At 35.2% G+C, this 137,501-nt stretch overlaps 4 protein-coding genes and 1 non-coding gene across 5 annotated transcripts; 3 read left to right on the top strand and 2 right to left on the bottom strand.

The window, feature by feature from the left end:
• Window positions 1–2,574: 2,574 nt before the first annotated feature.
• Smp_tRNA_01227_Pseudo_TTG.1.1 lies at window positions 2,575–2,647 on the top strand. The gene has a single exon. It is a non-coding gene (tRNA).
• A 26,755-nt stretch (window positions 2,648–29,402) lies between these two features.
• On the top strand, window positions 29,403–72,394 carry Smp_121780 (serine/threonine kinase; the record flags this gene model as incomplete). Its single annotated transcript, XM_018798830.1, has 9 exons — window positions 29,403–29,472; window positions 41,158–41,257; window positions 52,417–52,620; window positions 55,605–55,746; window positions 60,099–60,295; window positions 62,619–62,771; window positions 66,545–66,590; window positions 68,326–68,406; window positions 71,262–72,394. 9 exons carry the CDS (start codon window positions 29,403–29,405, stop codon window positions 72,264–72,266), a joined length of 1,998 nt encoding a protein of 665 aa, XP_018650680.1. The 3' UTR covers window positions 72,267–72,394.
• A 2,462-nt stretch (window positions 72,395–74,856) lies between these two features.
• Window positions 74,857–81,213, bottom strand: Smp_121790.1 (putative 50s ribosomal protein L13). Its single transcript, XM_018798829.1, has 7 exons — window positions 81,162–81,213; window positions 81,003–81,126; window positions 80,874–80,973; window positions 80,779–80,839; window positions 77,113–77,205; window positions 76,953–77,074; window positions 74,857–75,124 (listed from the first exon to the last, which is right to left on the bottom strand). The coding sequence occupies exons 1-7, from the start codon at window positions 81,180–81,182 to the stop codon at window positions 75,055–75,057; spliced, it is 591 nt and encodes a 196-aa protein (XP_018650679.1). The 5' UTR covers window positions 81,183–81,213; the 3' UTR covers window positions 74,857–75,054.
• Window positions 81,214–90,983: 9,770 nt separating this feature from the next.
• Smp_121800 (putative replication factor A 1, rfa1) lies at window positions 90,984–107,089 on the top strand (the record flags this gene model as incomplete). Its single annotated transcript, XM_018798828.1, has 12 exons — window positions 90,984–91,033; window positions 91,065–91,146; window positions 91,179–91,287; window positions 91,322–91,374; window positions 93,289–93,665; window positions 94,968–95,175; window positions 95,361–95,570; window positions 96,716–96,978; window positions 102,431–102,586; window positions 105,066–105,176; window positions 105,813–105,899; window positions 106,976–107,089. Exons 3-12 carry the CDS (start codon window positions 91,184–91,186, stop codon window positions 107,087–107,089), a joined length of 1,683 nt encoding a protein of 560 aa, XP_018650678.1. The 5' UTR covers window positions 90,984–91,033; window positions 91,065–91,146; window positions 91,179–91,183.
• A 2,981-nt stretch (window positions 107,090–110,070) lies between these two features.
• On the bottom strand, window positions 110,071–111,391 carry Smp_194690 (putative zinc metalloprotease; the record flags this gene model as incomplete). Its single annotated transcript, XM_018798827.1, is given in 2 exon segments — window positions 110,071–110,253; window positions 110,258–111,391. Coding segments are annotated over 2 exon segments (1,317 nt in total).
• Window positions 111,392–137,501: the final 26,110 nt, after the last annotated feature.

Genomic DNA, 137,501 nt, shown 5'->3' with positions numbered 1-137,501 from the left:
GTTTTCCATGGTGGTCTAGCTTCAATTGACTCACGCTTTCAACTATGATAAATACTAAATCTCCACAAAACCCCTTCTATAATTGTCGATTAGACATTTCTAAAAATAAATGTTTCATAATTATAAAACTATTATCTGTTTTTACACAATAAAGAATATTAATTTTAAGGCCATGGTAACGATAACGATAAGATGTACTTCTTTTGTACTCATAGTTCTGATTTGAGCTCATGGATGATAAGAGCTTTCATCTTTAGAAAACAAACATGGAATGGTCAACTAACCAACTTCTATAGCTGAGTTCCGTTAAGTAGAAAGAGAAACCTGATTCATTCTTTATGTTATCATATACATTGGATATGTAGGACGGAATGCATTAACGAAGAACTCGTGTTTCTCAAGAAAACCTTGATGAAAAATGACTACCCAGACCGTTTCATAGAGAAGAATATGAGTAGAAGTAGTTTCGACAGGAAACCTAGTTGTTCCGTCCCAAAGAAAAACCTTTATATAAGTCTGGAATTTAAAGGTGATTGAACATCAGACGTAATCAAAAATCGTCTAACAACAACGATTAAAAGGACATTTAATGCGGCTAAACTGCTAATAATCTTCACTAGTAAGAACTTATTTTCTGTATCCATAAAAGATAGGCTTCCGCGTCTGGTCGCTTCTATGTGCATCTACCAGTCCACCTGCTCTTCTAGAGCAAGGTACATTGGCTGTAGCCAGCGCTCGCTTTCAACTCGGATACGAGAACATATCCCAGTTTGGTTCTAAAAGGATGAAAGGAAAGCAGTTAGGAGTTCTATACTTGAACATCTGATCGACTGTATTCATTCTACGGATCCACAGTCTAATTTTAAGGTTGTTTATATGATTCATTCAAATCTACCTAGATTTCTTCGTATCCAACTCCTGAAAAAAACCGAAGCTCTTACCATCCATGAGCTTAAACCAGAACTATGCGTACAAAAGGAGTATGTCTTATCGTTATCGTTACTATGGCCTTAATATTATTACTATCATTCTATTATTATTATTATTATTACTGCGTCCCCCTTTACTTATGTCTTATATTCTTATTATAAAATGAACTATCTTTTTTCTTTCTTTCATAAACATATATCATTGTTTTCTGTGAAAAATTCTTTTGTTTAATACAGATAAAGTGACGTTGTATATTTGAAGAAAAAAAGACGGTTCAGTACAAGGGCATATTGTAACGTTCCCACGTATTCTGTACATAATGTGTACTTTATTTTGAAGGTGTTATTGTATTTTCTGAAATAAATGAATGAATAGTGAAGTTTTCATGATGAATTATTATTATTCAATTACATGCTGATGGTGTTGTTGAGACAGACAGTGAAATCTTTACAGTTAAATTAACCAACTCATAGAACACAGTAACATCTCCGAAATCTTCGAGAGTTGCTGTAACCAACAGCGGAAGACAACAGTCTAAAAAACCAAAAGCACAAGAGGATTCAAAATACTTATGAGACCAGAAGTGAAGCTATAGAACACAACTAGCTTGCGTTGTAGAACACAAAATAGATGCAAATGATAGATTAAAGAATAAGTGTATATATTTCACAAATAATCTGTGTTCCATCATATATATATTCTATCCAATAGCACTTTGATCTTATGATACGATAAATTGTGTACATAGATTAAGTTATTGATTAATGAATATCATATGGTAATCAGATTGAAATCATTTCTATTCTTTAAATGTAAATAAAACATGTACATTTACAATATGGTTTTGATTTATTTCTAATGTGTGCTTAATCTGTATCCATAGTCTTCATCTTCTATATTGCTCATTTTCTTCCATGAAATACAATCATATTAAGGAGAAGAGAAAAACAAAAAAAAACACTTTTCATGTTGAAGTAAATCTTTGTGTGGAGATTTATGAATGGTTACTTTAAGAACTATTTATGGACCAATATGATATGTATATTTCCTATTGCATAATTGTTAAGTAACTAAAGTATCCATATTTGTGTCTCTCTTATTATAAGCTTCATTTTGACCTATTAACTATTATTACACGATTTACTATTCTTGAGTTATCCCTAGTCCATTAATTACTGTTTCCCCCTATTCACAGCCACATTTGGCCAAATATTATGCAAATGTTATTTTCTATTTTATGGTACGATGCGGTCTGTCTGTTTGGTATATAAGCTCAGTATGTTTGAGAATAATGATTCATATTGCAGAGACTGTTATTGGTGTTCTGGACTTAACTAGCTGGGCTAGACAGAAGGCAGGACTGCTAAGTACTCAAGACTGCTCATACGGTTTTTGTGTATCATTGCTCTGATCGATAAATTCACTCCTCTCTAATAGGCGGGGATCATCACGTTCATATATTAAACAGGGCACACGTACGCACGCAATCGATATAACATTTTGTATGTAGAATATAAATCATAAATTAAATATAAAATTATATTTGAAAAAAATTCCAAGGTAAATAAAATATAAATAGTTTCATCGTTATCAGAACTCCAGGCTGGTTCAGATTTCCTCCTTTAGAAAATAATCGGCTATCAGTACTCAGTGGCCGAGTGGATAACGCGATGGCATTTGAAGAGAAAGGTACTGGGTTCGAGTCCCAGAGTGAACATCAACTCTCAGATTCAGGTACATCCAGCTGACGAGTCCCAAATATGATGAAACGCACGTCCTGGATTCCACTACCAATTAGAGATTGACCAGTTGCAGTTCAAAAATAACATCAATGGGAAGATTCAAACAAACAATACTAATTAAATTTAATAATCGAAATTGCTGGAACATCATACATTACTATTGAGTTGATTGATTTCCTTCCTCTTTCACACTTTTGAACTTTATTGCTCACGCCTTCTCATTGTACCTTTAGCATTCCTTGATTTATCAAACTAAAATTAGTATGCAAAGATGGATAGTGGTTAGCAGTGGAATTCAACTTGACGCGCGTTTCGTCTTATTTGGGACTCATCAGCTTTGTGAATTAAGGCTATATCGAGGCAATACGCACAGTATACACCTATGCCAATTAGAGACTGACCAGTTGTAGTCCTAAACATCAATGGGAAGACTCAAACAATACTAAGTAAAATTAGTATGTGTTTTAAACTAAATTTTTGACATTAGACAGTTTTCAAACATCTCATGTTCACTAAAGTTAAACTAATATGATGTGATCATCACAATGTTTTAATAGATAAGATGAACCCCCATCTACAAAGTTATGTAGTATGAACAGAATAAAACGTCAGTATATCCTTTTTGACTAATGCTAACCGGTGGATTAGTAAGTGATCATTTTAATGGTTCATTATGTAAGATTAACACTAAAACAGGTGTACATAGCTACTAAGTTTTTAACACTTATGAAATATCTATTCTGTGTTTTGTTTTAATTTCCAAATGAACTCCCAGTAATATAAGTTTGTGACGAAAATGATATCTAGATGTATATGTGAGTGAAACATCCGAGTATGTAAGTTTAAGAATGAACGAATACAAACATTACTTGAGATATATTTTTAAATCCTTAGACAATCTCAAGACACTTGAAAACAGATAATCAATTATACCATACTCATTACAAACAGAACATTGGATTGACTTTGACGAAACCGAAATATTCCAGAAAGGTTTTGTCGCTTATACAGAAACATTAATATCTAAAACTCTGTTGTATGGGTGAATCCGAAACATCTAAATAGAAGAAATGGAGTACAATAAGTGACTTCACTAAAAATAAAACACAATCATATCTATACCATCCGTAGTGAGAACTCCAATATCAGCGAATGTTTAGTTATCTAATCAATAATTTTATATGTGATATATCTGTTACTGTTACGCTTGATACCGACTTTCTAGCCACTTTCAAGATCCCCAGAACTCCCTCATACTTGAACCCTTTATTGGTAGAGAACAGACATGATTTACGAAAATAAGCTTTAATTCAAGGTTAGTTTCTGTGGAGAAAACAAGCTTATCTATAAGTTTAAGGGTGACTATGATCTTATAGAAGCTCCTGGAAAAACAAAATATGTAGGCGAAATAAGGAACCATTTAGCTAAAGTGTAACATCCAATCTTTGATCTTTCCAGGAGTTTTTCTGAAGTTTCCATTTGTTGCGGTTCAAGCAAACATTTCGACCTTTACTGAGAAATTTGCTGGGCCCTCAACAATTTCCACTTATCTTCAATTAACTTGAATTTAATTAAAAAGTTCGCTGTCTGACTACTCTCAATTCAATAAATACTTTAACAGACTTAATTTATTCGTATTTAATTCAGTTTTTCAATAAACAAAATGATGAACTTATAACGAGTAGATAGAATATGTCTAGCAGCGGAAACCACAGAACGAGAGTTTCGTCGTATTTGGCACTCGTCAGCTAAATCCATCTCAGAGTTGATGTTCACTACAGGATTCTAACCCAATACCTTACATTTCAGTCGGTAATACATTATCAACTTAGCTACTGAGTCCAGATAGCCAATCAGATTTTCAATCTAATTTGTCATTACTTGGTTTATCCTGTTTTCGATATTTGACTGGACTCCTCCACTAGCCAGATCCTCTCTATTTCAGATAAACTCGTGTCATTATGGCTATATCGAGGTGGTTCGCGCAGGATAAAAATATTTCAACTAAGACTGATTAAATTATATTCAAGATATCAGCGAAATGAACCAAGTCATCATAAATTAGATTAAAACGAATAATTGTTCATACCTGTAGTCAAGAGCTTCATTTATTCCCTGGACGATTAAATAACAATACGATGCAATTGTACATAGCTATGTACATATCACATCCTGAATAGAGTTCTTTTCAACTAGCTGTCTTCCTTACTGCACACAAAGTTAACATTTAGATATATTTGACCAAGTATTCGTGTAGACTTGGTACATATGCTAATCATCTTTGATGATTTATATTATTCCTCTAAAGAAGCTCAGAATTGTTTACCAAGTGGAATGTTGGGTTTATCTGGATTTCAGTTACTGAGATTGCTTACTAATAAGTTTTACATCTGACGTTTTCTACATACTTGACACTTAATTTCCGTTCTTTCAAGTTCTAACAAGTGTTCAAATAAGGTCGTATTTATATTGAACTGATTTATGTTAAACCACTAATGAGTAGTATAAAAATAGACTTCAATATATTAAATTTAAGGGTGTTGGATACAAATGCTATTTCTATGTAATTGTCAATAAAACTGAAATCTATTAATTTCGCCTTTGCGCATAGAAGAAGCTACAGAATATTTACACAGATGAAGAAAGTCTAGTCTCTCCCTATTTGTCGAAATACATTCATACAACCACACGTTTATACTTCCTACCATGGTAGTCCAACTCGTTTTCTCCATATATCGACGGTTTATTTTATGAAAGTGAGAAAATGAGAATTGAACGTCTGGCTCTGAAACCCTGGTAGGGAATATGGTGGATTCAACTTGAGGAGTTGGAGAACTTTGATTCTAAGTTAATAGCCTAATGTGAGCACCAGGGACTCGGGAAATGAGTCGCATACAAACCTGCTCTAGTCACCGGTTACCATCAGACCGTATCTCTTGAAGTTGATCCACTACCTTGTAGATCAGACCTCTAGGACGAAGACAATCTGCTTCAGTTTGGTTGTCCGATTAGCATTTCATAATCACGAAGCAAAACTTTATCAGCTCCTTTGGACAACTGTTTCACTTAAGTTTGGAATTCCTCAGCTGTAGACAGTTACTGTATCCACGGGACTAATCTCATGATCTTTAGAAGACACGTTTAGCACAGTACCACTTAGTAAACGATCCAATATCATAATGTCTGTATGATAGCTATTTTACTATATAGTGTGTTTAAAACAAGATGTTACAAGTGAGTAGTCGGAAACGCTTAACATCGTTGACTGTTATCGTTTTTTCTCCAAGATCTGAAGGCTCTAGGTTCGAGGTTGTGAGTATTTATAATTGAAAATTTTCAAATTGCGACGAAACAATATTCAAGTACTTGCTGAATTTTCAATGATTCTGTAGTTGATAACAGTCCATATCATGAAAATAATTTGAAGTAAAAATTGTCTTCATGTGAAGTAACTAAGAGCGCAAAAGATTCTTCGAGTGTAGTTTAGTGTTTTTAGGAATCACCAATTTATAGTATAACAATTTTATACGTTAGTTTGTTTAATCAGAATCTCATATTTAAAATTGGTATTTTCCCATTAACCAAATGATTTCATTGTTATTTATTCTCAAACTTTTGAAATATTTTTGTGGCCCGAAACCGATGTGTAAATAAAGGTTTTTTTAACGATCATATAAGATTATACCCTGATAAATGTAGCTTGGATAAGGTAATTAGTTATTCAGTGTTGAATATTCTGTGAGTGGTAGAATGTGAATCGAAAAAGAGATCAATATTTCAAATCAGTAGTCAATGAAGTAGAAATTTCTACCACTCAAGAGTTTGATTGGTGTTAGTATGTGGTTGAAATAATCTTACTAGACAATCTATTCTGTTGATGAATCAAACAGGACGAACCATTGAATAACATTATCCATTGTGTATTTTATTTGCTTAAAAATAAGGATAAACAAGTGATATTCTATCTAAATATTGTATTGTCACAATCACACATATCAGGCTTTCAGAATTTAATATTCCTTTGCTCAATTTATTTATTTGAATAAATAAATATTGGTACAAAGGGGCACCGAATACACACAAGTCACTTGATTTGTATGTGGGCTATGATACTACCCGAGTGCCCAAACGCATACAGGTGGTTCTCTTAGGGGGCCACACCCGTAGCCTTCGATCTAAAGGTCTAAACTATAAGACAGTGGAGCAACGACAGGAGATGCAGTCCCATGGTAACCGGTGACTAACAGTTGGTTCGTACTCCATTTGTTCCTTCAGAATTCTGGAGCCAGTGTGCATCATTGGTCTAGAATCGGGGTCTCCAACTACCCTAGGTGGACTTTCTGTATCCACCAACCCGGTTAAAGCGTCGAACATTCGCTTTTCGTCCTCTCAATTTTATAAACGATAACCTCGTCACGAGAAGGCAGTGAGTTGGACTTCCGTGAGAGTGAATGTATGCACGTAGCTATGTAAGAGCATTTCAAGAGTGATAGAGAACTCCCTAACTCTCACCCATACCACAGCATTTGGGGATATAAGGTTCTAGGAAAAAGGTAATAATCATACATTACTGTTTATTCTTATGTCATCAGTGCAAAACTCTGTTCCTGCGATATCTTACTAAAGTCCACTCAATCATACCAGTGAGTTAAACATAAACATTTAGTGACATATTTCGTCTTCGAATAAAGTTTGTTTATAAAGAGTCTGAAGAGGAGAGAAATGTAAAAATGATTTCTGATCGGAACATAATTAACAAAATTCATTTATTATTGTTTGTTTGAATCTTCCCATTGATGTTTACGACTGCAACTGGTCAGTCTCTTATTGACCATATGTGCATACTGTGAGTATTGCCTTGATATAGCCTTATTTCACAAGCATTGTAAGCAAAGATGGATAATGCCTGGCACTGGAATCCAGGACGCGAGTTTCGTCCTATTCGGAACTCGTCAGCTGGATGTACCTGCATCTCAGAGTTGATGTTCACTCTGACGAGTTCCAGCTGACGAGCCCCAAATAGGACGAAACGCGCCTCAAACTGGATTCCACTGCTAGCCACTATCCATCTTTGCTTATAATTAACAAAAGTTTTCGAAGTAAATGAATCGTTTGCCAAAAAAATAAAGTTCAAAAAATTTATTTATTATTTGATCGAAAATTATTAGGTTAACAATTAATCAATAAATAAGAAAACATAAAGATATAAAATAGGATTAGAATCAAATAATAACAAATGTAAACTTTCAATGCCAATATATCAATGGTGAATTGAAGTAAACAATGTACTTGACCTTGAATTCTAATAGTCAGTATGGCTGTTAAGCTTAATTGATTCAACTACCCAAATAAATATCTCTTTTGAAACTTAAGTTATGATTCAAGTTTTGGTAGAGTCATAGTAATCTTACTATTTATAGTTCGAATTATAAACTAATCTTAGCTAGACTACTACTGAAAACTGGGAAGTATTAGAGAGCTGCTTTTTATAATATGAAATGTCTCAGAAATGCAAATCTATGATCCCGTACAAGGAACTGATCCTAGTACCTTCGGCCTAGTGCGCGAACGCTTAACCTTTTGGCCACTGAGCCAGCATCATATGATGTACAGTCTAACTTGAATCAATTCACGATATTACCCTGTTTGAAATACATACAAAAGTGATAATACTGGTATGCAGAATCATTCGAAATAAGCGGTAATTCTCTTATGTCATTTCTTTGAACGAGTTCGTACAAATCCATAAAGTAGGTATGGAATGAAATATAATCGAAAATTCCTCGACTGTTGCCAAACTCTCTCTCTCTCTCTATATATATATATATATATATATATATAGAGAGAGAGAGAGAGAGAGAGCGAGAAAGCACCATGCTTTTCAGTTCTGAGTCACAGAGAGTTATTGAGGGATAAAATACATTAGAGACAATCTACCTGATTTACTCTTTGATTTTATCAAGTAAGTGCTGTATATTTTTCAACCTGTTTGATTCGTTTTTTTGTCTCAGTGAGTTCCAGAGTCAAAGAATCTTTCTTGGTCAGAATAGTAAGGATTAGTTTGGAAAATATTTAGTGGGTTATTAAAGCTTTGTAATGCTATGTTGACCAAAGTTGTGTAATTCATAACAATACAGAGTCATCAAAATAAACTGAGGCGATGAGAGGTTTATGGTGCAAATAAACACATAGGTTTGTACGCTTGACATTTTCGGCTTACATATAATTCATTCAGGATTAATTTTGAGAATGAAGTAAAAGACTTTTCTTTTAAATTTCAAACTTCAGGAATTTATTTCTTAAGGGTCGCATTTAAATACTGAATCCAACGTGCAAAAGTTAAGCGTGTTGGGGAGACTTAGAATAGTCCTCAAAAGAAGCTCAAAGGGGCCTTGAAAACGCTGGGAAACATTTCATCCAAACAGCATTGAATAGAAGTTTATCATAAACATCTAGAAAGTGGAAAGTCACTTGTCCCATTTCTGATTGGAAGATTACCCGTCCTGCTACCATGTTTAGTAGGGTTTCAAAACCTTCTGAAAGGCATCTGAAATGCTATAAATATCCTCGATTTTCTATGCATAAACAAATGTTGGAATAAAGCGTTCTTTCCATATTTCGAATCTCGTGAGGCGGGATCATGGATACGCACTGCTGAGGAGTCTCACAATAAGACGAAATGGCCATTAAGTGCTTCCAGGTTTTCCATGGTAGTCTAGCTTCAATTGATTCATGATCTCAACTATCAAAATTACTATAATATCCACAGAACCCCTTCTGATTACATAATTGTTCAGCAATACATTAATACACATAACAACCATACAAGCAAATTAAATACTAAAGTATTTATTGTACATATGTACTGAACAGAACACTAGTTGGGACAACCGAATGTCTTTAAGCAAAAATTACAGACTATCTCACTCAAATCTGATAACCATACAATAAATAGTTAATTTGCAAACTATCAATCAATTGTCTCAATCTTCACTGTTTCTTCTGTAAATCTCAGTTCATCTGCTCTAATTTCATTATTCATGCATTTTCCTACCAATTGCGCTTCATTTCAGTTCTTTCCTGATCAGTCTTCTGCCAAAATACATTCTATGTCTGACCATCGCCATATACTACTTACATGAATATAAGTAGACCACATATACACATATCTTATACACGCAGACGTACACAGATTCATATACAATACAAATGCCTAAAATTAGTAATACACATTCTTGAATGAAAACAAAAAAAAAGAAAAGAAAAGAAGAAAAAAGAGGAAACTGTATTACACATATACTTAACAAAGAGAAATAACTACTATTGTCAAATTTTATGAAAATAACAAACTTTTCGATAGAAATATACAAATTTTTTTTTCTTTTTGTATGAAAAGAAATAAAAAAAATTCATTTACTTAGTTACTTGCTTATTCTCACATGATAAAACCGAAAAAAACAAAAAAAAAGAAGAAAAGGATGAAAAGAGATTTTCACATTTTATTGTAGAATCCATAGGATAACTATCCTACCTACTGTAATATATATGTCCTTTATCTAGAGTTAAATCAATCAGTTTTGTTTTTTTCTTCTAGTTTTCAAAGGAGAAAAAATTATCAGGAGGGGGTTTTTTGTGGAGATTTTAGTAATTTTATATAGTTGAATTCATGAGTCAATTGAAGCTAGACCACCATGGAAAATCAATTGTGGGATTCCTTGGAAGTGCACATCCACGATCCCACCTCATGAGATTCGATCTCTTAAGCAGGGTCGTGTATGCAAATTGATGAGTAGCCCCATTACTTACTTAGTTACTTACGCCTGTTACTCCCAATGGAGCATAGGCCACCGACCAGCATTCTCCAACCCACTCTGTCCCGGGCCTTCCTTTCTAGTTCTATTCAATTTTTGTTCATTCTTTTCATGTCTGTCTCATTTCTCGGCGTAATGTGTTCTTTGGTCTTCCTCTTCTCCTTTGGCCTTCAGGATTCCATGTGAGAGCTTGTCCTGTAATGCAGTTGGATGATTTTCTCAATGTGTGTCTTATCCACCTCCATCGCTTCTTCCTGATTTCTTCCTCTGCTGGAATCTGGTTTGTTGTCTCCCACAGTAACTTGTTGCTGATAGTGTCTGGCCATCGGATCCGAAGTATCTTGCGTAGACAACTGTTAATAAACGCCTGTATCTTCTGGATGATGGCGTTCGTAGTTCTCCACGTCTCCGCCTCATACAGTAGAACTGTCTTCCCATTTGTAGCTCTATACTAAAAAGAAAGGGCAATTTAATCCATCTTGGTTTTAAATGGTTGTCTGAGATTAATCTGTCATACAAATTAGTAAATTTAACAATTTCCAGAAAACCCTGTAACAATAAGTATGATTCCCCTCAATCTTTAAATAGATTCAATCCTCTCCATCATTACTTTGAGTATTGTTATATATATACGTCGTAGTCGACCTGATGGTAATTCGGACGTATTGTTATCAATTAATAATTAAATTTAATAACCAAAATAATACCCAGTACCGGAGTGAAGATCAACTTTGCGATGCAAGTACGTCCAGCTAATGAGTCACAAATAGGACGAAACACGCGTCCTGGATTCCACTGCTAACCACCATCTATCTTTGTTTAGTATGCTCGTGAATTAAGACAATATCGAGACAATCCGTATAGGATGCACATCTGCTAATAAGAGACTGATCAATTACAGTCCTAAATATAATTGGGAAGTTTTAAGTAAACAATACCAAGTGAACTTGATCATTAGGGTTTTGTTTACTTTTTTCAAAACAAGGAAATATATGTTTACGAATTTTAATCCCGAACCACTTTTCTATTTACCATTTCAGTTATTATTATTATTATTATTATTAGCACCGTCATCATCATCACCATCACTATCAACGTATATAGACTGCGACATTTGTTTCATTTTGTCTGTCAAAATTGCTGTCCAGTTACATATAATCACAGGTCATGTTTCCCATGTGCTTTTTTCTCTCGCTAACAAACAGTCCACCTACACAGTGGGTAATTTTCATAGGTAATATTAATGAAGTTTTCAAATATACATATATATAGTGCAGTAACCATTATGGGTTCAATGATCGATATATGTATCCATACATAACAAGCTGTTCTTGTATGAAAGTATGTAACATATGTCCAGTCTAGTTGGTGTTCGTGCATATACATTAGACTACACATAGAATGTATACATCGCACAATACACCTTCAGTACAATAATCTTCTTTCATAAACCGTGAAAGAAATTGAAAAATAAAAAAGAATCAAGGAATAAATAGTGATGTTGTTTGTCTGCAAGTAAACGGGATACTAAAACATACAAACATATATATACATATATCCATATATAATAGATACATTTACAGACATATACATGTAAAGAACTGGACAGATGTATTGCTTGTAATGTATAGTAAATATATATATGCATATAGAAAGTAAATTGACATTTCCCAATTGACTAACTAACTAACTAAACAAATAACAACTATTATGATTGAACGAATCACACAATTGTTTTGATCAAGAAATTAGTTACTATGTACATGAACATGTAACTGTGTATATATATACCTGCTTGTTTAAATTCAAATGCATAGATATATATATATATAATGGTATTTAAAAGAATACATAAGACAGAGAAATAGATTTCCTCTATTTTTTTTTATTTTTTTGATCTTTGAAAAAGGTTCCTACTTTTGTAATTTAGTTGCCATGGCTATTTAAGTGATACAATTTATAATATAAAATATGTACAATTCATTCAAATAATATTCAAATGATTTATCAATTTGATTAGATTCAAATGGGATTATCTTCATTGATATAAATCTATTTAAAGAAGAAGAAGAAGAAGGACAGTTGTAAACAGTGTGTAAAAAGATACTCTCATCCCTTTGTTACTAATACTACTACTACTATTATTATTATTATTATCAGTAGTATAAAAGAGAATATAATCTGGTGAAAAATTCATTTGATATTTGACATAATGGAATAAAGATTTTGATGAATCATTAGTTATCATGATAAACTAGTCGTCTTAATGATGATGATCATGATGATGACAATGATGATGATGCTGATATTGAATACTCAGAAAAAAGGAATACCATTTATCTATATATTATAATCTAATATCTTATCTAATAATATTGTGATCCGTACTATAATAATAATAATTATTATTATCAATATTATTAGTATTTGTTGGTAACTATTGTGTGGAATAAACTAATAAAGATCATGTTCTCACGTGTACAATTTCGTAGAACATTTAAAAAACCAGGTAAGTATTGGCTTGAGCAATAAAAATAATATTATATAGTTGAAATCATGAGTCGATTGAAGCTAGACCACCACAGAAAACCTGAAAGCACTGGACGGCCAACTCGTCCTATTATGGGACTCCCCAGCAGTGAGCATCCACGATCCCACCTCGCAAGATTCGAATCCAGGACCTATCAGTCTCGCACGCGAGCGCTTAACATCTAGAACCGCTGAGCCGGCATCCAATAGTGTTAACATCTACCTTCAACCAATCCGGGAAATGGACCGACGGTGCACGAGATCTTAGTGAGTGTTTTTCTCACCACAGATCGGGTTAAACTCCACTGGTCACTGTTTCTCACTAGAACTCCATGAAATACCTTTTGAAAACAGTCCTAGTGAACATATGATTATTATCAGAAGGGTATTTTATGGAGATTTCATTTGGATGCCGCCGAGATCCAGATGTTAAGCGCTCGCGCTCGAAACTGATAGATCCTGGGTTCGAATCTCGAGAGGCGGGATCGTGGATACGCACTGCTGAGGAGTTCCACAATCGGTTTTCCATGGTGGTTTAGCTTCAAATGACTCATGATTTCAACTATATAAAATTACTAAAATCTTCAAAAAACCCCCTTCTAATAATAATAATAATTGTGTACTAAATTTCTTTATCTCTGATTATATTCAATTGTGGTCTCCACCAGTTCATCTACTTGAGTTTGGTTAGAAATATAGTGTTATTAGTCCTCATGTATAATAAACGTGAAACTTAAGATTGAATGCATACATTCTGTAGTTGGATATATATATATACGCGATCTATTTCTTAACGAGATAGGTCTCATATTAATTCATCTATCATAACTTATAGAGTTGAATAATCTTGTTATTCTGTGTAATTTACTTCTAGATGTCCATTGGTAACGTAAAGTAAACTTTAGGATTTCGGAATCAAACTGACAGATCGCTAATTATTGTATAAGCAGATGTTTTATTATATATAGATATTTCTAAATTATTTAATTAGTTTTTATCTTAATATTACATAATATATCGCTTATTATTGAAAAGAACTATATCGACTTTACTATAATACTCTTAAATATAAATTGGTACATTCAATGCTCATTTACTTTCATGGTTTCAAATAATAAATTAACTTTAATTAGATAACTATTGAAAATCAAGTACCATTGATTAAATTGTTTGTAAGTAGTATGAGATTTTTCACGAATGTACATCCATTGACTCTATCAGTAACTGATTACAGATACTTCAGATCTCATAGTAGATGGTTAACTATTAAAATCCAACGGTTTACATTTCTAATTTTAATCAATAGTTGGCTGATTAAAATTAATTTATGATGTAATTCATGAAACTCAATAATTTTCACAAAACCCTTTAATCAATAAACTCATTTATTTCTTTCTATTCATGTTTCTTTTAGTTATTTCTCAATGCTATATAAGTTTATAAAACATATAGTTTCGTTATAATCAAATGATTGATTGATATAATGAATGATTTGACTGAAATGATTCATCAGAAGGGGGTTTTGTGGAGGTTTTTTGAGTAATTTTATATAGTTGAGATCATGAGTCAATTGAAGCTAGACCACCATGAAAAACCTGGAAGCACTGGACGGACCTGGTTGAACTTCACTGGTCACTGCTTCTCACTAGAACTCCAGGAAGTATCTCTTGAAGCCAGTCACTAGTAAACATATGATTATTATCAGAAGGGTTTTTTATGGAGATTTTAGTTGGATGCCGGCTCAGTGGTTTAGAAGTTAAGCGCTCGCATGAGAGACTGATAGGTCCTGGGTTGGATCGTTGATGCGCACTATTGAGGCGTTCAACAATAGGACGAAACGGTCGTCCAGCGCTTCCAGGTTTTCCATGGTGGTCTAGCTTCAATTGACTCATGATCTCAACTTATATGAAATGACTTAATTGAAAATTTTCACACCGTTTTCATAGTTTTATGTGTCAAAAGACAAAAAACCTACTAACCTACTGATTGAACAGGTTAGATATAAGTATTTTATGCAAATATTGAAATTTCCATATTGTAAATTAGAATGATACATATTAGTGAATAATATCATTTTTAATGAGATCTTTATGAGGTTTTACTCTAACATACAATAAAATTTATATTGCATATATGAACATGTTAAATCAATCGAAGCAGCTTATGAATCAATGATAATAGTGTAATAGATTACATAACTAAATATAATCAGTAAAAAGTACAAATTGATAGCACGACGATTGGTGTCAGTCAGTCAGCTACAACGTAGGACCAGATATACATATGCATTGGTCCAAGTTACCACACCTCATTAGCACAACAAGATGAACACCGAATTCATAGGAGTTAATTTAGTGGTGGTAATATATAAAAGAAAGATTGTATATAAGGGTATAGTACAGGAAGACAAAGAGTGTATACGCCTACGCCATTGTGATCGATTCTGAGCCATGTCACACAAAGTCTCCAACCATTGGTTACGATAGTCACGCGGACCCCAACAAAGTAGTCTGCATCTACAACTATGGCTCAGACTAGAAGTTAGTCACTTCGAACACTAATACTATATTTTGGTTTGACCCTTCCTAACTCTCTTCCAACCATTCCCAACACTTGTTAGTATTACGCGTCATAGTAATCGGTGTCCAGGCATACGTAACATGTGGCCTAACTATCTCAGTCGTTTAAGATTTACAACCTCATCAACTGATTTACCATCATTCCCTAATGCTCTGTGTCTAACCTCACTATTACTTACCCGGCGATCCCAGCAAATGCGAGCAACATTTCTAAGACATGTGTAGTCAAATATTATTTGTGATAATAATAAAGCCTCAAGTCAGTGTTTTATAATAGAAAGAAGGTCGAAAACATTTTAAAATGGATATCAAAATGATGCATTAAAAATTATTAAAACTACGTAGCAAGAAGTGTTCGAATTATTAGTCAACCACTGCTCACGGCTTCTCATTTGACGATAGTCGTACAATAATGCAGATTGATTGAAGTCAGACTCGTGCACCCTTAGATGCCAGCTCAGTCGTTAAGAGGTTAAGCGTTCACTCTTAAGACTGAAATTCCTGAATTTGATTCCCTGTTATTAGATCGTGGATTCACACTACTAAGATACTACGATAAAATGGCCATGCAGTTCTTCCAGGTCCTCAATTGTTATTTAGTTTAGATTAGTTCATGATCTCAAATGATACATTATTTTGTTCAAAATGTAACAAGTAAAATTTTAGGTTAACTCTACTAATCATTTAAGTGCTTCGTGTCATTCAAGTACAGTTCGATAATTTGTTTCTTTATGCAAATAAAGGAGAAAGTCATTGGAATCATAGCACACAAAAGAAACATATTCTAAAACTATTATTTAATAACTTCATTTTGTCCCAAGAATCCAGTTGATCATAAACATATTAGTTTAGCTGTAAAGCATATCACATGCAAATGAGAAAAAAGCATACTTATCTTTAATTGATTACGTTTTAGTATCCTACTGTTATATTTAAATTACATATATATGACGTAATCTAGACCTTGTAAATATATTGGTAAACGACGGTGTTATTTTTATTAGAAGGGGGTTTTGTGGAGATTTTAGTAATTTTATATAGTTGAAATCATGAGTCAATTGAAGCTAGACCATCATGGAAAACCTGGAAGCGCTGGTCGACCGTTTCTTCCTATTATGGGACTCCTCAGCAGTGCGCCAGTGAAGTTCAACCAGGTCTGTTGTGAGATATGAACTCACTGAAGACATTGGTGAATGGTTGCTCAATTTCGTGGATTGTGTTATTTAATAATTGTCAAATAATGAATACATTACTAAAATGAGACGTTTATGGGAGTTGCTCATTATAGTAATAATAATAATAGTTTTCCTGATATCCGAATGAATAGAAAACTGTATTTTTGACGTTTCGTGACTTAATGTAAGTCACTTCTTCAGAGTAAATAAATGCTCTGAAGAAGTGATCTACACCACGTAAAGAAACGTCAAAAATACAATTTTCTATCCATTCAGATGTCATAAAAATTATATTTATAATTAACTTTCTACCTAATGCTCATTTTGTTTGAAACCATCAAGTTCAACCTTGGCATTAATACCTACAGTTTAAGAATAGTTTATATTAGGGATTAGTTTTAGTTATATATTTGAAAGTTAACCAGCAACAGACAAATATTTCACTCTTGCATTGTACCTCTCACAAATGAGTACCCGTGATTCTTTTGAGAATCAAATTTAGAGTCTTCAAAATGGAACGGCTCTCTTAAATGTTCTATCTTTACGAACATAATAATCATCAGTTTTTCGGTAGTTACTTGTTTCAAAAAGAAACCAAATGTAAACCTGTATTTTTGGATATTAATTCAGTGATAACGGTGGTTACCTGCTAGTTGATACGAGTAAGTGTTTTATGTTTGATTACTGAGAACAGAGTTGCAGTTCATATGACTATACTAGTCATAGAGTTAAAACAGGATTCCAATTGATTGATTCATGTATGTCAAGCTGGTTCCATTTGGCTTGATCAATAAACAATTAAAGATAATTTTTAGAGTCCCACAGCTGATGTTTAAATGAATTGATAAATACATTCATGAAAAGAGAAAACTTACAGTTATATTACATTTCATATATATCACGTATATTTCCCAATACTATGAAATGTGTAAAGCGTTTTCAACCAGTAGTAAATTTCACAGTTTATCTTACGAGCCTACCTTGATTACGAAACTAATGAAAACCAAGGTGAACGAGAAGTCTATTTCTTCCTAGTATGGTAATCTTTATCAGTAAACATTGACGAAGCTATTAAGGAGTCGAACTGAGGACTGTCAGGGGTTACTGTAAGGGTTTAACTCTTAGACCGCTGCAACGGTGTTCAATAGTTTACACTTCCAACATCAATCACTTGTCAGTAATGAGCAATTATCTTTCAATGTTATTAATGAGCAGCTAATTCATATGGTTGAACACTGTTGGTTATACATTCTTATTAAGACTCCTAGAATTTCCTATCGAAATTGGGTCCTCATTCATCGTGAGACCTGGGGTTTCAAGGGTTTGATCTACGACTGGATCATAGATGTTCTCTGCTCAACTTCATAGCGGAACTGAAAATCAATTGAGCGCCCCTTAGTTTTAAATGGTTGTCTAACTAGGATTAGTCTTTAATAAAAACTACAGACTCTACAAAACCCGTCTAGTAATGGCAGTAAATTATTCATTGTCTAAGCCCTTTATCTATTTAGTTGATGGGAAGCTCTTTAAAATTAGCAAATAAAACGTTGAAACAATGCTCTCAGCTTATCTATCAGAGATGATGATTACAGTTCTACAAGTCATTCAAGTGTGTAACTAAGACTCGTTTCCTTTATTTACTCAAGGTAATAAGTGAGTAACCACTAAACCTAAGATAACTAACATGAAGTAAATAATCAGATTAACATTGCTTGAAGTTGAATTACTTGGTGGGTTTATAAAAGTCATACTTCAAAGCCCTCTATTGGGTATTATTAAAGAGAATAAAAAGACGACTATTAATATGATATAACACTAGAAATGGATAATTATCCCAAACTGGATAATTTCCAAGTCAATATTTTTAATCGTAAATCATTTAAGTTACTTCTATTTAAAATTGTATTTGTATTAACGTGTTGTTTATATTTCCGACTAAATATTGATCAATCTTAGTTGGAAATACATGTACCATATGTGGACTGCCTCTATATAACCATTATAACACAACTTTACATAGAATAGATGGAATGTAGTTAGCGGTAGAATGTAGGATGCGTTTTTCGTTCTATTTGAAATTCGTCAGCTAGATATACTTGCAATTAGATTCTAAGCCTACTCCGAGATTTGAACCCAGTATCTTTCACTTCAAATGTTTGATACGTTATCCACTTAGCTACTAGTTTAAATTAACTTTCATGATAATGCAGTTCGTTAGGACTTATAGTTTAAGACAGAATAAAAGATAGGAAAATGTCTAAGCTAAAAAAAAGTGCTTTAGTGATGAATTTATTTATTTTATCTTTGTAATTATTGAAGAAATCAATAATGAGATAAACATATAGGAAATTCTAGAATAAACTTTAGCTCTTTATTGAAATTCATTAAATAAACACACACAAAAAGGATTCTCTAATTTATCAGGAGGGGGGTTTTGTAGAGATTTAGTATTTTCATTGTTGAAATTATGAGTCGATTAAAGCTAGACCACCAAGGAAAACCTCAAAGCACTGGACGACCGTTTCGTTTTATTGTGGGACTCCTCAGTAGTGCTCACCCACGATCCTGCCTCGTGAGATTTGAACCCAGGACCTGTCAGTCTCGCGCGCGAGGTATTTCCTGGAGTCCTAGTGAGAAGCAGTAACCAGTGGAGTTCAACCAGGTTCGTTGTGAGATATCAACTCACTGAAGACATTGGTGAATGGTTGCTCAATTTCGTAGATTGGTTGAAGTTAGACATTAACACCGTTGAATGCCTGACAGCTCAGTGGTCTAGTGGTTAAGACTGATAGGTCCTGGGTTCGAATCTCTAGTTTATGCTAAACCATTCAAATAATGTAAATGTAAACATTTTTTTAGATTGTCCTAAATATATTTATTTGTATCCTTAGTAACTAATTATATAATATAGTCACATAATACTTTCATGTTTAATAAAAGATTGTTGTTAAGATGACAAAAAAGGTATCCCAGAAAATTACATAACGGACTAATTACTGCTTATTAAATAATAGTTTTATGATAATGATTATTCATGAAAATTAACCTGACACTCAATTACATAAATGTTTATTATATAATGTAACAGAAATTATAAACAAGGATGAATGGTGATTAGGAGTGAAATTTGGGAAGTGCTTTTCATTGTATATGGGTCTCGTCATCTGGATTTGCTTAAATCTCATGGTTAAATGATTATATCTTTCATACTATGTACACTTTCCCATACTTTTATGTAATCAATCCAAAATGATAATAAGGATTAAATATGAAATGTTCCAGTCAATTTGTTTATTCACATGAATATTCATCTTTGGCATATACTTAAAATATTCATAAATTTCAATTTCTGTATGATTTACTTTTTCAAAACTGTCTTACTTCAAAACCGATTATGTTATTTATTCCAAATATTACTAAGAGGTTAATCTGTATTTCATTTAAGGCATAAGTTCATTTGTTTAACAACAAACAATAAAATTAACTAAACAACTTTCAGATGTATGCACTGATTACATAAGTAGAGAAATCGTTGAAAACTATTTCCTTGAGTTTGGAACTAAGCAATTTGAACTACTGACTTTAAGCAACATTAAATCTACATTAGTCTAATTTAGCATGATAAAAGATATATTTATACTAGTAGTTAACATTCTAATATTTAACATTTTCTGTATCACTTAATAGATGTTCTACTGTTGAAAAGATCAGAACTAAGATAGAACAAATTCACTTAGTATTGTTTGTTTGAATCTTCCCATTGATGTTAAGGACTGTAACTGGTCAGTTTCTAATTGGCATATATGCATACTGTGCGTATTGCACAAGGAAATAGCTATCAGGACTCAGTAGCTGAGTGGATAACGCGATGGCGTTTGAAGCTAAAGGTACTGGGTTCGAGTTCTAGAGTGAACATCAACTCTGAGATGCAGATACATCCAGCTGACGAGTTCCAAATAGGACGAAACTTGCGTCCTGGATTCCACTGTTAGCCATTATCCATCTATGCTTCAGGTAAAACAAATTTCAAATTCAATTGAATTATTTCAATGCTAATCTCAATCAGCGACTTTAATTAAGTTAAATATATTTACACTAAATAATATTCTTTGTTAAATCCATAAGATATGCTATCACAGAAGACATTTCAAATAATCTAATTACAAACATTCATTTGTTTAGTACTTTTATAGTGAACATGAATACGAGTGGGGACAATCGAATGTATTTAAGCACAAATTACAGACTATCTCACTTAATTCTGATAACCATACAGCAAAGAGTTAATTTGCAAAATAACAATCAATTGTCTCAATCTTCACTATTCCTTCTTCAAATATCAGTCCATCTTCTCTGATTTCATTGTTCATACATTTTCATACCAATTGCATTTCGTTTGCGTTCTTTCCTTATCGATATTCTGCCAAAATACATTCTCTGCCTGACCATTACCGTATACTACTTATATGAATATAAGTAGACCACATCACACTTTTCCTACAAAATACAGGAATACTCTAATGAAGAATCATATACTAGAACGAAACAGTTGCCAAAACATTTCCTGATTAATCAATAATGTTATAAAATAAAATCAGTTCATGATTTAAAAATTATGAAAATTTTAGAATCTTTTCGAAGTCTTATTTTGATATTTAAAAGTATTTAAATTTCAGTCATATATTTAGATATATAAACGTAAAGTTAATTTTTGCATAAATACAAACCTATAATTTAATCCTGAACTCTATTAAGAATTGATGGTTATTGAACAACTGTTTCAACATTGTTCTTTGAGGTTTCTCCGAGTTCATTTGATCAACAGTCATATATATATATATACGGACAGACATACAAGTACTTCATAAACACTTTCAGACCCATATACATTTGGATAAAGAAAATACGTCTATTCATTGACGTCATACCTATTTAAACCTATTACCTATTTACTAAAGAAAAAAAGATAAACATAGCACCCTTTATTTGTTTATAACATTCTGTATAACATATGACAGTAGTGAATAAATCAATCTGAATGTCAAGTAATACATTCGGAACCTATATATATATATATATATATATATATATATATATATATATATATATATATATATATATCTATTAATTAAACAACATAATATGGTACATACACATATGTATCTATGAATACTTTCATTTGAAGTATTGTATACATTGTGTACATTCAAAGTATATCATCAACATAATGTTCGATTGGTTGATAATCATCTTACTAAATGATTCAATGTAAATATAGTGTAGTAGTTAGTTATTATTATAAATATCAATGTCGCAATATAAATGTTTACTGAAGTACTAAGTGATTAAGTGTAGGGGGTATAAAAGATTTCAGATGTTTACTTTTGTTTTTACAATAATTATTATGTAAATATCATATTACAAACGGTTTGTACTTTTTGTTCAACGATAGAATAGTTTAATAGATTTTTAGATTTGATAGATTAAAGGCTAGAATTATAATCTAGGACATAAGTTTAAGTTATTTAAGATTTGTCATTTGGATATACTTGGATCTTAATGTTAATATTCACAATAGGACTCGAACCTAGTACCTTTTATTAAAAAAACTAATGTGTTATTCATTGAACTACTGAATTCAGGTGGTCACTATTATGATGTTCGTTACTTATATCCACATAAGTAGTATATGGTAATGGTCAGGCACAGAATGTATTTTGGGAGAAGATTAATAAGGAAAGAACAGGAGTGAAGCGCAATTGGTATGAAAATGCATGAACAATGAAATCAGGGACGATGGACTGATATTTACAGAAGTAACAGTCAAGATTCAGACAATTGATGGGTTGGAGCTAGACATTAACACCATCGGATGCTGGCTAGCTCAGTGGTCTGTCGGGTAAGTGTTCTGGCTCAAAACTGGTAGGTCCTGAGTTTGAATCTCGTGAGGCGAGATCGTGGATGCGCACTACTGAGGAGTCCCACAATAGGACGAGTTGGCCGTCCAGTACTTTCAGGTTTTCCCTGATGGTCTAGCTTCAATTGACTGACGCTTTCAACTATGAAAATTGATAGTTTGCAAATTAACTGTTTATTGTATGGTTATCAGATTTTAGTGGGATAGTCTGTAATTTGTGCTTAACTACATACGATTGTCTCTCACTCATTTTCTTGTTCACTACACTATCATATCTAATAGATAGTAATATTTTCAATAATACAATTATCTAACACAAGTAATAGAAGATGGTTGTACAGTATTACGAATTCATTGAAGTTAAACATGTAAATCATGACAGTAGAATTGCTTTCAACAATGAAAAAACTGATGTAGTCTAGAACATGACATAATGAAAAATTATTTATTTCATTTATCATTTCGTTTTATATGTATGATAATTCTTTCAATTCAGTTTCATATTTCTGGAAACTGACAATTTCTAAGTCAATGTATTTTATGACAGTTGAATGCTACATTTTCACACATTTTATTAATTAACAAATAAACTAATAAACACTTACATTAAATTGAAAGTTTCACTTCTAAGATAGTTTATGCTTTTGATTGATATTGATCATAGAACTGCCCCCAAATGCCCTGGTATGGCCGAGAGTGGGAAGAGTCCGCTCTCCCTCTTGAAATGTTCTAATATGTACATACAGCCAATGACAGGGATGTTCCAATCACCGCCTCCTCATGGTAGACTGTGTGGTTTATGAAATTGAGAGGACGAAAAGAGAATGTCTGGAGCTTTAACCGGGTCGATGGACATTGAGGATCCATCTAGGGGAGTTGGAAAACCCTCATTCCAAACCAATGGTGCACATGGGCTTCAGGATTCTAAGGAGACAAATAGCGTATGAACGTATTGTTGGTCACCGACTACCATGGGACTGCATCTTCTTACGTTACTCTACTGCTTTGTGGATCAAATCTTTAGGTCGAAGGCTCCAGGTGTAGCTCCCTGAGAAAACCACCTGTTTCGGTTTGGCAACCAGGAAGTAACACAGACCTCACACAAATCAAATGAGATTTGTGTGGCGCATATATATCTGGTGCTCCTTTGTACCAATATTTATGTGCTTAAATAAATAAATAAATAGATCATAGAATTATTAAAGATTAGGGATGGTAGGACGGATATTTTGTTCTGTTTGTTTTTAAATATCCTCTGTAGATACCCACACCGAGTCCTGTAAAGAGTTATGCATAAAGCTTTCAGGTCTTAAACACCTCAAATCATTTAAGATATAAAAAAAAATGTCACCAAGTAGCAAACAATTAAAGTTATGAAGAAGTTTTATTACACTTATATTTTGTATTTAAGGAATTTTTGCAACCTGTCAGGATTTCTGATTATTTTTTAGATAAAATACACAATTAACTGTCAACGAAAATGGTAAATAAAAATCATTACAAAGCAGCATATCTTACTCAGTTTCTTTAGTATACAGATCACAAAATATAAATCAATCATTGTAGGTACAGATAACTTGAATTGGACTCCCATAGAGAGTGACATTTCATTTGATAAACGTTAGCTAGTATGAAATTTAATTACTGACCACCTTGAGAATTGCTTCTAATCACAGAATGTTTAAATAAGGCATTTTTAATGTTGAATAGTTAATAGGCTCTGTGAGTATAAATATAGCACATTTATGTACTCACGCACCATCTGGAGGCCAAGTGATTGGGGGGGGGAGAAATCATTAAAACGGAACGTTAGTGAGGAAAAGCTAATCATACTTCTATTCAACGTCTCATACCACTTAACTTTGTCTGGGTTATAAAGACAACCGTATATATATATATATATATATCAGTGATTTACATCTAATCCGGTTTCGTAATTGTATCTTTCTACTTGTTTACATTGTGAACCTAGTTTGGTGTATGAAGTATGCGTCGTAACCGAACTGGAACATAAAACACAAAAATTATTTCAACAATTATCTACATTGTAACTTTATCGATAGATTCCGATCAATATTAAGGTTTCGAAAAACATGCAATATGTTACCCCTTATCAGTGATGATTAATGTAATTTAAAGAGCTCTAGTTATTAAAATATTTTTGTGTCAGTGCAGAGGAATGTTTTTTCTCTTTTATATTTAAACAATAAGTGAAGCCAAACATGAGATACCCTGTATTCAAGATGAGGTAAAGATTTATCATTATTATCAGAAGGGGTTTTGTGGAGATTTAGTATTTTCATAGTTGAAAGCGTCAGTCAATTGAAGCTAGACCACCATGGAAAACCTGGAGGCACTGGACGGCCAACTCGTCCTATTGTGGGACTCCTCAGCAGTGCACATCCACGACCTCGCCTCACGAGATTCGGACTCAGGACCTACCAGTCTCGAGCCAGAGCCCTTAACCGACAGACCACTGAGCTAGCCAGCATCCGATGGTGTTTATGTCTAACTCCAACCAACTAGGAAAGGTTTATCGCTTTTATAGATTTCAAATTTCATTTGCTAATTATTATAACTGACATGTTACAAAACAAATCATTTTAGTCTTCATATTTACAAAACTGTAATGGAAATCATATATATATATACTTGACCTTATTCTAGTCTTAATTTATTGATTTACAATGTTACCATGACACTATTCATTGAATATTTCAGTTTTGATATTAAAACAAAGTACTTGAATAATCCATCCATCTGTTAATACACATACACACATACACACACATCAATAGGCTGAACAACTAAGGAAATATTCGAGGTTAACCACTTATATTTATACCACTTTAAGGATAGGATTATTTTAATATTCCATTTCTATGTGTTAACCTAAATGAAAGTGAAAACAAGACACAATGAATAAAAAAAAACAAAAATTTATTGACCTTGAACATAACACATTCATTGGAAGATTATGTGGGTCAGGTGATTTGCATTTTCTTTATTTTATTATTCGTAGGAATTGTTCATTTCTGTGGTAAGATAAAATAAAGCACACTGTTACAATTGATTGATCACTGAGTGGTGATCAATGTCATATGTGTGTCAGATCCTTCTTAGTGTAGATTGAATCCTGTCGATCAAGTTGCAATGTGGCCACTAGTATAGGTGACTCGACATTGAGTGCACTGTGTTGAAACAAGATGCTAGTTGGAGGAAGTTAAAGGAAATCTTGGACCTAGGTTTCGTGCTATTTGGTACTCGTCGGGATCGATCTCGTCAGGGAGCATCAGTTCCCTCAAGATTACAGGTACACCTTGCTGACGAGTGCCAAACAGGAAAAAAGCCTAGATCCAGGGTATCCTATCGACTACCTCCAACCACTATCTTAAAGCACACAGTTTGTGGCGTGAAAATAAAATATTGTAATAATATGTATAAATTGGTTTCTATTAATGTTTAAGAAGTTTCCTCACTTTCTGAAGCTTCATATTTTATTTAATCAATAATCAACCATAGACTGAAATAAACTAATAATAAGGTATATCTCATTATACCAATGAAAGTTGAAGTCTATAAATTAAACTGTAGACATGGATATAGAATTATTGTCCTAGAATAAAGAAAGTTATAACTATAGTAATTTGATTGGGATAGTTCTAAGAATCTTGGAAATCAAAGATCTGAATTCCAGTTTATGATTGTGAATAATGACGTCTATAACAAACTGAAATCATATTACTACCTGTATATCTCTATCTAAAATAATGAATTAATTTAAAAGTCTATAACTATGATTGGTATAATGCAGGATTCGAATATCTTTAAGATCAAAACACTAACTAGAAAAATATTATACATAAAATATTAAATAGTAGGATAGTGGCTAACAGTGGAATCCAAGACGCGTCTTTCGTCCTATTTAGAGTTCGTCAGTTGGATATGCCTGAATCTTAGAGTTGATATTCACTCTGGAACTCCAATATCAACTCTGCAATGCAGGTACATTCAACTGAATATCTTACGTTTTCTAATAACATATATCAAATTTATATGAAAATATTACTAACAATTTCTTAGTAATTCGTATGATGTTCGATATTACTTAAAATCCAAGTGTTTTCTTTTTTTTAAACTGGATATACTAAGGGGTGAAGTCAATTTGCTACATTTCTCTCTATAATCATCGAGTCCCAGAGTGAACATCAACTCTGAGATGCAGGTACATCCAGCTGACGAGTCGCAAATAGGACGAAACGGGTGTCCTGGATTCCACTTCTAGCCACTATCCATCTTTGCTTACAATGCTTATGAATTTAGGTTATATCAAGGCAATACGCACAGTATGCACATATGCCAATTAGAGACCGACCAGTCGCAGTCCTAAAAACATCAATGGGAAGATTCAAACAAACAATACTTATTGAATTTAACCATTGATTAAGTTTGAAAATCTATTAAATTAGACGAGATGGTTGTACAGTGTTTCCAGGTTATTAATAATGGTCTAACATCAATCGATTCATGATCTCAATCATAAATTAGACAAGTTAAAAAAGATGACAAAATCTGATTTCAGGTTTATTATTTTTCTTTTTTCTGCACTATTAGCGTTTCCAAATATTGAACATTGAATCATTGAAGTGTGTATTACAATTGAGTTAACTCAAACTGTTCCATAAATTTTTTTAAAAAACTCTACGAAAATATAATAACACTTCAAAACACTTTTATGCCATAGATTTATGTATAACATTATTATTATTATTATTATTATTATTATTATTATTATTCAAACACCTAAACATTGGTACAAAGGGGCACCAAATAGATATGTGCCACATAAATCATTCGATTTGTGTGAGGGCTGTGATACTACCCAGGTGCCCAAACCGAGACAGGTAGTTTTCTTAGGGGGACACATCTGGAGCCTTTGACCTAAAATTCTAATCCATAAGGCATTGGAGCAACATCAGAAGATGCAGTCCCATGGTAGCCGGTGACCAACGTTTGATTCGTACGCCATTTGTTCCCTGAAGATACTGGAGCCCATGTTCACTATTGGTTTGGAATCAGGGTTTTCCAACTCCTCTAGGTAGACTTTTCGTCTCCACTAACCCGGTTAAAGCGCCAGACATTCGCTTTTCGTCCTCTCAATTTCGTAAACAACACTCCTGATGAGAAGGCAGTGAGTAGGACTTCTGTGAGAGTGGTTGTATATACGTGACTGTGAGAGAACATTTCGAGAGAGAAAAAGCTAACTCTCCCCACTCTCGGGCATACTAAGGCATTAATCAACTTTCGTTTGAATTTAATAAATGTAATCATACTTTATTCTTAATATAGAATAATTTATAGTTTAAATGAAATATGTTTTATCTTTATTTTTGTTTTCTATTTTTCTATCATCATCAATTGATAATATACATTAATATTTACTTGTTATTGTCTACTTATATCTTCCCATTGTTATTTTGGACTGTAATTGATCCGTCTTTTGTTGGCATATGTGTACTTTATACGGATTGCCTCGCTATTGCCTGAAATCACAAGCTTTATAAAGTTTTCCTATTGAATATCAATTTGTTATTCAATCTAGTATATTATAAATTAGTACTAAAAACAAAACAAAACATAACAGAAATATCAAAATGTCAATGTTGATCAGAATTTCTACATAATCTGCCATAAGTTGGGTTAATTTTGGTGAACAAACAAAAAAAAACAAAGATATTTTGTTGCTAGGTTATACTGCATAACATTTTTGATTTGAAATTGATGATGATGATGATGATCGTATAGAAATACACATAGATTTACCGTAGTCAAGTTGAGTTTATATAATCTATTTGAAAGGTGCAAACAACTATAAAAACAAGCCGTGTACCAATTTGTTATGATTTGATGTCCGGCTTTTTATCACGTGAATTATCCACCAATCGGAATACGACTTTTCCAATCTTAGCACTGTGCCAAAAACAATGACGTTCGACCGGTATGAGCAGCCTAGCGTCCTTATTGGTCTCTTGTCCTCCCAGCCCTTCCAATTGAGTGGAGACAATAATTAATAAACGGAATATAATTTAGGGACAGTAAATCGTATAATAATAATCCATAGGTCAAAATGAAGCTTATAATAAGATGAATATAGATATACACAATCTAATTACTCAATAGTCACACAATATATATATAGAATAATAGTCCATTAATAGGTCCTGAGAGTTACCCGTACTTATGTCTTCACCAGAATACAACAGGGACAGATTATTATTTTATAATTATATATAGATTTAGGAAGATTAAATCTCTTTTTGTTGTTTTTACTTCAAAAACTTTTGGAATGTTAGTTGCTACTTGAAATCTATTTGTTTAAATGAATTAAATATCATTTTGCCCTAATATACATTGTTACTTAGAATTCAAGTAACCATAGTTTGATACGATCTAATGTTTATCAAAGTCATTATTTAAACCTTGAAAATTACTAAACTCTGTCGACTGAGTACTTAAATAAGACTGAGAATTAAAGTACGGTTAGATTTCAGTTCACTATTAGATATCCAAATAGAGACAATTCAGATTATAAGACAAAATACTGGTTTAAATCTCATTCTGAGATAACACTTTCGGCCCATTATGTTTCATCAGACAAAATATTGGGAGCTCAATCGAACGGTAAGTTATATTAGTGCGCATCGGTGCGAAATCGGCCAATGGTCGAGTCAGATCACAAACTGTCTTTGGAACATCGAATGAGAGTTGTTATGTTTGATGCAAGATCTGGTACGTTCTCCCCTTGGTTAAATCTTGAGTGTAATTAGTTTGACAAATAAATTCGATAAATACTTATTTAGCCAACAGGCTGAACATCAGTAATCTATGAATTTGAACGATAGATGCTAATAATGATGAATATCCAAATGCAATTATTCAGTATAAAATGGAATAATGCAAGGTTTTATTCTTCCCCTCTCTTTAGGTATAACAAAAAAGGTACATCATCCTTGGAGATGTATTTTGAAGTATAGTAGATGTATCTTACATCATAGAAATAGGTCAACTATGAATTATATTGTATATATATGTTTAGTACTTTGACACTAATGTATCAATAAAAATAAGATACCTAAAGCAAACTGATGACGAAAGATTAGCTTAATCTGCTAGTAAAATTTATCACAGAATGACCTCACTTAGGTTTCCATTAAAAACTAAAAGCAATGAACAAATGGCTTTTAATAGTATGAAGTTCTTTCGTAGTGGATACCCAAAACTCTGTCAGGCACCAAACTTGGAATCTTTAGGTTCCACTAGAAATGCTTAATGTGTTTACTTTTAATGGTACACATTTTTCAACTCTAATCTATTCATAGTATAACAGAAACAAAGAATATACAGAGGAATATTCCGAAAGATAACCGCTACTAAATGGCACAGTTTATAGTGGTTGTTGTCACAACATTTATTAATTTGATACTTGTAATTTTCTAGTTAATAAATAATAATAGAAATACTATACAAACTGATATAAACTCATCAGTGATAAACTCAATACCTTGAGTTTCCCTAACGAAATTTGTCAACTAATGAAATTTTATGGTTGAAATCATGAGTCAATTGAAGCTAGACCACCATGGTAAACCTGAAAGCACTAGACGGCCCTTTCGTCCTATTCAGTCTCTCACGCGAGCGCTTAACCTCTAGACCACTGAGCCGGCATCCAACGATGTTAATGCTTAACTTCAACCAATCCACGAAATTGAGCGACACATCCACCATTGTCTTCAGTGAGTTACTATCTCACAACAGACACGGTTGAACTCCATCGGTCACTGCTTCTCACTAGAACTCCAGGAAATATTTCTTGAAGTCAGTCACTAGTGAGCATACGTTAATTAATATCCAAAGGGGTTTTTTGTGAAGATTTTAGTAATTTTATAGTTGGAATCACCAGTCAATTGAAATGAAATGTGTTGCCATTCATCTTTACAATTTATCTTATTATCATTATGAAAACCGATAGAAAAGTTAACTGTTTGAATATATGAATTCTATAAATGATCGTTTTGAGGAGTAAAAAGTAATTATTTTGCACAAATGTCATAATGACATTTCACAGAACAAAAGTCAGTTAATGTAAGGCGATTTAAGTAGTACACAGAACATGTTTTTAATTTGTATGAGATGAATTATTAGAATTTCTCTGCTTTTTCGGGACATTAAAATTTAACATTTGAATTCATGAGTCAATTGAAACTGGACCACCATGTAATACCTGGAAGCACTGGAGGGCCGTTTCGTCCTAGTATAGGACTTCGCAAAGGGGGAACCAAGATCCCGCCCCGCGCGATTCGAACCCAGAACCTATCGATCTCATGTTATTATTATCATTATTAATAATATGAATATAATTTCATAATATAGTATAATGGTATGACTTGGAAGTCAACGGATTAATATCAATATCCATGCAAATCAGTTGACAATTCCTAGACATAAACAAGCATAAACTTATGTCATTATAAAATTTGATAATGATTCACAAAGCATGGTTTGTTATAGTTAGGATCATTCAACTGAATATAAATCCATCGACTAACGTTGATGTTCAGAACGAAATTTCAGCTAAGTGATTTTCGTCTCGTCTAAATTAGCCGCTGACCACCTTTACAAATAAGAGAAAACTAACCTTGTTACACTATGGATGTGTTATAATATGGGATAAAAGTTGAAACATTCCATAACTGTAAATAATATTGTCATGCAGTTTTAATAAAAGAGGAGTCCCAAAATAGGACGAAACGGCCGTTTAGTTCTTCCAGGTTTTCCATGGTGGTCTAGCTTCAATTGATTCATGAATTCAACCATAAAATGACTAAAATCTCCACAAAACCCCTTCTGATAAAAGACTCATTGGTTAAGAGGTTAATTTGTTCACTTTAAATTAGCAGAGATATGATTGTGACATTATCGATTGTTAGTAACTCTAAAACATAAACTAAACACAAGTAACAGTAGCTCAAAATGATTTCTTGCTTGTCTAATGAAGAGAAATATGTTCATATATTTTAGATAGTAAGAAGTAGTTGGCAATAAAAAATTAAACACACATTTCTTATTGATTGACTTTGTCATTTAAACGTACCTGGAATTTTGAGGTAACTGATCCTCCCAGTGCAATTCACACCTAAGTTACTGGGATTCACCGTTTATTTGTTTGTTACTGACCTATTTGGGCCAGGGGTGATCTTTTGTAGGACTGAGAAGTTTTTAACCGATTGATCATTGAGCAGTAATCAATGTCCTATTTATTTGTTCCATTTGTGGTAACTAAATTTCGTCATTCAAGCTGATATATTCATTTCAAACGGTTTTGTTGAATTTGTCTTGTTGACAATTAACGGGTGTTGGCATGGAGAATTTTCTTGGTTTACAGAATGGATTGATCTTAGATAAACGGTGAAAATCAGAGAATCCTTCAGAATTGTGCATGCACAAACCGACCGTAATGTAAGTTAAGAAAATTCAATGATTTTCTTAAACCACCTATAATCATAATGATCATGGGTTTAATAGTAACTAACTTCGAGGTGTTATTCAAGGTGTTCTAGCAAAAAGCTATGACCAGTGGAATTTAATCATGTCGGGTGTGAGAGAATTACTAGGAAAAGGCAACTGAAGATGGTTGAGTAATTTTGTGAACTGATTAAAGTTAGAAATGTAAACAAATAAATGCTAGCTCAGTTATCTAAAGGTTAAGCACTCACCGCGAGACCGAATTTCCCTCGATAAGGTCATATTTGCATATTGTTGACATTCACACATTAGTACAGAACAGTGGTCTGATGCTTCTTGATTTCATATGGCTGTCTATATTTGAATAACTCGTGTTCTTCATGATATTCAACAATTTCCACAAACCTTTTTTTTATTAATGAGCACAGTTGTTGTAAAAATGATCATCTACCCATTCATTAACAATATTTCATTTTTTAAAATTAGAAATTCGATTTTATTTAGAGTATGTTAAGAATATCAGAAAGGGTTTTGCGGAGGCATTAGCAACTTTATAGTAACTTCATATGGAAAACCTGAAAGCACTGGACGGCCGTTTCGTCCCATTGTGGGACTCCTCAGCAGGATCGTGAATGCGCACTACTGAGGATTCCCACAATAGGACGAAACAGCCGTCCACTGCTTCCAGGTTTTCCATGGTGATCTAGCTTCAATTGATTCATGATCTCAACTATTAAAATTATGTTAAGAATGTTGATAATCATAAAAAGGTTCACATAACATGACAGGTTTGGATACCTAAAAGGCTTTTATTGATTAGAAAAGTTTACAAATTATACTGTCCAATAATTAGTTTGTAGATATCATTAAATATCATTAAAATATAGGCTTGAAATCAACCCTGGAGATGATGATTCCCATTTGTAATTTTCTTGTTTAATTGTGTAATAGTTATGCAGAAAATGTCAATTTATTTAGTGATGAACAATTGTTTGTATGTGGATATATTCTCGTAGGTATAAAGAATAATAGAATATTTCAATTCACTTAGTGTTGTTTACTTGTATCTTTCTATTGTTATTTAGGACTGCAATTGATCAGTCTCTTGTTGGCATATGTGCATCCTTTGCGGACTGCCTCGATATTGCCTGAAGTTACAAGCTTTATAAGCAAAGATGGATAGTGGCTAGCAGTGGAATCCGGGACGGGTGTTTCGTTCTATTTGAGACTCGTCAGTTGGATGTACCTGCATCTCAGAGTTGATGTTTCATTAAAAAAAATTAGTTTATGGTTAGATATTAGAAATGTAGTTATAAACAAAGTATTAATCCAGTGAAATTTTGTAACCTGTCAAAATAATCAAGTCAAGAATACGCCAGTAGTTTATGAATTATGATTTGATTCACGGCATAAATTGAATATAGTCGAAATGATAGATAGTTGGATTAGAATTTATTGTCTTAGAAGTATCGTACTTCTTAAGAGTATTGATTATCTTGACATTTATTTTAAATGCGTTTGGAAGTACTCGGTGTAAGCGAGTGATAAACTGATACTAAATAACTGTCCGTTTCTGTTTATTACCACTCAGTAACTAATCGATAACAACTAGACGATTTGAACTTCATACCTAATCTAGCCCTTCTATCCCATACACACTAACAAATGCAGGTCAGGACAACTAACTAGTGTAACAGAATTTTCAACATCAGTAGGCCTCAACATGCACAAAGGAAAAAGCAAGATCCTCAAACATAACACGGAGAACACCAACACAAGCACACTTGGTGAGGAAGCTCTGGAATAGGTGAACACTTTCACGTACCTGGATAGCACCATCGATGAACAAGGAGGATCTGACGCAAATCTAAACACAAGGATTAGCAAAACAAGGACAGCATTCCCACAGTTGAAGACCATTTGGAACTCAAAACAACTACCAAACAACATCAAAGTCACAATCTTCAATACGAACTTCATGATAGTTCTACCGTACAGAGCTGAAACTTCGAGAACTACCACAACCATCATCAAAGAGGTACAAGCATTTATGAACAGTTGTCTGCTCAAGATAGTTAATGTCCGTTGGTTGGTTACCATCACTAACAGCCTACTGTGAGAGGGAACAAACCAGATCCCAGATGAAGAGGAAATTAGGAAAAGATGTTGGAAGTGGATAGGACATACACTGAGGAAATCATAAAACTAAATCACGAGACAAGCTCCAACTTGGAATCGTAAAAGGAAACGGTAAAGTGGGAGACCAATGAATACACTGTGCCGAGAATCGGAAGCAGACATGGAGAGGATGAACATCAACTGGAAATAACTGGAAAAGATTGTCCATGACAGAGTTGGATGGGGAATGCTGGTGGGTGGCCTATGCTCCTCTATGTGGGGTAAAAGGAGTAGGTTAAGTAAGTTATTAATCGATTAAGGCCACTTTGTAATAGCTGAAGAAATATACAGTGTAATATATATAGATTGTTGACCAAGTTTTCTAGATAAACTTAGAAAATTGTATATCTCATCATGTAACATATTTAATATCAATAAATTGAGTTCCAATTATTGTATTAATTAATTTGACCGATAATTTTGACGGAACGGAAACATTTAGGTTTCTTTGAATACTGCTCATATTAAGGTAGTTAGATACACATCAAAAAAATATAGATGACGATGTATAACACGTTGAGACGCATCTATAAAACTAACGTTAAAAATGTATCAAATGGCTAAAGATATTTAATCTAGTTAAGAGATGTCCATAAAACGTTTATCAGTTTTACTTAGGTTATTGATGGTAGTGACCTCTTCAAAAGTTTCTCACATGATCCTATATATATATATATATATATATATATATATATATATATATACCATATGACAGTGGCAAGTAGTGGAATCCGGTTCTCACATTCCGTTCTATTTCGGACTTCTCAGTTGGATGTACCTGAATCCCAGAGTTGATTTTAACTATGAGACTAGAATCCAGTACCATTCGCTCTAAACGCCATCGCGTTAGCAAAGATGGATGATAGCTAGCAGTGGAATCCAGGACGCGCATTTCATCTTATCTTATCATCTTTCTGTTTATAATACTTATAACTGAATGCAATATTGAGGCAATCCGCACTGAATACACACATGTCAATGAGAGACTGATTGATTGCCGTCCTAAACATCAATGGGAAGATTCAAACAACCAACACAAAAATGAAGTAATTATTCATTGTTATCAACTTTAACATCTCACAGCCGGAAAATCACCTTTAAATCATTCCTGAAGTTATTTTATTCATAACTTCAGGTTAGTTCACATCTTGGATTGACAGCCATTCAAATTCTCTCTTTAATTTTCATAGTTGAAAGCGTGAGCAACCGTTCACCAATCGTCTTCAGTGAGTTCCTATCTCACAACAGACGTAGTTTGAACTCCACTGGTCACTGCTTCTCACTAGAACTCCTGGATTTACCTCTCGAATTCAGTCACTAGTGAGCATATGATTATTATTATCAGAAGGGGTTTTTATGGAGATTTAGTATCTTCATAGTTGTTAGTGATACTTAAAAGTTGATATCAAATTTTAATACACTAATCAACACATACATGTATATACACTTGATGGATTCATTATCATTTAAATGGTGATAACTTCATTAGGATAAAAATGTGACTGTTATATCTGAATATAAAAGTTCTTTTTGTAGTTGTCAGGATAAGTTTTTTTTTAAAAAAAAACTCATATACTACTGAATAAAACTCTAGTTACATATCTCTTCAAGATAAACAAACGTTTATTATAATAGAAAAAAAAATTAATTCACATGTATTTAGACTTTCTTTCCCATGAAAAAAGGATAATAATAATAATAATAACACAGTTCTAATGATTATTTTTATGTAGGTAACTGTTTTCGTGAGAATGTACACCCGTCAATCCATCCATCCATCCACCCACCAACCCATACAAACATACATACATACACCCATCTATCCATCCATCAATCCATACACACACTACATACACACACATGCATACATACATTTATTCACTTATCCATACAGAATTTTAAGTTAATGTTTAATTTCTTATCCAATTCCCTTATGTAACTGATTGTTATAAAACAAACTAGATTTAGGACGATTAAACGAGAAATGATTTATTTAACTTGTCATACCAATTCTATTATAATACTGTCTCCAACATGACACTCAAAATACTATTTATTCGCCTTGAATCACTATCTATCTATCTATCTATCTATCTATCTATCTATCTATCTATCTATCTATCTATCTATCTATCTATCTATCTATCTATCTATCTATCTATCTATCTATAAAGACATTCACTTATTAATCTATTTATGACTTACTAGAATCTTTTCTAATCAAAGGATATCAGTGGTAAATATGTAGTGTCCTTATGTTTTGTAGTATTCGGGATTGTAATGATTATTATTCAAAACTTCTCATAAACTCATTATTTAAGTTTAAAAAAATGTGACAATTAAACGATTATTGATTTTAGATTAATATTGTGAATATATCAATGTTAGACCACCATTGAAAACCTAGAAGCAGTGGACGGCAGTTTCATCCTGATATGAGACACATCAGCGACGCGCATACACGATCCTGTACACGAGATTCAAACCCAGGATATTCGGTTTCGCGTGAGAACACCTAACCTTAAGACCACTGAGCCGGAATCAAAACGGTAATAATGTCTAACTTCAGCCAATCCACGATATTGTGCGACAACTTCCGAATGTCTTCAGTGAGCAACTGCGCACTGCTGAAGAGTCACATACTAGGACAAAACGGTTGTCCATTGCTCCCAGGTTTTCCATGGTGATCTAGCTTAAGTCGAATCATGAATTCAACTATTAAATTTGAATGTGATCATTAGTCTAAGGTAATCTACATCACAACAGACTGTATTTCAATGTTAATGAAAACCTTTAATTCAATAACTGTACAACATTTTATTGTACCTAGTGAATAAAACCATCCTATTTAAGTGTCATCCAAACATGATATGGTTCAATTCTCCTTGAATATTTGTAATTTACAACAATAATTTATCATTTTATAAATTTAAACACTGTGTATATTTTGTTAGTTGTCTTTTAAAGTCCCAAACGTTTGACATGGGCATCATGTAAGAAGCCATCATCTAATTTAATCAAACTTTGAGTTGTTTTACTCTTACATTATTCATTATCCAAGATGTACTTGACAAGAAAAAAACATCCAAATACATTAAGAAGTATGCTAAGAAACTTTATAATTACTTTCATTTATGATACACAATAGTTGTTATTCGATGAAAGAAAACTTCTAATCCAACAGACTATATCAGTATTTCCATTTTAATAATTAACATGTTTGCACACTGGTATGTAACGCCAACAATAATGTTGTATTCCGAAGAGAATCATGAATGGTAACTTTGAGGACTATTTATAGACCAATGTAATATGTATATTTCCTATTGTATAATCGTTAAGTAACTAACTTAATCGTATTCGTGTTCCTCTTATCATTAGCTTCATTTTGATATATGAAATATTATTATACGATTCTTGAGTTATCATCAGTCTATTGATTACTTTCCCCCTATTCACAGCCACTTTGGGCTAAATCTTGTACAAATGTTATTTTCTATTTTATGGTACGATGTAATCTGTCTGTTTGGTATATAAACGCATTATGTTTGAGAATAAGGATTCATATTGCAGAAGCTGTTATTGGTGTTGTGGACTTAACTGTCTGGTCTAGGCAGAAAACAGGACTGATAAGTACTCAAGACTGCTCATACGGCTTTTTGTATCATTGCTCCGATCGATAATTCGCTCTTCTCTCATTGGCGGGAATCAGCACGTTCATATATCAAACAGGGCACACACACACTCATACGATATAACAAATAATTTTAGCAAAACTTCATAACAGTGAAATGTATCTCTGAGATGAGATGGAAATTACTGAATATATTTGATGATTGCATACTATCAGTGAAATAGTTGAAATTAGAAATGCAAATCATCTGATTACGACCTAGTTAGTTTGAAGATCTATTATATTCTATATAGTTGAAATCATGAATCCATTGAAGCTAAATCAAAATGGAAAACCTGGTAGCACTGGACGGCCAACTCGTCCTATTATGGGACTCCTCAGTAGTGCGCATCTACGACCCCCCCTCGCGAGTCCCACAGTAGGACGAAACGGCCGTTCAGTGCTTTCAGGTTTTCCATGGTGATCTAGCTTCAATTGACTCATGATTTCAACTTTATAAATTTACCTAAGCCTCCACAAAACCCCCTTCTGATAATGGTCTATAATATGTCAGTTGACGTGAAGGTCATGTATTTTGAATTACATTTGCAGTTATAGGTGCTTACTCCTAAAGGGTCTCACATGAGAATTGCACAATTTTTCAATATATTTCTCGGTTATCAAATAATGACACCATTGAAATTAGTTTAAGATAAAACTTAACTTTGAAACAATTAGTTTTCTCTTTTTAACTTGGCTTTTGTTTCTTTCCTAAGACAAAAATTTACATTTCATAGAGATATATTAATTCATTATTATACTTACAAAATCATTATACTTTATAAGACTACTAATAAACTTCATTACATGTTAGTTTACTGAAAAGAAGAGTGTTATATTTGACGCAAAGTTATTATCGACTAATAGTTCATGAATACCATATCAGTAACATTCAACTATCTCCGAAAACCTCCTATATTTATAGCAATCATGTGTTTACCGATGACTCGTTTTGAGAAGTAGTTCTCGGAGTTCTACTGGGAAGTTGTAACCAGTATCGTTCAACCGTGTTGAGTGTTGAGCAAGTAAACACTAACAACACTGGAGAATGTTTGTACAATATAGCAAATCGATTGAAGTTAGATGCCAACCCAAGGATCTAAATGTTAAAAGCTCACTGCGAGACCTAAAGGTTCTTCATTTGATCCCCGATAGAGTGGTGGATAGACATTACTGAAGAGACCTACACTAGTTTGAAACAGCTATTCGGTTAATCTTGATATTCAACAGTTGTTTTACTAAGGTCAGTTTGCAATCTATTAAATCTACTTGAATTTGGGCGTTTTAGTAGTATCATTAGCCTTTATACAAATAAACTATTGCTGGAAGTCGAATAGTTAACATAACATTTTATAAACGAGTCATAATTTTCAAGTTGATATCAGTTGAAGCATTTTAATAGAATATTCATTGCTTAAAAGAAGTAAAAAAAGATAAGTTCATTATAGATTAAATCAATTCATATTTCAATTCATATAAAAAGAGATCCATCTAAGACATTATCAATTATATAGAGTTGAGATCATGAGTCAATTGAAGCTAGACCACCATCGAAAATCTGGAAACACTGGACGACCGTTTCGTCCTATCATGGGACTCCTCAGCAGTACGCATCCACGATTCCGCCTCGCGAGATTCAAACCCGGTGCTTCCAGGTTGTCCATGGTGATCTAGTTTCAAATGACTCATGATCTCAACTCTATAAAATTACTAAAATCTCCACAAAACCCCTTCTGAACATTATTAATTAGTCAATATTTTCATAACAAAATCAAATCAGTTGTCACCGGTACATTGAAATGAGATTATACTTTCAAATTAATCAATCTATGATTTACTACAGTGTATTGTTACTTCATCTAATATTAAACCTTAAATTAGACAATAAAAGAGTATTTGTAAATCACTCTAAATGAACAAATAGGGATTAGTATCTTGAATTTTCACAAAAGTAGATGATCTATTCCTATTATTCTCAGTTATCAGAATCCTTATGAAAAGTCATAACAAACATCTGATTGTGAAGAAAGAAAAAGTTGATCTTAAAACTGATTCTTTGATTGATTCAATCAAAGCGTTGGCACTACAAAAAATATAGATGGGTTACAGATAGGAAATATGTCAGTCAGTAAACTTTTAAACTTATGAAATTTGATCATAGATATCTTTGAAACATTACTTGGATTTTGTAAAACGATTGGGTGGGGAATTTTGAGTTTAGAAATATGCCATTAAGTAGAGATTGCAAATCAACTGATGAGGTTATAAAATGTCATTAAGTGAGATGGTTAGAGTATGTTTTGTATATACCTAACCATTGTCTACCTTGACAAACAGTGTTAGCTAGTGTAAGATTAAGTGAGAAGAAATCTATTGGTGGGCAAACTAGGACGTAGTGTCATTTTATGAAGTCACTGGCTGCTGGTCTGAGTTAGGTTGATAGATATAGACTACATGATCGTGAACTAACTGATGGCGGTAATCCGTAGTTGAAGACGTTTAGTACCTGCATTATAAAAATACAAATAATAATAATACTACTTATACAAACTACAATTTCCCCCAATATGTACTTAGTTCTAACTAATTGATTCTATGTAACACTCACATTGATAATCACGTTAATTGTTCATTAAATCTTATCCCACTTACTTATAATCGTATATAAAAAATTATTCGTCTTCACAATAAATTAATAGTCAGTATAGTGTTGTGGAGATTATTGAGTTTTTGGATTAAGATCATGAACTAATCAATACTTTACCGCCATTGAAAACCTGAAAGCACTAGACTGTCATTTCATCCTAGTAATGAACTCCTCAGCAGCGCGCATCTACGATCCCGTACGTGGGACTCGAACCAAGCAACTTCGGTTGGAATCTTGTATACGAGATCGTGGTTGCGCACTGGTAATGAGTCGCATACTAGGACGAAACGGTCGTCTGGTGCTTCCAAGTTTTCAATGGTGGTCTAACATTGATCAATTCATCATCTCAATAAAAACAAAAGTCAATAATCAATTGAATTTATGAAAAGAAAGTATATTTTTAGTACTAACTTTATTTTAATACTATTTTCTTCTTTTTATTGCTACGTTTTAGAAGATCAAGATACTGATCCATTTCTATTAACTAAAAATGTAACCCTTCAAAGAAATACAGATATTCGCACGTATTATAATGTCGGAGTTTATTTGGGCAGGTTAGTTCTAATTGTGATATATATATAACGTGTTTTGTAAGTTTATTGTCTGCTGAGGAGTCCCACAATAGAACGAAACGGTCGTCCAGTGCTTCCAGGTTTTTCATGGTAGTCTAGATTCAATTGACTCATGTTTTCAGGTTTGTACGGGACTCCTCAGGAGTTCATACTCATAAAAATTCTAGAATAATTTCATAGAGCTCATTCCAATTCCATGTGTGATAATGTTGTGTAGAAGAATAAGAAACGGTTTACAATTAATTTATCCAGTTCAAAGGACGTAATGCTATCAAAAAAGTAAATCAATATTCTGACTAAAATCTGAACGTAGGATTACGGATAACATAGGAACTATGATATAGTGGGTGAATGGAAATTATTTTTTCTTTTTGTCATACTATACTATTATTATACGATGATACAACCGGAGCCGTGATGTATACTAACACTAGGCTAGTACTCGATTGATACGTTATACCCAGACTGGATCACGTCTTACCAGATATAGGATCCACGACAAAAAATAAGGAACCAGAGTTTGGACTAGACAATACTTTGTTCAATATAATTACAAGAAGTCTACAGTCGGTTAAGCCAGAGTGAAAATCGATAATAAGAATAAAATCGCAAATCAAATTGCCAATCAGTCGAGTGTCTGTACATCTACACTCAGTGACCAATTATATTTGTTTCTTCCAACCACATATCAAATTACTGATAGCACATTTCTATTTAACGAAGAGTGATTTTCTTGGGTTGATTTGTTACTGGTCTTCTTGAGCTAGTTTTTATCACGTGTTAACTTTATTTGGAGAGCTACTAAGAACCCGAAAAACATATGTCAACTGTTTTATAGTAGTACAGAATTCCTTAGAAGCGTAACTATATGATTTTACTAGCAATTAAATCCAGAACCTTCAGATTTTGATCTTCACACCTCTGTACTGGAATCCAATAATTCACACTTATAACTCCAGTCAAGTTTGGTATTTAGGATATTCATTAGTATAGGTGAATAAAAACAAACGAACAAATTTGACCATGCTGGCTTTCATTAAATTCCAAAGAACGTGTTTATTCTAGATATTAGATAATGCATTTTAATATTTTGCTTAAATTAATTATATTTGAATTGATACACTTACAGCATACCAGTTAATTAGTGCTTAAGTATTTTACACTACAGATGAAAACTTTAACAGCAATAAGAGTTAGATTATCTATACATTAATGTTGTAACGACACAACAATCCACCGAAGACAATGGGAAATGGTCTCACAATATCGTGGATTTGTTGAAGTTAGATATTAACACCGTTTGATTCTGGTTCAGTGGTTTAGAGGTTAAGAATTTGCACGCGAAACCGAATATCCTGGGTTTGAATCGCGCGTGCAGGATCTTGGGTGCGCGCATGTCACACATCAAAACGGAACCGCCGTCCACTGCTTCCAGGTTCGTGATGGGGATCTGACATTGATCGGTTCATGATCTCAACTAAACAATCTCCACGACCGTATACCGACAATTTGAATATTTCAGTATGTCGAATACATACCAATAGATTGAAATGACATGAATTTACTATAAGCAAAGCAAAAATTATTCATTTAATACATGGTTTTGTGATTGCTCCAACATTCTTTTCTCATTTACAATCAAGTTGAATTAAATAAATTCCGATAAATTTTCTCCTTTATTTCCTACACAGTACATATTTCGAACATTCATACAAAATGACTTGAAGGTGATTTAAATGAAGTTAACCGGAGAGTCGTTGGAAACCACGATAAACCAAATATATGTTTTATCGTATTAAGGTACTCAGCAGTAGTGAATGTTTACGAATTGACAGAAGTTTGTAATTTAAACCGTTGGATATCAACTCAATAGCTTATAGTTTGTGCTTCACTAAAGTATTTAAAGATTCGATTTCGACAGATGGTATGATACTACAACAAAAGTACAATAAAGCACTCTATAGATCTACAAATCGAACAGTTTTCATGAGCCCGTGATATGTAGCACTCCATCGTGTCAAGAATAAGACAACTATGATTGATAACGATGAATGAAGGTCACATTATATTGTTAATTAGAAAGTAGACCTATGGGAACAAACAAGTCATTCAATGGTTGATTCGCTATAGTCGGTTTATGATGGTGTTTAATTAGAAGTGTTTGACGAGTTTGTTGTATTCTCCGTTATTAAAAAAGATACTATAGGGAGATAATCCAACTTGATTAATCCTTAAATAGTTGTATTGTACTTCCAACTATATGTATTTTTAAACTCAAACAAATGTTAAGATATCTGTAGTTAAACAGTAAAGACTTTATCTGTTGTTAGGGTGTTACTTACTTATTTACTCTTGTTACCACTCATGGAGGAGGGTAGGTCACTCACCATTCTCCATCAAACTCTGTCATGGATAATCCTTTCAAGTTATGTCCAATTGATATTCATCCTATTCATGTCTGCTTCCAATTCTCTGCACAGTGTGTTCCTTGGTCTTCCACTTTTCCGTTTCCTTTCACGATTCCAAGTTGGAGCTTGCTTCATGGTGCAGTTTGGTGATTTCCGTAATGTATGTTCCATCCTCCCCCAACGCCTTTTTCTAACTTCCTCTTCATCTACAAACTGGTTTATTCCGTCCCAGAGTAGGCTGTTGCTGAATGATATCCGGTCAACGGATATTGAGTATCTTGAGTAGACAATTATTTATAAATACTTGTACTTCTTCAGCGATGGTTGTAGTAGTTGTACATATTTTATCTCCGTACGGTAGAACTGTCTTGACGTTCGCATTGAAGATTTTGACTTTGACGTTGTTTGATAGTTGTTTTGAGTTCCGTATGTTGTTCAACTATAGGAGTTCTGTCCTTACTTTGCCAATCCACCTATTATTATGTTAGAAACTCATGTCGCAGATAAAGATCACAATCAGTATAGCTGATTTCATGGAGTCTGTTGAATATTTTAGTTTATATCACTGACTGACTGAAGATATACAACCACTGAAGACCAGAAGGCTCTGGACAAACGTTACATGTTAATATATAAATTCTCAGAGGTACACATCGACAATACAACTAGGAATCTTTTGAGTAAATTTGCTATAATATTGTTATTAGTACTAACATTTATATTTTGAACGATACAAGTTATTCAAACTATATTAAGATTGATATCAGAAGGGGTTTTTGTAGATATTATAGTAATTTTAATAGTAGAGATCATGAATCAATTGAAGCCGTATAGTGCTTCCAGGTTTTCCATGGTGGTCTAGCTTCAATTGACTCATAATCTGAACTATATTAAGATTGAATTCACTTAGTATTGTTTGTTTGAATCCTCCCATCGATGTGTTTAGGACTGCAAGTGGCAATTAGTACTCAGTGGCCGAGTGGATAACGCGATGGCGTTTGAAGCGAGGGTACTGGGTTCGAGTGCCAGAGTGAACATCAACTCTGAGATGCAGATACATCCAGCTGACGAGTCCCAAATAGGACGAAGTGGCGCGCTTCCTGGATTCCACTGCTAGCCACTATCCATCTCTGCTTATCCATCTCTATATTAAGATTGGTTTGTAAATACTTTACAAGTCAACAACTACTGAGCTTTTTTTCCGAAAAGTTACATTAGCTTGGAAAAAAAAGTAATTTATACGCTTACCTATATTTTTCATCGGTATATAAGAATGAAATTTTTAAAACTCTGTTATAACGGTTGAGTGCGTGCTTGCCCTGTTTGATATATGAGCGTGCTGATCCCCGCCAATCAGAGAGGAGTAAATTATCGATCAGAGCAATAATACACAAAAGCCATATGAGCAGTCTTGAGTACTTATCAATCCTGTTTTCTGCCTAGACCAGACAGTTAAGTCCACAACACCAATAACAGCCTCTTCAATATGAATCATTATTCTCAAACATACTGGGTTTATATACCAAACAAACTGACCACATCATAGAATAAAATAGAAAATAACATTTGTACAAGATTTGGCCAAATGTGGCTGTGATTAGAGGAAACAGTAATTAATGGACTAGGGATAACTCAAGAATGGTAAATCGTATGATAATAGTTTATGTCAAAATAAAGCTTATAATAAGAAGGACACGAATAGGAATAGTTGAGTTACTTAACAATTATACGATAGGAAATATACATATCATATTGGTCCACAATTGAATGTATTAGAACACAATATTACAGTATCTTTTAGTAAAATCTGGGAACCATACAATAAATACTTCATTTGCAAAATATCAGTCAGTCTATTGTCTCAAACTTGACTGTTTCTTCGCTTCCACAGTAATCATTCTCTGATCTCATTCTCTTTTCTTCGATCTTCTTAACCTTCTGCCATTAGGCATTCTACTTTCTATTTGCGATACATATTACTTATATATATCGATATCAGTAGCACACACCACTGTATTATGTGGGAGTTGCGTGATATAGTGAATTGATTGAAACCAAAAATATGAACAATTAGGTCTCAAAACAGAAGTTCGAAAATGTCATGCTTATTCCAAGTTTTTCTTAATAACCTAGAGTTTGAACTTTGTGTCCAGTTGTCAAGTTGTGCTTTATAGTATAGAAAAAGATACAGTTGTCTAGTAATTGCTAGTTCAGAATGATTCTTCATTCATGTCTATATGCGATAAAAACTGTCCTTCTTTTGAACAAATTTCACAAATACTTTGGTGGTTTTGTATTCTCTGCGATGGGTGGTTTAATTGTAAACTCTTGATTATCCTTTAAGACATCAACATCAACACAAACCACAAACAGAAATCCCGACCGTTGCTGCTACCTTGGCTTGGTAATCGGGCTTGTCTATCGTGATGAACCAATCGAGCTATACTGACTGGAACAATCGTTCCTCGAGGTCCTACCATGCCAGACAGGCCATTTGAAGAGCGGTAAGACTAAAAGCAGCAAACCCAAGGTCCGAAGGCGAAGTCGTACTGCTGACTGTACAGAGGTGTGACGGCAGTAAAGTGTTTCCTTCAGACAACCAGCATAACAGCGATGCTGTCTTCCCACAAGGAGGGATGAGGTTAGAAAAGGTCGACCCTAAAAATGCACACCTCGCCTTATCCCACGGATATCCGTCTCCGGCGGTGAGGTCCCAACAAGTATGGAGCTAACACGAAAATACCCACCAAAAGGTCGTGTGTGACCGACCTCAAGCAGTTGTCCCTTAGGCATCGCGGTCACGCTCTCAGGTCATTAAGACCACCCCTAACTCAATTCCGTTTCCAGATACCTCTAGAAGAACCCTTCCACGGTGTGGGCAACCGGGAATTGAGAACCGCCCTCATACCTCTAACAGCACTCAGGACTGACAATTAGAAATGAGCTTTTCAAATTTATCCACGGTTAACTTAGTCTATTCTACTGATCCGGAATTTCTTCAGTTATTATTCAGACTTTTGTAACATCTAATTGCTTGTTTATTAGTGAACTGTGGATAAATTCAAATAGCTTATTTCCCTTCGAAGTATATGTTTTGGTAATACTGTCTAGAAGATAATGAGAACTTCATAATGAAATCAATTCAGCTCAGAAAATAACACCTCAAAAATGTACATATTGATATACGAGTATTCTCCACCATCTGAAAAATACTACAAACAAAATTAATTTATGATTGAATTCATGAGTCAATTAAAGCTGGACCACCATGGGAAACTTGAAAGCAGTGGACAGCCGTTTCGTCCTAGTCTAGGACTCTACAGGGATGTGCATCCACAATTTCACACGCGAGATTCAAACTCAGAACCTTCGACCTCGCGCACAAACGCTTCACCTCTAGACCACTGAGCTGTCAGGCATCCAATAGTGTTAATGTCTAACTCCAACCAATTTTACTCTTTCCCTCGAGAAAACACTTTTTAATGATTACCTCTTTTTCATATTATTGAATGATTTTACTTTATTTTATACAAAACTAATGTTTCTTTCTTTCTTAAAAACGATTCATTATACTTCATCTTTGCCATTTTACTTAACATATTGATGCCCAAAAACAGAATTGATCCTATGTAATATTTATGTAGTGTGAAAAGATGAACAGAAGAATGAACACTTTTTTCCTATTGTTTATAACAATCCTAATGGAATAGTGTCTATATATATATGTAGAATAGGATTGATCATGTGAAAGTAGGAATGTTCCAAAGTTCCCTATATTCATTCATTTTATTTAAATATCATTTGAAAGCTTAACCTTTAAATGAAGAACAAAAAAAGGAGTGAAAATAGGGAAATTTCTCAATTTTGTATGTACAATCTATATTATTGACTATGACTGAATTATCTCAGTTAAAATATACATTATAAGCAAAGATGGATAGTGGCTAGCAATGGGAAGATTCAAACAAACAATACTAAATGAAATTAAACTTCACCCCATCGGACAAGCAAATAGCTATCAGGACTCAGTGACCGAGTGGATAAAGCGATGGCATTTGAAGCGAAAGGTACTGGGTTTGAGTGCCAGAGTGAACATCAACTCTGGGACGCAGATACATCCAGCTGACCAGTCTTGAATAGGACGAAGTGGCGCGCGTCAAACTGGATTCCACTGCTAACCACTATCCATCTTTGCTTACAATGCTTGTGAATTAAGACTATATCGAGGCAATACGCACAGTATGCACATATGCCAATTAGAGACTGACCAGTTGCATTCCTAACACATCGATGGGAAGATTCAAACAAACAATACTAAATGAATTTAAAATATACATTTTTTTTGAAAAAGTAATAATAAAATTACACTTTCACAGTATGATAGTTACATCATGTAGAGCTTATTATTCTTGACTAATAAAGAAGAAAACATTGTAAGCAAAGATGGATAGTGGCTGGCAGTGGAATTCAGGACGCGCGCCATTTCGTCCTATTTGGGACTCTTCAGCTGAATGTACCTCCATCTTAGAGTTGATGTTCACTTTGTCTGTTCACTCCATCTTTGCTTACAATGCTTGTGAAATAAGGCTATATAGAGGCAATACGCACAGTATGCACATATGCCAATAAGAGACTTACCAGTTGCAGTCCTAAACATCAATCGGAAGATTCAAACAAGTAATACTAAGTGAAAGAAGAAAACAGTTTTCCAGGACTTTACAACTCCAAGTTATTGAAAACACTGTAGTGGTATTGTGGTATATGCTACTTATATTGACAGATGTAAGTAACCTATAATACCAATCAGAAGGGGAATACTTGTCAAAAGAAATTTGAGAAGATTGAGTTCTCCAGCTCAACCGAATGGAATTGGAATAAAAACAAGATTGAAGGAATCGTGAAGGATGTAAAGGACAATTGAATGATGTGGAAATGATGTATTTGTTGTATGATTTTCACAATTTACTAAACCACTGTGTGATTGTGCATTTGAAAAAATAAATTGATTTTCCCACATGAGTTCGCATTCACCACAGTATATCCTAATCATTTTCATTAGAATATTCCTATCAAACTATTTCAATCACTAACTGTTTGTAGTGAATGAATTTTGCTGAGTATTTTGAATGTATAAAAGGTGGATAGTGTATGTGAGTTTGTTATATCCCGTGGAGAATTGTGAATGGGAACTCTGAGGACTATTTATGGACCAATATGATATGTATATTTCCTATCGTATAATTGTTAAGTAACTCAACTATTCCTATTCGTGTCCTTCTTATTATAAGCTTTATTTTGACATAAACTATTATCATACGATTTACCATTCTTGAGTTATCCCTAGTCCATTAATTACTGTTTCCTCTAATCACAGCCACATTTGGCCAAATCTTGTACAAATGTTATTTTCTATTTTATTCTATGATGTGGTCAGTTTGTTTGGTATATAAACCCAGTATGTTTGAGAATAATGATTCATATTGAAGAGGCTGTTATTGGTGTTGTGGACTTAACTGTCTGGTCTAGGCAGAAAACAGGATTGATAAGTACTCAAGACTGCTCATATGGCTTTTGTGTATTATTGCTCTGATCGATAATTTACTCCTCTCTGATTGGCGGGAAACGTCACCTCATATACTAAACATAGCACGCACATCAATTGATATAACAATTACTCACTTAATTACTTACTTACTTACGCCTGTTACGCCCAATGGAGTATGTGCCGCCGACGTATAACCCTACAATTGCACTAGTTTTTCGCATATAAACTAATCTTCAAAATGAATATTTTTTCATTCTTTTTATCCTCTACTTTCTCTTTGGGATTCAAGAGTAAAAGATTTCGAAGAATCATGAGGTTTCCGAAAAATTACTGTCTAAACATTCAAATACAAGACTTATCACACTGTAGTTAAGATTAGTAGTTATTTATATTTTGAAACCTATATTAGATAAGACATTAAATAGGAAGAATATATTTGTAAAATCTCAGCCAATGAATTTGAAGTAAATCCAACGTTTCGCCTGGCGATCTCGTCCAAGCTTTTTCAAGGAAATATATATTTAATGTCTTACATCAACTCGGCGTCCAAATACTGTGAAAATATTCGCTCTAATTTAAACGAAAGTTCTTATACCTTATTATATAATACTGAGGTAATTTGGTTCAAACTACTAATAATAGTAATAAAAACAAATGATTATATTATAAGCAAAATGGATAGTGGTTAGCAGTGGAATCCAGGAAGCGCATTTCATCCTATTCGGGACTCGTCAGCTGGATGTATCTGCGTCTCAGAGTTGATGTTCACTCTGGCAATCGGACCCAGTGACTTTCTCTTCAAACGCCATCGCGTTATCCATTCAGCTACTGAGTCCTGATAGCCACTTGCTTATGCGATGGGATGAAGTTTGAATTCACTTGGTATTGTTTGTTTGAATCTTCCCATCGATTTGTTAGGACTGCAACTGGTCAATCTCTAATTGGCATATGTGCATACTGTGCGTATTATCCATCTTTGCTTATCATGTGTAAAAGCTGTTTTTCATCATTGATATTGTTGACTAAATTATAACCAATATTTGTGTTAGGAATGTCTGGATATATTCATTTTAGTCAAGTTAGTGGCTATCTGGATTCATTAACTAAGAGAATACTATATTGGGGTTTTGGATTGAAAGGTCTTGAGTTCGAGTCCCAGTCCTAAACATAACACTAGCATATTGCAGGTATATCCAATTGTCAAGTTTCAAATAAGATGAACAGTTTATCCTATATTTGATTTCTAGCTACCATTCATTTATTCTAAATAACATTTCTTACTTATTCTTCCATTTATACGGTACAGTACGAACTGCTCCTATTCACTAACAATAACATTATTAATTCTATTTTAGATTTACATAATGACAAGCATGAATACAAAGACTAGTGTGTATACATTTTGTTGTCCATATTGACATTTTAATCATTGTCAATTGAAGTGTCTAAAATTCTAAACACACATGCATACGCATATGTGTATATCTATATATTAACCAAAACTTGGAGTGTCATGGTAACATGGTTAAAATTAGACATTAGTTAGTCTAACCATTCGGTACATTGATATTAGCGCATATGTTATCTTTTTTATCCATTACGAATTAGTAATTATAAGTAAGATTTATATATATATTACTTACATCGGTATTAAATGGTAATAAACGTTATTCTGAATAGTTCCAGTGTACTGAATTACCTCACTTATATAATTCATGACCAAATTAAACATATAAATCAATTCTCAGACAATTTTAAGGTAAAAGATTCTTTGAAAAATAGGCGCAACTACTACCGAACTACCGAATTGAGGGCCCAGTTATTATATGACGTCGCCAGTTGTTATGTCGTGTAAGTGCGTGCGTGCCCCGTTTGATATATGAACGAAATATGATCGCCAATTAGTGAGCAGTGATTTATCGATCGATCGCCCAATGATACACAAAAACTGTATGAGCAGTCTTGAATACTTATCAGTCCTGCTTTCTGTCTAAACCAGTCAGTTAAGTCCACAACACCAATAACACCTTCTGCAATATGAATAATTATATTTCAAACATAATGGGTTTACATACCAAACAGACAGACCACAACGTACCATAAAGTAGAAAATAACATTTGTACAAGATTTAGTCAAATGTGGCTGTGAATAGGGGGAAAGTAATCAATAGACTGATGATAACTCAAGAATCGTATAATAATAGTTCATAGGTCAAAATAAAGCTAATGATAAGAGGGACACGAATATGAATACTTTAGTTACTTAACAATTATACAATAGGAAATGTACATATCATATTGGTCCATAAATAGTCCTCAGAGTTCCCATTCATAATTCACCACGGGATATAACACCACCCCTTTTTTGAAAGATCCGGAGTTGATATCCGGATTTTAAATTTCCTGAATTTATCTTCCTCCAGGAAATAATATTGGATCCTCATATACCGAAGTTACCATTAATGTGACATTATTTAAAACATATTTGCCGCATTTCACAGAGAATCCACCAGAAGTGATTAGATCATGAGGATCAACGACATTTTATTTGAGGTCACCAGTGTCTGATTCTTCTGAAACATTTTCCTTAAATTTATTGGTAACCTCATTAGCAGATAATGAATCATTGGGTTAATCAGTATCTATGAAAATTGTATTGGGTTCTTGGTTATTGTTTAATGCATCCGAACGCATCAAGAATGGTAAATAGTATAATAATAGTTCATACGTCAAAATAAAGCTTATAATAAGAGGGCCATGAATATGAATAGTTTAGTTATTTATCAATTATACAATAAAGAGTATATGCATAGTATTGGTCCATAAATGGATTCCAAAGATATCATTCACTATTCTTATCGGGGCATAACATTAAGTATAAGGAAAAAACACCTATTATATCATAAAAACAAGAGTTTCACCCAGTGAAGGGTACTATTTTCTATGATTGTTATAAATTCGCCCATATATATCATTGTTTAGAATGTAAAACTTATTACTATGATCAGAAGGGGTTTTTTGTGGAGATTTAGTATTTTTCATAGTTGAATGCGTAAGTCAATTGAAACTAGATCACCAAGGAAAACCTGGAAGCACTGGACGGCCGTTTCGTCCTATTGTGGGACTCCTCAGCAGTGCGCATCCAGAAAAAGAAAGTTTTAATTTTTTTTTGTGTTTGTTTTCCATAGTGGAAAATTTGGTGAAGTGAAACGATGTCAAGAAAAAAAGACTGGAAGAGAATTTGCTGCAAAATTTGTTCCAATCGCTAGTGAAGAAGATATGAATAGTGTATTAAATGAAATTGCTGTTATGAATACATTAAGACATCCAAGATTAATTCAATTGTATGATGCTTATCAAATTGATGAAGAAGTTACACTTGTTCTTGAATTGTAAGTTAATATATAGTTGATCTTGTTTTGAATAGTTTTTATTTCTATAAATAGATTTCGATGGTTTATTTTACAGACTAACCTTAATTAGACTGGAAAGAAAGAAGCGTTGGTCATCTGTTCCGTCTTAGATTGAGACTTCTCGGGGCAGTGCATATCCACAACATTACAGGGGATCTAACCCAAGACGTTCTAGGTTTCTCGGTTAGGACTTAACCTATAGATTACTGATTCGACATCCGATGGTTTACATGTCTAACTTTATTCATTTCATGATATTGCACAACCATCTTCCGTCTTACGATAGAATTTTTAGATTAATCAAGAAAATTTTGAGAAAGCTTTCAGAAAACCATATAACAGATATATTAATTTAGGAACTTTCAGAGGTAGATTGTACATTCACACGAATTTGCTAAGTGACAATGTTATACAGTAGAAGACATCAAAGATTCATCAGTATGCGAGTTGTAGTGGTCAACCATATCGCTTGTAAGAAAGATATCCACCGAAGATGCTGGGAGATAGTTGCACAATATCACTGACTGATCGAGGTTAGACATTAACACAGTCAGATGCTGGTTTGAAGGTCCAATGGTTAGTCGTTTGCGCTTAGAACTCAATGTCTTGTGTTTGGTCCTCGGTGTCAGGGTTGTGGATGTGCACTGCTGTGGAGCATTGTACTAGAGTGTAACATTTGTCCTGTGCTTCCAAGTTTTCAATGGTTATCTAGCTTAATTTTTTTTGTGATCTCATTCAAATGATAATCATTCAGTTTATCATTGTATTTACCCAAGTTTTTATTCAGTGAACTTTTGAAATAGGTTATTCACTCACAGTACATTGGTGAATCACATGTTACTTACTATGTAACAATAAATTCACTTATTATTACTTGTTTGAATCTTCCCATTGATGTCTAGGACTGAAATACGCATAGTATGCACATTTACCAATAAGAGACTGACCAGTTGCAGTCTTAAACATCAATGGGAAGATCCAAACAAACCATACCAAGTGTATTTAAACTTCATCCTATTGCACAAGCAAGTGACTATCAGGACTCAGTAGCTGAGTGGATAACGTGATGGAGTTTGAAGCGAAAGGTACTGGGTTCGAGTCCCAAAGTGAACATCAACTCTGAGATGCAGATACATCCAGCTGACGAGTCCCTAATAGGACGAAGTGGCGCGCGTCAAACTGGATTCCACTGCTAACCACTATCCATCTTTGCTTATAATGTCACATTAAGTTAATAGGTGAATTATTTAGTAACCCAAGTGAACAATAAGCAATTATCTGAGAATATAAGTTGAATGATACCTCATTGAATTCAGTCTCCAATAGATTAACCTGATTTCTTAGGTTGCAAAAATAGTTTCAAAATGAAATTCATCACCTGTCTACAATTTTTGTACACAAGTTTTTTTCTCCTATTTCAATGTAAAGAGTATTGAAACATTTTGTTTTAATTAACTATTTTTAAATATGGTAACATTTTGATCAAAGGTGGGAATTTAAATTTATTAATTGAATTTAATTTGTTTATTCATATGGTTACATTTTATTCATTATTAAAACAATTTTTAAAAGAAAACTCGTTTCTAATTAGTTTTAATGAATGATATTCATTAAATCACTAATAATTTATTAAAATTCTGAAAATAGAATCTTATCTCTGTAAGGTGGAGACAATTATTCACTTCAGACAATAGATGAAGGATCACACACGATCGTGGATCGATTGAAGTTAGACATTAACACCATTGAATAAGGACTAACTCAATGGTCTAAAGGTTGGGCATTCGAATGTGTGACCGAAGCTCCTGGGTTCGAGTTTTACATGAGAGACCGTGGTTTCTCACTGGTGAGGAGTTCCGTACTAAGATAAAACGGCCGTCCAGTGCTTTCAGGCCTTCAATGGTGGTCTAGCTTACATCGATTCATTAACTCAACTTTTAAAATTAATACAATCTCCAACAGTCCCCATTCTGATAGTTAAATAAGAATTTAGTTTCTTTCTTTTGCTTGGAGTATTTATAATGGACTTGTTGATAACAGACCAGATCTTATCAGAAGACATTTTAATTTAGTTCTGTATTGTGTCGTATTCGCAATGAATATCGAATTTGTTTGAATCAAGTAGTGAATGAATAAAAACCAGTACTACGTTGAATTACTCTACTGATTAATGTGTCGCTAATAAATATTTGCTTAGGATTATACATGTAATTCTACTGGGAGTATGTGTTGGTTTGACATTTAGTTACATAGAAGGTTATAAGTTTAGACTGATCTACCAGGTTTTCCTGTTAAATAGAGATCTTATCGAAACATTTTTCTTTAAGCTTGCATTGATCAGATGTAACATAAGGAAGACTAGACAATTTATAGGAGCTTAGGATAGGTCTTTCAGAAATGAGTGAACCCATAAGAATAAGTTTGATCTACCAGGTACAAATTAGAAAAAAACATACTCGTAAAACATAGATTAAAGTTAATAATCTTACATTCAACATACCCTGACAATGATGATGAGTATTTTTTCTTGTTTTTGCTTTTGTTGTGTTCTCTTTGTCAGTTTTGATAAATTGGGTTAATAAGGAATAGGTCAAATGATAAATGAATTTCATTCGCTTAGAAATAACTTGCATTTCTAAGGAATGAGATGACTTTATTTTCTGAGGGATATATATATATATATATATGGGGTTGTGGAGATTGTTGAGTTTTTGATTGAGTTCATGAATCAATGGTTAGGCCACCATTGAAAATCTGGAAGCAGAGGACAGCTGTTTCGTCCTAGTATGGATCGATTGAAGTTAGACATCAACGCCGTTGTATGCCGGCTCAGTGGTCTAGGGATTAAGCGTTCGAGTCCTGCGTGTGCGGTAGTGGATTCGTACTATTGATATTTTGTTTAATTTTAACTTATATTTGGATTTGATAATATTGTTTTTATTTCTATTCATTTGTTATTATAGGATCACAGGGGGTGAATTATTTGAACGAATTATTGATGAATCATTTAATTTAAATGAATCTAGATGTATAAAATTTATGCATGAAATTCTTCAAGGTGTTGAATATATGCATTCACAAAATGTGATACATCTTGATTTAAAGGTAAACTTTACTTTTATTAGTTTTGTTATGTAACTGGGTTCAGAACTCAGTAAATTTTTCATATTGTTAGCTAATATAGTTAAGGTTATTGTTGTTGTTAACTGTATACATGTATTTATTTATTGGTTAACTTGAATCAACTACTGCTTATAAGCAAAGATGGATAGTGGTTAGCAGTGAAATCCAGGGCGCACGTTTCGTCCTATTTGGAACTCGTCAGTCGGATGATCCTGCATCTCAGAGTTGATGTTCACTCTGGGACTCGGACCTAGTACTTTTCTCTTCAAACGTCATCGCGTTATCCACTCAGCTACTGAATCCTTATAGTCACTAGCTTGTGCAATAGGATGAAGTTTAAATTCACTTGATATTGCTTGTTTGAAACTTCCCATTGATGTTTAGGACATATATGCATGCTGTGCGTATTGCCTCGATATAGCCTTAATTCACAAGCAGTCCTAAACATCAACGGGAAGTTTCAAACAAACGGTACTAAGTGAATTCAACTGCCGCTTAGTTCCATATATATTGGAATCTGTATTTTGACTAAATAAGTGAATCATATATCATTCATGGTAATTTCGACATACTTTATCAATCAATTATAGAATCGTTGGTGGAAGCTATAGTGAGTCTATTGTTGATACATAAATAAAATCTTTATCTACAATCTTGTATTATTCTTCACGTCATGATGTATTAGTCCTTCTTTAGTTATACAAGAAGGCAAGTAACCAGTTACGTCAGCAGGACATAACATGTAGCAATCAGTAATAGTACTTTATCCAGGTACAACAAATTGTTTGATGGTTTGCCGTGTAGTGTTATTGTCAACGTGAAACTCAGATAAAAATAATAATATCACTTTTGAAATCTTCTCATCATTAGTTAATGTTGTAAAACTTCTAGTCCATTTTTACTCAGTCATGTTGAGAGCTAGATTGAAATCATTGATGAAAATAGATAATGGACAATTCATATCATGAACTAACTGAACTTGGAATTGTGAACTCCTGAATAAAACTTATCTACTGTAACACACGAATGCTCTAGCCCCAATGACGTAATGAGGTAAGAGTAAAGTGGTTGTAAGTAATCAGCCAGAAACTCTGGATTTAGGATTTGTTTTAGCTGGTACCCATCAGTAAGACGTACCTGCAATATGGTGGAAACTAATATTTCCTGTAAAATATTAATCCACGTCACCCAGTTTCACAGGATGAGACGTTGAAATTGTGTAGGTCGGGCTATGACCGACCTTCTTTTGAACTGAAATACTTATATTAATTAATCACTGAGTAGTAACCCATTTTGCATTTGTTTAGTCCTGAATGCTAATTAATTTCTTTTGAACCAGTTGAAAATAGACTGTTTCTTCAATTGCATTCAAATTAATAAAATAATGTAGTATTTCGAATAGCTAGATCTAATTTTTCATAATCACTTTAATGGGATATTGTTCATCTCTGAAGATAAATCACAGGTTTGTATTGTCCAAAACAAATGAAACCATTCAATATGAAAAGTGTAACTAGATCTTATCACAATTGATTGATCACTGGGTGATGATCAATATCATGTGTGTCAAGTCCATTTTAGTGCAGACCGAATGCTATCGATCAAGTTGCATTGTGACCACTAGTCTAGGTGGCTTGACACTGCATGCACTATGTTCAGATATGCTGATGGTTGGAGGTGGTGGTTGGAGATAGATAGATATAGGTAGATAGATAGATAGATATAAATAGATAGATAGATAAATGGAACTGCAAGTAACATAATGAGTATTTTGTTAACTTCATTAGTGATAAATCATGTCTCGTTTTTATTACAGTTGTCATTGAAATGTTCTATTGGTTTTACTCCTAATTAGTGTTGTGTTAATGATTTATTTACGAGTATTTTTGTTTATCTAATTACTTCACTAGTGGTAGTGTAATAAACAAAAACAGGTGAAGATGACCAAAAGTCTTCTAACATAAAATTACAAAGTTCTTTTTTCAAATGTAAGAACCATACATTTTCCAAAATGTCCATTAATTGTCTCAGACTTTATTGTTCGTTCATTTCCAAACCAATTCCTCTCTGTTCTCATTCACTTTCATATGATCTTCCCGATCTTCTGCCGCCCGGTTTCTCATTTCCGATTGGTGTTGCATACTACTTATATCTAATGACATCAGTAGCACACACCACAATGTGATTATTTATCATAAATCATTTTAAAATAAAATAAAATTATATAGTTGAAATCATGAATCAATTGAAGCTAGACCACCATCGAAAACCTGGAAACACTGGACGGCCAACTCGTCCTATTGTGGGACTCCTCAGCAATGCACATCCACGATCCCGCACTCGCGAGATTCGAACCCAGGACCTACCAGTCTCGTGCCAGATCACTTGACCGATAGACCACTGAGCCGGCTGGCATCCGATGGTGTTAATGTCTAACTTCAACCAATCCACAAAGTTGAGCAACCATTCACCAATGTCTTTAGTGAGTTGATATCTCCCAACAGACCTGGTTGAACTCCACTGGTCACTGTTTCTCACTAGAACTCCAGGAAGTATCTAATGGAGCCAATCACTAGTGAGCATATGATCATTATCAAAAGTTAGACATTAACACCGTTGGATGCCTGACAGCTCAATGGTCTAGAGGTTAAGCGCTCGCGCGTGAGACTGATAGGTCCTGGGTTCGAATCTCGCGAGTGCTGGATCGTGAATGCGCACTGCTGAGGAGTCCCATAATACGACGAAAGGGCCGTCCAGTGCTTCCAGGTTTTCCCTGGTGGTCTAGCTTCGATTGACTCACACTTTCAACTATGAAAAATAATAAATCTCCACAAAACCCCACTAATTAATTAATTAATTTTAAAAAACTACTTAACTAATTAATTAATTAGTTAATTAATTAATTAATTTCCCGTTTCTGATCATGTGACTTGATTTCAATCTGTTACATTATTTAATTAAGGGTAATGACTTATCAAGATGTCTTTAAGTAAGTATTAAATTATCAGATATCAATTAATACTACTGATAAGATACAGTATAAAATAGTATCATCAAAATTTTCCATAGATAGTAAAGATGGTTTTTAGTTTAAGAAGATGATTTCATTGAAATTGTGTTCTCATAAAGAAGTGTTGAGCCAGATCACTTAGAATCTTCAACGACTTAATACCAACACAACAAAAATTCCAATTAGGTAGTCAACTGTTTACATTCTTACAAAATGTATTGAACATTGAATTCACTTGGTATTGCTTGTTTGAATCTTCCCATTGATTTTTAGAACTGCGATTGATCAGTCTCTTTTTGGCATATGTGCATACTGTGCGTATTGCCTCGATATAGCCTTAATTCACAAGCATTATAAGTAAAGATGGACAGTGTCTAGCAGTGGAATCCAGGACGCGCGTTTCGTCCTGAGATGCAGGTATATCCAGCTGACGAGTCCCAAATAGGACGAAACGCACGTCCTGGTTTCCACTGCTAGCCACTGTCTATCTTTGCTTATAATGTATTGAACATTATTTGAATCTCTAAACTAATAAATAATGAGGATTGATTTTTGATTTCCTATCCTGATGAGCTCTGCACTACAAGCATGATACTATATTAACTGAAAATGTTAACAGTTGGATAAGAAATTTTATATTTCAATATTCATCAGTCAGTCGTAAGAAACACAGAACCTGGCATATATTTCCCGATTCAAGTTATCATATTGTGGTGTGGGTTACTTATATCCACATAAGTAGTATTTGACAATGGTCAGGGAAAGAATGTATTTCACTAGAAGATTGATGAGGAAAGAACGGAAGCGAAACGCTATTGGTACGAAGATGCATGAACAATAATAATGGGAGACTATGGACTGATATTTGCAGAAGGAACGGTCAAGATTGAAACAATTGTTTGATAGTTTGCAAATCGACTATTTACTGTATGGTTGTCAGATTTAAGTAAGATAGTCTGTAATTTCGTGTCGTATACATCGGATTGCCCCCACTCGTGTTCTTGTTCACCACAGTTTAATAATGAAGCTTTCACTATCTATCTAGATACAACAACATAAAGAATTTTTTAGATATACTAAAGTGCATTTCACTAATGAAGAGACTCTAACAGCTTATTCTTGATTGAAGCTTATACTGATGATATTGGCTAGCAAATCATGGGAAGTTTTACGATTAAACCGTTCAATTCGAACAGAGTAATTTGAACAAACATTTAACTTAGAGTCTCAATCTATCATATATGAATGTATCTATACTGTAAGTGAGCTAATAATCAAAAAAAAATATTCCCCTTCATTCATCTATTTACATTTTCTATTGTAGCCTGAAAATATATTATGTTTATCAGCAACAAGTTTTAAAACAAAAATTATTGATTTTGGATTAGCTAGATTTTATCAAGATCAAAATTTATGTGTTCTATTTGGTACACCGGAATTTGTTTCACCTGAAGTAATCTCATATGAACCAGTTTCACCTGCAGCAGATATGTGGTCACTTGGTGTAATATGTTATGTAATGTAAGTTTATATATTTTCTAACATAATAAGTAAAGAAACGAGATGAGCGTGTATGTATATTAGTAATAATTCGTAGTATTACGTGACAGATTACGGTTTTGTAATTACTATTATTTTGTCAATGGATGGCTGTTTTGTCCTAGTATGGGACTTCTTAGCAGGATGCATCCATTATCCCACATTGGGGAATCGAGTCATGAAAGTTCTGCGATCTGGACAAATTCCTCCTATGCAAATAGTAATTCTGTGCTCACTAATGATAAGCTTTAGGATGAGATTTCTAGAATTCTAGTGAAAAGCTGTGAGCATTTGATTTCAATTATCTCGGATGTGAGACAGTTGTCCACCGAAAGCAGTGGATGACCGTTATGCAGTATCGTGAATTGTTTAAAGCTAGACATGTATAGCACTGGGTGCGGGCTCAGTAATCTGAAGCTTACGCTTTTAGACTAAAAACTGAAGGTTCTGGGTTCGATTCGCGGATGTGGGATCGTGGATACACACTCGGGCAGTCCCATACTAGGACGAGACGGCCGTTCGCCGCTTCCAGATTTTCAGTTGTGGTCTAACCAAGATCAGTTCATGACTTAAACTGTGAAAACATATTTCGTTCTATCTTTTGTCCAGTTTATAAATTTACTTCGTTTTTTTCTAAAAAAAGGCATAGTAAGTACTATTTATATTGATCTTGAAAGTGTGGTCCAATCGGTTAAAAATATAGTCTAGCCCGTGTCAGTATGTTCAGAGTATCAGGTTATGGACCACACAGTAACCGGGACTAGTAATTGGAGATGTTGGATAACATAGTTCAGAATGAGTCTCAATGGCAACAATTTATCCATTCTTTGCCGTCGCTTAAATCTTGAGTCTGAAAATTATCTTATACTTTTCTATTGAGATACACTATGTTTACAATTTTTACCTTCGCGATATTATCACTACCTATACCGCCCATCTTGACAATTTCATCTCTCTATGCTTTAACATGGCATGGCAACTTGAACCAAAGTATCTATATGCTAGGATCTAGGTTACTTATTATTGACTAACTGACTTGTTTATTTACAAAAAATAACGTTGCCAGTACTAACTTCATGCCTTTTGGTGAAAGAACAATAAACTAGACATTTAACAAATCTCTGCTTACACTAAAGAGACATCATAGCCATTTATGAGTTATATATATGTAAATATATCCATTCTGTATAAAGTAGTAGCTTAGGATTTGTTATATCCCGTGGAGATTTATGAATGGTAACTTTGAGAACTATTTATGGACCAATCTAGTATGTATATCTCCTATTGTATAATTGTTAAATAACTAAACTATTCATATTCGTGTCCCTCTTATTATAAGCTTTATTTTGACCCATAGACTATTACTGTACGATTTACCATTCCTGAGTTATCACCAGTCTATTAATTACTGTTCCCCCTATTCACAGTCACATTTGACTAAATCTTGTACAAATGTTATTTTCTACTTTATGGTACGTTGTGGTCTGTCTGTTTGGTATGTAAACCCATTATGTTTGAAATATAATTATTCATATTGCAGAAGGTGTTATTGGTGTTGTGGACTTAACTGACTGGTTTAGACAGAAAGCAGGACTGATAAGTATTCAAGACTGCTCATACAGTTTTTGTGTATCATTGGGCGATCGATCGATAAATCACTGCTCACTAATTGGCGATCATATTTCGTTCATATATATCAACTGGGCAAGGACGCACTTATTAGATATAACAAAATTAGTTACGTTGACACAGATATATATTCACTATTTATCTTTCTCTTGACTATGAATCTCAGTACTCAATCATATAAACCTTACACTCTCTTTTCGAAATATATTCTTAATGTTCCGTTTCTCATTATAATTACTACCATACTGATCAATATCCTTGATTATTTTCACTGAAGACAATTGGTGAACGGTTGCCCAAAATTCGTGGATTGGTTGAAGTTAGACATTAACACCGTTGGATGCAGGCCGGCTCAGTGGTCTATCAGTTAAGTGCTCTGGAGCGAGACTGGTAGGTCCTGGGTTGGAATCTCACGAGGTGAGGTCGTGGATGCGCACTGCTGACGAGTCCCACAATAGGAAGAAACGGCCGTCCAGTACTTCCAGGTTTTCCATGGTGGTCTAGCTTCATCTCATCGTTTTAATGAAACTTGATAATTTGAGCTGAATAACATTTGTGGTGGGCTTTAACTGCATTTTCCCGGTATATCGCATCTTTTTTTGAATCACTGTTTATCAATGTTTATTCATAACTTATACTTTTCTTTTCCAAATTATCTATTACCTTATATTATTAGGCTTTCTGGATTATCCCCATTTTTGGGTGACAGTCAAGGAGAAACATTAGCTAATATTATACGAGTGAAATATAATTTTGATTATACAGAATTTGCTGAAATTTCAAATGATGCAATGGATTTTATTCGAAAACTTTTAGTGAAGGATCCAAGGTAATTAATACTGATATAACGGATTGTTTAAAATATTATTTTCTTTCTTATAAAGTAGACTACAGTAATACGTTATTACAATGATAAGACTACTTACTTTATATCAGATCCAGGATACACTGCCCAAAATAGAAAATCGAAGTGAGTATAAAGTAGATAACACTTCATTCGACACAATCACAAGCGGTCATTCTCAATGAGTCCGGAGTAGAAATCAATGAGAAGAAACTTACTTACGCCTGTTACTTCTCGTAGAAGAGTTTAGGTCGCCCAACAGCATTCCCCATCAAACTCTATCATGGATAATCCTTTCTAGTTATTTCCAGTTGATATTCATCTTCTTCATGTCTGCTTCCGATTCTTGGCACAGTGTGTTTCTTGGTCTCCCATTTTTCTGTTTCACTTCAGAATTCCAAGTTAGAGCTTGTCTTGTGATGCAGTTTGATGATTTCTTCAATATGTGTCCTATCCACTTACAGCGTCTTTTTCTAATTTACTCTTCGAATGGGAGTTGGTTTGTTCTCTCTCACAGTAGACTGTTGCTGATGGTATCCGGTCAACAGACATTCAGTATCTTGTGTAGACAACTGCTTATAAATAATTGTACTTCTTCAGTGATGGTCGTAGTAGTTGTCCACGTTTCAGCTCCGTACAGTAGGACTGTCTTGTCGTTCGTATTGAAGATTGTGAATTTGGCGTTGTGTGACAGTTGTTTCCAGTTTCATATATTCTTCAACTATAGGAGTGCTGCCCTTACTTTGCCAATCCTCGCCTTTACGTCTTCATCGGATTCTCCTCGTTCATTGATTGTACTGTCTAGGTACGTAAAAGTGTCCACCTCTCCCAGTGCTTCTCCATCAAGTGTGAATGGGTTAGTGTTCTTCGTTTTGTGTTCGAGGATCTTGCTTTTCCCTTTGTGTATGTTGAGGTCTATTAATGCAAAGGCTGCTACTACATTAGTTGTGTTCGTCTTTATTTGTTCATGTGTATGAGATAGATGGGCTAGGTGATCTGCGAAGTCCAAATCGTCTAATTGATTCTGAGATGTCCATTGTATTCCGTACTTCCCTCAGATGTCGAGGTTTTCATAAACCAGTCAATCACCAGAAGAAAGAGAAAGGGGGAGAGTAAGCAACCTTGTCTAAATCCGGTCCTCGATTGGAACGCGTCTTTCAGCTGTTGTCTATGCATGACTTTGTAGTGTAGTCCAATGAAAAGAAAGGAAATCACATATTTAATAGTCCGTTGACTAAATCCATATTTGTCCATGCTCAGTGAGCAACTATATTTTACTTTCAGTACCACATATCAAATACATTTTTATATTCTATTGTACTTATAACCATACTTTAAATATGTTAATGGATAATTAAGACTTCATCATATACAAATTCACTTAGTATTGTTTGTTTGAAACTTCCCATTGATGTTTAGGACTGCGCGTCCTGGATTCCACTGCTAGCCACTATCCATCTTTGCTTATTCATCGTATACAGTTTATCTTAGGTTGAATAGAATAAATTCCGTTACATTAAGAACTAATATGTAATACTTTTGAGATATTACAACAATCTCGGTTTAATACCTATTCACATTGTCTTTATTCAAAAATGTATCATATAAATGTATATCAACCGACATTTTCTCCCCCATCAGTCTATAGTCATATAAGTTCTATAACAGTTCTAATATTACAACTATTGTATTCACCCATCATATATGAGATGTATAAATTTCAATGATATTCATATCTGATTATTTAAAAAAGATTGAAGAAATGGAAAATATACAAATAACAGCGGCATCTCCATTTGGAATTCTCAATATTTAGAAGTAAAATCATTCATAAGCTTTTTCGTAGATTAGTTGAAGTTAAACATTAACACCGTCGGATTCCGGCTAAGTAGCCTAGAGGTTAAGTGCTCGCGCGCGAGACTGATAGGTCCTGGGTTCGAATCTCGTGAAGCGGGATCGTGGATGCGCACTGCTGAGGAGTCCCACAACAGGACGAGCTGGCTGTCCAGTACTTCCAGGTTTTCGATGGTGGTCTAGCTTCAATTGACTCATGATTCCAACCATAAGCTTTTTATCATAACATAAGAATATATTCTATTATTACTCAATTAAAACAAATGTTAAACGGAAAAAACTGATATGACTGGATAAATAAGCAAAATTAAGTTTTTTAGTTCATTATGAGTTTGATTCAATAGTATTTTCATTTTTTTTAATTCAATATGATGATTTCTATTATGTGTGATATTTGTTAATTAATCATCAATTGTGAATAAATTCAAAATGTAATTGAGTGTATTCATTCATGATTTTGATCTATTTCTATGGCCAAATAAAACTGTATCAATATTCTTTGTATTCTTATTTGATTCGGGGTTACAGTACAAAGTATAAGTTAATCAAACATTATGCAGGTAAAACAAGAATAGAGATAACAATATTTTTACAGTTAGGGAATAAATGATTTGAGTATTTTAGGTAAGCAGTTAAACGAATAAATCACTGGGTTGGATTGTACTTACTTACTTACTTGCTTTACTTACGCCTGTTACCCCCCCCCCAATGGACCATAGGCCGATGACCAACATTCTACAACCCATTCTTTCCTGAGTCTTCCTTTCTACTTCTATCCAATTGTTGTTCATTTTTCTAATGTCAGTTTCCATTTATCGGATTAATGTATTCTTTGGTCTTCCTCTTCTCCTTTGACCTTGAAAATCCCAAGTGAGGAGTTGCCTTGTTATGCAGTTGGGTGCTTTCCTCAATGTGTGTCCTATCCACTACCAGTTATTCCTCCTGATTTCTTCCTCCACTGGAATCTGGTTTGTTCTCTCCCACAGTATGTTATTGCTGATAGTGTCTGATCAATGGATCCGAAGTATTTTGTGTAGACAACTATTAATAAACACAGTTAGATTGTAGCTTCATCTAATTTGATTAACACATGTGAATGTTATCATTAGCACTAATACATAAACAAAATAATTTGCAGACCAAACAAATCTGAGAACATAAACTTCTACGTGAAAGATAAATCATATATATTTTTCGAAACAAAGTGTTATTGGGACATAGATTGAATTGAAGCACGTTCCGAGCACGATTGTGTTAGTGCATGCTGATTAGCTATTTCTTATCCAATCAGCGCTAGTTGATACTTGGAGAAGACTCTAAAATCTTCTCATGTAAAAACTATAAATATACTAACGTTTCTCTTATTGTGCTTTTTACCACCATCTACCCTTGTTATATGAAATATAATTTCGTTCCTGTCCAACCGTGTTCCGATTTGGGGAATTTGTCGAGTGAATTAGTGTTCAAGAATACTAAGCAATAGGAATAGCTGGGTGGTTATAAGAGAAATTAAAACACAAACACAGTCATGTATCAAGAATAATGTTAAAATTGACTTGTTATTGATACTTAAAAATGAAACTAATAACATGATTAATAGACCGGTAGGTCCTGTATTCGAAACTCGCAAGGCGAGATCGTGAATGCGCACTGTTGAGGAGTCCCACAATAGGACGAAACAGCCATCCAGTGTTTCCACGTTTTTCATGATGATCTAGCTTCAATTGACTCATGATCTCAACTAATAAAATTAATGAACTGCTAGTTCAATGTAAATGTTGAATTTATACTTCTTTTCATTTTCTATAACATGTCGTTATTAATCTCTGTTTTCTTTCCTTTATCTGTATATATATACACCAATAAAACATATTACTTCTGTCTTGTTTTTTCTTTGATTGTAGAAAACGAATGACAGCTACTGAATGTTTACAACATCAATGGTTAAAGGTGAATGTTACATAATACTCATTATTTTGTAACTAATAATATATTACATCATAGATGGATAGTGGCTAGTAGTGGAATCCAGGACGCGCGTCACTTCGTCCTATTTGGGACTCGTCAGCTGGATGTACATGCATCTCAGAGTTGATGCTCACTCTGGGGCTCGAGCCCAGTACCTTTCGCTCCAAATGCCATCGCGTTATTCATTCGGTTACTGAGTCCTGATAGCCACTTGCTTGTGCAATGGGGTGAAGTTTGAATTCACTTAGCATTGTTTTGTTTGAATCTTCCCATTGATGTTTTAGGACTGCAACTGGGCAGTCTCTAATTGGCAATACGCACAGTATGAACATATGCGTGAATTTTATTACATCATAGACTGATAATTATGTGGAGAATTATTGAAAACTCGATTTCTCTCTCATATACATTTGTTTTTACATTGAACTAATCACTACCATTCATTTAGTCTAGTAATAATAAGTCTGGAGTTGTTGTATACTGATAAAGATTTCAGTAGTACAATAAGATAGCTTCTCAATGAATTTCTGGTTTTAAAAAGTTTTCTATTTAATCACTTAGTCATTTGATCATAAGTAATGTAAAAACTGGTAAATATGTGTATGTGTCCAGTTCACCATATCGTATTATCAAGATAAATGTCAGAATATTAAAAGCAGTTGCTGAATCATGTGTAGTAGAAAACATTAGGCATCAAAAATAAGATTCAAGAAGAATAAATTCTTGGAATAAACAATATAAGGAAAAACAATGAGTGAGTGCATTATTGTTGATTTTGCGCCATGTTATTTGATACCTCCAATCATCGCGCGTAGCCAAACAAGGTAATCTGCACCTACTAATAGTGGCTCAGTCAAACAATCAGTAATTTCATGTACTGATGTTCCAATGGAGATATCCATATCCTAGTATCCATTTTTTTTTACGTTGGGACTCGTACCCAATACATTTCGTTTCAAACGCTTAACAAGTTTAACACTGGGCTGCTGAGTTTAGCTAGTCAATGACTAAATCAATAGAAAAAAAGTGTTTCTATAATTATTAGTAATATTTTGAACTGTCCCACAATTCATCTATTTTAATGATGACTTATAATTCTTATATATAGTTGAAATCATGAGTCGATTGAAGCTAGACCACCATCGAAAACCTGGAAGTACTGGACGGCCAGCTCGTCCTATTGTGGGACTCCTCAGCAGTGCGCACCCACGATCCCGCCTCTCGAGATTCGAACCCACGACCTAGCAGTCTCTCGCGCGAGCACTTAACCGATAAACTACTGAGCCGGCGTCCAATGGTGTTAATGTCTAACTTCAACCAATCCACGAAGTTTGAGCAACCGTTCACCATTTGTCTTCAGTGAGTTGATATCTCCCAAGAGAGCTGGTTGAACTGCACTCGTTACTGCTTCTCACTAGAACTCCGAAGAATACCTCATGGAACCAGTCACTAGTGAGCATATGATGAGGGGGTTGGCATGATCTGTTAGCTCTGAATATAAGTTTCAAAAAAGCTGTTTACAACAGAGTTTACCCCTGAAGAGAAAACTTTTGGGACTACAAATATATATCTTTTAAAACTAAACTGTATTTCGATGAAAATTGCCCCGTAATGTACACAATTCACTTTACACGATTATTCTCTTTGTAATTTCTACGATCAATTTTGTAATCCTTGACATTTCTTTTCTGAATTCTTTCCATGTTTTTTTCTGTAGCAAAAGAAAAAAACACCAAAACGTTCTGGGACAGTCAGTAAAAAACGTCTGAAACATTTTGTTTATCGACGTAAATGGCAAGTAAGTAATTTTGTGAGAGAACTAACACTTTCTTCATTATTTAGTTTGTATGTTCTGGTCAGTTTGCATGATTTATTAAATATGATGTCCCGTACCATTTATTTTGTAAATCAATATATTACCTGTGGTGCATATATTGAGATACTATTTAAGATCTGATTGGTAAATGATTTCAGTTAAGGACGTCTTTGTTAAAATAGGTAGTTTACGGATATTGTCTAATTTGAAGTTAGTTTGCATCAGAGATTGAAATAAAGTAGATTGCATTGGACAGTCGTTTCATATAAATAAGAAAATTTTTAGTCTTGAATATCTGAGCCTCGATATATAAAGAAGACAGGTCTTCAGTTAAGTGACTTATAATTCCATCACTAATCAGAGATCCACATTTCCTAATTCTATCTGTTTGTTAAGGTCATGCAGCGAGGTTAAATAGCGTGTCGTTGTACGTAGTTGAAGATAGTTTCGATCCTCTCAAGATTGTACGTGCACCTTGTAGAGGAGTGTCAACCAGAAAGAAACTTAAGTCCTTAGCGTCCTACCGGTCACCTCCAACCATCTCGATGAAGTACACACAATATCCAATCACTGGGAATAGTGACCCCATTGCCATTTGATGAATGGAATTCGATTAGCTTTAAAGGGCTAAATAAATGTGACATTAATAGCTACTTGCTAACCAACCAGTTAAAACTATTCTTGTTAGTTTCGATGGGACTGCAGTCGTAACTTTTCATTGAAGCTCTAGGAGTCCATCCCAAAGCTAGTTATTAGCAAACAATTATTATTTAACTGAGTGGTTTGTGGAGATTAACACAGTTATAAAACGCTTTTAATCACTGAAATACATCGACGAGAAAATTACTGAAACGACCTGTGGCTGCCTGAGGTCGTGAGTAAACTGTACACATGAGTACCAACATAATGATGAAACAACTGTAAAATATCCTCTGATATTCTATAGCTTTCCACCTAATATCTCTTAATGGTATAAACTGACTGTTTTCTCAAAAACACGAAAAAGGGAGCACTGAATATCTATATACCGGTCTTACAGATTACATCACGAACTGATCTTACTTAGACAACCACTGCAAATCAGAAAGAAATGGAGAGCTGTTTCCAACTATTATGATACTCCTGGACAGTTCACGTCCGCCATTCGACTGGGGATAAAACGCATGGCCTTTAGGTTTCAAGGGGAGGGATTGGTCTTTAAATAACAGGTGTGGGATTCAGTCGTTTACATTATCTGTCCTCAATGAACTCGCGACACTGCGAAACGACCTTCCAGAGACATTGGTAGGCAACTGCCTCTTATTCGACATGATGTGAAATTCCACAATCTTCATAAACCCCATCTAGTAATAATTTTTCTATTTATTCGAAAATTACCAGATCAAATTGTGATGTAAAAATTGCTCGATATCGTGTGAATTTATTGTCATACTTTTTGACAAGAAAACATGTGTCTTCCAAAATAAATAATGCTAATAATTATAAGCAAAGATGGTAGTTGGCAGTGGAATTCAGGACGCACGCTTCATCCCATTGGGGACTCATCAGCTGGATATATCTGCGTCCCAGAGTTAATGTTCACTCTACAACTTAAGCCTGTCAGCTTTAAATGTTATCGCATTGTTCACTTAGCTACTGAGTCCTCATAGCCACTATCTTGTGCGATAGGGTGGAGTTTAAATTCGTTTCGTATTGTTTGTTTAAATCTTCCCATTGATGTTTAGGACTGCAATTGATCATTTTCTTATTGGTATATATGCATCCTGTACGAATTGCCTCGAGATTGTCCTAAACCACAATCATTATAAGCAAAGACTTAAGGCAACCTGTACAGGATGCACATATGCGAATAAGAAACTGATCAATTGCAGTCCTAAACATCAATGGTAAGATCCAAATAAACAATATAAAATGAATACTAATAACTTTCTCCGACCTGGCTAAGTCTCGAAGTTCTTCTGCAAAAAAATACTTTCTTTACATGCAGGAATTTAATTGTTTTTATAATTTTGGAATGTCTGCTTTGTATTACAAAAACACTTACACTTGTACTATAAGATTAGTCAACACGTAACAACATCAAATACATACGGTAACTTCGAAATATTGTCAGTCGTATAGAGAAAGCTAAGCCTCTTGATCAGTCTTAGGAAAAACAATGGAATTGCAAGAAGAGATAAATAGTGGCAAACAGTGGAATCCAGGACACGCGTTTCGTCCCACTTGGGATTCGTCAAATTACCCCCCCCCACATCCCGAATTCGATGTTCACTGAGGGACTTGAACCTATTACTTTTCTATAAATAAATTAATATATTTATAGTATTCCAATGAGTAGAAAAATTAGATTTTCTGACGTTTCTTGAATCAGTGTAAGCTACTTCAGAGAATAAATAACCAGCTTTGATTTGGTTATTTATTCATTGAAGAAGTAGCTTGCACTGAGTCACGAAACGTCAGAAAGTCTGATTTTTCTACTCAATGGGATATTACAAATATATTAATTTATTCATAACAATCTACCCCATGCTCAATTTATCCGAAATTATCAAATCAAACCTTAATAATGATACTATCACCTTTCTGTTGAAATGCAATTGCGTTATTCACTAAGCTACTAAGTCCAGAGATTGACCAACAACAGTCCTAAACATCGATGTGAGGATCCAAACAAGCAATATGTATGAATTAAAATAACCAATGGAATTGGTTTGAAATCCAGAATTACTAAGAGAATTTTTAAATGTTTTCCTAATTCATGTTATCAGCTACTGTCCTATTTATCAAACAAAGCATTCGTACGACAGTTTGAACTCTTGTATTTATTCTCTTTCTAGAAAGCAGTAAATGCGATTATAGCATTACAACGTATGGGTGTTGTACTACAACACTCACCAATAATGCGATCAAGACATCCAAGTATGTCTATACATGGTATGAATAGATCATTTGAAAATGAAACTAAACGACCTAAACCTCCACAAGTCACTGGACATCAATTATTATCAAGTAGCCCAACACCACCCCCAACAGTTAGTAAAGAAAGTTCACCAATGGAATTAATGAAGAAACCTTCAGGCATATTTAGAAAAACTAGTTTCTTTGGTAAAACACGAAAAGATGATACCACTACTAGTAGTGCTAGTAATAATGGAACTAAAACTAAAAATAAAGCTGTTGAAAACGTATCAGATCCATCAACACCACATAAAAATAAATTAGACTTATCAACTAAATCCAAACGTAAAGAAAGTGGTAAAGGTTTCATGTTACAACGGCATAAAAATAGTCAACAGTCAACATCATCAGATAGTCCGTCGATTATACCTAAAATTAGTGTAACAAGTGAATCCAATTCCAGATCCTCAAGTAAATCAGAAGCAGTTGTAACTAGCCCGATACAACAAAAGGATACTTCTGCTTCATCATCATCATTTTTATTTAAAACTCAGAAAAAAAATAGTGCATCAAAAATAATACAATCAAATGAGAAACAATCGAATCCTTTCACTGTAAAAGATAAAAAATCCTCCACATCAACACCACCATTGCCACCAACTTCGACCTCTAATCCTCCATTAACAAAGTCAATTGGGAATACAAGCAATGAAAAAGAGAAATTATCAACTGTAAAAACAAAAACATCACTGAACACAACTGATACTACTAACAATCTTGTTAGTAGTAGTAATAGTAAGACAACAACACCAACTGTGAATGCACATCATAACTTTCATAAAGTCCCAACAAAATCAAAAACTGCTACATCCATTTCAAAATCAGATATTGCTATGAAAATTAATTTCTTTTCAAATTTATCTAAACAAGGTAAAGTAAAGTGATATTGTACAGTGATTTTCTCTTCTTTTGCATGCTTTCTTTATTTATCCCCATTTGTAAATTGTCTTTCTTTTGAATTTTATGCAATATTTTTTTTTCTTTTCATTTCACCTCCATTTATTGATGTTTTGTGTGTGTGTGTCTAGGTGGGTGGGTGAGTAGGTAGGTAGGTAACAAGAGTTCAAATTTGTTTATTTTTAATAAAAGATTGTTTCATATTCAATAATTTTAATGACAATAATAAAACTATCAAATAGGTTTTGTTCATAAGATAAGATACTTAACAACAAACAGATAAAAGTGAACAAATAACCAGAATTAAGAATTTCCCTACATATCAATTTAATCATTATTATTATTATCGTATATTATTAATATCCATGGTAAATAAACCTGTTTTTTTTCCTCGTTTTCGAGTTGTCCAATGGAAATTATTCACTAACAACACCATACATATTAACTCTTTGTATTCATATAGTAACAATAATAATGCCGCACCTTTATCTATATACATTTTCCCAATAATTAAAATATTTTTAAGCGCATATATAAATCATTATAATATTGGGGTTCCTTTGTTTTAATTTGTATAAAAGTTCATTGTTCAATGAATACCCCCCCCCCGAAAAAAGGTCACTCTTTTGTTGTTCTGTCTTTTATTGTTTATAATGAAGATTACTTTATTAATAATTTAATAAACATTATGGTGATGCTGTTGTTTCCTTTGTTATTTATAACTGATTGTTTCATTATTTTCATCCATTTCATTTTATCCATACAAAAAGAATTATTATTTGAAATAAAAGAGATAACTTAAATAAGACTACTTGATTTTGGGAACAACTTCTATTTCGAGGGGGATTTGGTTGTCATTTAAACAGTAATACTAGTTTATTTACTGATCTTTTTAGCTATCTTACACTACGATATAGTTAGCCCCCAAATGCCCTGGTACGGCTGAGAGTGGGGAGAGTCCGCTCTCCCTCTCGAAATGCTCTCACATGTGCATAGCCTCTCCCAGAGAAGTCCTACTCACTGCCTTCTCGTGGCACTAATGTTGTTTACGAAATTGAGAAGACAAAAAGCGAATGTCCGGCACTTTAACCGGGTTAGTAGACACGGAAAGTCCACCTAGGGGAGTTGGGAAACCCTGATTCCAAACCAATAGTGCACATGGGCTCCAGTATCCTGAGGGAAAAAATGGCTTATAAATCAATCGTTGGTCACTGGCTACCATGGGACTGCATCTCCTTACGGTGCTCCACTGCCTTGTGGATCAAACCTTTAGGTCGAAGGCTCTAGGTGTGCCCCCCTAAGAAAACTGACTGCTTCAGTTTGGGCACCTGAGCAGTATCACAGCCCTCACACAAATCGAATGGGATTTGTGCGGCGCATATATATCTGGTGCCCCTTTGCACCAATATTTATGTTTAAATAAATAAATAAATAGTTTGTCAGGTATAGATCAACGATTATGATTATCCATTCAAAATATGACGGGGAAATGTAAATGTGTGGCCACCTTAAAACCCGATGTCAGGTTGGTAAGAAAATTTCCACAGAGCTCTATTGGTGCCTGTCAGTCTGAAAATAGCTCAGCATAAAAAACACAAATGTATAAAGCATCAAAATCAAAGTACAAAAGTCTTTTTGTTACGAAGACTAATGTCATTTGTTCATTTACAAAAGGACGCAGATCAGTTTGCTGTCGATTCATTCATTTTATCAACATAACTCAAGCGTACATGATTCACAACCATTTCTTTTTCGCAAAAATGGGAAGGAATTAAGAATAATAACTAACTTCCAAGTTGCCCCCAGCCACGACAGGAAAGCTTACTTAGCTGCATCCAAATGAAGATAGAGTGGGGTATCAAGAGGAAGCAGTAATGTGACTTAGTTAAAGTTGTGCTTTAAATACTAAGCCATCGTTAGATATTGAAAGTCGAGTTATCATCTCAATCTATCACAGAGACAACTTTGGAGACTATCACTCAACCAAAAAAGTATTTAGTTACACAGCGATTTAGAACAACAACTAATGAAACCTAGATAAATAAACAATTTTAACATGACTGATGAACGAAAAAACGTTAAAGTAATGCGTTAGGAGCCCCGGTAGAGACAGGAATTGAGGTTGGCAGTCCTAGGGTTAGTATATGTATTTAGAGTAGGTGCATACTTTTCAAACACAAAAACACTCTTGATTATCTCCTGAATCACATGAAGTACGTTCAAACATAATCTGTATCAGGCACAGGTATTTCTTGTGATTTAGCCAACGCAGTATGTTACATCCTATGTGTGGTTGGAACAAAGATAATTTTTTAAAACAACTTTAACCATTCTAGGAACTAATTATCAGCAACTTCTTATTTCTCAATAAGATACCTGCTATACTCCAATAAAGTTTGAATGTTGCACGAAATTCGATAAACGATATCTTTAATATGACTGGTTCTCTGAAGGTTGTCGCTATAACATAGTCTCGCCGACTACTTATCAAAATAGATACATTGGAATCAAAATACACACATACATCCAGATATGATAATAGCACATCTCAGTTCATCTGAATAAGACACAAGAATTGAATGATTACAAAGTATGTTTTACAGTATAAATCTAATCTTTTCCATTTGTAATTCTTTGAACTCCACACTCATTAGCTAAAAACGACTATCAATGTTAGTTTTATGTTTTAAAATGACAACACAACCTTAAAAAAGGAAACAGTTAGATGACTATAATACATAACATACAGATATGCAGTAATACAATATTAACATGTCATTTTGATTCTCCCGTTTTCAGCTTCATCGCCATCGGACTAAGCGGAGCAACATGATAATCTTCGGGCCTGAAAGAATTTTGTAAAAGAAAATATCACTCAGAGAATATATGTAAGCAGCATGGAATAACATTGCTGTATACATATACTACACTTTAGACTACGCATTAATGTAATAGTAATTTAGTGAAACGAATCAACCGTAGGTTTATGCACTCAACTTTGAGCTACATGGTTTTGTGAGCAGTTATAATAGTAACCGGCCGTCAAAACCAAAGTAGGTGGAGTAGGATTTGAATAGTACAACTGAAGTGACACCTGAACTAATGATAGGGAGTGAAGTAGTTGAGCGTGTTGACAGCTTCACTTATCTTGGTAGTCTCATCAGCCCTTGTGGTCTGGTGTATGACGAAATCTCAGCACGGATACAGAAGGCTCGTCTAGCTTTCGCCAACTTGCGCCATTTATGGCGTAGGCGAGATATCCGTCTAGCAACAAAAGGACGGGTTTACTGTGCAGCAGTCCGTTCCGTCCTACTTTATGGCAGTGAAACATGGCCCATAAGAGTAGAGGATATTCGTAGGCTACTAGTTTTCGATCATAGATGTCTTCGAAGGATTGCTCGTATATCCTGGGACCACCGGGTAAGTAATGCAGATGTCAGGAAACGGGTACTAGGTAATGATGGCAAATCGATTGATGAAGTAGTGAAACTTCATCAGTTGAGATGGCTGGGACATGTGTTACGTATGCCCAACCACCGACTGCCCCGACGTGCAATGCTTTATAGTGTAGGAGCAGGTTGGAAGAAAGCTAGGGGCGGCCAGACCAAAACATGGCATAAATCCATGAAGTCACTGACAAGTGGACTGAGCCATGTTGGTAGGTGTAGACCACCTGGTTGGGATTCGCGAGATGATAGCAACCGATGGTTAGAGACCTTGAATGACATGGCTCAAAATCGTTTGCAATGGCGAAGGTGTATCCACTCTTTGTGTTCTACCAAATTCTAATCTTCTGAATTATTTGTGTCCTTTTCCTTCTTCTCTTTCCAAATTTATTTCACTGTATTATACTCCAATAACATCTTCAAACCCTTATCTTTCACATAATACTTATACTCTTACTACTTCTACCAATGTGGGATTTGAATCGACAACTTCATCTCTGTGCTAATGTGGTATGGCAACTCGAACTGATGTACGTACGTACGAAGTTCTACGTTGTGACTGACTGACTGACTGACTGAATGTTTAAGTTTGTCATTTCAATACTGAATTTCGATATTTTTAAATGACAAATATGATACCCACAGACAAGGAAGTATGCACCTTGTCAAAAACATAAATGCAGTCCAGTCACAAATATCTATGGCTGAGAATTGTTATTGTATATGAGTTGATTCCATGAGACGATATGAACTGACTAACTTAAGCTTTCAAGTTAGGTCTGAATTTGAGGGATTGTGAGAAATGCCAATTGTTATAGTTCAATTAAAATTAGATCAGATAACTGTCAAGGAATTTGCAGTTCAAATGTTTATTTATCAGAATTTTTTTAATAAAGGGGATCTGTGAGGATTGTTATATTTCATCTTTTACATCACGGAGTGATCTTAGTTAAACAACCATTTGAAATTAGGAAGCACTGGAAAGTTTTTCCGAACTAGTATGGAACTACTCACCAATGTATGTACATGACGTCACTGAAGATCGAACCCAGGATCTACAGGTCTCGAGGTGAGCGTTCAGTTTCTAGACCACTGGATTCATAAGTACTAGACAATTGCATAGTTTTCTGAACTACTTACATTTAAAAACAAACAACAATAGGTTTGACCAAAAACAAGCAAATGAAATAGCAGACAACACAAAATACTGTTATATAAGCGACTAACCAATCGAAAAGTTTAGGAAATTCATTAAGTTCTTCAGTAGAGTAATCCTCAAGGCGTTTTGGAACTTTCATGACTTGTGGTATTACTCCTGAAATATTGGCAATAATGTCCTTGGGAATAGTCTAAATTCAGTAGTCAATTTTCAATTACTAATCAATACTTCAATATTTTCAGGGTATATATGAAGACGAGATAATTGGTATTTACGAGACTCATTATTTCGTAAGACGGCTTTAGTTTCTAAACGAATAACCTGAGACGATAAAAAAAACAAGGAATTCATGAAAATAAGTAAATGGAAATTTCAATTTAACGTAAACTAAATAAGGCTTACCATTATTTTAATGAGTAGTTGGTTAAGAATAAATTTAATAAAATAACTTTTGAAATGAAAATAGAACAGTGACTAGTGAAGTGATGGCTCAGTGGTTAATGCGTTAAAATTCCATTCACTAGGTCATAGGTAGTAATCGAGTGGTAGAGCTAGCCCTCAATACGTAGAAGAACGCTCGAAGCTAATTAAACGAATGTTTCTGATAAATAAGTATTATGATAATAGTATCAAATAGCAAAAGATGAATAGGTTTCTAATTGTTTGTTTGAATAAGAACTAAATGAAATTTTGTAGATTAAATTATGGATCATATTTACCGTAAGGAACAACGATGTTTATTAACAGAATGAACAAAATAAGTGAACAGAGGTGGTAATTTAGGCTACGTTTTCTACCATTATTGAATACCAAGTAGACAAACAAGTAACTTAAAATTAATCTTTCGGGGGTTCAACCAATCAACTATAAGAAACATAAGACCCAGCACTCATATGCTTAGATTTAATTTGTCATACATCAGGAACTTGAGGTGAAAACATCAAGATAAAAGGTTTCGACAAACCGACTCGAGATTAATGTTAGTAGAGATGTGCGTGACTAATTAGGTTTTTTAAAAGTTATTTTTGTGGTTTTTAGATGTAATTCCAACCAACCGCCTTAAGAAAGATGGCCAGCAATGATCACTACACAAAATATCTAAGTTTCACCAATAAAACAAGAAATTACTATCTAACGTATAGATGTTAAGTAATCTATCTTTAATTATAGTAACAATAGGATAGTGGTAACGTTTAATTACAACTAAATACAGAACGATAACAACTTTGGTGAAGTCCAAATTAGTATGAATATGTAATCCTGAGGATTCTACTTTATAACAAGACCTCGTTGATAGCTTAAGATAGCATAATCCAAAGTATCAAATTACGTAGACAGTAGGAACTTCATGTGTAAATGACGTATAGTAATTAGTATGATCCAGGATTTTGCTAAGTAACTTCATTGCTAAGTCTGGTATGTTATTTATTTATTTATTTAAACACAAATATTGGTACAAAAAAGCACCAGATAAATATGCGCCTCACAAATCTCATTTGATTTGTGTGAGGACTGTGATACTGCCCAGGTGCCCAGACTGAAGCAGGTGGTTTTCTTAGGGGGCCACACCCCGAGCCTTTGACCTAAAGGTCTGATCCACAAGGCAGTGGAGCATCGTGAGGAGATGCAGCCCCATAGTAGCCGGTCTGGTAAGTGCTTTTAATAATAAATATACGTATATGAAGATTGCAAAGGATTGGACCTTAAACGTTCCAAACTTTGAGAAATATTGTTCATAAACAAATATTTATAAATAGCATTTCCTCGTCTATTAACAACGCAATTACAAAGTCACTGACATAACAGTGATAAACAGAAACAAAGTTACCACAACTATTACTTAGAATACTGAAACACCACAACTAGAAGCTCTAGAAACCAAACTGATAAAAACCTTACAATTTTTTAACATTGTTTTTCTTCTACTACTATGCGTGTATTGTTTAACCTACAATTGGTTGCTTCATTTATCATGTATTATGTTCTTAGATCCAAGGGTTATAAAGTCTTCAACTTCCATGCTTAACTACATCTAAATGTATTACATACATATATAGATAACTCCAGGATATTTTTATTGATTCTTTGATACTGAGAACAGAAATGGGCGTGACCATAAGAAAAACAAATAGCCCATGGTTTTCACTGTTTAAAAAACTTATCTTAGTATCAAAAAATACCCGTGTTATGAAGGCATTTCACACCTTATCTTTTATGAGATAATTTGGAATAATTAAGGAAGATTCTAAGGTTGAAGGCTTGACGTAGTGTTCTAACCGATTGTCGAAAGTTTATGTGGTAGTCTAGTTAACGATTTGGTGATGCATGAATGTCTATTTAGGAGCAAGTAGTTATACGGCTACTATGGTATTTCAGGCTTAGAAAGTAGCAATCTAGATAACTTTCATTTCTGCATAATATTGGCACTAGTAGATACCAATAAAGTTTCATAGTAATGTAACCGGATGAAACATTTGGAAGTCAAAGGATGTCATCATTAGTGCAGTTTGAGGCCAGATAAAGGAATTTGATAAGTGATCGCTGTTTTGATAGACTGATCAGTATGATCGTTTAAGTGCTGAGTTCATATAAATTATGGACTCCTGATACGGTCGACGGTCTGGAGAGTCCGCTCTCCTCGAAAGGCTCTCACATGGCCATGCATACACAACCACTGCCAGGGAAGTCCTACTCACTGCCTTCTCGTGGCGGGGCTGTTGTTTACGAAATCAAGAGGGCGAAAAGCGAATACCAGGAGCTTTAACCGGGTTGGTGGACACGGAAAGTTCATCTAGGGGAGTTGGAAAACCCTCATTCCAAACCAATGGTGCACATGGGCTCCGCGAACCTGAGGGAACAAGAGGCGTATGGACCCATTGTTGGTCACCGACTACCATAGGACTGCATCTCCTTAACTTGCTCCACTGCCTTTTGGACTAGACCTTAAGATCAAATTCTCCGGGTGTGGCCCCTAAGGAAACCACTTGCTTCGGTCTGGGCACTCGTGCAGCATCACAGCCCTCACATAAATCAACGATGACTGCTACTGGCTTCATTGTTATTGTGTGGTGCACATGTATTTGGTGCCCCCTTGCACCAATGTTTGTGTGTTCAAATAAATAAAAATAATAAACTGAAAGAGCTAGTATATGAAGTAGAGCAATCTTTAATCGATGAATATGATTTTAGAAAACATCGCTCTTACTTAGTAAATATTACTGCAAGAGGTTAACGATAACTAGGGGTAGGAATGCAATTCTGCCTGTAGTATATATAAGTAGATTAATTGGGTGTTAAACTTATAATAAGGATGTAAAAATTGTAAGCTGTCAGACTGAAGTGATAGAGGATAAAATAAAAATAGGTAGCATATTGTCCTCGTGGAAACTAGTGTTAAGTGAAGTGACTCAAGATGTCAACTAAGATCGTTTTCTTCTTCCAATTCATCGAGTAGGGTAAAGAAATAACTTAAGATACTTGAAAGCGGTGTTAAAGTACGAGGGAAAATGCGTAGTAGTGACGACAAATCAGTGTTGAAGGCTGGTTAGGTGACCTAACCTACAATAACTAGTGGGAGAATGCTGACCAGTGGAGAGGCGTGGTGCAAATCATCATGACTTACATTATTTTGTAGTTAATGGGGAGTTTTTATCGAGAATTATATATTAAAAGGAGCCGAAGACTACGAAGTTATAAACCCAACTGGGAACCGGAATATCCCCGGTCAGTTAGTTGCTGAGCCTACTATTGTCATCGACAAATAAGTATGATTAAACTCAGTAAAGTCGAGTAGTATTCGAATTCATAACCTTTACAAAACCACTGATAGACTAAACACTGCCATTTGGCATGCATGAATCAAAACTACTTGTAAGTCCACAATTATCTACTTACCTCAGTGGGGTCACGCCGGTGAATTTCCTCCATTGTTTCTTCAACGCGATTCACAGGGAACCTATAGTAAAAACTTAGCATCAAAAAGTTCAAACCTTGTATGTATAGTGTATAAGAACCGTTTCCAATATCGACTATTGTCTTTTGCAGCAATGTGTCTAGAATTGATCACGACAACATGATTTCCAAAGTCGGCTACAAATAAAAGCACAATATTTACGTACCACTAGGGTCGTAGTATCGAATATGCTTTCCCGTTAAATACTTCGCTATTCTTTCGGCCGAAAGCATAGGGCACTGCATGAAGGCGTCATAAATAAGCCATTCTCTAGCAAATGCCCTCCATTGCTAAAGTCTATGACTTAGGGGAATAGGATACGTACCAAAACCCTCCAATGTGACATCAGCTACTAGAGTAGCGCAGAAACTGATTTCTTACTGTCAATCGTTCAAATTGTCAATTGGTTCTGTACGGAATAAAGGAAGCTTTCGCTTAACGGGCTTCCGTATCTGATATAGGCGGATCAATGATGCTTCCAGGTAAACCCTGGGTATATTTAACGATAAAAGAGCGAAAAACTATTGAATGATAGCGAGACACTGTCCTTAGTCCTTAAGAATATGTCAAGTTTTCTCTTGAAGAACTCCTGAAAAGTAGCTTGAACTAGCCCAGTCGGCAGTGAATTCCAGTATTTGGCTATTTGTAGGGAGTAGAAGGTGTGCCTATAGTCCATTCCGCTGTGTTGTCTTCAGTTTCTGGGTGTTACTCTTAAGGTTTGTATTGGGGCTGAGCTTATGTAGGTGTTTAAGGGGATGTACAGAAGTATTTTAAATGCTGTAAGTCATTAGAAGGTCATATCTAGGGCGTCTGTACACTGTTGGGTAAAGATCCAGTGAACTGAGGCGCTCTTCACAAGACTCGAACTTGAGTCCTCGAACTGATTTAATGGCTTGCTGTTAAACACGTTCTAGTGTATCCTTATCATTGTGGAGTGAAGGAGGAAACGTTATGCTTCCATATACTGAGTGGGATCGAATAAAACTGATGAAGATTATGTGGAAAGTTCTTCCTTAGAATCGGCCAAAAAATGCGTTTCAACGTGACCAGTACAGGGTTTGCTTGGATGGCATTTTTGTCACGGCGTAAGACTTCAGATCATGGGGCACCAACACTCTTAAGTCTTTTTAACTTGAGATACCTCTATGCGTGTGTTGCCTAAGTTTTCTTCGCTGTCTTTAACATCTCATATGAACTACCTTACACTTTGAATTGTTAAAGGTAAGTCCGTCGTTGCATGCTCAACTTTGAGGTCAGCTGAGATCTTCCTGAAGTTCCTTTTTACCCTTTTGGTTACGGACTTCTTTCCAGTTTCATATAATCAGCGAAGAGTGATAAATCTGACGATACCTGCAGTGGAAGATCCTAGTACTCAACCCCGAAAGAACCCCACTTGGACATTTTATAGTCTGAGAGAAAGTGAAGTTAACTCTGATCTTAAAAAGTCGGTTATTTAAATATGAAGTAAGCCAGTCAATTAAACGTGGTTTGATGCCTGACCGTTCGAGCTTATTGATAAGACATATGTGATTGACCCTACCAAAAGCCCTTATGAAGTCAAGGTATATGACATCAACCTTCTCCTTGCGATCAGGGACTGATGTCCATATGTTCACCACGGTCAGCGGGTTGGTTATACAAGAGTGACCTGTTCTGCAATCGTGCTGTCGGGGTGAAAAGACGTTCATTGATAGTAAGGAGTTACGTAGACCGTCACATATCAGCGACTCTATAATCTTGGAGGGTATTGAGAGAAGTGCTACTAGCCTGTAGTTTGAAGGTACGTCAAGTCGACCTCCGTTGAAAATTGGTGTAATGTGAGTCAGCTTTCAATTTTCTGGTAACATGGCTCGGCTCAGAGAATGCGAGATTACGATAGGCGGTGTTGCCGAGATTGAGGCTGCTCCCCTCAGCATAGCAGAGTGGACCGTATCCGGGCCAGGAGAAGTGTCATTGTCTAAGTGTTGTAGTTTCGGATACACCAAGTCAGAGATTGCGTTTACTTCTGAGGGTCCTATTGAGTTGCAGGTGAAGTTCTCATCAATACAGTTAGTACGAGTCCATTGATATGTCTCAAAGTGCTGTACTGCCAGAATGTCGACGGCGTCGCCACAGTTGTTGATTGGGGTATCATGACCTGGTGGTTAGGAAATTCCGGTTATAGCTTATCGAAGAGAGACTGAATGACGCCATCCCGACAGTCACGATATAATCGCATGTCAATTTTTTGTACTCTTATTAACTTGCTCTTAATCGCATGCTAACATTTCCATTTTTTATAAATAATGTATCTGTAATATCACGATGAGTAGAAATTAGACCTTCTGACGTTTCGTGACTCAATGCAAGCCACCTCTTCAAATCAAAGTTAGTCTAAGTTTAAATAGTACAACGTAACAACGAGATTATGTGGACGACCAAAAAGTAGGTCCGAATAAATCAATGTCATGTCATTTCGGTCAAGGTGATTTACAAGAGACATGTATGTAAATTTGTGTGTGCATGTGTGCACTGTTAAGGATGAAGAATATGTGACCTTTATGGCGAGAAAGGGTAGGGTTTAATTTGTAAGATAATAATGTGAATTGTGAATAATATCAGACTAGGTGGCTAGGATAGATAGTCCAGGTGGGATGTATAGTAAGGCCTTCTTTTATTCAGCCCTGCTTTCTGAGTGTTCGCAGATTCTTGTTGTTCCGTTGTACCATTTAAACTTAGACTAATTTTGATTTGGTCATTCATTCTCTGAATAAGTGGCTTGCACTGAGTCATGAAACTTCAGAAAGTCCATTTTTTCTACTCATTGGGATATCACAAATATACTAATTTGTTCATAACAATCTACACAATGCTCCATCTATTTAAAATTATCAAGTCAGATTTCGGTAATGATAACTATTTCCATTTTTGTCCTCATCTTGACGATATTCATGTACATTTTTGCATAAGTATAACACCTTTTGTATAATACACTCACTCCTCACACGACACTGTACTCGATCAGATATATTACAATTTTTCCATCACATAGTGACAATGCTAACCACATACCATTTCAGTGTTATTTTCGAAAACAGACATTTCCAAATAAATGTGCTGTTTTTCACAAGGAGATTATGTAGTGTTGGTTACTATGTTAAACCCACATAGTTTATTCTAGCTTCCGGACAGGCCAATTTATTCATTCTACTTGAGTCACGTTTTGACCTTGTTAATTATTCACTTATCAACATTGACTGTTTTTATATGAACGCATGTGTGTGTGTATCTTTTCCCACTCATCACATATCTGTAACTTATTTTTATGTGACCATAAATATCGATTAACTCTAGATTAGATCGAGTTGGCTCACATGCGTTCTCCATCGTTCATCATTTCGTTTGGCTTGATTCATTTGATCATCTGTCTGGGTCAATGATTGTACAATATATATGTATTCGAAAACGTTTCTCGTATTTAACTTATTTTAATTCCATAATTCACCAGTTGACAATTATATACGAGGATAGCCAGGATGCATATTTTGACAACAATCATTCACACCACTTAATTGACTTCAGATATAAGGCCACTAAAGTTGTCAAACCCAGTGTCAGTAGTGGACGTCCTGTAGATGACTCTGGCCAGACACTTCGAGGTGTTAAACAGTCTCACTGAGAACCATCCAGACCCAATAAGATTGTTCAACTCTTTAGTGTACATTTGATGTGCTACCAAGCAAGATCGTAGGTACAGGGCTACCCAGCCCCACTACTCCTGTTTTTCTGTCTTTGCAAAATAAAGACATCCCGGGAATCACTAGCTACTGGTCCCTTATTTGAGAAGATATCCGTGTTTCAGATATTCCTGTCAGATGAGTATTATTAGCATTACTGAGTTCACGCAACTCATCCATTTTATTCAGTCAGTTCACGGCGTTCATGTGTAGACAGTTTTCGCCTTCAATTAGAAACACATGGGCTTCCTCGTCTTGTTTGTTTGAATGAGCCTTATGTGAATGGGCAAGCAACCCACCTGCACTGGGTTTTCCGAGTTTGTATCCCCTATCCCTTCTACGTCTCCTCAATGTTCCCAACAGTTCAAAGTAAAATAGCTCCAAGTTGCTTTTGTGCATGATCCTTGCATCAATTGGTTTGTCCGAACGCAATACGAAGCCCAGCTGGCAACTGACGCCTGTTGGTACGGAATGCTTCGAGAGTGGCAGACGTTATATGGGGGGGCGGGAAGGTTATCTTTATTAACCGTAGTCCAGAATCACCGTCCTTCCTCGCAAGTCGCACCAATTATTGAGTCAATATGTTCTTGGGATTCAAGGACTGCTTTATGAATTTCCACCCCGGAGTATGTGAGTTTGCATAATCAGGGTCCGCGTTTTGGAAAGACCTTGCACAATTATGTTCCTGCTGCAAAGCAAGGTCTCGCGAGACTCCTTTGAGATGTCTTTGATGAGGTTGCACTCAGAATACGGTTTTTCGGAATGTATTGTTGTATTCCCATCCGATTACATCAAGTGACTAGACAGTAGGATATCCTCTACGTCGGCAGTGTTGGTGGACGTTAAACAAAGCATTCTCGTGTGATTCTGGTGTTTGAAGTCTTTCCCAAGAGTGAACTGAGTGACCATCAATGGCTCAAGTTTGTGGAGTTTTTAACTTCCTGTACTCAGAGACCCAAGTTTGGTGTTATAATGGCGCTGAGCTTCAGTATGTTCGCTCTATTGTCCATACGTGTTCTATCGATACTAATGTCGTCGAAGACCCTCTTTTACACTCCACTGTTCTTCTTTGCTCGTTTGTCCGTTTCAGGACTGCCTTCGTTCTGGTTTGCTGACAACTTTTTTCGCAGGCCTGTCAAGAATTTGATGTTGCTCAGTAAATCCTCAGCATTCATGCTGCACGTGCCATACATCCACCTGAGGTCGGACTTACTAGGTCTATTGTAAACAGTCATCATAAGATCTGAGCATGCTTTCTGAAATCAACCTCTGCATTTGTCACGCTGTATATCACAGGTGACAGAAAAGCGGCATCTGGGTCACTTGCATGAATTCTTCATAACCATGGTGATATGTGAGGTGTTAGATTAACCCTAGAGGATTTACGATCGTAAAACAAACAAACATTACACTTAAAGCGGGTAGATTAAAACAGGTGGCACAAAAATTTAGGATACGCTAAAACTGGCCATGTTGTGGGAAACTGTAAAATCCTAATAGTAGACTGAGGCAAAACCACAGTCAACTATTAGTCTGGGCACAATTCAAAAAGATAGATAATCTACCGAACGTCAAGCTCGGGACAGACCTTTCGGTTACAAAATGGTACTTTTGTTGTTTAAGGGCATAGGAAAGTTTGCAAAATGCAAATCATGTTATGACTTAGATTCCCGTTCGTGAAGTGTGCAAGTCTGTCTCTTAAATCTGATTACAAGTCGAACAGCTGAGGCCAAATTACCACGAATAAATAGTAGAAATATGATAAAGTGAATAATTAAGCAATAAAAAGGAACATAAAATGAACTTCCATTATTCTAAAGCTAATTTTAAACGTCAAACGAGATATAATAGACACGTCCTGATTCCGTCTAAAGTTTCGTCAGAACAGAAATCTAAACTGCCTGTATTTGCTCTATTAATTGGTCTAGCGTTCATTCAGATGGATATTGTGGAAGAATTGAAGTCCTGTGATGTGAAACTATAGAATCGTGGTGTACTTCATTATTAGTACTGCTCTAATAATAGACCTAATCCTAAAATTGTAAATTTGTCATGGTGAGCCTACCTAATCTATAAGATCTTACATGGAAGTTATATCATTGTCTACACTGGCTCGTCTCATCGTAATAATAATAATATATTTCTGCAATAGCAGGTACACTCCATTTTTACAGGCATGATCTACAATATACAACATATACTGGTTCACAGTATGCATCCCAAGCAAGGTTGTTTAGTGATTATAATCTATAAAAGTTGATAGCAGTTCATTCGTTCAGATATAATGTGTTTTCATAAGAATAGTTTCCAAAGGGGCATGGCGTCCACGTTACATACCAGATCCAATCTCGACAAAAAATGTAATAGGGTTTCGGTCATGCTAAGTATTTATGTAATGCAGCTTTCTAAGTTTATTGTTGTTATAAAGTAGGCTTGTGGAGCGCCTGGTTCGAGCTATGACCTTGGGAAAGCGCGTTCGTCATCAACATATGATGGAAGACATATTTAGGCTGGAGATGGGACAATATATTTGTAAGATCCAAACCCAGTTTCCCACTAGGTTTGATTTGTTGAATAACTGACGAGTAAAATTAGAGACGCGCACCCCCAGTCGAAATCAGAACAAGGTGTTTTGAGGGTAATAACTGTTCTAAATTTCATCATGTATACAAATGTGCAAATTTACCTAAACAAATATTACCACCCAGTTATTCAACCAACAATTGATCCCGAAATAATCAATCTAAATTACAATAAATAGCAAAGTGGTAAGGAATATATGAAAATTACCGAAAACACCAAAAGGTGAGTGTTATTCTATCCTTTCTGGATAGATCAAGTAAGATTCCGTTTGAGCGGCTGTTCTGTAACACAAAGTGTTTCAAATTCTGAGAAAGTGCTCCAATTTACAACCAAAAATGCACGATCCCAGTCAAAATCAAACCGCACAATCAAAGAGCGAGCAGTCAATATGGCAGCCGCCAGAATAATAGGAATTAAAACAAACTAAATACAGTTCAGTAAGGAACATAGAGACTCAATAAAAACGATAGTAAAACCAAGAAAATTAAACGTTACAGTCTAAATTAGCATCAAAAAAGTTAACAATATATACAAATAAAGAAAACGTAAAGAAGAAATCACAAATGTATGCATGGAGGGATTTTCACTTCCCAAGTGGATCGAACAACATTTATCATGAATAAAAGAGATAAGTTACACAAGAATGACCACGCCTGCAAGGCTTAGCCATGCCATCCGATAAATAGAATTAATTCTTCCTGCCTCCTCCATTGTTTGTCTTTCCTCCGCGTTAAATGTTGGATATCTATATTCCCAGTTATCTCGCGTTCAGCTTTGAGAATTATGTGGTAAGTTCCTAATGCCACCAGAAAACTGTCCAGTGAATTTACGATTCAACGAGGTCAACAGCCAAAAACGTGGTTAGTCCGAGACTAGTGAAGTTGCCTTTGTATCCTTTTTTATTTGTGATTACTTTAGGAAGGAAAGAGGGGATGTCGTTTGTTTAATTTTTACTGTGTTATTCGAAGTGATTAAGTCACATCGACTCCAGATATATGTTTAGGAGTACATAGTTAATCTCGCCAATCGCTATTCTGACAGATTCTAATGTAATCTTAGGGTCAGTTCATTTGTAGAATTTTGAACGTTTTCCATCACAACGCTGTTTCTCTGGTCACGGACTAGTGGCCTGCATACAACACGTGATTTTTGTGTAAACGAGTATTTTCAACGGCGTTATAAGTCGATGTGTTACTTACATTGTTGAATGCCGATCTACACGACTTTTATCAGGTGCGAAGTAACACCAAAAAGTCTGTGCAAATCACCAGATCACTCTATCATGGTAAATAAACACTACTTTTGCTGGTCACTAGATACCCAATTGTTTGTCGCGACCAATTAGTACTAAAAATCGTCACTGTTAGTGGACCCATTAGTTTACAGGGCCAGTGTTTACGGAAGTCTGATCGTAGTTCATCTCTTTTTTCCTTCTTGGTTGTCTCATCAGACATATTCTTGCGTGACAAGGCCTTATGAATCAATTAAGCTGCTCAAAGGGAAAGATGATGGGGGAACATGGTAGTGGTAAGACAATATGTAGATTACTGAATAACAATGCTTGTGATATAAAGTAATTTCGAGGCAATCCTCACATGATGCACATATGCCAATAAGACTATTCAGTTGCAGTCCTAATAACCAATGGAAAGATTCGAACGAACAATACAAAATGAATTTAAACTTTACTCCACTGCACAAGCTAGTGGCTATCAGGACTCAGTAGCTAAGTAGATAACGTGATAGCGTTTGAAGCGAGCGGTACTGAGTTCGAGTCCTGGAGTGAATGTCAAATTCGTGATGCAGATATATCCAGCTGCTGAGTCCGAAATAGGACGAAATCTGCGTCATGAATTTCACTGCTAACTATGATCCATCTTTGCTTATGATGATGATTGGATATCGCTTCACTGAAGAGCTAATCCGGTTAAACAGAGCAAATAATGGTATTTTACGTCTCTCACAGCCACGAAGGAATCATTTTCAGCATAATCAGGACTCTGATTATGAGATAAGACCAGTTATGTCTAATACATCAGGCGCGCTATTTAAAAAGGACAGTGGTATTTTTCCTCGTTGAGTAAATTCTATTGTTTTGATCGTTATTAACGTATCAAGACTACTGTTTTTATACTTTGATTGAATTTCTCTCAGTTAAAGTATTCTATTAGAGTATCATCTTTGGTATCCTAAATAGTTTTATCGTCGGTACTCCAGAGTACCTTTTTTTTTCCATTGTGTCTGTTAGTACTTTGGTCCTAACTGTTTATAGTTTTTTTTTTCTACTTATAGTCAACACTCTCTTTCGCATCTTAAAATGACTGGAAGATGCAACAAAAGCATTTGCCACCGCCCAGGATGTCGATATCCTGTTGATAGCGGCATGCAGTGCGATGAGTGCAAAGGTTGGTACCACGACGTTTGCACGAATCTAACACCTGCAGCTTTCAAGCGGTTTAGTAAAAATGGATGTGTATGGCTATGTCAACAGTGCTGTTTGGATGCAAATAGCCTGCTAACCGAGGCCATTTCAATAGTAAATGCCGCAAAAAAGTGTCTCGGCAAGCGCGGTCGGGATACATCAGTCAGAACTCAATCTGTCGACACGCAGATTGACACAAGGCAGGCCCAAGTGAGTCCAAAAACTGCCGACCCACACCCTACTAAGGAGGAAGAACATCCTCCAAAGAGGACTGTTACAACCAGAAACTCGCGCAAAAAAGTCTCTTCTGTCCCTCGTATCAAAAATGGTACCCAGAAGGGAACTTCAGGAAGCCGAAACCGCAAGGCTCGATCGGTTTCCAGCGCGAAAGATGACCCGATCTCCCAAGTCGTCCTGACTCTTCCGGAATCCCACAGTACGCCTGACGCGAATGTGGTTACCACTCCAAAGAACGTTGGCGATTGGGTACGGGTCGTAAGAAAAAAACGCCAAAATGACGTAAAAGGAAGTCATACCCCCACCAAAAGGGTCGACAAGCCGAGGTCTGATCACAGCGACAGATCAGTCATTCTCCATAGAGTCAAGGAGAGTGACAACTTAGAACCGAAAGCTCGTTTTGAGCATGACATTGTGTTGATAAAACAACTACTCAACCAAGTTATGCCCAAAAACATCCCCGGAGTCACCTTGCTAAAGGTGTATAGATTAGGAAATCTAGCGCATCTGAAACCAAATCAGTCTAGACTACTCAAAGTCGTTTTCAAATCCTCAAACGAACGCGACTTAATCTTAGAAAATGGACACAAATTAAAGGGTTCAGGAGTTTTTCTCCGTAAGGACTTACCGTTGGCGGACCGTGTTAAAAGACGGGAAGCCGAAAAGGAACTACAGCTCAGATTAGACGCTGGCGAAAAAGACCTGAAAATTGTAAATTTTCGGGTTGTGAGGCTTCGACAGAGGATGATGCCGAAGCCACTCTGGGTGAAGCACCTGATATGCCCTCATTTTTCTTGTCTTCCAAAACAGAAAATCTACGAGGACACTCCAAAAAAGTTCACAAGCCTAGAACGAATTACTTGTCAGCTGACTACCGACTTTCCCATCGAATAATCAACGAGTGGAATTCATTACCTCAGCACGTGGTTGAGGCTCCATCCGTCGACTCCTTCAAAAGAAAGTTGGATCAGCTGAGAGACCATCATTGCCAGGACTAACACAGGCCACCAAGCCTCCTGTCCTTTCCAAACTGAAACTGAAACTGAAACTGAAACATTCAGTTTGATGACCTTGAGTTGTTTTGTTTGGTAATTTTCTCTGGTACGTTTTCGATTCAAAGGCATAAAATGTTTAGCTTGACCGTGGGCGCGATCGATGTAAGGATACATTTTATTTCTAGTACTTGTATAGGCAATAAATAACGGCAAAAATGTGGAGGAGCCGGTTCTCAAACTGTTGGTAGCTTATAATTATTATCATAACTTGTCAGGGGTTCAAAAGTGTGCCAGGTGGTGGCGGTGGCCAAAATCGTTATCGGTTACTGCTCACTGATGGCGTAAAAACTCATTCATGTAGGTTTCTAATTTTTAACCAATGCCTGTAGTCGCCATGCTCGCTACACAGTTAAACCATTTGATTGAGGAAAACAAACTGGTCAACAATACTGTAATCCGCGTTAGGAAACATGTTTGTAATAACATCCAAAATAATAAGTATATTCGTTCTGTCAAAGTAACTGCTTTCTAGAGTTGTCCTTATTGTTTTGGATCTTGATATCCTTGGAACGGATGATTCGTCGGGTAAGTTGACATTTTACTCCAATTTGTACGCCTGTGTCCATAATTTATCTATCTTTATTTGATATTATTGTGATATCACAATTCTACTTATATTTTGCATATCGAAGTAGTTCCTGATTTCAGAGGTCTGGTGGTTGTCAAGTCACCTCTGACTTCAGGTGCGTCATGTATGAATGTCTAAATCAAAGGAGACATTGATGTATGAAGTCTCATTCCGAGCCGTAATGACCGTTATCAATTCCTCACAGTAATCACAAGGCCATGTCTGACAAAACAGAAGGTCATTAGTTGTAGGTTAGGTGTATTCGTTTCCCCGATTTCGAGTATTATTTCATACTTGTCAAACATTTTTTCGTTACTTTAGAGTTGTATAACTGTAAATAGTTTTCTATTTCCGCATATACTATTATAAGTTCGTTTCTATGCGCCTTTCCTGATTCACTCTCGACATTGTAATGTGGAATCGCCCGCACAAAAACTTCACAGGCTCATAGTCCCGGGAAGTATTATTTATCTGTGTTAGTACTATGTTAGCGATGTTGAATTTAAGTTTAGGGTTCCTAAGGGTGAGAGCAGGTCAGTATGTTGTAAACCCTCATCCACCTGTATATAACAAATCATCACCTTACAAAGCAGATGGTTGGAGGAAGTATAGGTTGAAATGAGCGCAATGACCGAGCCATGATCTGAAACCAGTCTGGTATATCATAGTCAGTTATCGTTAACGTATTGTCTATGTTACCATAGAACGTTCCTGGATGTGGTCACGCCAATAGAGGATGTTAGTTGAAACAGCTAGTCTATGGGGAAAAATTGGTCTCTGATGCATTCAGCTTCAAATAATTCCCGAAATCATTTTATTACAATTCTTTACTTTTCGTGTTCCAGCTTTTTTAAATAGCATCTTTACTTGTCCTTCTTTTGCCTCTCGGTTTTGATTTCGGATTTTTTTACATCAGGCGTAGAAAGACGCATATAGTTTTGACTGGTCTTGCTTTAATTTCATCCGTCTGCTAAGGATCCATAATAACTATCGATCTCACTAATTATTCTTCGTTGTATACCATATGTAATCCTAGGTTGTTAAACAACTTTCTTGTTATAAACTAGCTCTGGGTTGTCAACAATGGTAAAAAACTAATGATATCAGAATTTACATTCAGTAGATACACGTTTTAATCTGAAAAGCTAAAATCACAGTGTTGGGTACACTGATCACAAGTGATGGGCTGTGTCCAATCAATATTTTCATATTCTTTATACTAGTGTGACTAAAATTTCTCAACTAATTGCTTTTCTTACTTTATAACCAAATCCACCATTGTAGTTCAGTTTGCTTAAGTCCTTTTTTCACATGACTCAACCAGTAAATTCTGTTGCAAGTCACAGAAAACGAGTGTCATAGTTACCATAAGTTGACTACTTATGCGGTTAGTTTCTGATAAATCCTTAACTGATTTGTGATTTTCCACTATGTTCAGCGTAATTCGATGTCACTATACGTGCTTCTTGATGTTGTGGAAAGTAACTGCATGTCATGACAACTATCTTTCCTGTTAATGTAACACATCAAATGCATATTCTTACGCTGCTTCAAGCTCTTTTGCCTATTTCCGGGCTGGTAATAGTACACGTTTGTCCAAATCCAAGCAGATTTCACTAAGTGATGTAGTCAGTAAGCTCCTGATCCTCACAAGCGAGTATTAAAAATTTCTTTACTACTAGATAAAAACTCCCAAATACTGTAAAATATGATTACATTGTGGTATATGGAGATTTTTGGTCGAAATTGTCATACATCCGATATGCTTTCAACAATAAATATTGTTAACTGGAAGTGTAACCAACTATTCCAAGTTTCTTTAATTTTAGTGATAAGTTTTTTACCATTTAGTACTCTTTCTGTTTAATAAGGTGGTGTGAAGTCCGAACAACCACCAACCGTGGCCAAACCAGCCACAACTACATCTCATTCATATGAACCTGAACAGAAAACTCCACCCAAATCTTCTACTGGTCCTTTCTCTGGTGGTCAGCCAAGTACTCCTGGAACACCAGGTTGTGGGCTCCCACGTGTATTTCCCATACAAAGCCTCAATCCGTATCAGAATAGATGGACTATACGTGCTCGTGTATCACAAAAGTCTGCTATCCGAACTTGGAGCAAACAAGGTCGTGATGGAAAGTTATTCAACTTTACGCTAGTTGATGAAAGCGGTGAAATTCGTGTAACTGGATTCAACGCTGAAGTGGATAAATTTTATGATATGATTGAGGCAAGTAACATGTTTGTCATTTGGGTAAATATCTGAATTTTCATGCAGTCGATGCATTTCTAACGTCTACTTAAAACAGATAGCTATACGATAAGATGGCAGTATTGACGGAGAATTTTTAAAGGGCTGCATTATTTGTAGTACTGGTACTGCATCAATAAATACATATCATTAATCATCAACACAGATTTTTGAGATGGTTGCAAACACTAATCACAAATATTCGAATACTTCACACTTGAGTGTAGTTGGTCTCTCTATAGGCCCACAACCCACCATTTCCTACTTTCTGTTAAAAGAATTCAGATTACATTTTATAAGCGTTATCACCTGACTACACTGTATGGTATCCATACATCAGATTGACAAATCAATCTCCGATAAATGCAAAAGAGTAATTTTTACACTTACCAACTCTAAAAAGAAACTGTTAGTAATAGACGTCATTACTTGTTCTCAGCTCGGATACCAACTTCTGATTAGTTCCTTTATGGTGTAAGTGGAAAATTTCCATGTTGAGGTATACATTTTCGAAAATTCCTGGCAGGAAATTTGCTGCGTGGAAGACCTTTTGATCGTTGGGTTCAAGTGCTATCACCAAGTGGTAACATATGTACTAAAGAAAATCTAAATCTAAAACACCCAGTTCTCGTGATTTAGCCTTCTTCATCTTCTAGTTAGGAGTCGAATCACTGCGAATCCTAGGATTATAGAGATTATGTCGTTGAGGTTGGTTCTTTTTTTGCACGAAATTCATACTGTGCGAATAACTGTCATAATTCAAAGATTGGATGTACATTTGGTCATCTATAGATCGGTTTAAGTACCTTTTTTGTTAAGATCATATACCCCTGTTTGACAGGCTTGTAAATCAATCTTGGTTTCATTGAAAAGATCTAAAAGGAAGCTGGCAGACGTTGATTATTATTATTATTATCATTATCGTCGTTCTAGTCGAATGCACTGAGTTCAAGTTATCTGATAATTCTTATATGGTAAAGTGACACATTCACATGTTGTTTAAAAACAGAACTCATTCAGTTTGTTGGTAGCAGTCTTTATTTAGTTCATTTACCAGGTATGGATTCCTGTAGTTAGTTAACTTTGATCCAGATCTTAAATCTGAGGGATAGCGATTCTATCCCTTCTCTCAAACTGATATAGATGAAGTGGGGTTTGAACTTCGGACTTGTTGTCTGGAAGTCGAATTTATGAACATTGATCCACTGCTCTAGGTTGACACTAAATTTACTCGCTAAGCATTCTTAGATTAATTTTTATTTGTTGCTCTGTGTTCCTATATCACCTTTCCTATAGGTCAATAAAGTGTACTATGTCAGTCGAGCGAACTTGAAAGCCGCTAACAAACAATTCAATACAACTAATAATGATTACGAAATGACACTTCATAGCGATAGTCAAGTTTTGCCTTGTGAAGATTCTGATACTAGTTCTTTGCCAGAAACTCACTTCAATTTTATTTCAATAGGAAAGTTAGATACACAGTCTCCTGGATCTTTTGTCGGTAAGGAATAATTTTTTCCTTTATAATTGTCAAATTCGTAAAAAAGTGTATTAGAAACACAAATAAGTACTGTTGTAGTTGTCAGTGTATATATGAAGAGCTTTCAATCTATTATTGTATTTATAACCTTTCTGTTATCGTATTAAAAATATCATAAATTGTTTTGTATTCAATTTAACGCCTAGATATTGTTGGAGTTGTTCATGAATGCGGTGAAGTACAATCAATTACTGCTAAAGCATCTCAACGTGAACTACGTAAACGTGAATTAGGATTAGTGGATAGTTCTAACTGTTTAGTACGTCTTACACTATGGGGCGAAGAAGCGGAAAATTTCGTTGGTGCGAGTCATCCCGTCATAGTTATAAAAGCAGCAAAAATATCTGATTTTAATGGTATGTTATTCCTGAAGTATTTTTTTAATCTATGATTTGATCACTTTATGGCTTGAGGGAGCTGTACTTTTTACTACATGTATCCCTTTTACGTAGTATTCCTCATTCATTTTAATGTTACACAAAAATACTAACCAATTATCTTTCAGTACTGTCATGCACTATTTAACCTTACTGGATTGTTATATCTTGTTATTCATTAAATAAAATGCTAAACTTTTTTTTCACTATGAGCTAAAGTTCAACTAAATTCATAATTGCTCTTAGTAACTCGTTTTGATGTGTTATAAAATCGAGAATGCTGTCCAAAATTTTTATTATATTATAAAGCTCAACGTAGAAGTATTGAGTACATAGCCATAATTGAATGAAAATCGGTAATCTTTTGGCTACCAGCTATCAGTTCTTCAGTGAAATCGAATTTTCCACCCTATTAACAGATGTCTGTAAAGATTGCTTTACTTATCCTGGAAAGGAACAGATCGTAAGTAGTAATAAGTTCTGAACCATTCATTAAGGATTCTATACATAATAAACTGCTAGACAAATACGGAAATTATAGAACTAGGTAAATCAATGCGTATTTAAAGTCTTCTGCTCTCACTAGTCCTTCATTAGACATGATGTTTTGGACATATCTTACCTTGTAGCATATATTACTTGTCCCCAAACCTGTAACTCTAAAATATTCACAAAGGGGAGCCGTTTAAATTAATTGGTCGGTATCATGTTTGTCTAGTTCTTAGAGTCGACTGAATTCTATCGACCAAGTTGCAATGTGGTCACTAGTATAAGTGACTCAGCATCGCGTGCCGTGTACCTTTGTTGAATGATTGGAAGTAGTTGACAGTGGTAACGTCTCTATGAAACTTAACGATCCGGGTTCGAATCCACTAGAAGCTATCAGTGTTTTAGAGATTAGTGGTACGCTTTATTGATGAGTGCCAACTAGCTGCCAACCTAGGTCAAGCAGCGTTTCTTGTCGCTTACTACCCCCAACCATCCAACGATAAGCAGTTCATTACAGCCTGTCTTAAGGACCTATAACACAATAGATTAAAAGTTTTATTGATACTGACTATTGGTTAGTCAACGTCTTAAATAACCTAATGTGGTATTCTTCTTAGTATAACTTTTATTTTCAGGTCGCTCTTTATCTGTAAGCCCAACATCATCCCTTCTCATTAGTCCTACAAATATTCCTGAAGCTATACGACTAAAAGGTTGGTATGAACATGAAGGTCGCTTCTCTAACTTTGAAACCTTCCGTAGTGAAATGGTTGGATCTTCAGGAGGAGCAGATGGTGTATCTAGTTCATCTGGTGTTCTTGGCGGTTGGAATCTTTTACAAGATGTTAAAGCATCTGGTGTAGGAGCTAATGTAAAAGCAGATTATTTCACTTGTAAAGTGAGTGGATTTCCTTTTCTTCTTTGTTAAAGCTTATGTTTGCTCACAATACGGTTTATAAATGACATATTATCACACAGGAAAGCTTAAAATTAAATAGTCAATGGTACATTTATTTATTTATTTATTTATTTAAACACATATATATTGGTACAAAAGGGCACCAGGTACATATGCGCCACACAAAATAATGAAAGTAGGAAGAGAAGGGATGAAAAGATAAGGCGGACTGAAATGTACAACCAGAAGAGCTCTCTCAGTTAAGAAAGTTAGAACCACTCTTTATGTAGAAAGTAAAAGAAGGTTGCAGCAGGATCGCCACTGGCTTCTATTCTGAGCCATATCTGATAACGTCTCTAGCTACTGTGTTGCACCATCTCTCGGACCCCAGCCAGGGAGTCGTGAAGGACCAACAGAAGCTAGCCCTTTGCAGCTTTCTTTCATGCCACGACACCATGTCATACACTGACCTCCTCTCCGCTTTTTCCAACCAGTCCCAGGGTCGGCAAATAATGCACGACGCGGAAGTCTCTGGGACGACATTCGTAAAACATGTCCAAGCCACCGAAGTCGGTGTTTCAAGATGGTGACACCAATTGAATTATCATCTCTGCGCCCGAACACACGATGCCAAACCTCTGCATTACTAACATGGTGTTGCCACTGGATGTCAGCAATCCTTCGGAGACAACGATGATCGAACACAGAGAGTCGTCTAACATCCTCAACTCGGAGAGGCCAGGTTTCACAAGCATAGAGCAAAACTGCTCTCACCGACGCGTTGTAGATCCGACCTTTTACAGCCAGACTAACATCACGAAGGCGCCAAAGATGGCCCAGATTGGCATAAGCCGATCTGGCTTTCATTATACGTGCATCAATCTCATCACTCACACCACCACCAGCACTTATATAGCTACCTAGATACACGAACTTCTCAACTACTTCGATCTCCTCACCATCCAGGGTGAGTACAGGATTAGAATCCTGCCAGTCTTGTAGGAGTACTTTGCACTTGGAGGGTGCAAAGCACATGCCGTACCTGCGGACACTGATTGCCAACTGATTAAGTGCTGATTGCATGCCTTGGGCATTATCGCACAGTAAGACAATATCATCCGCATACTCGAGGTCGAGAAGTCGTTCTCCAGGCAACATATCCACACCGCCATTACTTACATCCACCAGAGCTGTTTCCAGGATGTCGTCGATGGCAAAGTTGAAGAGGAATGGTGGGATCGGGCAACCCTGCCTAACCCCACTGCTCGAATGGAACAAGGGAGAAAGGTGGTTGTATGCCCTCACTCTGCCTGAGGTGTTCGTATACAGGGCCTTTAAGATGTTAATGAACTTCTCAGGCACACCCTTCTTCAATAGACAATCCCAGAGAACAGTCCTGTCCAACGAATCGAAGGCAGCCCTGATATCAAGAAACACTACGATTGTTGGCCTGCGATAAGTATGACGGTGTTCTAACATTTGGCGGAGGGTGAAGATGTGATCAATGCATCCTCGACCAGAACGAAAACCAGCCTGCTCCTCGCGAGTCAATCGTTCTCGGGTTTTAAACAACCTATGAAGAATGATAGAAGCCAATAGTTTGGACGCAATCGAAAGTAGACTTATCCCCCGATAGTTATTGCAGGAACAACGTGAACCCTTTTTAAAGATAGGGACGACTATTGACTCATTCCAAGATGTTGGAACACTTTCTTGCTCCCAAACCTTTCCAAACAACACAGTCAATTCCTTAGTCAGAAAGTCACCACCATCTTTAAAAAGAGCCGGAGGTAAGTCATCTGGGCCAGGTGATTTGTAACGTTTCAAGAGTTGGAGTTCCTTGCGGACTTCCGCCTCGTTTGGTGGATCAGTCGTCACCGGCCATGGGGGGCAGGACAAGCTGGTTGATGTTGCCGGAGCAGCAGGCCAGTTGAACTGCCCTTCGAAGAATTCCGCCCATCGTCCAAGACGTCGACAGATGTTAGTGATTGGCATCCCGTCATCCTCGTAGATTGTTTCACTCACACCAGACTTCTTGCTGCCAGTGGCTCGGATGAGTTGGAAGAGCTTCCGGCAGTTACCAGATGCAGCTACTGCTTCCATCTCGTTAGCACGCTCCGACCACCAGGCTTCCCGGTCCTTACGCAAGCTTTGCCCGATTTCATTACGTAACAGCCTTCGTTTGTGGTCAAACTCACGGTCACCCGGAGTAGACCGACGGGCTTCCATCAGTTGTAAGTAGCCAGAAGAAACCCAGTGCTTGTAAGCGGGACGTTTCGCGAAGCCGCAAGCGGCTTTACTCGCCATTTTCATGGCGTCGTGAAGATGCAACCAATGCTCATCTATACTTTTCGGTGGGATGGTAGCTAGCCTAGAGGCTAACTCCGCTCCATACTTACTTGCAACAGATGTTGCAGCCAGTTTACTAACATCAATCCGTTGGTGGTGGTCAATCCTTCGGCCACTGAAAAGTAAGGTGAGATTGGCGCAGACCAGGGCATGATCAGACTCCAGATAGGTACTCCAAAAGGAGCGGCAGTCTTGTACACAACCACGCCAGCGGTAGCTGATCGCGATGTGATCAATCTGAGTCCAGGCTTGGGATGCAGAGGGAGGACGCCAGGTGGCACACCGGCGATGACTGTGCCGGAAGTTAGTGCTGGCCAGAAACAGGTTGTGGTCTGTGCACAGTTGCAGCAAACGGTCCCCGTTATCTGTCCTGCGACCAACAAGTCCCCATCGGCCACCTAAACGACTCTCTTCTGTGCCTAGACGCCCGACCTGTGCATTCAAGTCTCCGGCTAGTACTACAATATCTGTCGAACGCGCTTTCTGGAGAAGAACTGTTAACTGATGGTAAAACTCATCCTTGATTGCATCCGGGCTGCAATCTGTCGGGGCATAGGCGGAGATGACGAAAAGACACCGTTTCTCACGCCGATTTCTTCTCACTTTGATGGAACTTTCTAATCTAACAGCACATAACCGACTGTTAATGGGGATCCAATCGATTAGTGCTGCCTCAGCCCTAGCGCTTAGTGCGACACCAACGCCAGCAAGACCAGACGAAGATGCCACAGGGTCCCCGGATAAGCGCACGTGGAACAAGCTTTTCGAGGCGACAGATGGAGAGCGGATTTGTAGTACTTCACTAGAGTCTTGAATACGGGTCTCGGATAGACAACAAACATCAACATTAAGACCTTCCAAAGACATAGCCAGCCCTATCTGTTGTCTGATATGCATTGGTGTGCGAACGTTGAAGGAAGCCAGCTTGAACGGCGTACGTGGTTTCAGAAAGACTGCTTCAGTATTCATAATCGGTGGAAGCATTCACTTTCAACCAGACAGTGACTGGAGATCGTTTAGATAGGACAGATTTTCCACCATGGGTGAGCTGCTGTATAAGTTGAAAAGTAAGGTTACACAAATTGGGGATAAAAGGGGGTGAGTTAGCGATATGGTAAATAATAATAATAATAATAATAATGATAAAGGTAATAATAATAATAATGTAAATTGTCTTGCTTTTAGTATGAGCAGGGATAGTATCGTCAATAGAGTTCATCATTTCATTTATTTGTGTGTGGGCTGTGATACTGCCCGGGTGCCCAAACCGAAGCAGGTGGTTTTCTTAGGGGGCCACACCCCGAGCCTTTGACCAAAAGGTCTGATCCACAAGGCAGTAGAGCATCGTGAGGAGATGCAGTCCCATGGTAGCCGTTGACCAATGACAGGTTCGTCCGCCATTCGTTCCATCAGGATACTGGAGCCCATGTGCACCATTGGTTTGGAATCAGGGTTTTCCAACTCCCCTAGGTGGACCCTCCGTGTCCACCAACCCGGTTAAAGCGCCGGACATTCGCTTTTCGTCCTCTCACTTTCGTAAACAACACCCCCGCCACGAGAAGGCAGTGAGTAGGACTTCCCTGGCAGAGGCTATATATTCGCTGGCCATGTGAGAGCATTTCGAGAGGGAGAGTAGACTCTCCCCGATCTCGGCCGTACCAGGGCATTTGGGGTACAAGTCATCATTTATCAATAAATTCGTACTATTGATTCAGTGTATTCTAGTAATTCTTAGAAATGAGAACCATTGAATGTTACAGTCTCTCACTGCTTATACAACACAACGTATTGTCGAGAGATGTTGTGTTTTAGTCAACTGAATTAAAAAAATGTGAATCCTTCATCTTGGTCGATTTATATTTTCTAAATAAAATCTTGCCAAGTACCTTGTAAACATATCATTGTAAACCTTTAGTCTTAGCTTCAAATCTGTTGGTACTCTTGATCAGTAGGTTTATCCTCACTTTTCCTAAAAAAACGGTTTTTGTGAACATCTAAAACACATTTCTAACACTGTGCTCGGGAAGTAAGAATTTAGCACATATTTACTCATTTTGAATGATTGTATTGGATTCTAAAGGTTGTGTTACTATGTAGTTCGAGACGTTATCAGACATGATTAAAAATACAGAAACCAGTAGGATATCCTATCGTAATTTCTCATTGTATTCTCCATGAATAGGGAAACCCATCTTTCTGACGAACATAGTCCATTTTAGTTGTGTTCATTTAATGACTTACTCTCCGTATTATTATAAGGTGAAGTGAGTTGTATATTTGTACTGATGATGCTACCTAGACACAGGGTATTAGGGAATAATGGTAAATCAGTTGATGAGGTTGTGAGTCTTCATCGACTGAAATGGTTGGGCCACGTATTACGTATGCCCAAGCACCGACTACCACGGCGCATAATGCTGACTAGTGTTGGAGATGGATGGCAGAAAATTAGAGGAGGCCAAATTAAAACGTGGTACCAGTCCATAAAGTCACAAACTTCTTGTCTGAACCATGTTGGTAGATGCAGACTATTTGGTTGGGGTTCACGCGACTATCTTAACCAATGGTTGGAGATTCTGGGTGACATAGCTCAGAATAAGTTATAATGGCTTAGGTGTATACACTCTTTGTCTTCCCTTACACTGTGAGATTACTTTATACCTTTCTATCAACTAATTCTTTCTCCCTGTATCATATCCTTATATGCAATTTTTTATATATTACTACCATTAAAGTAACTACTATGAATTTGGTGTTTATCTTGTTGTACCAATAAGGTATGGAAATTTGGACCGATGGGTGTATGTGCCTGGTCCTACATTGTAGATGACTGACTGCCACCATTATAACTAAAGTAGGGTTTGTAATTTGTAATTGTTCATTTGCAACCGGATGTCTTAATACTGAAGAACCTCGTTTAACATTTGCCGTAGTAATGATTTTTCTAGATTTTCGTACTTATCTTTCCATTGTACTGAAAACTGATGTCCTATTGTGATTTGAATAATTTTCCCACATAAATAGTCTATTCATTTTCGGAATCGATCATTGTTTTATTTTTTTGCCTCTATACTTTATGTATTATGATATATTCAACTTATAGGCCACTGTTGTATTCATGAAAAAGGAGAATTTCATGTATCAAGCTTGTTCTACTGAAGGGTGCAATAAAAAGGTTATTGATTTAGGAAATGGGTTATATCGATGTGAAAAATGTGCTCGGGAAACACCTGATTGTAAATGGCGCTTGCTTCTTATGGTAAGTGTTACCTTTGTTGTTCTACTTAAAAACTATCATGTTTAACCCCACTGGTACCTCCCCATAGCATGCTTTCATTTTTTATTCTTTAAAAAGTATTAGTACTTGTAAATCGTATTCTTTATCATTGCGATGTTTTTTTCCAAGTGCAATATGTAATTTTATATTAAAGGCTGTTGTTATGTGTCCCCAAATGCCCTGGTACGGCCGAGAGTGGGGAGAGTCCGCTCTCTCTCGAAATGCTCTCATATAACCACGCGTATATATCCTCTGCTGGGGAAGTCCTACTCACTACCTACTCGTGGCATTACTGTTTACGAAATTGAGAGGATGAAAAGCGAATGTCTGGTGCTTTAACAGGGTTGGTGGACACGGAAAGCTCACCTAGGGGAGTTGGAAAACCCTCATTCCAAACCAATGGTGCACATGGGCTCGAGTATCCCGAGGGAACAAATGACGTGTGGATCAATTGTTGGTCACTGGCTACCATGAGACTTCATCTCCTTATGGTGCTCCACTGCCTTGTGGATCAGATCTTTAGGTCAAAGGCTCCGGGTGTGGCCCCCTAAGGAAACCACCTGTTTCGGTTTGGGCACCCAGTCAGTATCACAGCCCTTTCACAAATCGAATGAGATTTGTGTGGCGCATATATATCTGGTGTCCCTTTGTACCAATATTTATGTGTTTAAATAAATATTGAAAGATATATTTTAAATAAAGCTCTATGTTATGCCAATTTCTACCATAAATAATCATAAAACTCCAATTATTATCAAACTTCAGCCTATTAGCAGTATTTAAAGAATGTAGGGATGCAAAATGTTTTGGGTTTTTTATATTATACATTAGAGACTGCATACCATGAAGAAAAAACCTCAATCTAAGAAAGTTTAATTTAGTGATTATATAGTTTTCTCTTAAGGTGGCTACAAATAATCGATAGGTGTAGTTGTACACTAACAACCACCTATATTGTGCTTGTCTTACATGGATCTCAATAATTACTTTAACATCTAGATCTCTTAAATCGTCATTAAAGAGATACCCCCAAATGCCCTGGTACGGCCGAGATCGGGGAGAGTCCGCTCTCCCTCTCGAAATGCTCTCACATGGCCAGCGAATATATAGCCTCTGCCAGGGAAGTCCTACTCACTGCCTTCTCGTGGCATTTCTGTTGTTTACGAAAGTGAGAGGACGAAAAGCGAATGTCCGGCGCTTTAACCGGGTTGGTGGACACTGCGAGTCCACCTAGGGGAGTTGGAAAACCTTCATTCCAAACCAATAGTGCACATGGGCTCGAGTATCCCGAGGGAACAAATGACGTGTGGATCAATTGTTGGTCACTGGCTACCATGGAACTGCATCTCCTTATGGTGCTCCACTGCCTTGTGGATCAGATCTTTAGGTCAAAGGCTCCGGGTGTGGCCTCCTAAGAAGACCACCTGCTTCAGTTTGGGCACCTGGGCAGTATCACAGCCCTTTCACAAATTGAATGAGATTTGTGCGGCACATATGTATCCGGTGCTTCCTTGTACTAATATTTATGTGTTTAAATAAATAAAATAAATAAACACTAAAGAGACGATTCTTTATGTTAACTCACCATTCATCTGAATTAAGAAATGGGAAATAATTGCCAAAAGAAGAACTTATTAGACACTTCTACATATATAAAGATGGCCAGTTGTACCTAGCATATTTTATTCTGTGTAACGTCATTAACGAATATATATATAATATATATATATATATATATATATATATATAATGTTAAAACTCAAACTAATGAACTAGACGTCACACAGTAAACTAAGTATGTTTAATAAATATAAAACTCAAAGCTACAAGAGTATCAATAGTTTGTGATTGTTAATGGAGGTCTATTAGATAGATCCCACAGTATTCTTGACTGATGACACCCATCGAAATAGTTCAACTCTCAAGGCTAAATTACGCTGCCTCATTTATCAACAAGTTGAACGTTTAGTTGATAATGACATTTTGAACTTTAACGATCAAAGTTGCTAGTCAACAACTTTTAATTGTTACAAAGGGTAGTTGGCAGGAGACTTTGCTTGACCTTGATTTCACGTCAACAAGGTTTACTTACAATCTAATGTCCTCTGGTAGATTTTAACCTAGGTCACCCAGTTTCTATGGTCGTATATTTTATTGCTGAGTTATTTCAATTTCGACTTCTCTTCTGTAGGACTGAGATATTAATTGATCACTACTCAGAATTGCAGTTGTGAAACTTTACACCATGAAATATTTTCAAAAGGTTGTGTAGGATAAATGTTGGTCAGTTTAGAAAAACGTGACTCAGAATTATAAAGTTAATCATACCGTTCTAAGGAACATTTGAACTGTTTTTTCTAATATAGACCGTATCGATTATTCGAGTTAGTCGGTTCATTTATAATTTCTATGGTATGTCTACCTACCTTGACAATTTTTAAATATTTGAATCTGTTTTTAGGCCAAAATCGCTGACATCACTGGAGATTTATGGGTTACATGTTTCCAAGATGCTGCTGAAGTTTTACTGGGACAGACAGCTGAAAAGTTAGGCACTATAAAATCAACACAAGTAAATATTTCTTCCTCTTGTCTTATCAACTATTCTATATTGTTTGGTGTTCGGTTTATTAAAGTAACTTTCTTATGTACAATTGATTGTTCATTGAGTAGTCATGTTTATCTAGTCCTTTAGTGCTTATCCCAGGAAAAGAGATAGTAGTATCAATAAGGATGGAAAGGATTAGGTTATAGAGAGAAGAAAAAAAGTCTAAGAAAATTTGGAGATTTTCGATCTAAAAGAAGACAAAGTGAATGCATCTGCACAATGGTGGATTATTCTGAGCCATATTGTTCAACGCCTCCAACCACTGCTTACGATAACCGCGCGGACCCCAGCCGAGTGGTCTGCGTAAGGCTTAGTCCAATTATCACTGAATTCATCACTGATACTACGTTTTCGTTTAGCCATCTTTGCTTTCAGCTTATGCCAGACAACATTGCCCTTCCAGATAGACAGACAGTAGTGGTTAGGCATATACGATACATGTCCCAACCTCCTGAGTTGATGAATATTCACTAAATCATAAACTGATTTGTTACATTTATCTAGACCACTTACCCAACAAATATCTCTGAAGAGTTCCTTCAAAAATATTTCCGATTCAAACTTAACCATAATTGTTCTCTCGTTATTTTTTCCCTTTAGGATGAAACGCAGTTGGAAAAAGTTTTCATCGAGTCAGCATTCAACTCATGGATATTTCGTTTACGAGCTAAAGTTGATCGTTATAATGTAAGAAGTCGTTGATGTGTCTTATTTCTCTTCTTTAATATATTAATTTAAGTGTATTTATTTCCCATTCTATGTTTGTCGATTCCCATGGATTACCGGTTTGTGCTTTTCTTAATTATCATTGTATCGGTACATGGATAAGCAGGACGAAAAAATATTTAGAAGGATCTCCACACACACACACACCTCATAGTATTATTTTTAGTTTGACTTGTATTATCATGTTCTCTGAGTTGTCGTATTGATTTGGTTCTGATCATCGTCATCTTTGCTGGATCGAAATCTAATGATCCACATTTCAAAATTAAATAACTTCCTACTACAATATGGTCCTTATCTAATTTCAAGATTACATATACGTCTTGTTGCCATCTTAAACTACTCAACATCATTAGTAAATTGATACCATATTCTCGAATTGATTGGTTCCCTAAATCATCGTTTCTTAAAATATAACTATAGTTAGCTTAATTTGAAGTTAGTCGCGTTATTATTATGTATGGACGAATGTACGCTCAAGTGTAAACACTTTGAATATCTTACTTAGTAAAAACTCCATATTATCAAGTGTAGTTTACTAGACGAAAGATACTGTTTAAAAAAATAACACATGAGTTATTGATTCTGTCAGTCAGTTCCCATATCTTTCCGAATACTTTCTAACGTTTATTTCATTTCATTTATTATTATTATTAGCTTTATTCAGTATTATATTTTGGGTACAATATAGAATTCTCAGCACAAAGTACTTCAACAAGTTTCCGTTTCTTACTTCTTCGTCCTTCCTGGCGATAAATATTAAGTGATCGCCAGTTAGAAGTTAGCAGCCCAGTCAATCGACATCTGAATAATTTACATTCTTCTCGCTGCATATTGTCAGCAACCACGATATCTTTGATTAGGCCTTCTGTAACCTTTACAGCGAAAAGTTTTACACTTTTCAGAAACGCACCTGAATAAGTTGTGCGATTAATAGCCACATATATCAACATATATTACCAGTTATTTTATGGTACATTTTCAAGTCTACTTCCCTTAAATTAAATTTTGTTAAATTTCTTTTTATATATACACAGGATGAAGAACGTTTACGTGTTGTTGTTGCAGATGTTAAACCAGTAGATTTGGTTGATTATTCTAGGCGTTTATTGAAAGCCATAAACGATCTATCAGCAACTTTATCTATTTAGTAAAAAAAAACGATAAGCAATAACTGCCGGTGATGATGATGATGATGATGATGATAATTTTCTCTGCTTCCATTCATCAACACATAAATAAAGAAGGGATTTTTCTTTTCTTTTTGAATTTTAAAATAAAATTACATTTTATTTTCAGAGTAATTAAACTCCATTATCACTTGTATAATTTGAGCATTTACATATTGTATACATGAAGAGATTATAACATTGAATTGGTTTTATGTATTGTTTCATATGTCATTATGGCTCAGATAAACAGTGAAATATAAATATATGGGTGTATCTACTTCGATAATTAATTGTTTTTTTCATTGTAATTTTTCTGGCTGTGATAACTAGTTAGAATGTAAACCTGAAACGACACTTCATCATTCGATTTGTGTGAGGGCCGGGATACTACTTGGGTGCCCAAACTGAAGCAGGTGATTTTCTTAGAAATCCACTCCCCGAGCCTTTGATCTAGAGTTCTAATTCACAAGGCAGCGGGGCTACGTAAGGAGGTTTAGTTCTATGGTAGCTGGTGACCAACAATGGGTTCATACGCCATTTGTTTCCTTAGGATCCTGGAGCCCATGTGCACCACTGGTTTGAAATGAGGGTCCTCCAACTCCCCCAGGCGGATCCTCCATATTCATCGACCCGGTCAAAGCGTCGGATATTCGTGGGAAGGCAGTGAGTAGGACTTCCCTAGAGATCGACATAGTTTGGTCTTGTATGTTTTGAAAACTTATTAAGAGCTAGCCTACATGGTTTGAATGAAGTAAAATATCAGTTTTACAGGTAGCTTTCAAATCTCAGAAAAAACATGCGAGTCTTGTGAATTCTGAGTTCAAAGAACAGATAATGGTGACTGTTTGTTTCAACTGTGTTTAACCAACGGATTAATTGTAGCAAGTGCAGAATTTAAAAGTCAACACGGCAATGTGATCAAATATATCAGTGTTATCAACCACTGTTAGGATTCCCACTAAAAGACTGCCCTGGTGAGAGCGCGAATTTCTATTAATTGTACTGGACCTAAGAAAGCAAATGCAGGAAAACTTAGATATCAATTTGAAAGTGAGGAGGTCAAAAGTGCGTTCAAAGGAGAATTCTCTAAGTAAATAATCGACCGTAGAAAAAGTTTTTCATGAAGTAGCTTGTGTTGATATCTAATGAACCATAAATGCAACAGTAGTATCTACCAATAACTTTAATCAGAAGGTGAGGAAGGACTAGTGTGCTTTTGGCGGTATCTAGCGAATCGATATATACTCAGAAACGTATCTCATCAGGCTCTGAACATCATAAAGAAGGACGATAACAAACGTAGACTAATAGAATTACCTAAGAATCGTGAGTAGTAACAGGGCAGCCGTAAGTACCAGGGAAATGGCTATTGGAAGTCTGTCTGTTAGTAAGACCATATAGAGAAAAGCTGGGACCATTATCCACTAGCCTCTATAACCACCCAATCGTCAACTAACGCTTATGTAGAAGTTTACATGAAGGAAATTCATGATACCCAGAACGACAATGAAAGCTCCAGAACTAGACCATTTAGCTCAGATAACACAACACCGAGAATGTTGGTATGTCTCAATCCCAACCTAATTGGATTCCACTTGTCATCCTTTAGAGTCGAATAATTCACAAATATGATTTAACTGCAGATTGTATAAGAACCAATAAACGTTTCTTTCCTAGCTATCTATTTAAATCTAATTAAGAATAGTTGTTAACCTATTTGTATTCTATATGAAGTCCTAAACAACATGTATTCCTCGTAAATATTTCTCATAATAAATGAACTAATTCCTGACTGAAAATTTCACCATAGAATCTTCTGATAGATGGAGACAAATTCGAAGGGTTATATTATTATGAACTAACGGTAGAGCAGCTCAGCATTAATCAATCACTTTTATTAGTCTACCATGTTAATATTAATTCAGAGTCGTAAATACACTAAGGAGCGATTAACTCATTATAACTTCATAGTTGAAATCATGAGTCAATTGAAGCTAGACCACCATCGAAAACCTGGAAGCACTGGACGGCCAACTCGTCCTATTAAGGGACTCCTCAGTGGCAGTGCGCATCCACGATTCCGCCTCACGAGATGCGAACTCAGGACCCACCAGTCTCGCGCCAGAGCACTTCACCGATAGACCATTGAGCCGGCCGGCATCCAACGGTGTTAATGTTTATCTACAACCAATCCACGAAGTTTGAGCAACCGTTCACCAATTGTCTTCAATGAGTTGTTATCTCACAACAGACGTGGTTGAACTCCACTGGTCACTGCTTCCCACTAGAACTCCAGGATATATATCTCGAAGTCAGTCACTAGTGGGCACTGCTGAGGAGTCCCATAATAGGACGAAACGGCCGTACAGTGCTTCTAGGTTTTCCATGGTGGTCTAGCTTCAATTGACTCATGATTTCAACTATGAAAATACTGAAATCTTCACAAAACCCCTTCTAATCGTTATAACTTATTAAAAGAGTATGTAGTGTATATAATGTAATTTTATATTCTCTGATATGATATCCAAGGAGTGAAATAATCAATCGACCCTTTTTTTTATTCGAGTATAGACTCTTTGTAAACAATTGCTTTAATGTTTCCGTAAATTACAAGTTCAATATCTGGAATATTAAAGTACAAATTTGATTCATTATTATCAGTAGTAATAGTAGTAGTAGTAGTAGCTAATGCAAGAAAATAAAAACACCGTCAAAGTACTATACTGGAAAGTGTTTTGTATCAGTTATTTGACTATCTAGATAGAATGGAATCTCTTCTTTTTGTATGTATATGTATATATTTATGCACACTCTTATTATCTATCTGGTTATTATTTATTCAAAAATTGTTCTAATCCCTTCATTAATCACCAGATGAAACATTCATTGATTGTTTCAGTCTGTTTCATCATCACTGATATCGTGATTGTGTTCATTATCATCGTTACTATTATCACCCGTCACGAAAGGTGATATTGTAGTTGCCAGTGATAATGATGATGATACAATTTCCTGTCTATTAGATGAATTAATATTTCCAGTAATATTCTGATTATTATTGTTCGTCGTAAAGAAAACTGTTGGGGTTGTTTGTTTGCTGTAATGCATTCAAACGTAATCTTGCTAATAATCGTGTTGTTGAAATTAATGGGGATGAAGATGATTGCGTAATGTTACAGGTATGTTGTACTGATTATTATTATTATTATTATTATTATTATTATGTGAATTGTAATGAGTGAAAGGATTAGTAATAGTCTGCTCCCTGTAGGTCGGTGTAAGAAGTGTTCGCGATGAGTCTCTAGTATTGTTATTGTTAACTGAATTAGGAATGTTTGAATTAATTGACTGAGATGTGTAATAATTCTCTTGGATATCATTATCATATACATTTGTTCTGTGAATATTTCTTGGAATGCTTGAAGTATGCTGATTGTTACCTTCGGTTAACTCACGATTTACTGTATTATTCACATATGGTGCAGGTAAACCACTTTCCGTATTTTCACAAAATAAATTATTTGGATTTCTTAACAGTCGATTTCTTGTACCAGTGTCTAAATTTGGAATTAAAACACGATTTTGTCTTTCTTCTAATTCCATTGTCATAAGACGAAGCATTGCAGCTAATTGTTCACGTGTTTCTCTTAATTGTTCAACTACTCTTCTTTGTCTTTGAGGTACTAGACGTCGAAACTCAAGTGGTCGATTTGTTCGTTGTACTGAATTATTTATTAAAAGTGTCTGAGTATTACTATCATTACTATTATTGAGTAGCGGCTGTGTATTTAAATTACAAGTGAGTGTCTCATTAAATCTGATAGCTGGAAGATTAATCTGATTATCTGAATGTTGATCCGTTACATTTAACTCAGTATGATCTCCCATAAAATTCTCTTCTACACATTGATTGTGAATATCATTGGAATTCACATTTAGTAAACTGTTTATTTCAGTCGAATTTAATTCATTGTGGTATACTGGAGAGGATCTATGAGTTATTGATTGTTGTATTTGTTCATCTCTTATCTGTTGTTGTCTTCTTAAATTAGGTAATCTTTCAACACGTACTCTAGAATCTCTTACATTAATTCGTTGTCTATGTCCATCATTATTTATTGTTCCATTTGTATGTGTATTTGATGTTAGATGTGATCTTGTTCGTCTATAATGAACTGGTGTATTTAAAATTCTTTGTTGGTGTTGTTCACCTTGCGATCCATGTATACGTGTATGATTAATAGTAGTTCCATGTGAATTGTTTATTCTTGTTTCTTCCATGTTATTATTATTATTATTATTTTCTAATTGATTTAGACTCTCACTTGTACTTAAAATGGATCGATTTTGAATTCTACCGTGTCTATGCCTGTTCCCATTTCTTAATGGCCGTATATGCCTTTGTGACGTTGTTGTTGTTGTTGTTAACAATCTTTGGGTTGAAGTCTCAGATAATTGATCAGTTGATTGACTAATTGGTTCACATATAGTAGGTACTTGTCCAAGATTATTGTGAAGAAGTAAGCTATTATTATTATTATTGACTTGTATTGATTCATTTCTTTGTGGTATATCATTGAATTTGATAGGTATTTCTTTATTATGTACTACTTGATTTGGAGTTGTTATTGGAAGTAAAGATGATGATGATGAAGATGATGATTTCATTTGATCTTTTTTACAATCTATTAATAATAAATCTAATTCATATGGAGTATAACGTCGATGTTCATGTTGTTGATATACACTTAATGAACCCATCCAATTACAACCATCCGTTGGACATCGTATACGTTTTTTATTGATTCTTTCATTTAACTATAAAAAAATTTACAAAATAAAGAAACATTAGAATAATTATTTAATTGAATTATAATAATTATTAAAAGTGGTCATATTCAAATAGGATATGTATTATGTAACGCGTAACAGTCGCATAACTTTACACGTGAACGTGGCTAATGTAGGCTCAATGGTCTATCGGTTAAGTGCTCTGGTGCGAGACTGGTAGGTCCTGGGTTCGAATCTCGCGAGTACGGGATCGTGGATGCGCACTGCCACTGAGGAGTCCCATAATAGGACGAAACGGTCGTCCAGTGCTTCTAGGTTTTTCATGATTGTCTAGCTTCAATTGACTCGTGATTTCAAATATAAAAAATACTGAAATCTCCACAAAACTCTTTCTAATGTAGAAGCATTAATTATAACCAATGGTTTGAAATATTAAATGATATGACACAAAATCAGTCTCAATAGCTCATGTATATTCTATTCTTTATTTTGAAATACTTATACTTTGTATTCCGTTGCCTTATTCTCTTTCAAATTACTTTGTCCATGCCTCATCTTTTCTACTATCAATAATACTGGTTCTACCACTCTGATATTTATATTGATATTTTTGTCTCACTGGACGGATGTAGTATTGTACTGAACATGAACACGAGTGAGGACAATCGAATGTAGTTGAGCACAAAATTTCAGACTATCCCACTAAAATCTGATTATCAAAAATAAAATAGTTAATTTGCAAAATAACAATTAATTGTCTCAATCTTGACTGTTCCTTCTGTAAATAGCAGTCCCTCTTCTCTGATTTCACTATTCATGCATTTTCATAACAATTGCGTTTCGTTCCTGTTCTTTCCTTATCGATCTTCTAGTGAAATACATTCTATGCCTGACCATCACTATATACTACTTATGTGGATATAAGTAACCTACACCACAGTATGATAACTTGGATCGGGAAATATATGCCAGTTTCTGTGTTTCTTATGACTGAGTGATGAATATTGAAATATAAAATTTCTTATCGAACTGTTAACATTTTCAGTTAACACAGTATCATACTTGTAGTGCAGAGCTCATCAGGATAGGAAATCAAAAATCAATCCTCATTATTTATTAGTTTAGAGATTCAAATAATGTTCAATACATTATAAGCAAAGATGAACAGTGACTAGCAGTGGAATTCAGGATGCGCATTTCGTCCTATTTGGGACTCGTCAGCTGGATATACCTGCATCTCAGGAAGAAACGCGCGTCCTGGATTCCACTGCTAGACACTGTCCATCTTTATTTATAATGCTTGTGAATTAAGACCATATCGAGGCAATACGCACAGTATGCACATATGCCAATAAGAGACTGATCACTTGCAGTCCTAAAAATCAATGGTAAGATTCAAACAAGCAATACCAAATGAATTCAATGTTCAATACATTTTGTAAGAATGTAAACAGTTGACTACCTAATTGGAATTTTTGTTGTGTTGGTAATAAGTCGTTGAAGATTCTAAGTGATGTGGTTCATATTGGTAAAAATAAGTTTATTCTTAATTTCTTTTACATTGATCGGGAATATTCAGGTTACCTATAGGGATATTAATCAGTGATTATGAAGAGTAAATTAAAAATGGGCATTGTTGATAGCGTACCATCATAAATTTCTATCATCGTTAGTATGTAAGAACTTTTCGATTCTACAACCATCAAATATGTAGAAACATTTTCATGTTTCTTCTTATTATTAAGATATTTTATATAGTTGAGATCATGAATCAATTGAAGCTAGACCACCATCGAAAACCTGGAAGCACTGGACGACCGTGTCGTCCTATTGTGGGACTCCTCAGCAGTGCGCATCCACGATCCCGCACTCGTGAGATTCGAACCCAGGACCTACCAGTCTCGCACCAGAGCACTTAACCGATAGACCACTGAGCTGGCCGGCATCCAACGGTGTTAATGTCTAACTTCAACCAATCCACGAAGTCGTACTCTGGCGCGAGACTGGTAGGTCCTATGTTCGAATCTCGAGAGGCGGGATCGCGGATGTGCACTGATGAGGAGTCCCATAATAGGACGAAACGGTCGTCCAGTACTTCCAAGTTTTCCATGGTAGTCCAGCTTCAATTGACTCATGATTTCAACCATATAAAATTTTTAAAATCTCCACAAAACGCCCTTCTATTAACATATTCACAATATGTTATGAATAATTCGAAGTATGAAATGTGAATCGTGAGTGTACACTACTCAGCAGTTTCACACTAGAACCAAATGACTATCCAGATCTCTATGTTCTTCACGAGTCAAATAAATCCCTAAAATGATATATAATTTGATTAAAATACGCTTATTTAGCTTACATCAAAATTTTTTGCATACAAACCATCACATCTGCATACTGGACAGCTATCATGACCAGTTGTTGGTCCAGTAGACCAAGTGTATATACAACCATAACAAAATTTATGCTGATTTTGACACTGATAAGCTTCTTTAAGTATCAAGTAACTAGAAAGAAATATAAAAAAAACGAACGATGTTAAACATATTGAGGGTAGAATATGATATAAATATCTTCAAACTGACTACATTTTTTGTAATTAGTTGGATGCATAGCAGTTTGTAATTGATCTAACTAACTAACTTACTTACTTACTCTTGTTACTCCTCGTTGAGGAGCATAGGCCACCCACCAGCATTCTCCATCCAAATCTGTCATGAACAATCCTTTCCAGTTCTCTCTAGTTACTATTCATCTTCTTCATGTCTGCTTCCGATTCCCGGAGCAGTGTGTCATTTGGACTCTCTCTTTTCTTTTTTTCCTTTCAGGATTTCAAGTGAGATCTTGCCTCGTGATGCAGTTCAATGATTTCCTCAATGTGTGTCCTATCCACTTCCAGCGTCTTTTTCTAATTTACTCTTTGAATGGGAATTGGTTTGTTCTCTCCCACAGTAGGCTGTAGCTGATGATATCCGGTCAACGGACATTGCGTATCTTCAGTAGACAATTGCTTATAAATACTTATACTTCTTTAGTGATGGTTGTAGTAGCTGTCTACGTTTCAGCTCCATACAGTTGAACTGTCTAGACGTTCGCATTGAAGATTCTCACTTTGATGTTGGTTGAGAGTTGTTTTGAGTTCCATATGATCTGCAACTGTAGGAATGCTGCCCTCTGCCAATCCTCGCCTTTACATCTGCATCGGATTCTCCTCGTTCATCGATTGTGCTGTCCAGGTACGTGAAAGTGTCCACATCTTTCAGAGTTTCTCCATCAAGTGTGATTGTGTTGGTGTTCTCTGTGTTGTATTTGAGGGTCTTGGTTTTTCCTTTATGTATGTCGAGACCTACTGATACAGAGACCTCTGCTATACTAGTTGTCTTCATCTGTATTTGTTGGTATGTATGGGATAGAAGAGCTAAGTTATTTGCAGAGTCCAAATTGTCTAGGTGAATGAAAGATGTCTTTCTTATTCTGTGCTTCCCCTCAAATCTGGAGGTCTTCATAATCCATTCAACCACCAGGAGAAAATAGCCTTGTCTGATTCCTGTCCTCACTTGGAATGCATCTGTTAGTTTCCCTCCATGCACGACTTTGCAGTGTAGTCCGTCGTATGAATTCCGGATGATGTTGATGATTTTCTCAGGTACACTATAGTGTCGAAGAAGGCTCCGTAAGGTTCTGTTCACGTTGTCAAACGTCTACCCATAATCAAAGGAGTTGATGTATAGTGACGATTTCCATTCAATTGATTGTCAAACGATGATTATGTTTTCACTAAGCTATTTTAATAATATCCTAATTATAAAATCGTGAGTCTTGTTCGTTGTTTTTTAGTCAAAGTAACTGTAATCAGAATTATTCATATCATTACTAATGTGAGAATCTTTCAAGATCGATTGGGAACTTTGTTCAAGGACTTAATGGTTCAACATCAATAAGTGACCTTAGTTAAATAACTGTTGAAAACTATGGAGTACTGATTAGCTGTTTTATCCGAAAATATTACAAATTGACTGAAGTTAGAAATGTAAACCGCTGGATACCAATTGAATGGTTTAGAGGCTAATCGCTCGACAAGAGATATGCAAGGCTACGAGTTTTACCCCTAGTTGGTTCTAGATGGGAATCTCTGAAGTGTCCCATATTGAGGTCAAACAGTTGACCAGAGCGTCTTGAATCTTGATAGTTGTTTAATCAAAGTCGGTCCGTGACTTCATAAGGAAAATCGGAATCCGAACTGAACGTTGAGAGTAATGAAGTGGATTTTAGTTTTTCTGAGTAGTGTCTGGATACAACTTTTGTATACCGTTAGGTTGTTACTGGTGTAATTTACTATTTGACTGCCATGACTTGACATTCTGTATGACGGTGTTTCCAACTTTTCTGTGCTTATTCTAGCTGGTAGGACATTCAGGAATAAAGAGTTTTTTTTTACAAATGTTTCCTCTTTTGTAAATCCGATCTCATCAAACATGTTAACCGATGAATATTTTCGATTTAGTCTTTATTTAAAATAGACATTTTGTCTTCTCTCTAAAGTACCCGAAATCTTTGATTTGGACATCGGTCAAACCTTAGTCTCCAGGCTTTACATCATAGCTTCTGCATTTAATCCTGAATATAGCATGAAAGAGATATGATTTAAGAAATTTATGTAAATTGAATAAGATAGAGATTTATAACAATTATCCTGAATCGAACACAATTTAAACATCATGAAAATTCTATAATCGTACCATAGGACTTACAAGATGATTTGAAGGTCTAGACTTGTTCGGATTTTTATGATAATACTTTTTGATGATTAGATTATTATTCTAAACTATTTGTGTTCAGTTCAAATCGTTGTAAACTGTTGTCACTCACTTTTTTTTAAATGTATAGAAGAGTGTTTTTTCTCTTCTAAACAGAACGTTACATATTGATGGAAGTCTGCTTAAATGATTTTCTCTTTAAGTGTACGTTAATCAAATAACCTTTAACACCACTAGTCACTGCTTCCCACTGGAACTCCAGGACATGTATCTTGAAGTCAGTCACTAGTGAGCATATGATTATAATCAGAAGGGGTTTTGTGGAGATTTCAGTATTTTTCATAGTTGAAATCATGAGTCAATTGAAGCTAGACCACCATCGAAAACCTGGAAGCACTGGACGGCCAACTAGTCCTATTATGGGACTCCTCAGCAGTGCGCATCCACGATTCCACCTCACGAGATTCGAACCCAGGACCTACCAGTCTCGCACCAGAGCACTTAACCGATACACCACTGATCTGGCAGGCATACAACGGTGTTAATGTTTATCTCCAAACAATCCACGAAGTTTGACCAACCGTTCACCAATTGTCTTCAGTGAGTTGATATCTAACAACAGACGTGGTTGAACTCCACTGGTCACTGCTTCCCACTCATGATTTCAACTACGAAAATACTGAAATCTTCACGAAACCTCTTCTGATTATAACCTTTAACACTTAAATTCTTAATGATATGAATTATTCAGTTGTTGATATGTTAAATGAAATTTAATCAAACTTAATTGACATGTGTGTATTCTGTGTGAATTATCATGGTATAGACAGTATGAATCAAGTTTACATAGAATAGATGGAATGTAACTACTACCAATAGAACTTACAGAATGTTCATTTCGTCATACATAAGATCAATCACTTGAATGTACATGCATCCCAAATTGGATGTCAACAATGGAGTGCTTGTTACAAATTCTTACAAATTAAATTGAAATTGATACCTATTGTACAAGTGATTGTCAATTTTTACTCATTAGCTTAGGGTATAACACGTTAATATTTGTAGTGACAGGTACTTGATTCGTATGTTGGATTGAGGATGCACTCTGAAATTCATGTACATCCATCTGACTAATTCTAGATAAGACGAAAGGTACGTCACAAATTCTAATTAAAGCCACATAAAATCTATTTTGTACAAATCTTCAACAGTCTCTGCAGTTAATTTCATAAGTAGATCATTAATACACTAGTAATACCATCAAGGTTTCCATGCTAAAACGTCACCAGTCAAGATTCACAACATCAACGACTATTTCACAGTGTGGTTACTTATATTTCTTCAAGTAGTATGATATTTTCTAATTAAATAACGAGTACACGATATAATTTTAATCTTTATTTATTATTATCAGAAGGGGTTTTGTGGATATTATAGTAATTTTGATAGTTGAGATCATGAACCAATTGAAGCTAGACCTCCACGAAGAACCTGGAAGCACTTGACGGCCGTTTCATCCTAGTCTAAAACTCCTCAGCAGTGCGCATCCACGGTCCAGCCCCTCGAGATTCGAACCCAGGACCTATCAGTTTCGCGCGCGAGCGCTCAACCTCTAGATTTCGAGAGGCGGCATCGTGGATGTGCGCTGCTGAGGCATGCCACAATAGGACGAAACAGTCGTCCAGTGCTTCCAGGTTTTCCATTGTAGTCTAGTTTCAATTGATTCATGATCTCAACTATCAAAATTACTAAAATCTCCACAAACGCCCCTTCTTATAACATTCATATGTTCGCTAGTAACTGGCTTCAAGAGGTATTTCCTGGAGTTCTAGTGAGAAGCACTGAGCAGTGAAGTTCAAACAGGTCAGTTGTGAGATAGTAACTCACTGAAGACATTGGTGGATGTATCGCTCAATTTCATGGATCGGTTGAAGTTAGATATTAACATCTTTATTTATCAGTTCAAGAGTTTTGTGAAGATTGTTCATTTATGAAATTAGTTTACACTACTCACTAACTTCATCTAGATGGTTGTATAAATGTTACAAATTATTATAGGGTATAGTCTTTATCAAATACTTGTAGGGAATTTTTCTTAACCTAATGATGTCGTTAAGTCTTTCGGGAATATGTTATGCAACATTTATATGATATTCTGGAAAATTAACAAAAAAAGGTAACCAGTAGTCCAAATGTTTCCAGTATTTACTACTTATAACAATATGGTATATATTGTTAGTTAGATAATACATTTATAGATGGACATAACATGTTGTGAAAATCTAATCAGTATTTCTTCTTTGAATAATTGGTTGTTTGAGTGCAAATTATTCAAGCATGACTGAGGGTAACTTTTGTGTACCCTTAAAGTTACAATACTTTTATATGGTTGTGTAATAGGTATGTAAAAATGGCCACTGAATACAAAGTTATTTTAAAGTTTATATTGTTAAATCTTTGGATATAAAGTATCATAAGGTTAAATTGAATAAATCACTAGGGACTCTCTGAAAGTTATATATTATTAAATGATTTATTTGATAAGAGTCTGACTAAAATATTGAGTAAGATAAGTCATTATGCATATATGAATTTATAAGTAAAATAAAACAGAGAAGCAATCGCCATTTAGTAGTCAATGTCGGTATTCTCTACAAACTTTTATATTGATAGTCATCATGTGATCACTAAATACGGATGTCAAGAGATAATTCTGAAATTCTGACGACAAGCCATGATTAGTTGGGCTCCAAACTGTCGAGTATAAAGCAGTTATTCACCAAAGATAACGGAAAATATTCGAGTAGTAGAGTGAATGAATTGAAATTGGACGTATACACCACTGAATTCTGATAAAGTAGTCTAGAGGTTTAGTATCCACGCGTGGAGCTGAGGGTCCTATTTTTGATCCCTAGTATGATCACAGATATTCACCACTGAGGAGACTCATAATAGGACGAAACAACTGTTCAGTGCTTCCTGGGTTACAGTCTAACTTTGATCAGCTCCTGATATTAATAGCATTCAATAGTCTCCACAGACTTCTATACTGACGATGTCAAATTTTCACTATCTTGATACTAAAAAGATGTTAAATACCAAGTTGGTATTCCGGTCATTATGTTAAATAACTTAGGATTACTAAACAGTATACTATATGTTGTATCTGGAGCTTAGATTCTTACTATGTCGCGTACTACTAGACTACTTGAACGATCGGAACCGCAACGTTGCAAGAACGAAAACAGAAGACTAGTAAGTAGGAATGTTATTCCCAAAACTGTGTCAAATATAGTACACAAATCTCATGTATTTGTAGTTTTTTGGCTGAAAGTAAATCATCATTTCGGACAGCCAATAGACACATAGGGGGTCCTTCTTATTCAACTAGTAAGAGAGCTACACATCGATATTCTAGAATGTTCCCCCAGCGATGATTGGATGGAATGTCTTCGGCTCTTTCTAGGCTTCTTGAGTTTTCCAACGAGCCATCCTTACATTTCGTGTTTTATGATTAGCAGTATTGAATAAGAAATCTGTCAGCTAGAATTAGTATTTATCAATCTCTACTATTAGCCAAGCTTTATTTGATGGTTTATCGAGATAAGTCGATTGTCCAAATGTTTTTTATCACATATTTCTTTTGATTCAGTGAATTATTAAAAATGTACACATCGAGTACCAGAAAGACATTTTATTCAGATTTCGAAATCTTCAGAGGTCGACATCAAGACTGACAACAATTACAAAACTGAAATAATTTCTTCAACTAACCAGATTCGATCTCTGATACACTAATGAGAAGTTCCAACACGGTACAATATAACTTTCTAGTAATCCTTGTATGTTAGTTACTAACTTGCTATATGCCAGTTCTTGACGAAAACCATTCCAAAATGAGAAAATACATAAATTCCTTACATATTTTTAAAAAACCTGTTTTATTCAAAAAAGAAAAACGAAATTCAATTGTAAGGGTGGCTGGTTGGCAAACTCAAGGAAGCCTCAAGAAGCCCAGAAAGAGCCGAAGACATTCCATCCAATCACTGCTAGGGGAACATTCTAGAATGTCAACGTGTAGCTTCCCTATTGGATGAGAAAGAAGGACCCCCTATGTGCCTACTTGTTATCCGAAATGATGATTTACTTTCAGCCAAAAAACTATAATTACATGAGATTTCTGTACTATATTTGACACAGTTTTGGGAATAACATTCCTACTTACTAGTCTTCTGTTTTCACTCTTGCAACGTTGCGGTTCCGATCGTTCAAGTAGTCTAGTAGTACGCGGTATAGCAAGAATCTAAAGCTCTAGATATAACATCAATCCTATAAATGTAACGCAGTCATCAATGTACAGTATTAAACAGTATAGCTCATGTAATAATTACAACCTAGTGATTCATTAAATGATCAATACAAATATATTAAACTACAGTAATTTAGAATGTAAAGAAAAATGCTCTTTAAATTTGTATATTCTAAATTGGACATTGAGTAAGCAGACTGTGAAAATCGGCATTAGAAATAAAGTAATCATGATAGTTCTTAACTAATATATGAGTACTTCTAAGCAGATTATTCTGATATAAAATTGAATCCACTCAGTCACAAGATTGTTTAAGTTAAGGTCAATAAAATTCTGAATAAACAATTTTGATGAATTTTTTTAAAACTCCTGTTTTCCACTGTTGAATGTTAAATTTGTGAACCAAAAGACCAATGGCTTTATTCATGGCAACGTCATGCTCTTATTGGTGGATTGTACAGTCGCCTGGATATTATTGAAAATCACTACAAATTATGTTGTATCCCGAAGAGAATTGTGAATGGTAACTTTTGAGGACTATTTATGGACCAATGTAATATGTATATTTGTATATATGTATAATTGTTAAGTAACTAAACTATTCATATTCGCGTTCCTATATTCATAATTTTTATTTTGACCTATAGACTATTATTATACGATTTACCATTCTTGAGTTATTCCTAGTTCATTAATTACTGTTCCCCCTATTCACAGCCACATTTGGCCAAATCTTGTACAAATGTTATTTTCTATTTTATGGTACGATGTGGTCAGTTTGTTTGGTATGTAAACCCAGTATGTTTGAGAATAATGATTCATATTGCAGAGGCTGTTATTGGTGTTGTGGACTTAACTGGCTGGGCTATGCAGAAAGCAGAACCGAGTAGTACTCAAGACTGCTCATACAGCTTTTGTGTATCATAGCTGTGATTGATAATTCACTCCTCTCTCATTGGCGGGAAGCAGCGCGTTCATATATCAAGCAGGGCATGCACGCACTCACTCAATCGATGTAACAAATTGAAACTGATTATTAGGATTTTTACTTACATCATCAGATTGTTGCCACCACCACGGAAATCTGATCAGTGTTACACAAATGACGCTTTTGATACTTGGGAGGCAGAAGTTTTTAATTTACTTTCAAAGTTTAAACCAACTGTTGATACTACATTATACAATGCTTTAATTCATGGTAGGACGTCAGCTGGTTTGAATGCTAATCATTTATTAGCGAATATAACCCGTAACAGATTAATTCCCAACCAAGTAGGTTTGTTTTATTTTCCGTTTGTGTATATTCGTGTTTTGTTTTGATCTTATCATGTGTAAGATAGGAAATTCCAATCGAACGTTCTGTAGAGGGTTGTAGTTTGACGAGATGGTGCAGATATAATCTTGTAGCTTGTTTGTAAGGTCGAGATGTTTTAGTTGCAAGTAAAGACACACTGTTTGTGTTAGGACTCGTGATACTGGCGATGTGACCAAACGGAACTGGTTTCAGTTACTGATATACATCAAAAAAAACTTCTAAGTAGATGAATTCTAGTTGGGATTGATTTTTAAGTTTAGCAGAAGAAAAACTAAGAGTCACTGTTTTGATTCCTATCGCCACTAAGAGTATATAGTATACATAAGACAACCTCCAACCACCATCGTATCTTAACATAGTGCACGCAATGTCAAGTCACCTAGACTAGTGGCAACATTGCAACTTGTTCGATAGGATTCTATCTGCACTAAGAAGGACTTGACATACATGACATTGATCACAACCCAGTGATCAATCAATTGTAAATATATAGTATACAGTTGGACTGATTAATCTAATCAAGTGTATATTTCAACTGTTTTTTTAAATAAAACGAATATGTACAAAGCATACTTTTAGAACTTTCTCCATGTCTGTGTAGAACCATTCGAAAGCAAAATAATTCGTATAGTTTCATAGCTCCTGTCATGAATTGATCTTCTTAGACAGACATCAAAACCAAAGAACTATTAGAGAGCTGTTTCATCATAATATGGAACTCCTTGGAAGAGGGTCGAATACACGACGCTCTGACTTTATGCTAAGCATTTTAGTATTAAACTACTTAATTGTCACTCAATATTATACATTTTGAACTTGCAACCATCTTTCATTCGGAGTCACATCTGATGTAAAGCAGTGACAATGCAAACTGATATCTAACAATCTCCACACAACCCTTATACTTATATAATTAGTTAATACAAACATTGTTTTATCAGTAATTAACAAACTGATTCACTGATCAGTTTATTCATTCAACACTGTTTGTAAAAGAGTTTATACGAACTACTATTTTCATAGTTGAAACCATGAGTCAATTGAAGCTAGACCACAATGGAAAACCTGGAAGCACTGGACGGCCAACTCGTCCTATTGTGGGACTCCTCAGTGGCAGTACGCATCCACGATCCCGGACTCGCGAGATTCAAACCCAGGATCGTGGATGAGCACTGCCGCTGAGGAGTCCCACAATAGGACGAAACGACAGTCCAGTTCTTGCAGGTTTTCGATGGTAGTCTAGCTTCAATTGACTCATGGTTTCAAGTATGAAAACACTGAAATCTTAACAAAAACCCCTTCTGAACTACTATTAATTGAAAGAATATCATAAGATTAAAAAAGAATATGGCATACCAATTACTCAGTTTCTACCAGTTTTTTTGTCACTAATCTAAATCAGGTAACATGACAACAAGAGATATTGATTCAAACATTATTAGTAGTATCATAAGTTTAATCATGCATTAAGATAACTGATTAGCTTTATAGAAAATTCTGTTTATTTAATCATATCAAAGTCCAAAACTAAATCTAGTGTAGTGATTAGAAAAGAAAACTAGGGAATGAGTGGAAATAGTATAGTGTGAACTAAGAAGTTTTCTTAATGGATGAGGAAAATGAGGGAAAGTCTATTAATTTTGTAAATTCGCCTATTTTCAGATTGTGTTTATCACAGACTAAATCCTGTTGAGATACCATTAAAAACTGGGGATCGCTGGACAGATCTTTCCCAATGTGTAGCTCCTCAGTGGTGCCTATCTACGACATCATTAGAGATCGACTTTAAATCAATATCAGATCTTCAGATTCTGAAAATCTTCCATTTATATGTGCTAGGTAACAATGAACATTGATTAAAGCTAGAAATGTGGAGTAGGCGCTAACCAAATAGTAGTGTGGTGTGATCTACTTATATCCATATAAGAAGTATATGGTGATGGTCAGGTATAGAATTTATTTTGGCAGAAGATCGATAAGGAACGAAGAGGAATGAAGCGCAATCGGTACGAAAATGCATGAACAATGAAATCAGAGAAGTTGGTTTGATATTTGCAGAAGGAACAGTCAAGACTGAGATAATTGATTGTTATTTTGCAAACTAACCGTTTACTGTATGGTTATCAGATTTTAGTGAGATAGTCTGTAATTTGTGCTTAAATACATTCGATTGTTCCCACCCGTGTTCTTGTTCACTACAGTAGGCGTATTTTGAGAGACCTATTAGTCTTGTATTCAGTCCTAAGAGGGTTTTTGACTAGAAAATAGAAAAAGCCTTAAACTAAGACAAGGTAGTTCTTCACTATATTGTAATTTTTGATAGCTATCTAACTAAAATCAATCTGATCTGTAAAGTAATTTTGTAAATAAAGTCGGAGTGTAAATTCATCTCAGAATATCAGATAACATCATTGTTGGGATGATCCTGAAAATTTCTCGCAAATAAACATGGCAAGCTCAGGAGACATTAGGAAGCCTTTTATCCAATCAGCGTTTGCTTAGAAGTTTTGCTAGAAATATCACGAAAATGAAAAGTCACAGGTAGAGGTTCTGGTTGGTTGATTACTACACTACTACTATATTTAGTAGTATTCTAGAATTTTCAGGAAAACCCGAGGACTTCTAAAATACCATAAAAATTCTATATTTTCTGTACATAAGTGAACCTTTGGAGTAAAGTGCTTCTCTTATATATTTTGCGCCTTCTCTCTCGTGTTCAAGTCGTTGTGTAGTTCTAGCTTTAGGGGGTTACGAGAATAGCTTAGGATCCGAATATAGCGTCCAATCAGCAAGACTTATCAATCATGAATATAACTGAATCACAAAGTCGTGTTCAAAAATAATTTAAAACTTAAGTTTCCAAATAATTTTGAGATTAACAGAAATTATATGAATGAATATATCAAAAGTCTAGTGAATACAACCTAAAGAAAACTTTTGTCACATGCTATTCTTCTATTGATAATGATCGTTAGTAGTATCCAGTTTCAATCACAAGAATCAGGAGGAAAAATATACTTCTATTCAAAATCAAATGATAGAAGAATTTAGTACAAACAAAACGCTGATTGTTTAAAAGTCTATGTTTCTAATTTGTTAAAACACCTAGAAGAGTAAATATAACTTACTGGTTAAAGCTTTTGGATTTCAACTAGTATATTGTCGGTTCGAAATTTATTCTATCTCTATTCAGTTTGGGGAACTGAGTAGTTTCACCCTGTTCTCGCACAGAACTTTGGGTCTAAATTTTGAGTAAATGAGCTACGATAGCTCATCTTAAATGTAATATTACTGATAAGCTTATTCAGTCAAACGTAAGTCAAATGACAAGTGAAAGATAATGATAGGTGAACGCTATTTATTAAGATTTAACTGAAATTCATGACAAAATAGACAGATGATAGTAGTTGAAAGATCCGATTTGATTATCTGGGAGAAACAAATATTTATTTATGAATGAGTTATTCTAAGAAGGGGGTTTTATGGAGGTTTTAGTAATTTTACATAGTTAAAATCATGAGTCAATTGAAGCTAGACCACCATCGAAAACCTAGAAGCATTGAACAGCCGTTTCGTCCTATTGTGGGACTCCTCAACAGTGCGCATCCACGATCCCGCCTCACGAACCCAGGACATATCAGTCTCGCGTGCGAGCGCCTAACCACTAGACCACTGATCTAGTCGGCATCCGACGGTGTTAATGTACAGGTTTTCCATGGTGGTCGAGCTTCATTTGACTCATGATTTCAACTATATAAAATGAGTTATTCGTTGATTTTCGTTTTGGTTAACTAAACGCATTTTCTTATTCATTCTTAGTTTTCTCACTCAAGCAATTGGTTTAGATAATCAACTTAATTGATTATCTATGAAAAATAACATTATTCATGACCTTGAGTATAAATAGTTAACAAAAGTTCTACGCTTAGTCACAAATTTAAGTACCACATAAACAATTGCGTCAAATCCCATAGTATTAATCAACTCAGATCCTTACAGGCGAATATATACAGAGAGGACTAATGGAGATATGCCTTTTAATGCTGTTGAACATGTGTCTTTTTTTATTTATTTTACTTAAACACATAAATATTGGTACAAAGAAGCACCAGATATATATGCGCCACACTAATCTCATTTGATTTGTGTGAGGGCTGTGATACTACCCGGGTGCTCAAACCGAAGCAGGTGGTTTTCTTAGGGGGCCACACCTGGAGCCCTCAACCTAAAGGTCTGATACACAAGGTAGTGGAGCATCATGAAGAGATGCAGTCACATGGTACGGTGACGAACGACTGATTCATACGCCATTTGTTTCATCAGGATACTGGAGCCCATATGCACCATTGGTTTGGAATCAGGGTTTTCCAACTCCCCTAGGTGGACTTTCCGTGTCCACCAACCCGATTAAAGCACCGGACATTCGCTTTTCGTCCTCTCAATTTCGTAAACAATAGTAATGCCACGAGAAGGTAGTGAGTAGGATTTCCCTGACAGAGGCATTTTAAAAAATGATAGGTGTAGATGGTAAACATCAATAATATTCTGCTGATAAGCTTACAACAAAGATAACTTGTAGGACCGATCTAAAATGAACCTTTGTAGTGTTGTTCAGAAAAGATCAAATAGGACTACTTGAATTTATTGAAGCTTTGGTAATTCGAGAATTTACTCAACCTCCTTATACTTTTATTGAACTAATTCATGAAATACCAAGAATGTTATGGTTAATGATGTGTTATATTATTATCACAATTGCTGATTGTTTTTTCTTGTATTCTCACATTTATAATTTAATCATTTTAATTCTTATGTGCTAATAAATAAACAGATCAATGCGTTATCACATTGTATGAAATATGAATCTTGTATTCTTCAATTGTCCAAATCTGATAATGGTATTTACATTTCCTACATTCATACTCAAACTAGTTAATTGGGTGAGTAAACTAAGAATGAATATGAAAATGTGAACGGTTAACTGAAAACGAAAATCAACAAATAACTCATTTTATGGAGTTGAGATCATGAGTCTATTGAAGCTAGATCACCATGGAAAACCTGGAAGCACTGGACGGCCAACTCGTCCTATTATGGGACTCTAGTGGCAGTGCGCATCCACGATCCCTCACTCGCGAGATTCGAACCATTTATTTATTATTTTTATTTATTTAAACATATATATTGGTACAAAAGGGCACCAGGTACATATGCGCCACACTATTTGTGTGTGTGGGCTGTGATACTGCCCGGGTGCCCAAACCGAAGCAGGTGGTTTTCTTAGGGGGCCACACCTGGAGCCTTTGACCTGAATGTCTGATCCACAAGGCAGTGGAGCATCGTGAGGAGATACAGTCCCATGGTAGCCGTTGACCAACGATTGATTCATACGCCATTTGTTCCATCAGGATACTGGAGCCCATGTGCAACATTGGTTTGGAATCAGGGTTTTCCAACTCCCCTAGGTGGACGCGCCGTGTCCACCAACCCGGTTAAAGCGCCGGACATTCGCTTTTCGTCCTCTCACTTTCGTAAACAACACCCCCGCCACGAGAAGGCAGTGAGTAGGACTTCCCTGGCAGAGGCTATATATTCGCTGGCCATGTGAGAGCATTTCGAGAGGGAGAGTAGACTCTCCCCACTCTTGGCCGTACCAGGGCATTTGGGGGCAGATTCGAACCAAGAACCTACTAGTCTCGCACCAGAGCACTTAACCGATAGACCAATTTCGTGGATCGGTTGAAGTTAGACATTAACACCGTTGGATGCCTGCCAGATCAGTGGTCTATCGGTTAGGTGCTCTGGCACGAGACTGGTAGGTCCTGGGTTTGAATCTCGCTCGCGAGGAGGGATCGTGGATGCGCACTGTCATTGAGGAGTCCCAAAATAGGACGAGTTGGTCGTCCAGTGCTTCCAGGTTTTTCATTGTGGTTTAGCTTCAAATGACTGATGATCTCAACTCTATAAAATCGCTAAAATCTCCACAAACCCCTTCTTAGAATAACTCATTCATAAATATATGTCCATTTCTCCCAGATAATCAAATCAGATCTTTCAGGTTTTCCATGATGGTTTAGTTTCAATTGACTCATGATCTCAACTATATAAAATTACTAAAATCTCCACAAAACCCCCTTCTGATAATATCATCTGTCTATTTTGTCATGGAGTTGAGTTAAATCTTGATAAATAGCGTTCACCTATCATTATCTTTCACTTGTCATTTGACTTACGTTTAACTGACGAAACCTATCTATATATATACAACACAAATCAAACGTTTCTCTGAGAAACATTTTCATCTTATCCCACTATTCAAAAGGGTATAACATAGAACAATAATGATATTTTATTTATCGTATTAGGGTTCTTTCTTATAGCTTTTTCGAAGCGCAAACTCTTACTTTAATAGTTAAATTCATGAGTCAATGTAAGCTAAACTACCATAGAAAACCTCGAAACACTAGACAGCCGTTCCGTCATAGTATGGGACTCCGCACCAGTGTGCATCAACGACTCCACACGTGGGACTCGAACTCTGGAGCTTTGGCTTCACGCTCGAACACATAACCTCTAGACTTCTGACCGGCATCCAACGGTATCAATGCTTCACTTCAGTCGATCAGTGGTCTTGTGCGACCATTCATCCATTGTTTGAGGTTAATAAATGTCTCAACCAGACACAAATTGGACTCTACTTGTCACGGCTTCTCACTCATGGATTCAACTATTAAAAAACCACTACAGTCTCCACAAACCCTTTATTCTAAAAAATCTTATTTGACATTAGAAGTGACAAGAACTGAAGTAACTGAATATCAACACGAACATTACTGATAAACTACATGTCTATTAAAGTGATTAGTTTGAAATAGTATGGTGCATAGGATCTGAGATTATATTATTGAAATACTACCTATAATAACATCGATTTCTTAAAAGTTATTAATTGATTATAGGAGAAATCCACTTTTTTCACGTATGCTGATTTCGATAACAGTCGGTGGATGTTTTTTTTCAAAGTAACTACATAATAATGCATAATTGACACAGTACTCACGAATATGTTATCATATTATCTGTCATTAGGAAAACATTTTTAGTCAGATAATGTAATGTCTTTTGAATAGTTCACTAATGATAGTTTAATCTTGGTAACTACTTGTATTGATCTATCATTATTTGTATCATTAAAATTCTGTGTTGCTAGGAGGATTTTAAACTTTCTTTAGTAGAATAGTTTAAACCTTTTTTTTATTTGTATACCTTGACAACCAAGTAATAGTTAAATAAATGAATGTAGATGTCATCCATTAGGTTATAAAATCAAATTTATTCAGAATACTTAAAAGTTTGAAGGTTTATTTAAATCAATCATCAGAAACGTTTTAAACAAAATAATCTGATAGGATAATAGTTTGGCGAACAAAGAATCAAGTTTTTAACCAAGAGGTGGTCACTTTAAATCTATTGAACTAACAAGCTAGAATCTATAGCCATAAGTATGTAGCTGATGGCTTAGTGTGAGAATATTTATTTGGTTATTGAATTATTTGAAATATTTTCATAGTTGAAATCATGAGTCAATTGAAGCTAGACCACCATCGAAAACCTGGAAGCACTGGACGGCCAACTCGTCCTATCATGGGGCTCTTCAGCAGTGCACATCCATGATCCCGCACTCGCGAGATTCGAACCCAGGACCTATCAGTCTCGCGCCGGAGCACTTAACCGATGAACCACTGAGCCGGCATCCAATGGTGTTAATGTCTAACTTCAACCAATCCACGATGTTTGAGCAACAGTTCACCAATTGTCTTCAGTGAGTTGATATCTCTACAACAGACTTGGTAGAACTCTACTGGGCACTGCTTCCCACTAGAGCTCAAGGAATCATCCCTTGAAGTCAGTCACTAGTGAGCATATGATTATTGATCAGAAGTGGTTTTTGTGGAGATTTCAGTATTTTCATATTTGAAATTATGAATCCATTGAAGCTATTTGAAATATAAGAATCTAAGAGTGTATAAATAATAATACCATTCGTTAGTTGAGTGAATCTCTACAAAATCCCTTTATCAAAAGCATAAACAACCAGCCATAAAATTAACGGGTCATTCCATGTAAGATGATCTGACATAGATAAAACAAGAATTCATAGTTGATAAAAACGAGTTGTGGGAATGTTCAATCATTTTAATGTAGTTAATAATGGTTTGAAATATCCCTTTGTTGATATTTTAAATGAAATTTAATCAGTCTTAGTTGACATGTGTGCATTCTGTGTGAATTACCATGGTATAGACAGTATGAATCAAGTTTACATAGAATAGATGGAATGTAACTACTACCAATAGAACATACAGAACGCTCATTTCGTCATACATAGGATCAATCACTTGAATGTACATGCATCCCAAATTGGATGTCAACAATGGAGTGCTTGTTACAAATTCTTACAAATTAAATTGAAATTGATACCTATTGTACAAGTGATTGTCAATTTTTACTCATTAGCTTAGTGTATAACACGTTAATGTTTCTAGTGACAGGTACTTGATTCGTATGTTGGATTGAGTATGCACTCTGGAATTCGTATACCTCCATCTGACTAATTCCAGATAAGACGAAAGATGTGTCATGAATTCCACAACTAAATGCAGTCTATCTTTTCTATGAAATTTGTTTCTTAAACTGATAGAATATCACATTTCAAATTATATATAATCGATTCCCAGAGTGAACATCAACTCTGAGATGCAGGTACATCCGGCTGACGAGTCCCAAATAGGACGAAGTGGCGCGCGTCCTGTATTCCACTGCTAGCCACTATCCATCTCTGTTTACCATGCTTGTGACTTTAGGCTATATCGAGGCAATACACACAGTATGCACATATGCCAATTAGAGACTGACCAGTTGCAGTCCTAAAAACATCAATGGGAAGATCCAAACAAACAATACTAAGTTAATTATGTAACTATGTTTTTTTCATTGATAACTTACCATATTGTACACAAATATTCTTGTTTTTCACTATTTGATAAGTAAATGAATATTTCTTCACAATAACCTCCAGGTTGAATGTCTTTAGATAATGAATCAGTATAATCATTATCATTATTACTACTAGTAGTATATGTTGTATCAGTAGTATATATTGTATCATTATTATTCGTATCATACATTGTAGATGAATGAAACTGTGGATTATATAGTGTTGTCAAATTCATATCATTTAATAACCATGTTGATGAATCTGATGTTAATGTTTGTGTATTTTCATATCTTCTAGGAAGTATATCACCAATAGATGTATTTAACTCATCCGTTACACTGCTATTAGTAGTATACGGATACTGTTGGTGAAGCTGATGATGATGGTCTGTGTTCACTTGTCTTGATGATATACTACTCACATAATCATTAGTATTATGTGTATTATTCGACGAATGGATTGTATCCAAATCATTATCATTATTGTTATTAGTACGTGATGATGGTAAATGTGTTAGTAAATTATCTAAAAATGAATATATTCTAATTGCCATCATTGTTTGATGTTCATAAAGGCGTTGAAGTTCATCCATTAATAGTATTAATAATGGTAATAATAATAATAATAATAAAGTAATTAATATCAAACTTTACTACTTATAAAGTATTTATAAGTAAGTTAAATTTCCATTCATTTCACATTATTTCCCATATCATATCATATGATTAACCCTTTCACATTGATTTGATTTGATCATATATGTATATTTATCCCCTTTGTAGTAATATTGTCACTTCTTTGAATCAATAATTAAGTAGTATCATTTAAGTAGTCAAATAGATATTTGGTAAATGAAATGAAAGGATAGTAACTATAAATTGAATGAACCATCTAATGAAAACATTAAATGCAGTTTTTTTTAAATAGAAAAAAGAATGAATACTGGTATTAACCAATCAGATTTTAAGAATATAAAAAGGACAGAATATCTTCCAATGATCGATGATACCGTCGGTTGATTGCATATGTATATATATATATACTACTTACAATCAATTTGATAGTATGCAGTTAAATGAATATCGATAGATATACTATGAGGTGATTAGAATATTAATACAATCATTGAATAGTTTAGTAATTGTCAAAAGTATTTGTTTATATCACTATGGTTATATTCAGGTCAAACTTTCATTTTCTTATTGGTTACTAGGTAAAAAAAACAAGTGAGAATATTTCACCATACATATACATACAAACATTACATCCATACATATATACATTATTGTAGTCAAAGTAAATATACTACTTGGAATAGTTATAATATTGTACTATTCAACTGTCTAATATAAGGAAACATTGATAATTGTTGAAAGGAATTCTTTAGAAGTTGTATCCTATTTAAACTTATATTTGAACTAATCAGAAATTAACTGATTACGTTCCTTCATAATCTAATAGATAAAGAGTTAGAACCGAAAAAGGTCAGTAATAATCTTGAAACTTCCTTTTGGTTTTCGGCACTACAATGAAATAGCCGTCAAATATTACTTGATTACCAATGGTTCTCTAGCTTAAATCAGTTTATAGTGTAAAGGGAAAATTGAATAACTATTCTGTTAACAATTATCAGGAAAATCTGGAAGCATTGGACGGCCATTTCTTCCTATTGTGAGACTCCTCAGAAGTGCGCATCCACGATCCCACACGCACTACTCGAACTCAGCACCTTTGGTCTCGCATGCGAACGTTTAACCTCTAGACCACTGAGCTGACCGACATCCAACGGTGTTCATGTTTTACTCCAATCGATCCATGATCTTGCTCAACCCTTCATCCACTATCTTCGGATGATAACTGTCTCTACCCGACACGGATTGGACTCTACAAGTCACAGCTTCTCACTAAAACTCCAAAAAATCCATCTTGAAGCTAGTCACTAGTGAGCACATAATTATTATTAGAATGGGGACTCATAGAGATTGTAGTAATTGTAATAATTGAATTCATCAGTCAATCTACATCTTATGAGTTATCAATACCTAATACATCTAGACGTTCAAATTCAATTAGTATTGTTGGTTTGAATCTTCCCATTGATGTTTAGGACTGCAACTGGTTAGTCTCTTATTGGCCATATGTGCATACTGTGCGCATTGCTTATAATGCTTTTGAATTAAGGCTATATCGAGGCAATGCGCGCAGTTTGCACATATGCCAATTAGAGACTGACCAGTTTCAGTCCTAAACATCAATGGGAAGATTCAAACAAACAATACTAAGTGAATTTAAACTTCACTCCATCTCACAAGAAATTGGCTATCAGGATTCAGTAGCTGAGTGGATAACTCGATGACGTTTGAAGTGAACGGTACTGGATTCGAGTGCCAGAGTGAACATCAACTCTGAGATGCAGGTACATCCAGCTGACGAGTCCCAAATAGGACGAAGTGGCGTGCGTCAAACTGGATTCCAGTGCTAGCCACTATCCATCTTTGCTTACATCTAGACATTTGTTATTCAATCAATGATTCATGTTTATTCAATGTTTGAAGATAATACAATATTAATAAAATGATCATAAATTCTAAAAATCACAATATGAATACATAACTAGTAGCATACTCAAATCCAATGTTTTCATTGTTATTAGTTACATTGAACATTCATTTAACTACCATTTATCATACATAGTTCATTTTAAAAAAATATACTAAGTATATTACATAATAACCTATAAGAGTTAAGATAATAATTTCTCTATTCACCATGAATCAATTTCTTTTGTATACACTAGTGGTTATCCAAATTCCAAATAAACAGATTGGTGCTTATAAATATTATACTATTTTTTAAAATCGATTTATGAATTTAACTATTAAACTACTATAATCTCCACAAAACCTTCATTCTAATAATAATCATCATGTGCTCATTAGTTACTGGTTTCAAGAGGTATTCCCTAGAGTTCTAGTAAGAAGCCATGAACAGTGGAATCCAATTCATGTATGTTGTGAGGCAGTTACTCACTGACGACAATGGTGGACAGTCGCGCAATATTGTGGATTGGTTAAAGTTAGACATTAACACCGTTGGATGCCGGTCAGCTCAGGGGTCTAGAGGTTAAGTATTCACGTGTGAGATCGAAGCTCCTGGGTTCGAGTCTTTCTAGTACGACATCATAGATACACAGTGGTTACGACGGAACGGCTGTTTAGTACTTCGGCTAATAAATTCAACTATTAAATTGTTTTTTTAACGTCAATTTTGATTGGTTAATTTCGTAGGTGCAAAGTGAATCCTTCAATTGCACATATATATACCCTATTGATTGACCTTGATTTTTCTAGTAAATTTTTATTACAATTATTGATATTGCATTAGATTTGTTTGTAGATAATTGCTTTCATAATAACATAACTTCAAGGGTAATATGAAGTCAGTTATAGATAACATAGTACCTGACACAAGTATTCATCGGTTCAAACTGCTAAACCACATCAATACAGTTAAGTGAAACGATCATGACAAATAACAGAGTAGTAGACATGGTAATGAACGATATCATTCACAGTAGGAAATTCGTGCAATATCAATGTACCAGATAATTTTAAAAGAACACAAAGAATGTGTGGATCTAAACTATTTTGACCTTATATGAATTATGTCATTCAAAGTTTTTAACCATTAGTTACCATAATCCTACAGACTTCAACTAGATAGTCTACATTTACTTATATAGCTTAGTCCAATCAGTTAATTACTTTATGAGTTTATATTGTTTTGTTCAATAGTTTACCGGCTAAATTCAAATTGTGATGATATCGGTTAAGTGCTCTGGCGCGAGACTGGTAGGTCCTGGGTTCGAATCTCGTGAGGCGGGATCGTGGATGAGCACTGCCACTGAGGAGTCCCACAATAGGACGAGTTGGCCTTCCAGTACTTTCAGGTTTTCCATGGTTAACTAGCTTCAATTGACTAATGATTTCAACTATATATAATAAATTATGTGTTGTTTAAATATCCGTTTTACTATAAAGTTTACCTTCATTTAGAAAATGTAAAAAATTGTTTCTCAATGATGCAAATACTATTTATTATTATACATTGAATAAAGTTTTCATGTAGACCAGTAGATTAATGATTAAAGTGCTCAGCTTCAAGTCACAAGATAACAGATTCAAACCCTACTCCATCTTCTATGATTTCAGCAACCAAATAATATTGTGGTGTATACTACTTATGCTGATAGATATAAGTGACACCAATCGGAATTCGAATGCCTGGCAAAAGAAGATTGAAGTGAAAATAACAGGAAGGAAATCGAAGAGTAATCAAAATAACAACAAAATTAGAGGAATAATGGAGTATATAAAGGGCAACGCAAAGAAGATGAGCAAAATGATGTATTTAATGTATAATTTCCCTATTTCACTGAGATACAGTGAGTTTTTTTTGATAAACGTAAAATTGGTCCTCCCTATCTGAGTTTTTTGTTCACTACAGTATCAATAAACCACTAAACATCATATATGACTCAAAGCCAAGTCCATGTATTGGTTAACCATAATTAGTAAACATGATTTTGATTTATTAACCTTAAGTCATATCTAGAAACAAAATTGGTCATATTGATTAGCGTTTTTCTAGCAAGGTTGTTTTCTACGGGATGAAGTTGTTGATCCTATGCCAAACCCTCCTCCTTTAATCGGGCCTGAGATCAGAAGTAACCCTAGAAGAGTTACCGGTGGAGTTTCTTTTTCCCTCAACTACTTTTTTTTCTAACAAAAAAGAAACTCTTTTTTCTTCGTTGAGAAAAGTTTATTTTTAGAAAACAAAATAATAATTTAAACAGTTAATTATTTACAAATACAATCAACTAAATACAAATTGTCATTGTAGCAAATCAGGAAAGAAGGAAGAGAGAAAAAAAGCGGGCAGGAAGAATGATAAACATAAGAGACCTTTCACCATAGGAACAACTATAATGAACTTGGATAGTTGTGTATTGGTTTCTTTTTATTACCTTTACCATTAGATCTTTTTTTTAATTTAAAGGACTTTTATTTATTTTCCATAAAAGTACTAATTAGTTAAGGTTAAGGTATAGGAAATAAAAATGTACACTGTAATACTGTAATACATTGTGAAATGAAACTATTGTTGGTATTAGTAATAACGATCAATTTTCTACAATTATTTTAATTTCTTTCATGTTAAAAGAGGTTCCTTTTATTAGCATAAAGAGAACTGGTAACAATTCATAGTCTCTGATCATTATGATGAATGTAGTTTTTTCATAGTTGAAAGCGTGAGTCAATTGAAGCTAGACCACCATCGAAAACCTGGAAGCACTGGACGGCCAACTCGTCCTATTGTGGGACTCCTCAGCAGTGCGCATCAACGAACCCAGGACCTATCAGTCTCGCGCTAGAGCACTTAAACGATAGACCACTGAGCCGGCATTCGATGGTGTTTATGTCTAACTCCAACCAATCCACGAAATTTGAGCAACCGTTCACCAATTGTTTTCAGTGAGTTCCTATCTCAAAACAGACGTGGTTTGAACTCCACTGGTCACTGCTTTTGTTTGTAGATGTAAATAGAAGATTTTAACTTACCTCGTCTTAGTGATGAGAACATGAAACACTTTTAAGTTTCATGATCGGAAATCAATCTATTGTTGGCGAATAAATCAGAACTAGGTCACCTACATGTTTCAACGATAAAAGCTGAGGTTATTTTTAAAAAAAAATGTGATACGTATATCTGAAGGGAATTTGTGGAGATTTCAATATTTTTTTTTCAAAGTTGAAATCATACGTATATCTCTTTACCTGTTTATTTCAGACACTAGATAGTAATTAGGTCCAGGAAGCACATTTCGGCCACACCATTCTAAAGAGTCTCTTTACAAAGTGATCCGGCCGATATCAAAAAAGGAGGGCACATACTGAATATTAGTATAGACATAGTATAACATTAAGGCTATATTGAGGCCATACGCACAGTATGCATATATACCAATTAGAGAATGACCAGTTGTAGTCCTAAACATCAATCGAAAGAATCAAACAAACAATACTAAGTGAATTTGAACTTCACCCCATTGCACAAGCAAGAGGCTATCAGGATTCAGTAGCTGAGTGGATAACGCGATGACGTTTGAAGCAAAAGGTACTGGGTTCCAGTCCCAGAGTGAACATCAACTCTGA

Source organism: Schistosoma mansoni, chromosome 3 (genome assembly GCF_000237925.1).
Source record: "Schistosoma mansoni strain Puerto Rico chromosome 3, complete genome".
In the NCBI taxonomy this organism is placed as follows: domain Eukaryota; kingdom Metazoa; phylum Platyhelminthes; class Trematoda; order Strigeidida; family Schistosomatidae; genus Schistosoma; species Schistosoma mansoni.
This window is presented reverse-complemented; position numbering and strand designations above follow the sequence as displayed.

What these genes read in the sequence shown, in the direction of transcription:
- Smp_121790.1 (XM_018798829.1), bottom strand. Translation starts at nt 81,182, where the DNA reads ATGTCACATTGGAGGGTTTTG. An exon ending in TCGATACTACGACCCTAGTG is followed by an intron (nt 80,974 to 81,002) that starts GTACGTAAATAT and finishes TTTTATTTGTAG; the next exon opens with CCGACTTTGGAAATCATGTT. An exon ending in TATACCCTGAAAATATTGAA is followed by an intron (nt 77,075 to 77,112) that starts GTATTGATTAGT and finishes TACTGAATTTAG; the next exon opens with ACTATTCCCAAGGACATTAT.